The sequence below is a fragment of the Bos grunniens genome, chromosome 21 (assembly GCF_055505025.1).
Source record: "Bos grunniens cultivar Pamir isolate PY7600 chromosome 21, Bosgru_T2T1.0, whole genome shotgun sequence".
NCBI classification, from domain to species: domain Eukaryota; kingdom Metazoa; phylum Chordata; class Mammalia; order Artiodactyla; family Bovidae; genus Bos; species Bos grunniens.
The window spans coordinates 10,245,920-10,388,701 of NC_141185.1; the positions used below are offsets into that span (position 1 = coordinate 10,245,920).

The 142,782-nt window shown below is 49.7% G+C and overlaps 1 protein-coding gene and 1 long non-coding RNA gene across 12 annotated transcripts; one reads left to right on the forward strand and one right to left on the reverse strand.

Moving 5' to 3' along the window:
* Positions 1–5,739: 5,739 nt before the first annotated feature.
* Positions 5,740–11,750, reverse strand: LOC147349053 (uncharacterized). Of its 3 annotated transcripts, XR_015149440.1 has the most exons (3): positions 11,474–11,750; positions 10,817–10,989; positions 5,740–8,282 (listed from the first exon to the last, which is right to left on the reverse strand). It is a non-coding gene; the product is annotated as an uncharacterized LOC147349053 (long non-coding RNA). The 3 variants fall into 3 exon arrangements; XR_015149439.1 differs by lacking the exon at positions 5,740–8,282 and having other exon boundaries at positions 9,768–10,989; positions 11,498–11,750; XR_015149438.1 differs by lacking the exon at positions 5,740–8,282 and having other exon boundaries at positions 9,768–10,989.
* SYNE3 (spectrin repeat containing nuclear envelope family member 3) lies at positions 11,059–120,066 on the forward strand. 9 transcript variants are annotated; one of them, XM_086363074.1, is made up of 18 exons: positions 11,059–11,160; positions 59,048–59,205; positions 64,778–64,950; positions 66,219–66,528; positions 74,902–75,063; positions 77,253–77,600; positions 80,424–80,560; positions 83,866–84,040; positions 88,979–89,161; positions 90,277–90,420; positions 91,276–91,410; positions 93,547–93,708; positions 93,865–94,037; positions 94,473–94,605; positions 96,744–96,905; positions 101,408–101,557; positions 103,332–103,370; positions 117,355–120,066. In XM_086363074.1, exons 2-18 carry the CDS (start codon positions 59,062–59,064, stop codon positions 117,553–117,555), a joined length of 2,931 nt encoding a protein of 976 aa, XP_086219200.1. In that variant the 5' UTR covers positions 11,059–11,160; positions 59,048–59,061; the 3' UTR covers positions 117,556–120,066. The 9 variants fall into 9 exon arrangements, with proteins under 9 accessions (XP_086219200.1, XP_086219202.1, XP_086219195.1 ...); XM_086363069.1 differs by lacking the exon at positions 11,059–11,160 and adding an exon at positions 11,229–11,929; XM_086363075.1 differs by lacking the exon at positions 11,059–11,160 and adding an exon at positions 50,802–51,115.
* The last annotated feature ends 22,716 nt before the right edge of the window (positions 120,067–142,782 follow it).

Here is a 142,782-nt window from a genome sequence, read left to right on the forward strand (position 1 = left end):
ACCAGACCACCTGTTCTGCCTCCTGAGAAATCTGTATGCAGGTCAGGAAGCAACAGTTAGAACTGGACATGGAACAACAGACTGGTTCCAAATAGGAAAAGGAGTATGTCAAGGCTGTATATTGTCACCCTGTTTATTTAACATATGCAGAGTACATCATGAGAAATGCTGGACTGGAAGAAACACAAGCTGGAATCAAGATTGCCGGGAGAAATATCAATCACCTCAGATATGCAGATGACACCACCCTTATGGCAGAAAGTGAAGAGGAACTAAATAGTCTCTTGATGAAAGTGAAAGTGGAGAGTGAAAAAGTTGGCTTAGAGCTCAACATTCAGAAAACGAAGATCATGGCATCCGGTCCCATCACTTCATGGGAAATAGATGGGGAAACAGTGGAAACAGTGTCAGACTTTATTTTTCTGGGCTCCAAAATCACTACAGATGGTGACTGCAGCCATGAAATTAAAAGACGCTTTCTCCTTGGAAGGAAAGTTACGACCAACCTAGATAGCATATTCAAAAGCAGAGACATTACTTTGCCAACAAGGTTTCGTCTAGTAAAGGCTATGGTTTTTCCTGTGGTCATGTATGGATGCGAGAGTTGGACTGTGAAGAAGGCTGAGTGCCGAAGAATTGATGCTTTTGAACTGTGGTGTTGGAGAAGACTCTTGAGAGGCCCTTGGACTGCAAGGAGAGCCAACCAGTCCATTCTGAAGGAGATCAGCCCTGGGATTTCTTTGGAAGGAATGACGCTAAAGCTGAAACTCCAGTACTTTGGCCACCTCATGCGAAGAGTTGACTCATTGGAAAAGACTCTGATGCTGGGAGGGATTAGGGGCAGGAGGAGAAGGGGACGACAGAGGATGAGATGGCTGGATGGCATCACTGACTCGATGGACATGAGTCTGAATGAACTCCGGGAGTTGGTGATGGACAGGGAGGCCTGGCGTGCTGCGATTCATGGGGTTGCAAAGAGTCGGACACGACTGAGCGACTGATCTGATCTGAGGAATGTTGATGAACTGAAGGTGGCCCAGACTGACCGAGGGTGACTGGTCAGGAGACCACTGGAAGATGGAGCGGTTCTTGGGCTCTGCTTGTGTGCCGTGAGTGAAGGTCACCCGTGTAAGCCACATCCCACACTTTGAAGGCTGGGTTGGTGTCCTCTGGTGACTGGCTGGATGTGGGGAGGGGGCTGGGAAGAAGAGGCGGGACTCAGGCTTACCCCCAGTTTCTACCTTAGCCCTGGAGCTCCTCCTGGCTAGGGAACAAGAGGAACACAGGAAGGATTGGAGGAGTGAGGCACAAATTACTTGCAGACATTCTGAGTCTGAGGAGTCTGAGGGGCATCTATCTAAGTCATTAGGTTATATCTGAAATATCGGGGGAAATTACTCAGATGATTGCCCCGGAAGGTCTGGATCTGATAATCAAAGAGATTTGGGGACTTCCCTGGTGGTCCAGTGGCTACCAGACTCCGCGCTCCCGATGCAGGGGGTCCAGGTTCGATCCCTGGGGACCTAGATCTTACACGCTGCAGCTGAGAGTTCACACCCTGCAACTAAGAAGTCTTGCATGCCACAACAAAGATCAGGATCCTGAGTGCTGCAACCAGGACTCAGTGCAGCCAAAGTAAGATATTACAAAGAGAAAGATTTGGGCAGAGAGAGCAAGAGAAAGGGGAAAACCAGCGATGCAAGCTGGGAGATGTATGCTGTTAGGGAAGGATAGGCCTGAAGACTAGAAAAGAGGCCAGAGGTGAAACAAGCTTCCTTCCAGGAGAGAGGCCCCATCAGGGCGGTCAGAGCGACAAGAGAGGCCAGGTAAGAACCTAGTGTCCCCTGGGTTTGGCAATGGAGGTAAGTGTGACTGTGGGCTGAGCCATGGGGGCGCAGGGGGGCGGTGGGTGTGTTCCCCGACCTTGGGCAGCTCCCCAACCTCTGAGTCTCTGGAACACGAAGGAACCAAGCCAGGGAATTTCTAGAGTCTTCTGGCTGCTATTTGTGTCTGTGCACCTATGTGTCAGGCTGTCTTAGAGTCTGTAAACTGAGCAGACAGGGTCTCGGCCTTTGCCCAGATTCACCAGTGACACAAATATTTCAGCTTGGATGATGAAACAGCCTTGATTGCTGAAGCCGGTGAACTAATGCCACTGGCGCTGCACCAGCAGGACCTGTAAATACCCAAGGACACAGGGTGTGTGCGCTGCTCTCTCTCCTGCCCATTTACAGGGGCTGCTTCTGTCCCCCGAGTCCGGCTTTTGTAGAGCCAGGAGGTGCGCTTGGTGCCCCTTGCCGTTTTTCTCTGCAGACCATCTCGACAGCAGTAAAAAAATTGAGTATTAAAGCTCTTTTAAGATCATAGGCCAGGTGCTGGGCCTCATGCAGAGCAAGGACTTGAGGTGGTTGGTTTGAAAAGTGTTCGTTCAGCATGTGTCTGGGGCCAGTTCACAGCAGGATTCTAACATTTGATGGAAAGAGGCTTCTGCGGTGAAATGACCTTCACGGCTGGGAAAACATCAAGAGTTGTCATCAAGAGCAACAGGTTTCTTACAGGCATGTGGACCTGTTTGACCCAAGCCTCTGTCAGTCCAGGAGAGGGGCCAGCTGTGCCCCAGATGTGGGCTTCCCCCAGTAGAGCCCAGCCCGCTTGCATGGTGCTGATGGGGGAGGGGCACAAATGCCTGGCTGCTCTGAGTCAGGTGCAGGCCCCCGCCGCCCCTGCCCCCGCCACCCCTGCTTCCTGGGCATGCTGCCCATTACACTGCACCTCTAATATTATCACATGTTCAGGACAGCCAAGCCTGCCCAATGCAAGGAGGGGACACTGCAGCAGAATTCAAAACCCTGTCTCCAGGGAGCAAAAACAAGAAAAGTTCTCTCTTCCTCCTTAGTGGAGATTCCTCCTTACCCACAGCTTCTTCCTGAGTCGGTCTCAGTCGTGAACTCTGATTGGCAAGGCTAGTCATGGGAGGATTCCATTTCCCATGACAGCACACACTTGCACAGAACCTCAAGTTCTTAACACATTCCCATGGCCCTTATTCTCTGCAATCCTGAGGACAGCTCCTACGGGGAAGTAGGGACACAAAGCGGCCCCATTTTCTAGATGTGGAGACAGGGGAGGGGAGATGGCCCACCCTGGACCAGCCAGCCAGGGGATGCTGAGCCCCAGAGGTACCATGTCAGATTTCCTTCCGTGAGCTTGCCCCTCTGCCATGCCTGCCCCCTCCCCACCCCTCTCCTTCTCCCTCCCTCTCCTGACCACCCCTGGGTTGGCAGCACTGACATTCTCAAGGTTGCATTTAGGTTTCAAAACAAAACTGAACAAAGAAACCAGGTTCCTAGTGCCGTGCTGCCATTGTTCAGGCCAAAACAGTGAAGCTGGAAGGCTGAGCAGCAGTCAAGTCTGTTTACGAAGCGTAATCACACATCCCACCTGTTCAGCAACCAAGGAAATTGCTGAGCGTGGCTGCGACTTCCCTGGTACAGAGCGGTTCGGAGAACACAAAACCACAGTCATTATCAGAAATGATCTCAGCCAGCCCTGCGAGTTTCCCGGTACATACGAAGCTGCAGCTCTGATGTTTTTCTCACTGCAGCTAAGCAGTGTGACTGGAGGGTTCGGCCCTGCTGTTTGCACACGCTGATACACACACACACACACACACACACACACACAGCAGACCTCCAGGCTGGTTCTCTCCCTCTTGTAGCGTGTACACTGTGCACAGGCTTTCTCTTCTGTTACTGAGGCTGGTGCTATTCTTTACAAAGTAATTTCTCATCAATAACGTGGACCCATAAGGAACTCATCACATTAATGGAGCCAGAGCTGTAACATTTGGGGTTCAGTGTGGCTCTGTGTAAAAATATAACCTAAGAAACAGATTGGAATTCAATCATGACCAGAAAATGGCCCTCCACTATTGCTACCAGGCAGAGAGTAGGGGCAGTTATCCATAACAGTCGTGAGCTGAACCGTAAGAGTGGTTATTCGTAACAGTACCTGGGTTGTAGCTCAGGGCAGCCTCATGATAGATGTGTTCCCTCGTTTGTAAAATTAGATAATAATAGCTACAGACTGGTTCCGAACAGGAAAAGGAGTACGTCAAGGCTGTATATTGTCACCCTGCTTATTTAACTTATATGCAGAGTACATCATGAGAAACACTGGGCTGGAAGAAGCACAAGCTGGAATCAAGATTGCCGGGAGAAATATCAATAACCTCAGATATGCAGATGACACCACTCTTATGGCAGAAAGTGAAGAAGAACTAAAGAGTCTCTTGATGAAAGTGAAAGAGGAGAGTGAAAAAGTTGGCTTAGAGCTCAACATTCAGGAAACTAAGATCATGGCATCTGGTCCCATCACTTCATGGTAAATAGATGGGGAAACAGTGGAAACAGTATCAGACTTTATTTTTCAGGGCTCCAAAATCACTGCAGATGGTGATTGCAGCCATGAAATTAAAAGACGCTTACTCCTTGGAAGGAAAGTTATGACCAACCTAGATAGCATATTCAAAAGCAGAGACATTACTTTGCCAACAAAGGTCCGTCTAGTCAAGGCTATGGTTTTTCCTGTGGTCATGTATGGATATGAGAGTTGGACTGTGAAGAAAACTGAATGCCAAAGAATTGATGCTTTTGAACTGTGGTGTTGGAGAAGACTCTTGAGAGTCCCTTGGACTGCAAGGAGATCCAACCAGTCCATCCTAAAGGAGATCAGTCCTGGGTGTTCTTTGGAAGGACTGATGCTAAAGCTGAAACTCCAATACTTTGGCCACCTCATGCGAAGAGTTGACTCATTGGAAAAGACCCTGATGCTGGGAGGGATTGGGGGCAGGAGGAGAAGGGGACGACAGAGGATGAGATGTCTGGATGGCATCACCGACTAGATGGACATGAGTTTAAGTGAACTCCAGGAGTTGGTGATGGACAGGGAGGCCTGGCGTGCTGCAACACGACTGAGCGACTGAACTGACTGACTGATCTTAGTGAAGTGAAGTCGCTCAGTCGTGTCCGACTCTTTGCAACCCCATGGACTGTAGCCCACCAGGCTCCTCTGTCCATGGGATTTTCCAGGCAAGAGTGCTGGAATGGATTGGCATTTCCTTCTCCAGGGGATCTTCCCAACCCAGGAATTGAACCCGGGTCTCCTGCATTGCAGGCAGACGCTTTACCATCTGAGCCACCAGGGAATCCCTGACTGACCTTGATGAGGACTAAATGAGTTAATATAGGTATAAAGGTTTAGGACAGTGCTTGGCACGTAGTAATCCCTTAATACTAAATATTGTTACTGTTCTCCATCATTCAAGATGTAACTCACATCTCACCTTATCCACAACGCCTGGGGCCCAAACACGCGACCTTCACTCTTCTCTCCTGTTTCTGGATTCTTGTAAGAGTCGACTCTGAATCCTGCCATCAAGCATCTGATCATGTGCAGTGCTGTCTTGTTATTTCAATGTTACTTCAGTGTTTCAGTTTTACTGTTGCTTCCACAATAGGTTGCAAATTCCTAATGTTAGGAACCATGTAGTTTGCTTTTGTTGAATTTCTGCAACTCACAGCCTGGTCCTGGGCAATTACTAGACACTTCAACGTCTTTGGAGTGTGTTCATCTCTATAAATAAATGGGACAAAAATTGGTGGTGTGGTATTGTGTACAGGTACCATACCGGTTAAAACTTAAAAGTGTGAAGACTTACATTGACACAAAAAGCTGTACTAAATGTTCATATCTGCTTTATTCAAAATAGCCCCAAACTAGCTGGTAGGCTGCAGTCCATGGGGTCGCTAAGAGTTGGACACGACTGAGCGACTTCACTTTCACTTTTCACTTTCATGCATTGGAGAAGGAAACGGCAACCCACTCCAGTGTTCTTGCCTGGAGAATCCCAGGGATGGGGGAACCTGGTGGGCTGCCGTCTCTGGGGTTGCACAGAGTCGGACACAACTGAAGCGACTTAGCAGCAGCAGCAGCAGAGGCCACCTTGATGTCCTTCAACAGGTAAATGGTTAGATGAGCTATGGTCCATTTATACTATGGAAAAAGACTCAGCAATAAAGATATGTGGATTCTTAATACAGCAACAACCTGGATGAATCACCAGTGAATTATGCTGAGTGAAAATAGCCAGTTCCCAAAGATTACAGACTTTATGATTCCATTTGCATAACATCCTTGAAGTGGCAGAACTATAGAAATGAGAACAGGTTAGTGGTTGCCAGGGGTGAAGGAGGGGATGAGGGCAGGAGGCAGGAGCAGCAGGAAAGATCCTTGTGGTCATGGAGATGCTCTGCATCTTGATGTCAGTGTCAATATCCTAGTTGTGATATTGTATTAGCTACTTTCGCAAGATGTTGCCATTGCAGAAAACTCGGTAAAAGGTGCGGAGGACTTTCTCTGTATAATCTGTTACAATTGCATAATCCACAATTACCTCATGTAATTGTAAAAAAAAATAATAATAAAACCACTTAAGGTGTTCCTTAAGCAAAAAGCAGAGAGAGTAGATTGGCTTGCCCACTGATGAGAGAAATATGGCTGGGCTCTTTCAGAAGGATTTTATTTTGTTAAGAATAAAGTTTGTCCATTTTACCTTAACATGTTTATTTCTGTAATTACTTATGCTTTAGTGTAAGATAATAGTAGTCTTTAATAGCCATGCTAAATGGTATTATTATCCAGTACAATCAAGATGCATATTACTTGGGGACTTCCCTGGTGGTCCAGTGGTTGAGAATCCACTTTGCACTACAGGGGATGTGGGTTTGACTCCTGGTTGGGAAGCTAAGATCCCATATGCTGGGGAGCAGCTAAGTCCACACGCTGCAGCTGCCGAGCCCCAAGCTCCAGAGTCCGCTTGTCACAACTCGAGAATCTGTGTGCCGCAACCAAAGAGCCCTCATGCTGCCACTAAGACCCAACACAGCCAAATAAATAAATCAGTTAAATTTGGAGAAAAAAAAAAAGATTCACATCATTTTTTAAATTGAGAGGAGTAACTTAGAGATGATCTTTTCCAGTTCTCCCATTTCACAGAGTCAGAGACTCAGAAATGACCCATAGCCCAAAGTTACACAGCTACTGAACAGCATTTACAAGGGCTGGAACCCAGTCATCCCAGAATCCAGTCCTTGCTTCCAATACACGTTGTATTTTACTTTTATAAAAGCACCACAATTCGTGCATCTGGAAAAAGAGTCTGAATTACTTTGGTTCCCGAACTTAGTTATGGGGTGGCACAGCTGCCAGTGGGGAAGGCAGACTACTGGGAGAGATGAACAAACCGGGCTGGTGGGTCCGCTCACCCTACCAGCACACAGTAGGACTGGAGGGGAAAAGACAGACGAACACTCGGAGGAGTGGCAAAGGAGGAAACAAAGAAAGAAGCAGCTGCCAGCAGAGCCAGGGTGAGAACCAGCTTTCCACGCCCAGATGGGCACAGCTCTGATGAGGCATCCCAGAAATGGCTACCCCAGTGCAAGCTTTCCATCTATGCTTAGCCGGCAGCACTAATGTGAGTCCTCACTAAGGGGGAGGGGATGGAAAGGGATGGATCCCCCCAACCTAGAGATGAGACAAAGTGAAAGTGAAAGATGAAAGGAGCTCAGTTGTGTCGACTCTTTGAGACCCCATGGCCTATACAGTCCACGGAATTCTCCAGGCCAAAGGGAACATAAATCTCCAGAACATCAGTTACCACGCTTGGGACTGTATAGGTAGGGTCCGTCCTTCCTGTCCTCTTGCCTCAGTTTACCCACTCGCACACAAGGGTTTGGATTCGCCAGAAGACTCATTCCAGCTTTTGTTGTACTCTTTCTGTAGAGATTGACCACACAAACAACTAAGAATCACACGAAATAAGACTTGTACAGGATCGCTGTCGGAGTTAGTGAGCTGAGACAAATTTGAAACAAACCAGAATAACTTCTCCAGGCTTTTGAAATTGGCCCCTGCTTCTGGGTGTGCGGTGGTGGAGACGCTAACCACAGGGAAGAGACACGGCGGAAGAACAGTCAATATTTCACTCCTTGGGAGACCTTTTGAATGTGGCATAAATAACCCCCGCCACCAAATGAGTCAGAATTTCCAAAAGGCATCATTTTAGGGCCTCCATGTGGTTCCCTCTCTGAACTTCTGAAAGGCAGGCCCAGGGTGGGGCTTCCTGTACTCAACTCCAGAGACGGCACAGGGGCTCTCCCGTCGTCTTTGCCAGAATTTTCTTTCCAGATAAGCTTCACTCTTTTCTGTAGCAGTGGGTAATGCTGAAAAGACAAACGAGTTGAAGTTTTTATAGCCTTCCTACTTGCAAAACCCCCGTTCTCCTACATTGCTTACTCAACTTTTTCCTCTTCCATATGCACTGTTTGGAGTGGCCTAAGTGCCAGAGAATGAACAAGGAGGGTCCCATTTTTATGTCAGGCTTAAAGAAAGCAACAGGAGACTATCCTGAAAAGCACTAAGCCCCGTAAAGCTAAAGCTAATAATAATAATAAAACTAGTAATATCTGCATGGTATTTTGCAGTTTATAAAATATTTTAATCTCGTATGTTCTTGCCTATGAAATATTATTGCTATCCCCATTTAACAGATGGGACAAGAAGGTCCTACAAGGTTACTTGCTAAGGTTCCCTCAGTCAAGCAGCAGAACTAGGCCTGGGATTTGGGTCTCTCAGCTTTGGCTGGTGCTCTGTAGTGAGAGGGACAGCCTGTCTCTATACCACACTACCCTGTTCAGGCGACAGCCCCTTGGACACAGAATCCCTGCCCTGTGACCTCCTTCCGGGTGACTCATCCTTCTCCATGTTCCTGTGGACTAACATGTCGTAGTGCTCAGGAAATGTCTGATGAAAGGCTGAATAGGGAATCCCCTGGCAGGCCAGTGGTGAAGGTTCTGCACTTCCACTGCTGAGGGCCCAGGTTCAATCTCTTTCAGGAACTAAGATCTCACAAGCCATGTGGCTCAGAATACAAGCAAAAAAAAAGACTGAATAGCTGTCTACCACGAACCATCCTGAGCCTATGGCCCCCAGAACAGTTCACGTGAGCTGGGTGCTCACAATACCAGGCACAAAACCATTCAAGAGAGCTTGCTATTATTAGACCCATTTAACAGAAAAGGAAACCAGTGTTGAGTAATGAGCTGAAAGTTGCAAACTTGGGCAGTTTGGTACCAGAGCCTGAGCTTTTGGCTCCCCAGTGCAACAAACCCTCTCAGCCTCAACCTTTCAGGAGCGTTGTCAGAGCTGTCTTCATCCTCCTGGTGCAAATCACCTGACCTCTTTCCATCAGAGAACTCATTAAACTTTCCGTAACTTACCGAAAGGATCCTGGCAGAGATTTAACGAGGGGATACATGTGGAAGCACTGGGAAAGCAAAGCACATTATCCAGATGCCCAGGATTGTAATAATTGTTGAACGCCGTCTGTACCTTCAGCTAGACTGCTGTAACCCCAAAGCCTGTGGTAGCACCCCACAGGAGTCAGAGTGATAATAGGAAACACAATTGGACATCTAGAACAATCAAAGGGCAAGGATGAAAGAGGCCCTTTGTGTGTATCTCCTCTGACCCTGTGAATAATTACAACTTAGTAAATGGGTTCTGAGTAGGAGGTGTGGCTGACACTCAGGCATTTAACTCAAGCTAGTTAACCCAGCCTTAACTCTTGAGCTTTGGCACTTGGAAAACAATTTGCCTTGCCCTCCATTTGGAAAATACACACACACACACACACACACACAAACTGGTCTTGCTTTACAATTTAATCTTAGGACACTGATTTCTACACTGATTTATTCAACAAACATTGATAGAGAGCCTACCAGCCTCACTAAGGAACCAAAAGAGGAACCACCCTCTGGGAAGCCTTAGATTTGGGACAGTTACTGTCACTTCATGGTAAATAGATGGGGAAACAATGGAAGCAATGACAGACTTTATTTTCTTGGCCTCCAAAATCACTGCAGATGGTGACTGCAGCCATGAAATTAAAAGATGCTTACTCCTTGGAAGAAAAGCTATGACCAACCTAGACAGCATATTAAAAATTAGAGACATTACTTTGACTACAAAGGTCCGTATAAAGGTCCGTCTAGTCAAAGCTATAGTTTTCCCAGTAGTCATGTGCAGATGTGAGAGCTGGACAATAAAAAAGGCTGAGCGCCAAAGAACTGATGCCTTTGAACTGTGGTGCTGGAGAAGACTCTTGAGAGCTCCTTGGACAGCAAGGAGATCCAACCAGTCAATCCTAAAGAAAGAGTGAGTGAAGTCGCTCAGTTGTATCCGACTCTTTGCGACCCTGTGGACTGTAGCCTGCCAGGCTCCTCCGTCCATGGGATTTTCCAAGCAAGAGTACTGGGGTGGGTTGCCATTTCCTTCTCCAGGGGATCTTCCAGACCCAGGGCTCGAACCTGGGTCTCCAACATTGCAGGCAGACTCTGAGCCACCAGGGAAGCCCTAATCCTAAAGGAAATCAATGCTGAATATTCATTGGAAGGACTGATGCTGAAGCTGAAGCTCTAATACTGTCGCCATCTGATTCAAAGAGCTGACTCATTGGAAAAGACCTTGATGCTGGGAAACATTGAAGGTGGGAGGAGAAGGGGACGAGAGAGGATGAGATGGTTGGATGGCATCACCAACTCAGTGGACATGAGTTTGAGCAAGCTCCCAGAGATAGCGAAGGACAGGGAAGCCTGGCCTGCTGCAGTCCATGGGGCCTCAAAGAGTAGGAGACGACTGAGGGACTGAACAACAACCATCTAACTCTTCATCTGCAGAATGGGCGCGGCCACACCTTAATTTTGAAGACTGGAGTCCACGTGGTACAAGGGTTCTGCAAGTTGTAAACTTCGTGTGAGTTGCTTTCATCCCCATTCAAAGGAAACGGAACCCCTCGTGCAAACTTCTAATTACTACTCTGACAAAGATCAGCGCTGGCGGGGCGGACGGTCCAAAGGCCTGCAAGTGCTGGGAGCACAAAGGCAAAGGCAGATAAGATTTAGAGGCTAAAGAGTTGGGAGTCCCTGGATCTGGGATTCGCAGAAGCGTCGGAGGAAGTGTCCGCTGGGGGCGGGGCGCACGGGGAGACCGAGGAGAGGCACATTCGTGGACCTGGGGTCTGTGGGAGGTCGATCACAGGTGGGATTCACATTCCTGGTAACTCAGCCCCCATCGCCTCCCCTCGGTATCCTGGGGTCCTCCTACCCGAGCCTGGGACGCGAACATCCCTGGCTTGGAGGCTCCGGGGACGGTGGAGTGGGAGGGGCCGGATGGGGCGCCCCCACCGTCAGGCTGGCTGATAGGTGTCACTTCCTCCTTGGATTTCGCGCCTCCGGGAGGGGGTGTCCCAGCCTTTGCCCCCACCTAGGCTCAGAGAGGACAAAACCCACCAGGCTCCCAACCCCCTCCCTAAGGCTAGGCGCACAGAGGAATTCGGCAGATCGAACTTTACCCCCGGGGAGAGGCAGCTCCGCACCGTCTCTAAGGATGAGACCCAGGCGGAGGCAGGAGGGTGGCTGGGACTCAGGGCGGCTCCCGAGCCGGAGAGGGCAGCCCTGGGCGCGTGACCAGGGGTGAGAGTGGGGAGTCCCCATGACAGCGCTCTCTTCCCTCCTGCCCCCGGGGAAGGGGGTCTGCGAAGCCTCCCGCCGAGCTGAGGCCGGGCCCCGGGGCCCTCCGCCGAGCGCGCGGATCGCCGCACTCTTCTTTCTCGCCCGCCCTGCCGCCTCAGCTGGGCCCTGGGGGCGGCTCGCGTGGCGGGTCCGGAGGGGACTGGGCGGGGCGGGGGCGAGTGCCCGGGCCCCGCCCCGGCCCCGCCCCGCTCCGGAGCCGCCCGGGACGCAGGGAGGAGGAGGGTGGCTCGGCCCGGACTGCCCGCGGCGCCGCGCTCCTGCAAGCTCCCATCCGGGTAAGTGGCGCGGGGCCGGGGGACCAGAACAGAGACCGGAGGGTCGGATCCTCAACACCCACCCCGGCCCAGCCCTGGCGCCCCCCTCCCCCCACCAACCCCACGCCAGGAATCGTGATCGCCTTAAGTCAAGGGGACCTGGAGAGGCGCGCCGGGGCGCGGGGGCGGGGGCCCTGGTGTGACAGCTGCGGGCGGGCGCGTATTTTTAGTTTAAACCCAACCGTTTCCTGCCGCCTGCGAAATCCCCGAACGTTTTCGCTCCCCGACCCTCCCCAAAGAAGCAGCCCGTAAGCCCCGGGCAGCACGTCCCCGCAGGGTCGGGCGCCGCCTCCAGTCTTCACTCTGCCTCCGCTTGGGGCAAGCGGATCTGTCACTGCGCCGCGTGTCCCCGACCCGGGCGGTGAACGCCGGCAGGAATACCCGCTCTCGGCCACCGCGAGCTCGCTCCGTAGTGCCTGCCTGAGATATCCCCGCACCCTCGGTGGGAAGGGGAAGTCGCACTCGCAGGCAAGACCGGTTTCATTCAGAATCTCCCGGGGCTGTGCAGCCTTGGGCAAGCTTCTCCGCCTCTCTGAGCCTCATCCCAGTATCTCTAAAGGCGGGGAGAGTGAGACCAGAAATCTCCTGTAGGGCCTGAAGGAGCCCCAGATGGTTGCCGATTCCTCTTAAGAATCTTCAGATTCCGAACAGCGGACCTGGTGGATATGGCCCTTTGGCCAACCCACTGGTAATGAGTGCCCCGCACAGCCCACTGCCCTCCGCTCCAAAATTCTAAGGCGGGCATTACAACTCCGGTGGAGTGATCATGAATATCATTGTTTTACCACTTTGGCCCTGAAGCGCTGGCCCACTGCCCTGGGACCCTCTCCCAGGTTCCTCCTGGCACTAGTGATGGGCTTTTTACAGCCAAGGGCTGCCAGCTGGGGAGCCTGACATGCCCACAGGGGCATGCCACATTTCTTGGAATGAGGAAAAGAGGAGACAGTGGGAAAAGTGACTGTCCTCCTAGAAAAGGAGCATGTCACAAAATCGCTGCTTTTATGAGCCTGACGGCACAGCCTCCTTCAAACCTTAAGAGGAGAGGAAACGGGTCCAGAGAGAGCCAGTGATTTGCCCAGAGCCACACAGTCAAGAACAGAACTTAACTCTGCAAGGGTCCAGCTTCACCTCCTGCACAACTGGGGGGCAGCCAATGGCGCGATCAGTGATCAGGAGCTGGGAGGCAGAGCAGGGAGGTGCGCCGTGCAAACAGGCGGTTTTGCTCTGTTTCCTGGAACTGTGCCCCACGCGGGTCTCTCTGACACGTGTAGCTCTGTGCATTCCTCAGGCAGGACTGTGCTCAGGCAGACGGCCACAGCTGTGCCAAGCCCGCTGGCCCCCGGGCATCGTTTGCAGCCAGAGAGGCCCCTTGGAGGGCAGCTGGAGCGGGTGTGGGCCAGGAAGGCTTATTTCTGGAACTCATTCCTCTCTTGCTAGGGGTCCTGAGGAGAGGCCCTGAGGATTCGCTGGTGGCTCAGAGGGGGAGTGGCGAGAATCTGGGCTCAGGTTTCTGCCTGGGGGTACAGGCTGGCCTCTAGCCCCTGCAGGCACCCTTCAGGGGAAGTTTGAGTTCCTTCCGTCTCCATGGGAACAAACCTCTAGCCTGGGTGCTTTGCATGTTCTGCCACAGCTGGGGACCTGTCCTTGTCTAGGTGGCCTCCGGATACAGAAACGGGGGCGGGGGCTTTTGGGGGATCATGGCTTGGCTGCGGGGTGACCTCCATTCTGGGGAGGCCAGAGCGGGCAGGCCCAGCGTCACCTCCAAAGCGGCTTGGAGCCCCTGGGAGCCCCGCGGGCAGAGGGGCCTCCCGTGTGGCTCAGATGTTAGAAATGAGGGTGGATGTGTCAGACTGGCTGGCCCAGCCCTGTGTTAACCTTTCCCCAGCTGTGTGACCGTGGAAACGTCACTTCACCTTTCAGAGCTTCAGTTTTCTTTGTTGAGAGGTGGGATGACCATAGCACCTGCTGAGAGAATTAAACGGGACTCGCCTTCAGGAGCGTTGTGTGGGGTGTCAGACTCAGCCCCTGGGAGCAGGTGTCACAGTTCGGGGTGACAGCGGGGGTCTGGTTGGGACACCTGAGCGTCCTCCCCTCCTCAGTTCTGCCCTCTTCCCCTTTGCCTTGATGTCCCCATGTCTGTCAAATGGCGGGTGGCCTTGGATCACCTCCCTCTGAGCTCTTCCAGTCATGAAAGCTGGTCCTTGACCCGGGCGGAGAGATTAGAGAGGGGCCAGCCAGGCACTCCAGGGGACTCCCGGCTCAGGAAGCATTTCCCGTCTCTCATCTCCTAGGATTCTGACTGCAGGCCAGGCTGCCACTCCTGTACTACATCCCAGGCACAGATGAGGGGAGAGACTCCTCCAAGGCCAGGAGTGGTAGGGTCAAGATTTGAACTCAGGGTAGCCTCTTTTCTTTTTCTTTCTTTTTTTAATTGAAGTGTACCTGGTTTACAATGTTGTGTTAATTTCTGCTGCACAGCAAAGTGATTCAGTTATGCATATATATTCTTTTCCATTATGGTTTATCATGAAAGTGAAGTGGAAATGTTAGTTGCTCAATCGTGTCCAACTCTGCTCCAGAGACTTCCACTCCATCCCTTCCCAGGCCCCTCCCTTTGGCCACCACAAGTCTTAAACCCAGGGCTTGATGCTCTTCACTCCAACCACACCGCCTGTCTCAGGACAATCTTATATGTTAATTATCGGGAGAACAGTATTGATGAGGCAGGATCCAGTTGCCATTAAGACTTTGGCATTTGCTGAAAGAAGTGGATTCCAAACCTTTTTTTTTTTCCCCCCTATAACATCTAACAGTAGCCCAGCTGGATCACTGACAGAAGAACCTGGGGGAGCCACTGGAAGTTAGGGAAGTCTGTAGCCACCCTCCCCACCTCTGCCCATCCCCCAAGGAATCTTTGCTTCAGGACTTCGGGATGAATTCCCTTGCAAAGAGCAGCTAGGAAGTACATGGGGGACAGTCCTGGCAGTGGAAGCCTTGGTTTTGTCATCTCTACAACAGAGTTAAGAGGTCCCAACACCTCCCTGTGGGATTGCTGGGAGGGTGAGTGAGACATTTGGGGACAGCGCTCAGCAGAATGCCCAGGATGGTGGGAACACGCCAGAAAGAGGCATTATCCTGGTTTTTATTAATGCTGATCCTCCTAATGTCATTGTAACAATGTAGTGTGGCCTGCATCTCTCGCTTGGATTTCTGGGCTGCAGATTTGGCAAAGGCAATCCTGCTGCTAAGTCGCTTCAGTCGTGTCCGACTCTGTGCGACCCCATAGATGGCAGCCCACCAGGCTTCCCCGTCCCTGGGATTCTCCAGGCAAGAACACTGGAGTGGGTTGCCATTTCCTTCTCCAATGCATGAAAGTGAAAAGTGAAAGTGATGTCGCTCAGTTGTGTCTGACTCCTAGCGACCCCATGGACTGCAGCCTACCAGGCTCCTCCGTCCATGGGATTTTCCAGGCAAGAGTACTGGAGTGGGGTGCCATTGCCTTCTCCAGGAAGGGAATCCTAGCATCCCCAAAATACTTTGAAAGACTTAGGGGAAAGGCAGAGAGCCGCTTAGGAAATTAGGAAGGTCAAAACACAAGCACCCTAACATGAGTTGTTTAGTGATATATATACATGAGATGTGAAATGATGGTAAAGAATCAAGAAAGTGATAACCTTGAATAAAAGTCAAGTATCATCTTGGGTTGGGGGAGAGGAGATTGGGACTGAGAGGGTCATGGTGGAAGGGGGTGGTTACTAGGGAATTGACTTTGTAATTGCTTAGGAGGTATATTTCATGCACACCTCTCTATGGAGATAGTGTTTCACAGATTTAAGCAGGTTAAAAAAAAAAGGCAAGGGAATGATAACGCAAACAATCTTTGGTAGGAGGAGAGGGTACAGGATCAGTCGGCTCCCTTCTCAGTGGGATTCCCTGTTTCTGTGGGCTTGTGGGCCTTTTTAAAAAATATTTTTGGGGCTTCCCTGGAGGTCCAGTAGTTAAGGCTCCTCGCTTCCACTGCAGGGGGTATGGGTTTGATCCCTGGTTAGGGACAAAGATCCTGCATGCTGTGTAGCCATAAATAAACTTTTTAAAATTTATGCTTCATCACTTACAAAATAAGAAAAACATTATATACGTATACAATGTGTATAATATACATACATTATATACATGTACAATGTGTACTATATATATTTATATATACACAATGTGTACAATATACATGTATCTAATATACATTATATACATATACAAGGGATTCTCTGGTTGCTCAGCTGGTAAAGAATCTGCCTGCAATGCAGGAGACCTCAGTTCGATCCCTGGGTTGGGAAGATCTCCTGGAGAAGGGAATGGCTATCCACTCCAGTATTCTGGCCTGGAGAATTCCATGGACTGTATTGTCAATGGGGTTGCAAAGAGTCGGACATGACTGAGCAACTTTCACTTTCATATATCAAATCATACATACAAATAAAATTAGAAGATAATATGGAGCATTTTCACAAAGCTATCTTAGAAAATCACTCTTCCCAGATTCAAATGTTATTCTGGCTGGATTTAAAAAAAAAAAAAATAAAACCGACACAAATCCTGTTGTATAGCAGACACATGATTTCTCATTGAGGAGCAGTAACCTCCCTCTTCTGAAGCCATAACAAGAAAGTGACCTTAATGCTCTACATCTCAGATGATCAACAGGAATGTTTACAGCCCTGGCCTCACGAATTGTGCTTCTGAGTCAGAAAATTCTGACTCGTTTAGCCTGGCGGAACCTTAGGTGCTGTGGACCCATCTGCTGGTCTCACGGCCGAGGGAATGCGAGGCACATAGTTAGAGAAGACAGTTTGCTGCCACACCCGTGTGACTCTTATGAGGACACCACCCACCACACCTGTGCCGCTACGGCAAGGGCCACTGCCTCCTCCAGGCAGGGAAACCAGGAGGTTAATATAATATAACCAGGAGGTTATATCTGAGGTTAAATTGATGTGATCATTTTAATTTTAAAAAGTCGGAAGAGAGCTACAACATGCGATGACCACAGCACTTCCAGGGCTTAGGTGGACAGGAGCATCATCAAAGGAAATTTGCAAGCAGTACCTTTCCTCCTAGAAGCCCTCTTAGGGCTCCCCTTACTCCTCCTGTTCTTCGCAGGGCATGCTTGGTATATTTGTAAGTTACCAAAGCAATTTAGTGCCATGGATGTGGTGATTCCCATTTTTCAGATGGGGACATGTTCAGAGATGCTAACTGTCTTGCCTCAGATCACATAGCAGATGTGTGATGGGGCAGGAGTTTCACTCCAAGGGAGAACGAATGTGACTACCAGGAGACTTTTTAAAAATGTGCTGTGTATGAGCACGCCTTTCACTCCTCAGAAGCCAGAAGCCCCATGGCCCAGCCTTGTGGACCCAGATCCAGGGAGGCTCTGAATGCTGAAGGCGCTAACCAGCAGGCTCCCTGCTTTTCAGCCAGACTTGCTCTCTTTGTAACAGGGTGTGCTGAGAATGGGGGAAACCATCCCATCTTGGGACCTAGTGATTCCTGGCCACCTTCTCTCTGCCCAATTCAAAGATGTTCTTCTGTGTGCAGAGGTGTCTGTCCTGACCAACGGGACTCAAAGGGTAGGTGTCTCAGAACTGAAGCTTTAGGGGTTGGCTTTCCCTGGAGGGAGCCCTTGTGCCTGGACACATATGTTCACCTGGGCAGCGGGGACCTGGGGCCAGATCCCAGCACTGCTCTGTGTCCTGGGTCAGCCGGAGCTGGCCCGTGGGGCTGGTGATACCTCCCTGGAGGGCAGGGCTTTTGTGAGGACCTGATGAAAGAACTTGACACAAGGAAGGTAGCCCAGAGACTAGGAAACAAACCTTTACTGCACAGGCCTGGAGAGCTTGTGTGTGCAATGTTCAAGAAATATTTAGTAGCAACAGCTGCACTGGAGAATAAAAAAATGCCAGAACCAGCCGGAACCTGAGAGAAAATCTTATAGGAGCCCATCGTTTTACCTTTGGGGAAACTGAGTTGCCACTGCGTCTCCAGAAATGACTGGCCCAAGTGTCTTACACGCCTCAGGGCCCATCTGGGACCTGAGACGGTGTCTTCTGGCCCCTGGACCCATACCCTTTCCCCTACAACCAACCACCTTCCCTAAAAGTCTGCTTGGTGTAACACAGTTTAGGATGGTTGCACGGTGAAGATGGGGAGGCTGATCTTCTGGGTGGGTGGGGGTGGGTAGCGGGGCCCTGCCTCTGGTTGAACTTTTAAGTCAGGAGTTTAATGTGAGACCTGAAAAGGTCTGCGCGCCTCCCTAGTGACATTTGCTGAAATAATGCAACAGGACTGACTCACTGTGGGGGGCTGGGGGGGGGCCTCTTTCCTTGTTATTACAAAGAGCTGGCCTGTCTGTGATGATGCGAAGAGCATGCCATTCACAGACCCACTTGACCTTCACCTGGGCCAGTCTCTGTTTCCTGCTCTTTAACTTTTAAAATGGGAGGTTGGAGTTAGAAGATCTCTAGGATGCCTTGACCCTGGAGTGGGAAGTGGCAACCCACTCCAGTATTCTTGCCTGGAAAGTCCCATGGACAGAGAAGCCTGGCGGCCTGCAGTCTGGGGTCACAAAGAGTCATACACGACTGAGCAAGGTGTCTTGAAGTTTGGATATTTCCTCTCATTCAGGAGCCACAGCCTCGAAGTAGGTGTTTGGGGACCTTCAGCCTGGCGGCTACAATCTGCCCCCTTTCTCCCACCAGGAGAGGCCAGGTCACTTAATCAGGTGATTCCCTGCTTATCTGCTTCCGATGAGCCCCTTGACCTAAGGATTAAGTCCCAGGCCTCCAGCCTAAGGGCTGTTATTTCATGCTTTCCACCACTGGGCTACCTCCAAGTCCCAGGAGGTCCCATACCTATCCTCATCTTTCCCACCTCCAGACCTATGCTGTTACCTCTGCCCAGCTGTTACTTCCCCAGCGAACACCTGGCTAGATCTCACCTCCTCCGAAAAGCCATCCTCAACCATTCAGACAGGTTCTGTTTTCATGGTCTCATTACACTTTGCACGTGATAGATAATTTTCAGTTTTCATGTCTGATTCCCAACTAGCTTAGGACGTCCTTGAAGGCAGGGTCACAGGATTATTTGTGCACACATCCCAGCCAGAGAGAGAGAGCATATTATTATTTAATGAAAAGTCTTTACACCACAAAATAAGATCTTACAAACTTGAGGGGAGCTGATGCTCACAGCACCCCTGAATGAAGTGGGCAGGGCACATCAGAGTAATTCCCAGGACACAGAAGAGAAAGGGGGGTTCCAGAGACGTGACCTGAGGCTGGGGAGAGAAGGTGTCACCCACCAGCTCCCTTTGCGGCCCTCCTCAGGGCACCATTTCCTTGATTGTTGTTGTTCAGTCACCAAGTCATGTCCAACTCTTGGTGACCCCATGGACTGCAGCATGCCAGGCTTCCCTGCCCATCACCAACTCCCGGAATTTGCTCAAACTCATGTCCCTTGAATCAGTGATGCCATCCAACCATCTCATCCGCTTGTCGTCCCTTTCTTCTCTTCCTGCCATCTCCTTGGAGAACAGTCGACTTGCCTGGCCTCTCTGGGGACTGGCCTTGAAACTCTGGGTACATCCCTTGGCTTCTCTGGGACACACACCTGCTGTTCATTGTCTGTACTCAGCATGCCCAGCGTTGCCCACTGGATCTTCCTTCCTGCTCCTCCCTCTGCCTAAAGAGTGCCTCCCCAGACCTTTCAGGGAGGCTGCTCCTTTTTTTCACGGAAATCTCATCTGGCAGCCACACCCTCCAGGAGACTGTTCTGCCCACCCAGTAAGCCTACCCAGGTCCCAGCCCCCACACCACTCTGCCCTGTCTCCCTGTTTCTTTGTCTCTCTAGCACTTATCACTACCTGAAGTTATCTAAATTGTTTACTAAATTGTGGAGCTTGTCTTCTATCTCATCTAACTGAAAACGCCTGGAGGTGAGTTTTTTTCTGCCCTGAGAGCAGTCTGGTCATAATAGCAGCTCAACACACCTTTATGGAATGGAAGAATGAATGGATCAATGAATGAATGAAGGTCTAAGCTGATGGAGTGGACAGGGTACCCTGTAAGCTGCCTCGCCTGGTTGTCTGTCAGTTAGCATCTGGTTAGCTCTTACCCAGGGCTTGCCAGGTGGCATTAGTGGTAAAGAACCTGCCTGCCAATGCAGGAGATACAGGTTCGATTCCTGGGACAGGAAGATCTGCTGGAGAAAGGCATGGCAAGCCACTCCAGTATTCTTGCTTGGAAACTCCCATGGACAGAGGAGCACGGAGGGCTACAGTCCACAGGGTTGGAAAGAGTCAGACAGGACTGAAGTGACTCACCATGCACGCAGCCCTTCCTGGACTCTTCATTTTCTCTATTTTCTTAACAATTTTGTGACGTGTGCTCTGATAGTACCATTTACAATGAGGTTGACTCACCTGTCCTCAGCTAGCTAACAGTGGAGTTAGGAACTGAACTCAGGTTATCTGATTCCAGGGTTCAGGCATCAGCCTTCATTGGCCTTTCCAGTCTGGGAGTGTGCACTGGGCAGGACGCGGTGAGTCAGACCCAGAGCTCAGGCCTCCTTACCAGGCTTCTAGTTCTTTCTCTGCAATTCCCAAAGGCTTTCACATTGCCAGGCCATTCCTCAAAGGAAACCCAACCTGAGTGGCCAGCGTCATAAGGGTCCAGGAATGCCCCGGGTTCCCCAGAGGTGGGGCGTGCCTTGGAACACCCTGCTCTGCCCACACCCTTTTCCAGCCTGGACCCAAGAGCTGTCAAGAACTTGGTGACCACAGCCGGCGGTTGTTGTAGGTTGGACGTGAGCCAGTTTGGGGCTGCCGGGTTAAATTCCTTTCCTCAGAACCAGGCAGCCATTGAGCCTGGTTTGCGTAACTTGCCTTTTTATCTGTTGATTTCAAACTCAACTTTGCTCAGAAGTAATTTTAGGACATGGATTTTTGAAGAAGTCCATTTTGTGGTGTCTTATCTCCACTTCCTTCTGGATAAAACCACCTGAAGGCCATATCTTTCCTTGGCGACACGCCCCCTTGAGGAGGGGAGGGGAGTCCCCGGAAGTTCCTCTACTTGTCCGCTGTTGGAAGCAGCTCCTGGCTGGAGCTGACGTTGGTTAAGGAGCCATAGAAGCACATGTTTGTGGCTGAGATCTGGGCCTTTCGGCCTGGAAGCCGCTCTCCTTGGGCACCCACGTCCCTTCAATTTGCCTGAGTGAGATGAATACATCCTTGGCCTGGGCGGGAGGAGTCTGGCTGGGGAGGTACAGATTGCCCCATTCCTGGGCCACGGCTCAGAGGGCGCAAAGCTCGGGGAGCTGGGAGGGGCCCATAGTGAGCCTTTCAATTTTGTCCCTTTGGGCCTCAGTTCCCTTCTCGGTTGGGCTTCCATGGCTCAGATGGTAAAGAATCTGCCTGCCAATTCAGGAGACGTGGGTTCAATCCTTGGGTTGAAAAGATCCCCTGGAGAAGGGAATGGCTACCCACTCCAGTATTCTTGTCTGGAGAGTCCCATGGACAGAGGAGCCTGGTGGGCTACAGTCCATGGGATCGCCAAGAGTCAAGACACAACTGGGCGACTAACACTGCCTTGTCTGTAAAGTGGGGGCATGCGTGCTACACTCCTAATTGTGCTTGGTATGTGTGAGCCTGTGTCATGAGCTGCAAAGGGATCCTAAATCAATGGTTTCGCCCACAGAGCAAGGTGTCACCTGCCTTCCTATGCAATGGAGATTTCTACTTTGCCTGATTTTTCTTCTGCTCCTTGCCCTGAGGTGTGGGGCCGGCAGCCTGGAATGATGGGATGAGACAGACCTGGGCTGGGATCCTGATCCTACCACCTGCAGTGTGGTCTTGGCAAGTCACCTAAGCCCTGTGGGCCTGGCTAATTCGATGGTCCAAGGCGGCTGGTCATACCCTCCCTGCACAGCTGCTGTGAGGGCCTGACGTGGTCACAGCTGGACGAGGCATTCCCAGTGCCGCGCTGGTGTTTAGTCCCAGTCCCAGACATTTCCTTCTCCAGACTCTCTGAGCACTCCCTGTTCCTCCGAGGTGCTCCCTTGCTGGGAGGTGACTTTGGTGACAGTGTGGGTCACTTGGAAGTGAGCTCGGCACTTCCACCTGCCTTCACCCTGGCACTGGGGCTCGTTGGATCTGGCACAGCTGCTGGTGAGTCAACCCAGGCTCAGGTGTTCTTGGCCATCCGTGGGTGCGTGAGTGGCTGGAGTGGACCCAGCCGAGGCTGTCCGCTTTGGAGGACTCAGGGTATACAGGGTGCAGACCGCATTCCTCAGTCTTTCATTTTCCCTCCCAAGGTCCCAGCCATTCCTAACAGCCAATGCAATCTTGTTCTTTCATAGAATTAACTATGGGAAAAAAATGTCAATGTCACCACTCCAGTTCCATTTGTCCTACTCCCAGCCTGACCTCGGGGTCCTTCTCAATACAGCACAGGGGCTCAAACTAGGTCAGAGCTCTGAGTTTGGACGTGGGAGGCAGGGGCTACCTGTAATTGACAGGATGCCTGTGGTGGCGCAAGTTCAGAGCACAGGGGATGTAATTCCCTTTTCCATCTTCCTTTTGACTTTTTCTTTTAATCTTTCTGATTATCCGATGTTCTTATAATCACCTGGATGCCACCTTAGGCTAATGGGTGACTCTCTGGACTTGGGGTTGCTTATCTGTATTTTGTAAAAGCTTCCCATGTGGTACTGTTGCACCAGAATGGTTGGGAAGCACTGGATTTTGTACGGAGACCATCTTGGTGTGGAGCTGGTCTGGCCTGACACCTCTCTGACACTTGTCCATCTGTCTCCATGACCTGACTACCAGATAGAGTTATGTAAACAGTGTTTATATTCATTGCATTTATTCTTTTTGATGTTCTATAATGGCAATTGACTGTCACCCTGGCTTTCTATTTAAGGTAAAAATAAAAGGTCCCCTCTTGAAATAATTTTAAGTTTCAATGGGTTAAGCGTTTTACAAATGAATGAGAAAAATAATAGTTCAGGCATCCCCAGATGCGGCCCAAAGCATGGATGTGATGTGCAAATGGCCAAAATGTGTAAAAACATGGAACTAAATGACTTCCAAGGGCCCCTCAAGGCCTGACATCCTGATAGGTCCAAGGGGCGCTCATCATAGCTGCCTAAAAACATGGACAGATGACCTGGGAGTTTTCATGCTGGGGAGTTGACTGGAGGGTGACAATGCATAGCAAAAGGGTCCCACTGTCTTCCTTTACTCAGTGGCCACCCCCAGACAGTTCACCTGGTGCTCTGTTGCAATGCATGTGTCCATCACCACCTCCCTCAATCCTAGAGGAAACCTAGGGAACTCCCTGTCCAGCACTCCAAAGAAGATAGTGCTAAGTTGTGTCTGACTCTCGTGATCCCGTGAACTGTAGCCTGCCAGGCTCCTCTGTCCTTGGGATTCTCCAGGCAAGAACACTTGAGTGGGTTGCCCTTTGCTTCTCCAGGGGAGCTTCCCAACCCAGGAGTTGAGCCCAGGTCTAGCACTCACCAAGGCTGTTTTCCTGGAGCCCTTGCTACACAAACCTGGAGAGTGCAAACTTACCATGATCTTGTTGCCGAATTCATGTTCAGCTGCTCATCGATGAAGAATCCAGTACTGAGAGGCAGGTATTGTGTAAAAGGAAAGATACTTTTTAGAGGAAGCCGGCAATCCTGGGGAGAAGGTGGACTCATGTCCCAAAGAACTGACTTCCCCTAGTCAACCAGGGGCAGAAACTTCTAAAGGGGAGTTGCAGAGGTACACATGAGGTTAGGGGCTACATGCAGTACAGTAGTTAGCTCTGACAATCATCTTGAAGGTGGTCATGCGATGGTCTGATCAGCATTATCTTGACTGATTTAAGTACAGTTAATTTTCAGGTCCAGGGTCAGTTCCCCTTTTCTTTCTTCTCTCTTTCTTTCTTTCTTTTTTTTTTTTTTTGGCATGCTGCATGGCTTGTGGAAACTTAGTTCCCCAACTAGGGATGGAACCCACATCATTGGCAGTGAAAGTGTGGAGTCCTAATCACTGGACCACTAGGGAATTCCCAGTTTGTTCCCATTTTCTTGAGGTCAGTACTGGGAATTGTGGAAGATAGATCAACTTCTGTCATGGCTACAGTCTGGTCATCATGGAATTAACTTCTTCCACCTGGTGGGTGTTTCAGTATCTCAAGGCTAAAGCCTTTTAAAAAAGCTCAAAAGCTTCGGCCTCTCTGAGCCTCAGTAGTTTCATCTGTAGAGAGGCAATAGTAGTGAGAAGGACCACACTGAGGAAATAAGTGTTACAAGACTTAGCTCACTCCTGGCACAGAGAGAGCACACCCTTCAGAAAGGTTAGCCTTAGCTGTGTGCTCTCACTTCCATGGAGTTCAAGAGTACAGGTGGCCGGGGACACTTTATTCCTTTATCAGCAACCCTGCACAGTAGGTTTTATTTGGCGCTTTATGGAGGAGGAGCCCGAGGGTTAGTTACTTAGTTCATTTGTCAGCAATATCAGGTCTAGCGTGAAGAGGGGAGGAAACTGATGGGAGAACTCCTGGGCTGGCTGTGGAAACTTGGGCAGGAGGCTTAGCCCAGAGAAGTTACAGAGCTCGTCCAAGGATGTGTGCCAAAAATGAATGGTAGAGCTAGAAGATGGTGTCTTGAAAGATCTAGCTTTTTCTATGTGATGCCCTTGCAGGGGACCAGAGCAGAGAATAAATCTAGTTTCTTTAAGGTCTTATTGGAGGTGGTTAATTTAATCATCCTTTCCTTTAGAGTTGGACTCTTGTAACTTCTCCACGCTGTGCCTCAGATTCTTAGGGAGACCAGTCTCATTTGGGGGACCTCACAGCCCTCCAACAGCTTGAGGAGGCACCAGGCTGAGGGGCTCTGTGAATATCTTAGGGGGAATTTTGTTGCTCTGCATGGAGCTCTGGTTTAGAAGCCCCAGCCTGGAAACAGGCATCCGTGCAAGACTTTTTACGTTTTTCTGAGTCCCCTTGGGAGAGAGCATCTGTGGTGTGTGTCTCTGCAGAGCTAGTGGGGAAGGTTCTGGAAGGCTGGATGAAGAATGGAATCATCAGGATCTTGGGAAGTAAATACCAGAGGTGGGTTCCTGACCAGTTTTATGCCTTGGTTTTCGCTTCTGTAAAATGATGATGGAAAAGGCAACGTTAGCTGCCTGTTGCTTGAGCTTAACGTGTGCATCGGGCGCCTACCGTGGGTGTGGGTCTCTGAGCTCACAACGGAATGCTAGGGAAGAAGCCTGACCTTGGATCAGGGAGGCTTCTGGAGATAAAGTTCAGACAAGGGAAACAGTGACGGGATCCCAGAGCCTGCAGCCCCTGGGGGAGGTGGGCTGATCAGAGAAGGGAGGACACACAGGCACTGGACTCACCCATCACTGTGCCCTCTGTTCCCTCTTGGTTACCTGGAGAAAAGCTGCCCTTGACACAGGCTGCTGGAAACCCAGCCCCCACCTGTCAGTGGCTGAGAGGGGGAGGGGTGTCAGGAGTGTGGGCGGATGGGTGTTGGGAGGGGACATAAAGGTGGAAGTGTGACCAGCTGTTCCGTTTGCCCAGGACGGAGGGGTCTCCAGGGACCCAGGACTTTTAGGGGCTAAAGCCAGGGAGTTCAGGTCAGTTCAGTTCAGTCGCTCAGTCGTGTCCAACTCTTTGCGACCCCATGAATCGCAGCCTGCCAGGCCTCCCTGTCCATCACCAGCTCCCGGAGTTCACTCAGACTCACGGCCATCGAGTCAGCGATGCCATCCAGCCATCTCATCCTCTGTCATCCCCTTTTCCTCCTGCCCCCAATCCCTCCCAGCATCAGAGTCTTCTCCAATGAGTCCACTCTTTGCATGAGGTGGCCAAAGTACTGGAGTTTCAGGGAAGCCCTGGGCAAACCGGGATGGGTGGGTCCTCCTAGTTAGTCAGAGTCCTGGCATCCTGACTGCAGCTCTGGGCAGCCTGGGTCATGATGGGCAGTGAGCCCCTGTGCACAAAAGATGAAGGACTCTGCTGTCCCCAAGTCTGTGAGCACGTGAAGGCAGGAACCACCCCGTCCTCTGGTGGTCCCGGTCTATCCCCGTGCACAGAGCGGTTAGTAAATGTTGTAGGGACGAAGGACTGAGAGCTGAGGTTCTCTGCCTCCGTTTCCTCCATGCTGGGGACAAAGCACTCAGCTGCGGACTTCCCCGGTAGTCCAGTGGTTAAGAATCTGCTCGCCAAGGCAGGGACACAGGTTCAATCCTACCTGCTGCGGGATCACTAAGACTCTGGGCCATGACTACTGAGCCTGTGCTCTAGAGCCTGGGAGCCGCCACTGCTGAGCTCACGTGCCACAGCTACTGAAGCCTGCGTGCCCTAAAGCTGCAAGAGAGGCCACCACAGTGAGAAGGCCGTGCACCGCGAGAGCATAGCCCCTGCTTACCAAAGCTAGAAAAGGCCTGCTCTTAGTAACGAAGACTTAGCACCGCCAAAAAAAAAAAATATTACTCGGAAGGCAGTTCATGCTTTGCTACTTTGCACATGCTGTTCCCTGTCTTGCATGCCCTTCCCACCCTCGGCAGTCTTACCATGCTGTGTCCCCTCTGAGCAGAACCTTAACCCCCTAATTTCTCTGTTCGTGCATCTTCCCCCCCAACACGTGCTGAGCTCCCCAGGGGAAGATCCTAGTTTTGTGTTTTCTCTGCTGCACTGCTTGGCACCTGTAAAGGTTTCTTGAACAAACGAGAGGTGCTGAATACACAGAGCAGAGATTCATTCATTCGCTCACCACCTCCTTGCTGAGCGCCTGCCGCACACCAGATGCTATGCTAGACAGGGATGGGACAGTGGACACAACGATATTTTGCTCTGATGGAACTTACATACTAGAAGATTCTAGAACCATCAACCTTCAGCCAGCAAGCAATAAGTAAACAGACACCATCAGGAAGTCACCTGCTGTGAAGAAGATGCAAAGGAGAAGCGGCATCACCCAGCCCTGACCAGCTGCTGGTGGGCTGGAGGCCGCAGGTCCGTTGAGGGGAAGTGGTTCAGCCCCAGCGTGTGTGGCTTGCCTCCCGTGGACGCAGAAAGGACTCACCTTCCCCTGGGTGGTGGCAGCCCTACTATTGAGTGTGGTCAACTCAGGAGGGTGGCATTTGCCTTTCATGCAAAGCTGGTAGGCTATCAGTCCCTGCAAGAAAATCCACTAAAGGGGACTTCCTGTTGGTCCAATGGTTAAGAATCCACCTAGCAGCCCAGGGGATGTGGGTTTGATTCCTGGTCGGGGAACCAAGGTACGACTTGCTGTGGAGCAACTAAGCCCGAGAGCCACAGCTAGAGAGTCCACGCACTGCAACAAAAAAATCCCACATGATGAAACGAAGATCCTGACTGCCGCTACTAAGACCTGATGCAACCGAAGAAATAAATAAACATCAAAAAGAAAAAAAGGGAAAAAATCCACCAAAGCCAGCATTGTGCAAGAGGAAGGAAACGCAGTTTAGGCCACGTGGTGTTTTTGTGCCTGGTGGGGGGAGCCCTGTGTGTCTGCCCTGGGCCCTTGCAGTGGGAGTGCAAAGAGCCAGGCTCACATGCTGACCGCCCCTCTCCCCCGCTGGGTGGGTGACCTTGCCCTGCAGCAGGAGGAGGGCCGGGGGCTCTGCTAAGGGATTGTCAGAGAGCCCAGTTTCCTCCAGGGAGAGGGATTAAGGCCCCCGCATCAGGGGCATAAGGAGGGAGATAAGTCTGGCACTGCACACCACAGTAGGGTATAGTCTGCTGGGACTGATGGGGAGCTCAGCCACAGACACAGGCCCGTCGGGCGGGAGGAGTGGAGTCCAGAAGGGCCAAGCACCCCTTTCCCGGGAGACACCCTGCTCCAGAGCCCCCTGTGGCTTCTCCCAGGGTGCTGGTAGTTCCTGGTGCTGACGTCCAAGGGGGCACCTCTGCCTCTACAATGGACGTGGCTAACCCCCGCAGGTGACCCCCTCATGGTGCCCTCCCCCACAGAGAGGGAGGAACAAGCGAGTCCCCAAGGCTGATGCCCTTGGCTTCACAGAAACACATTGTGAACCTGGTGTCTGAAGCTCTGGCAGGAACCGGCCTGTGCTAATTATAATCTGCACAGCCTGCTAACGATTGACCTTGGACTCCAGGGAGGCGAAGCCTCCTGGAGGAATGTCTCGGGGTGCTCTGAGGCGTCCAGACGAGAGGCAGGGGTTCGTGGTGCAGAGGATGGGCTCTTCTGGACTCTTCAGCAGACACCACCTTGCAGCTCCGGCAGAAGGGAGACAGTTTTAAACTCCCGGGCTCTGCTGAAGGGCTGCTGGGGAGAATGAGGCAGCCTGATTGCCTTCTGTGTGACCTTGGGCAGGTCATGTAAGGACCTTGATTTCTGTATGTAAAGAAGACCATCATTCTTACTTAACAGGAGTTGGGAGAACTCCATGAGCTGTGTGCAAACACCTGACACAGGGATTTACACCTGGACGACGCTCAACAGTGTTAGTTCTCAGCCTGTTACCCTCTGAAAAAGTCCTGGAGGGCTTCCTGGAGGTAGTGATGTGGAGCTGATGAGTGAATGCTGGCAGGCAAAGAAGAGCACCAAGGGGAGAGGCCACATGGTGTGTACATGGGGTCGCAGAGTTGGACATGACTGAGCAACTAACACTAATTAACTATTACCAACTGCCTTCCTTAGACTGTTCTTCTCACAACTGGGGCGCTATTGACTTAAAAAAATTTTTTTTAAGTTTGTTTTTTTTTTTTTTTTGATGTGGACCATTTTTAAAGTCCCTGTTAAGTTTGTTACAACATTGCTTCTGTTTTATGTTTTGGTTTTTTGGCCACAAGGCATCTGGGATCTCAGCTCCCTGACCAGGGATTAAACCCACAGCCTCTGCCTTGAAAGGCAGTCTTAACCGCTGAACTGCCAGAGGAAGTCCTGTGGGGTATGATTTATGAAATGAAAGTGGAGTTCGAGTTGCTATGTATACTTTTGTAACCCAAACCTGAAAACCATAGGAGGGGTTTTCCTGTGGTTGGGAAGTAAAGCATACCTCGTTTCTGGGGATGATAGAGACCACGGTCAGCACAATCTGGCCTGTGTGAGTCCTGTGGATCTGAGAGGTGGTGCTTTATATGGAGGGTCTACTGTGCCCCAGGCTCAGTGCCAGGCCTTTGCATGCTTGTTGGTGCCATTGGTACCCTCACTTTACAAACAAGGAAACAGGAACAGGGAGGATAATAAACTTGCCTGGGGTCACACAGCTAGTAGAGGGAGAAGCTAGATTCAGTCCCATAGTGGCCACACTTCACAGACCACCTTTTCTGTGCAGCTTAATATGAAAGCTGGGCTTCCCCCTTTTAACTTATTTTTAAAAGTCTAATGGAACTGTGAAATCTCTTAATTTGTTGTTATTGATAGCTTGTACCCAGATTTAAAGTTTTTTAATTTTCTTAAAAATGGCTACCAGCCTTAAAGAAATTGACATGTAAAAAAATGTACCTGTGGTTCCAGTGCTCTAAGAGAACTTCTTCCTTTTTTTCCGTGTTCCTTTCAATCTTTATCTTTTCTGGACACAGTTTTTGTATAATTTGCCCAGCAAGGGTTGACAAACTGCAGCCCACTGTCCCAATGCTACATGACTTTGTCAACAAGGTTTTATTGGAACACGGCCACACTCATCATTTACATACTGTCTATGGCTGTTTTCACACTACGGCTGCAAATTTGAATAATTGTGACAGAGACCATCTGGCTTTTCAAAGCCTAAAATATTTACTATCTCACCCACTCCAGAAAAAGTTTGCAACCACTGGTCCAGGGGGCAAAGAATTTTCATTGGAGTATAGTTGATTTACAGTGTGGTGTTAGTTTCTGTTGTACAGCAAGGTGATTCGGTTATGCACGCAGATACACCTGCTCAGTTGCTAAGTCGTGTCTGACTCTTGGCGACTCCATGGACTGTCGCCCACCAGGCTCAGACTTTGTCCACGGGATTTCCTAGGCACAAATACTGGAGTGGGTTGCCATTTCTTTCTCCAATGTATATACCTATGTATATATAAATACACATATGCGTTTTCATATTCTTTGCCATTGTATCAATAGTTTATTAGAAGATACTGATTATAGTTCCCTGTGCCATACAGTAGGACCTTGTTACCTATCTGTTTTATATATAGTAGTTTGTATCTGTTAATGCCAGACTCCTAATTTATTCCTCACCCCCGTTTCCCTTTTGGTTACCGTAAGTTTGGTTTTTTTAGATCTGTGAGTCTATTTCTGTTTTGTAAGTAAGTTTGTTTGTGTTGTATTTTAGAATCCACATATAAGTGATATCACCTGGAATTTGTTGTTGTCTGCCTTAGTGTGATAACCTCTAGGTCCATCCATGTTGAGCCAACAATTATTTCATTGTTTTTTATGGCTGAGCAGTATTCCATTGCGGAGAAGGCAATGGCACCCCACTCCAGTACTCTTGCCTGGAAAATCCCTTGGACGGGGGAGCCTGGTGAGCTGCAGTCCATGGAGTCGCTAAGAGTTGGACACGACTGAGTGACTTGACTTTCACTTTTCACTTTCATGCATTGGAGAAGGAAATGATAACCCACTCCGGTGTTCTTGCCTGGAGAATCCCAGGGACGGCAGAGCCTGGGGGTCGCACAGAGTCGGACACGACTGAAGCGACTTAGCAGCAGCCGCAGTATTCCATTGTGTCTGTGGGTGTGTGTCTGTGCGTATATGTATGCTACATCTTCTTTATCCATTCACCTGCTGATGGACATCTAGATTTCTTCCATGTCTTGGTGACTGTAAATAGTTGCAGTGTGATCTTTTTTCTCTTCAGACACAGCAGTAGTATTCATATCATGTTTCTCAGTGTAAATGGCCCAGAAAATTCAACGGGATGCAGGTTACCAAATCCCCTTAACCATTTGCCTTTTGCTGGACAGTTAAATGACATCTTTTTTCCCCTCAATTTGCAGATTTGTATTTATCTAAAACACTTTAAATAATGCCTACTGCTTACCAGCACTCTTTATCAATATAGCTCAATCAGACCAATGATAAGAAGTTCATACAGTTATTACTCCCATTTCACAGATGGGAAAGTGAAGTCAGAAGACTCAAATCCACCTCATTTTTCAGCAGCAGAGTTGGGTCTGAATCTGCTCGGCCAGGTGACTCTGAGTCTATGCTCCTGGCAGCTGTCAGGAAGAGTCCTGGGAGAGGCAGGCCTTTGTGACTGTGGCTGTGTGGGGGTGGAGGGGGATGTCCAGCCCAGTGACTCACCAGGAGCGAGCCCCACCCTGCCCGGCCCGGCCCAGCCCAGCCCAGCCCAGCTGGACCACCCCACATCACTCAGATTTGCTTAGTCCCTGGCCTTATTACAGGCCAGGCAGCTACGGCCATGTGACCACAAACTTTGTTTCTTTGTGGAAAACAGCCCCCAAAAGAAGGCCAGCTGCTGACACTGAAGAAAAAAATGATGTTCAGAAAAATGCCGTTTGGGAGGGATAATACAAGAATAGATGAGGCTCTCCTTTGTGGCCAAAGGAGTACTGATCTTGCGCAAACGTTAAATCGGTGATAAATTGGGAAATGTTCTAGTTGAACTGAGAGAAACAACCAGAATGGGACATAACCGTCCAGCAAAATGGCAACGGTTAAGGAAAGTTTGTGATATCCTCCTCAGGGAATATTCTGGGTCATTTACAAGGAGAAATGTTAATGATTAACACCAGGGGCTGGGTGTAGCCCTAGTCAGGGAACTTTGGGAAGCTCATGGGACCTGTAGATCTTGCCAGGAGAACAAACATAAGCACAAAATGCTGTGTGAAATTTTAGGGGCCCACGGAGCCAACATAGCCCAACTCAGGGGTCCCACCTGTTGTTGGGGGTGCATGCTTAGTCGCTCCATTGTGTCCGACCCTTTGTGACCCCATGGACTGTAGCCTGGCAGGCTCCTCTGTCCATGGGATTTTCCCAACAAGAATTCTGGAGTGGGTTGCCGTTTCCTCCTCCAGGGGATCTTCCGGACCCAGGAATCAAACCCATGTCTCCTGCATCTCCTGCATTGCAAGTGGGGTCTTTGCCACTGAGCCACTGGGGAAACCCGGGGTTGTTGGGAGAGGCAGGTTAAAACCTCTGGTCCACAGAGACATTTTGAAAAGTAAATTTAGTGAGTGCTACTCACGGGATGTTTGGGAAGTGAGCTGGTGGATTTCAGAGGGTCGCAGGCTGAGAAATGCTGTGTTGCAGAGATTGGGGGAGAGGTGGGGACAGGAGGGAGACTTCGTGTGTTGAGAACACTCTAAACACTGTGCCCACCTTCCGGCTTGAGCTATCAGGTCACCCAAGAGTGCAGGATCTGGTTGGTTCTGTTCACTGCTCTGATTTTCAGCACCAACCACAGGATCTGGTGTAGAGCAGGTGTTGAAACCAGATTTGTCACTAAATGAATTGAGCATCTCCCGAGCTCTGGAGCAGAGAGCAGTCGGCCGGGTGTGGTTCTGGGTGAGATGAGATGGCCGCCTCCCTCTGCCTGCTCACTCGGGTCCTTTGAGGGCACAGCTTTCATCATCACCCACACATGGATGGAGCGAGAGACACAAAGTGGGATAAGCCAGAGAGAACTCGGTTTTTCTCGGCCAGTTCCTGGAAGCCCAGGCCAGGCCCCCGCAGCCTGGCTGGTGTCCCTGTCTGATCTGATTCGTTTCGAGACTACACTGAGAGGCTTGGTGTCACCAGACCCATCGAAGCCCCCGTAAGCCAGGCATAGCTCTCGGCTTGTGCTCCATCTCAGGCGTGCTCAGAGGGCCCAGCCTGGGCTCAGCGCCTTGTCTGTCTGATCCACTGGGGTTCACCCCCACCCCCTCCTCCGCACCAGTCGAGTGTGGGATGGGCCATCCTCCTCTGACTCAAAGAGGAACCCCCACTTCTTTCGCCTTCCTGACTCACTTCCTCCTTTTGCGGGTCACTTTGCAGCATGGCACAGCCACTGGGGCCCCACAGGCCTGGGCTCACTCCCGCCTCAGTAGCTGTCTGGCCTGAGCCCGAGAGTCAGCCCCTCTGAGCCTCAGTTTCCCCACCTGTGAGGTCACACGGTCGCCCCTTCCTTGGGGGTTGTTGGGTAATTGATGCATCATGTCTGCCCAGCGCCTGCCACTCAGCAGGTAGCCTTATACACGGGAACTCTGGGTGACATCTTCCCCAACACACAGGGGCTTCCTTTGTCATCCAAAGGTCAAGACTCGTGAGGACCTTGACACTCACTCAAGCGCAATCATAGGGTCACAGATGACCCGGGGTGGGGACGGCGGGGAGCAGGCGGAACACTGGTTACCCACCAAACAGCACTGGCTGTGGTGAGCGACTGGGGGCTTTGCTGGGAGGGGCCGTGGGGACCGGAGTCGGGGGCAGACGCCCTGGGGAGGGACAGCTGCCCCCCACTGCTCATCAGATGCTTGCACTTGCAGTCAGCTGCCAGCAGGAAAAGATCCTTGGACCTGAACTCTGGTTTCTTTGTCGATGAGCAGGTTTCCAATAAAAACAATGCCTGGGGGTAAACGGCACTTCCAGGGGTATTTCCCAGCAGCTGAGTGAAGGTGCCAGGTTGCTAGGAGCCTTTTCAGGGCAACACTGTGTCCAGATAATTGGTCAAAGGCTGCCCTCTGTTGCTTGTGAGTCTGTCACTGGCCAGAGCCTGCCCCTCCCTTGCTCACAGACCCTCACCAGCTCCCTAGCGCCCACTGTAAAGTTGGTGCACCCCTTTGAATCCTGAGCTGTTCAGGCTCCCCCCACCTGCCTCTCTGACACAGCGTCCTTTTTTAAACATTACGTTTGTCTTTTTTTTTTTTTTTTTTAAGGTTGGCTTTATTTATTTTAAATTTACTTCATTACTTTTGGCTGGGTTGGGTCTTCATTGCTGCATGGTCTTTTTCTAGTGGTGGCATATGGGTTTAACTGCTCCTCAGCACGTGGAATCTTCCGGGATCAGGGATCGAACCTGTGTCCCCTGCATTGGCAGGTGGATTCTTTCTTTTTTTTTTTTAATGGATTTCACCATTTTTTTAAATTTATTTTTTTTTTTGAAGGATAATTGCTTTACAGAATTTTGTTGTTTTCTGTAGCAGGCAGATTCTTAACCTCTTGCCACAAGGAAAGTCATGATTGTTTCTTTAAGAAAAGAAATCATTTTATTGATATATATTTCAAAATATACAATTTAAATGGGTACATTTGAAGTGCACAATTTGATGCCTCTTAGTATATTCATGGGAGAAGGCAATGGCACCCCATTCCAGTACTCTTGCCTGGAAAATCCCGTGGATGGAGGAGCCTGGTAGGCTGCAGTTCATGGGGTCGCTAGGAGTCAGACACGACTGAAGCGACTTAGCAGCAGTAGTATATTCACAGATCTGTACAAACATCACCACAATCATCTTTAGAATATTTTTACTACCTCCCCCCAAAAACCTACACAATGCCCAGTTTGCCCATCCTCCACACGCCCAACTCCAGCCCTAGGCTGGACTCATTTTCTTTCTGTCTCTACAGATCTGCCCGTTCTACACATTTCACATAAGTGAAAGTATACGATATGTGGTCCTTTGTGATGGCTTCTTTGATTTAGCCTCATATTTTCAAGGTTCCTGTACGCTGTAGCCCCACCACTACACTACTCCTTTTTTATCGATGAGTAATATTCCTTCATATGAATATAACACATTTATCCATTTGTAAGTTGATGGACTTATGAGATGTTTCTACTTTTTTGGTTCTGATGAACATTTGTGTACAAGTCTTTGGGGTCATATATTTTCATTTCTCGGGAGTGTGCCTAGGAGAGGAATTGCTGGGTCACGTGCTAACCCTATGTTTAACCATCTGAGGAGCTACCAGACTGTTTTCCAGAGTGGCTATACTTTTTATATTCTCACCAGCAGTTGTGTTCCACTTTCAGCATCTTCACCGATACTTCGTTATTGTCTGTCTTTTTGATTATAGCTATTGTTACCGGAGAATATAGCTATTGTTACCAGAGTGAATGGTATTTCCTTTTGGTTTGAACTTGCATTTCTCTGGTGGCTAATGATATTGAGCATCTTTTGACGTGCTTATTGACTATCCGTATGTACTTCTTCTTTGAAGAAATGTCTATTCAGATTTTTTGCATATTTGATAATTGGGTTTTTGTCTTTCTAGCCTATGATTTGCAAAAATTCCGTGGGTTGTCGTTTCACTTTCTGGATGGTGTCCTTTGAAACACAAAAGTTTTTAACTTTGATAAAGTCCAGGTTGTCTATTTCTTTGCTTTTGTTATTCGTACTTTTGCTGTCACTTCTATGAAATCATTTGCCTAATCCAAGGTCATGAACATTAACGCCTATGTTTCCTTCTGTGAGTTTTATAGCTGGGGCTGTTACAATGTGGCCTTTGATCTATTTTGAGTTAATTTTTGTATATAGTGTGAGGTAGTGACCCAGGTTGGAGAAGGCAATGGCACCCCACTGCAGTACTCTTGCCTGGAAAATCCCATGGATGGAGGAGCCTGGTGGGCTGCAGTCCATGGGGTCGCTAAGAGTTGGACATGACTGAGCGACTTCACTTTCACTTTTCACTTTCATGCATTGGAGAAGGAAATGGCAACCCACTCCAGTGTTCTTGCCTGGAGAATCCCAGGGACCGGGGAGCCTGGTGGGCTGCCGTCTATGGGGTCGCACAGAGTCGGACACAACTGAAGCGACTTAGAAGCAGCAGCAGCAGTGACCCAGGTTCATTCTTTTGCATGTGGCTATCCATTTGTCCCAGCACCATTCATTAAAAAGACTCTTCTTTCCCCACTGAATTGTCTAGGTACACTTGTTGAAAATGAATTGTCTGTAAATATGAGAGCTGATTGTTTCTTATCTGTGGGTTATTTTGAAGAAATATAATGTTTTCCTTCAGAGACCCGGGATGTTTTTATACCAAGATGCATCTTGGCCATAACTCTGCCACTGAGCTACAGCAAGATCTTGGGTGGGTCTCTGTCCTTCTCTAAGCCTCAGTCTCCCCATCTGTAAAATGGCACAGCTAGATAAGAGGATTCCCAAGAAGTGGCCCAGTTATTACATGATGAAATGCAGTGAGGTTTCCACCGTACTTTTCATTGGCTCCTGGAGGTGTCTATCGCTAGGCCTCTTGGGACAGTTTCAGGAACTCCCTATCCTGGTCTGACCTCATGGGAGCCAACCTTGCTTTTTCAAGAAAGTTAGTGTAAGGCTCACTGAGTAAGCATCATTGTTATCCTTCTGCCTGCTGTCTGTGCTCCAGCCCTGGGTACACAGAGCAGGTGGGACACGGCCTCCGCCCTTGAGAGCAGCAGTCTAATGGAAAGACAAACATCAACAACAGTCGTGGAGGCGAGCTGGGCATGCTGGTTGGCTGCAGGTGCAAGGAGGGGCAGGGGCGGATGGTGAAACTTGGTTTAGCAGATTGGGCCACAGGCCTGGGCCAGATGTGAACGCTGGTGGTGCTCTAGGCAGTATCTGGGAACAGTAGGGTAAACTGTATAGTGTATGTCACAGCCCTTTCATCCATCCAGCAGCAGCTGTTTCTTACCATCATCTAATGAGTCCTAAGGCCCTGACCAGGTGACCGCTGACCACTTGTCTCCAGGCAAGGCACTGTGGTTAAAGGGAAGGCTCTGGGCGGGGATGAGTAGACTGGGAGTTTGGGATGAACATGTATACGCTGCTTTTTTTAAAACAAAACAAAACAAAACAAAACAGAAAACCAACAAGGGCCTACTGTTTAGCACAGAGAACTCTGCTCAATATTCTCTAATAATCTAACTGGGAACAGAGTTTGAAAAAGAATAGATACATGTATGTGTATAACTGAATCACTTTGCTGTATGCCTGAAACTAACACAACATTGTTAATCAACTATATTCCAATATAAAACAAAAACTTTTTTAAGAAAGATGGTGCGGGGAGGCTCCAAGCTGCTCAAGTTTCAATCCCGCTCTGGATGCTTTGGGGAAAGCATTTAACATCTCTGTGCTTGCAGGAGAATTCTTTACTGAGTCACAAGGGAAGCCCAAGAATACTGGAGTGGGTAGCCTATCCCTTCTCTAGAGCATCTTCCTGACCCAGGAATCGAACTGGGGTCTCCTGCTTTGCGGGCGGATTCTTTCCCAACTGAGCTATCAGGGAAGCCCTTATCTACAATCAGTTCAGTTCAGTCACTCAGTCGTGTCCGACTCTTAGCGACCCCATGGACTGCAGCACGCCAGGCTTCCCTGTCCATTACCAACTCCCGGAGCTTACTCAAACTCATGCCCATCAAGTCGGTGATGCCATCCCACGATCTTATTCTCTGTTTTCGCCTTCTTCTCCTGCCTTCAATCTTTCTCAGCATCAGGGTCTTTCCCAATGAGTCAGTTCTTCACATCAGGTGGCCAAAGTACTGAAGTTTTCAAAGTATTGGAGCTTATCTACACTATGGGGCCTGTAATAGTACCTTCCTGGTAGGCTATTTCTTTCTAAAACATTACATATTTTAGAACATGGCCTGGCACAAAGAGGTGGCTCTTATTAAGGTCTCTGGTTATTACAGGTTGGAACTGTAGCTTGGAGCTTGGAACAGTGTAGCTTTGACTCCGGTATGCTAGGTCCACTTCATAGTATAGCCCCTGGTTATTATGCGGTGTAACATGGTAACTTGGTACAATTAGCCTGCAGGTTGCCTGAGGGTCATTATTATAGTTCTGTGCATTTGAATACAGCAGGGCTTCTTGGCAGCATATATTTCTCCTTCCTAACTGCTTTTCTGTTAAAAAGAAAAAAAAGTCTGGAGATGAATTGGATGTGTTCAAAACAACTTTTCAGTTTCAAGCTCCCACATCTCTGATGGCATGCAAGTGAGTTCTTGCTCTTGCTTGACCAATAGGAAGGCTGGAGTTTGGGAGCTGGTGGGTGGTGGAGCCTGCACTGGACCCAGGGCGCCCTAATCCCATCCTGGGGCCCGCTCTGTCCCCAGCCGTGGCTTGAAGGAAGGCTCTGATGGGGGTTAGCAGTCTGTGCTGATGTCCACCCTCCCCCCATCCCTGCCTTTCTCCAGTCTCCCTGAACCTGAAGCATGTGTGTATCAAGAACCAAATAAGGCTAGAGAGATGCTCCTTCTGGCTCCATGCTTCTTCTTTCTAATAAAAAAGAACAGAACTAGCAATTATCAATTTCCTACTAACAGCCAAAGGTGGTAAATATTAGTCTTGATATTTTCCAGATTTAAGTATCTGCTCATGTATACTTGTGAGCACTGACTGTGTGTGAGTGTCCATCTCAAGTACCCTGATCAAGACAACAGTGATCAAGATGATCAGAGGCCAGGCCCAGACACAGTTCACATTCAAATGAGAACAGCTGCCTGAGCATTCCATGGAAGTTGTTGATTTCCATCCCTGATGCTAAGAGTCCCCATGGCAGCCGGAGACCTCATTGCAGCTGCATGAGTTGTTGAGTAGACACCCAGGTTCCTTTCGAACCAGGGACACACAGAAGCATGGAATTAGGGGCCCATGGAAGCACTTTTGGGATGCTCTGAGAGCTGCATGCACACGTGAAGGACTGTTTGTTTATCTGTTTTTCCACACTCCTGGCTGTTGGTTTAGGAGTAAGCTGGCAGCGCCCTTGAAATTGGAGCAGGTTCTTGTTGGCTAGTGTCTCCCCATCACTCAGCTCCTTACTTCTTCAGCCTCCATCCAGCAGGCCCAGTGCTGGGCACACCAGTAGTCTTAAAGGAGGAGGTGCCTGGGAAGTGCTGAGCGCAGTCTGGAGCTTAGGAAGTTGTCCTGAAGCAGGAGTCCTCAACCCCTAGGCCATGGACCCGTACTGCTCCATGGCCTGTTAGGAACCGGCAGCACAGCAGGAAGTGAGTGGCAGATGGGCTGGCAAGCTTCACCTCTGTTTAAGGTCGCTCACCAATCACTCTCAGTACCGTCTGAGCTCCAACTCCTGTCAGATCAGAGGCGTTAGGTTCTCACAGGAGCTCAAACCCTACCGTGAACTGTGAGTGCAAGGAATCTAGGTGGAGAGCTCTTTGTAAGAATTATCCCCAAACCACCCCCGACTCAGGCCCGTGGAAAAACTCTCTTCCACGAGACTGATTTCTGGCACTAAAAAGGTTGGGAACCACTGTCCTAAAGAACAAACACAAAGGCAATCATATGGTTCACCGTTTGGGACTGCAATTTAAAACCACAATGAGATATCATCACGGCTGGTTTAAAAGGGCTAAGATGAAAAAGACTGACCATCGAGGGCTCTGTGGGAATGAGAACTCTCACACACTGCTGGTGGGAGTGAAGAGTGGTGTGGCCGCTTTGGCAGATAGTGTGACAGTTCCTTAAAAACGTACACACATACCTGCCATCAGACCCAGTCACTCCACTCCTAGGTATTTTTGCAACAGAAATGAAAGGGTATGTCTATACACATGTGTTCAGAGCAGCTTTATTTGCAAGAACAAAAACAGTCGATCAGCGAGTCTCTGCATGCTATGGAATAGAACTGAGCAATGGAAAGGAATGGACATTGAAAGGAGGCAACAGCATGGATGAATCTCAAAGTAAGTGTGCTGAGTTGAGGAAGCCAGACCCACACCCCCTGCCCCCCTCACTACATATATATATATATATATATATATATATAATTTCATTTATGTAAAAATCTCCAGACAATGCAAGCTAACATCTAGTGACAGGAAGCACATCAGTGGTTGACTGGAGCAAGGTGTGGGCAGGAGGGAGGGGTGATTAAATGGGGTCAGGGAATTTTTGTGCTGCTGGCTGTTTGTTATCTTTGATTGGGGTGGTGGTTTTAAAGGTATATATGTTAAAACTAAAAGGTATATATGTTAAAAAAGTTGGCTTAAAACTGAACATTCAAAAAACTAAGATCATGGTATCTGGTCTCATCACTTCATGGCAAATAGGTGGGGAAACAATGGAAGCAGTGACAGACTTTATTTTCTTGAGCTCCAAAGTCCCTGAAGATGGTGCCTGCAGCCATGAAATTAAAAGATGCTTGCTCCTTGGAAGAAAAGCTATGACCTACCTAGACAGCATATTAAAAAGCAGAGACATTACTTTGCCGACAAAGGTCCATTTAGTCAAAGCTATGGTTTTTCCAGTAGTCATGTATGGATGTGAGAGCTGGACCATAAAGAAAGCTGAGCACTGAAGAATTGATGCTTTTGAACTGTAGTGTTGGAGAAGACTCTTGAGAGTCCCTTGGACTGCAAGGAGATCAAATCAGTCCATCCTAAAGGAAATCAGTCCTGAATATTCATTGGAAGGACTGATGTTGAAGCTGAAACACCAATGCTTTGGCTACCTGATGCAAAGAACTGACTCATTTGAAAAGACCCTAATGCTGGGAAAGATTGAAGGCAGGAGGAGAAGGGGACAACAGAGAATGAGATGGTTGGATTCTCAGCGACTGAACTGATGTTGAAACTATCAAATTGTACAGTTGAAATGTGTTTGTTGTTGTTGTTGAGTTGCTCAGCTATGTCTAACTCTTTGCAACCCCGTGGATTGCAGCACCCCAGGCTTCCCCGTCCATCACCATCTCCTGGAGCTTGCTCAAACTCATGTCATCCAAACTCATCGGTGATGCCATCCAATCATCTCATTCTCTGTTGTCCCCTTCTCCTCCTGCCTTCAGTCTCTCCCAGCATAAGGGTCTTTTCTAAGAGATAAGTTTCTTGTTCATCAGTTTTACTCCCAATTATTTTTAAACTGTTAAAAATAAAAGCCACCCATCTGCAATCAATCAGTAGGATGAATCCAACCCTGCCCTCCTTCAGAGAACTTGTTTGTGCCAATAGTTATGAACAGAAAGGGCTTCCCTGGTGGCTCAGGTGGTAAAGAGTCTTCCAGTAATGAAGGAGACCCAGGTTCAATCCCTGGGTCAGGAAGATCCCCTGAAGAAGGGAATGGCAACCCACTTAAGTATTCTTGCCTGGAGAATCCCACGGACAGAGGAGCCTAGCAGGCTACGGTTCATTGAGTCCCAAAGAGTTGGACATGACTGAGTGACTAACACTTTCACTTTATGAACAGTAAAGCATGAACAGTGAGGTCAAACTTCTGGGTCCAGTCCTGGATCCATGGCTTGCCTCCCTAAACCCCAGTTTTCTCACTGTAAAATGGAACTGATCATATTAGCTACCTCCTGGGGTTATTGGGAGGGGAGCATGGGAGGATTTAGAGTGTTTAGTAAACAGGTTGTAATTGACAACATGCATAGGGTCCCATGGGGACCCAGTGGAAGGGGGAGGGAGCTGTTACTTTGCAGGGGAAGGAGGCTGGAAAGGTTTCTCCGTTTTACTTGTTATGAACTGAATCTTGAAAGAATAGTCATCTAGAAGGAGGTTTGTGTTGGGGAAGGGGAGGCTCACCAGGCAGAACTAAGCTGGGGAGGCATCACAAAGACTCGAAACTTCTAGAAGCTTCAGTAGTTGTGCTGCAGATGGAGCTTAGAGACCAGGAGCATCCTGATGAGTTAGGGCTGTAATTTAGGTGGGAGCCTCATCCCTGAGGGTCCCCGAGGAGGGCTGGCTTCATCCTCCAGGGCAGGGCTTCTCAGACTGGGATATGAAGAAGTTTTCTCCAGAGACTAAGAGTTCTCTGAGAAATTTTGAATTTTTTATGTAATAAAAGACAAAAATTAAAAGTCCTATTTTCATGCAATGCTTTTGAATTGAGAGACATTTTCACCTAGTAGAAAGTACTCATTTCTGAAGACGGTCTTGATAAGGGTGATTCTGAAAGTATATTATTGTGCGGCCATAAAGGCAATGGCAACCCACTCCAGTACTCTTGCCTGGAAAATCCCATGGATGGAGGAGCCTGGTGGGCTGCAGTCCATGGGGTCGCTAGGAGTCAGACACGACTGAGCGACTTCCCTTTCACTTTTCCTGCATTGGAGAAGGCAATGGCAACCCACTCCAGTGTTCTTGCCTGGAGAATCCCAGGGACGGGGGAGGCTGGTGGGCTGCCGTCTCTGGGGTCACACAGAGTCAGACATGACTGAAGCGACTTAGCAGCAGCAATTTTCCTTTAAAATTTTTTTTCACAACTATATATTTTTTAATTGAAGTATAATTGATTTACAATGTTGCATTAGCTTGTGCTATACCGCAAAACGATTCAGTTATATCAGTTCAGTAACTCAGTTGTGACCAACTCTTCGCCACCCCATGGACTGCAACATGCCAGGCTTCCCTGTCCATCACCAACTCCCAAAGTTTGCTCAAACTCATGTTCATCAAGTCAGTGATGCCAACCAACCATCTCATCCTCTGTTGTCCCCTTCTCCTCCTGCCCTCAATCTTTCCCAGCATCAGGGTCTTTTCCAATGAGTCAGTTCTTCACATCAGGTGGCCAGAGTATTAGAGCCTCAGCTTCAGCATCAGTCCTTCCAATGAATATTCAGGACAGATTTCCTTTAGGATGGACTGGTTTAATCTCCTTTCAGTCCAAAGGACTCTCAGGAGTCTTCTCCAACACCACAGTTCAAAAGCATCAATTCTTCGGTGCTCAGCTTTCCTTATAGTCCAACTCTCACATCCATACATGACCACTGGAAAAACCATAGCCTTGACTAGACAGACCTTTGTTGACAAAGTAATATCTCTGCTTTTTAACATGCTGTCTAGGTTGGTCATAACTTTCCTTCCAAGGAGTAAGCGTCTTTTAATTTCATGGCTGCAATCACCATCTACAGTGATTTTGGAGCCCAGAAAAATAAAGTCAGCCACTGTGCCCATTGTTTCCCCATCTATTTGCCATGAAGTGATGGGACTGGATGCCATGATCTTAGTTTTCTGAATATTGAGCTTTAAGCCAACTTCTTCACTCTCCTCTTTCACTTTCATCAAGAAGCTCTTTAGTTCTTCACTTTCTGCCATAAGGGTTAGGGTTTCGGTTATATACATTTTTAATATTCTTTTTCATTATGGTTTATCTCAGGATGTAGAATCTAGTTTCCTTTGCTACACAGTAAGGCCTTGTTGTTTATCCGTTCTCCATATAATAGTTTGCATCTGCTAACTCCAAACTGCCTCCCCAACCCCACGCTCTTCCTTGGCAACTGTAAGTCTGTGTCTGTGAGTCTGTTTTGTTTTGTAGATGGGTGCATTTGTGTCGTTTTTTAGATTCCACATGTAACAGATAACATATGATATTTGTTTTTCTCTGACTTACTTCACTTAGTATGATCATCTCTAGGTCCATGTTGCTGCAAATGGCATTATTTCATTCTCTTTTATGACTGAGTAATAAACTAACACCCCAAAAAGATGTCCTTTTCATTATAGGGGACTGGAATGCAAAAGTAGGAAGTCAAGAAACACCTGGAGTAACAGGCAAATTTGGCCTTGGAATACGGAATGAAGCAGGGCAAAGACTAATAGAGTTTTGCCAAGAAAATGCACTGGTCATAACAAACACCCTCTTCCAACAACACAAGAGAAGACTCTATACATGGACATCACCAGATGGTCAACATCGAAATCAGATTGATTATATTCTTTGCACCCAAAGATGGAGAAGCTCTATACAGTCAGCAAAAACAAGACCAGGAGCTGACTGTGGCTCAGACCATGAACTCCTTATTGCCAAATTCAGACTTAAATTGAAGAAAGTAGGGAAAACCACTAGACCATTCAGGTATGACCTAAATCAAATCCCTTATGATTATACAGTGGAAGTGAGAAATAGATTTAAGGGCCTAGATCTGATAGAGTGCCTGATGAGCTATGGAATAAGGTTCGTGACATTGTACAGGAGACAGGGATCAAGACCATCCCCATGGAAAAGAAATGCAAAAAAGCAAAATGGCTGTCTGAGGAGGCCTTACAAATAGCTGTGAAAAGAAGAGAAGCGAAAAGCAAAGGAGAAAAGGAAAGATATAAACATCTGAATGCACAGTTCCAAAGAATAGCAAGAAGAGATAAGAAAGCCTTCTTCAGCGATCAGTGCAAAGAAATAGAAGAAAACAACAGAATGGAAAAGACTAGGGATCTCTTCAAGAAAATCAGAGATACCAAAGAATATTTCATGCAAAGATGAGCTCGATAAAGGACAGAAATGGTATGGACCTAACAGAAGCAGAAGATATCAAGAAGAGATAGCAAGAATACACAGAAGAACTGTATAAAAAAGATCTTCATGACCCAGATAATCACGATGGTGTGATCACTGACCTAGAGCCAGACATCCTGGAATGTGAAGTCAAGTGGGCCTTAGAAAGCATCACTACGAACAAAGCTAGTGGCGGTGATGGAATTCCAGTTGAGCTATTCCAAATCCTGAAAGATGATGCTGTGAAAGTGCTACACTCAATATGCCAGCAAATTTGGAAAACTCAGCAGTGGCCACAGGACTGGAAAAGGTCAGTTTTCATTCCAATCCCAAAGAAAGGCAATGCCAAAGAATGCTCAAACTACCACACATTCGCACTCATCTCACACGCTAGTAAAGTAATGCTCAAAATTCTCCAAGCCAGGCTTCAGCAATATGTGAACCGTGAACTTCCTGATGTTCAAGCTGGTTTTAGAAAAGGCAGAGGAACCAGAGATCAAATTGCCCACATCCGCTGGATCATGGAAAAAGCAAGAGAGTTCCAGAAAAACATCTATTTCTGCTTTATTGACTATGCCAAAGCCTTTGACTGTGTGGATCACAATAAACTGTGTGGATCACAATAAACTGTGGAAAATTCTGAAAGAGATGGGAATACCAGACCACCTGATCTGCCTCTTGAGAAATCTGTATGCAGGTCAGGAAGCAACAGTTAGAACTGGACATGGAACAGACTGGACACGGACAGACTGGTTCCAAGTAGGAAAAGGAGTACGTCAAGGCTGTATATTGTCACCCTGTTTATTTAACTTCTATGCAGAGTACATCATGAGAAACCCTGGACTGGAAGAAACACAAGCTGGAATCAAGATTGCCAGGAGAAATATCAATAACCTCAGATATGCAGATGACACCACCCTTATGGCAGAAAGTGAAGAGGAACTAAATAGTCTCTTGATGAAAGTGAAAGTGGAGAGTGAAAAAGTTGGCTTAAAGCTCAACATTCAGAAAACGAAGATCATGGCAACTGGTCCCACCACTTCATGGGAAATAGATGGGGAAACCGTGGAAATAGCGTCAGACTTTATTTTTCTGGGCTCCAAAATCACTGCAGATGGTGACTGCAGCCATGAAATTAAAAGACGCTTACTCCTTGGAAGGAAAGTTATGACCAACCTAGACAGCATGTTAAAAAGCAGAAACATTACTTTGCCAACAAAGGTCCGTCTAGTCAAGGCTATGGTTTTTCCTGTGGTCATGTATGGATGTGAGAGTTGGACTGTGAAGAAGGCTGAGTGCTGAAGAATTGATGCTTTTGAACTGTGGTGTTGGAGAAGACTCTTGAGAGTCCCTTAGACCGCAAGGAGATCCAACCAGTCCATTCTGAAGGAGATCAGCCCTGGGATTTCTTTGGAAGGAATGATGCTAAAGCTGAAAGTCCAGTACTTTGGCCACCTCATACAAAGAGTTGACTCATTGGAAAAGACTCTGATGCTGGGAGGGATTGGGGGCAAGAGGAGAAGGGGACGACAGAGGATGAGATGGCTGGATGGCATCACTGACTCGATGGACGTGAGTCTGAGTGATCTCCGGGTGTTGGTGATGGACAGGGAGGCCTGGCGTGCTGCGATTCATGGGGTTGCAAAGAGTCGGACACGACTGAGCGACTGATCTGATCTGATCTGAATATCCTATGGCATATGTAGATTTAGATAAAATATATATACACCACATCTTCTCTATCCACATCCATTTATCTGTCACAGGACATTTAGGTCTGTTGATGTGTTATTCAGGTTTGAGGGCCACAGGAAGTGTGTGTGGTCATTGTGGTTGAACCCGCTCCCTTGGGCTGCTTAGAAAGATAGGGCAAGTCTGGGGGGTTCAGGGGTGACTGTTGGAATCGCCCCTCCTGGGGGAAGGTTCCTACCTGAGGAGAAGGTCTGAGGCGCTGGGGGCTTGGCATGGGCTCTCGATTCCCAGGGCCAATAAGAGAGAGGCCTGGTGGTGGTGGCCGGGTGGGGGTGGGGGTCTTAAGCATCTGTCACTGCCATGCTGTCACGGAGAACACTGCCCTGGGCCAGTGGGGAAGGAGGGAGAGGGGAGGCGCAGGGACAAGGGGTCAACATCGCATCCTGGAAGCTCTCCACCCGCTTGGCCAGGTGTTCTCCAGGCAGGGGGCCTTGGAGGCTGGGGCAGTACCTGGGATGCGCCTTGCCACGGGCCAGATGGAGCTCTTTCTCTAGGCCCTTGGAGAGTTCATCTACAGGGTACTCGGGAGTGCAGCTGGCGTTTTCACTGCCAAGGTCTGGGGTTGGGCCACGACCCACAGTGTGGCCAAAACTGACTCACCAGAACTGAAAAACCAAACTGACCCAAAGCTCCTGTTTCCAAATCAGAGTCCGAATGGGCAGCGTTGATTGGCCTGCCCATCCTCATGCCTGCCCTCTGCGACACTCAGCGTCCTTGCCAGGCCCAGACTAAGTCCCCTGATGCCCTGCCCACCCCCGCTCTGTGACCCGCAGCTGATGGCCAGTCCCTGCCTCCCCGTCCTCTGGTTGCCCTTCCACGCAGCCCCCAGCAGGTAGGATGCTCTCCTGGATCGCCGCAGGGAGCCCTCCGGTTCGCACCCTCTGATTGGCTGCCTTCCCGGCAGCTTGAGCCAATCACACCTGGCCTGAGGATCCGAAGCTCCACCCCTCGGAGACGCTGGTTTGCCCAGGGACGCTTTTCCTCTTTGGGCAGTCCAGCCTTCTGTCCCTCCTTCTCTCATGCTTGCCCTGCGCATTCTCTTCCCTCCCAGAGGTTCATATTTGACCATGCGTTGCCAGGTCAGCAGGCCAGCATTTCTTGCGTAGAAATCCTAGGTCCTCCACACTGTGCCTTTTGATGGAGTGCTTGGGTTTTGTTAATTTCAGTGATTGGAAATACTGTTTTATAGTCAGCTGCCTGGGAAAGGAGGTGGGCCAGAGAACAGTGGTACCAAACACCATTTATCAGTCATGACAGAGCACTTGTCTTGAAAGCAGTCCCTTTGTGGGAACTCTTGGCCTGTCCCCTTTGCGGCTAGAATTGTAAAGTGGACCCCACAACCCTATTCCTAAATGACGTTTCTTGTATTAACATTTACAAAGCCCTGGACGAGGATGGGCTGTGGAACCCTGCAGTCTGTGTGGCTTTGATCCATCCAGTCCCCAGTCTCCCCAAGCCGGTGGTTACCTCTGATGGGATAAAGCCCAGCAATTGTTCCCAACTCTAGCTTCAGCTACCTTGGAGGCTGGTTGTAAGTTTCAATAAGATGATGTGAGAATTCCTGGTCCAGTGACCCATTAAGATGTTGTGGAGAGTTCTGGCCCCTGATATTCATTTATTTATGGCTGCACTGGGTCTTTGTTGCTGCATGGGCTTTTCTCTAGTTGTGGCATGTGGACTTCTTATTGTGGTGGCTCCTCTTATTTTAGGGCATGGGCTCTAGGTGCACAGGTTCGGTAGGTGTGGTTCACGGGCTTAGTTGCCCTCAGGCATGTGGAATCTTCCCCTACCAGGGATTGAACCCATGACCCCTGCATTGGCAGGCAGATTCCTAACCATTGGGCCACCAGGAAAGTCCCTCCAGCCCCTGCTTTTTACACACTCGCTCTCAGAATCATCTTCCATGAATGCCAGGTGAGAGAGAAGGGCCGAGGACCACCCTGGTGCTCTGAACGATGCTCTGAGCCCTGGCCTCTCTGCAACGTTGTCTGACAATAAGTAAACAAAAAAGAGGTCCCGGAATCCACTCGGAAGAGGCTAGGGGATTAAAACCAGCTGTCCGCTTGCTTCCTGAAATTCCATCTGCAAATGTGAGAGCAGTGGGAGCAAGTAGGGTGGAAACTGTGTGGCAGGGCAGGAGTGAGTCACGGGAAAGGCGAGCGTGTCACAGGAAAGGGAGTGAGCCCCATGCCAGGGCTCTGGGTCAGTCTGTGGTGGGGCCCCTGGCCAGGTTGGCGGAGGAGGCACACCGGGCTCTAACTGCTTCTAGGTCCTGCCGTGGGAGCTGGGGTTTAACTCAGGTCTGGATCCTGAAGCTTCTGTATTCTAGAGCTGAATGCCAGGGGACAGCTGGATTGGCAGAGGGCCAGAGTGACAGGGCATTACAGGACTGGGGCTGCCCGGCAGTTCAGGCCTCAGTCTGTAATCTCCAGGTCTAGATTCTTAAGCTGAGAGGCCCAGATTTCCACACTGCAGTCTCCTTCCTGGAGCTCAGATGCTCGTAGAAGATGACCTCAGAGGTTCTGGGGGGTACAGGCAGGGGCATGGAAGCTAGATGGCACCATGGTGTTTAAGAACATAGGCTCTGGACTCAGCCATTCTGGGTTCCAGTCCTGCCCTCAATATTTAACACCCATCTGGCTTTGGGCATTGTTCTTAGTATCACTGATCCTCAGACTAAGATGGTAAAGAATCTGCCTGCAATGCAGGTGACCCGGGTTTGATCCCTGGGTTGGTGAAGGAAGTGGCAACCCACTCCAGTATTCTTACCTGGAAAATATTAATACCATGGACAGAGGAGCCTCGTGGGCTACAGTCCATGAGGTCACAAAGAATCAGCCACGACTGAGCAAGTAACAATTTCCTTATAAAGTTGGGCTAAGTGTCTCACTGGTCTTTGTAGGATAAATGAATGAATAACTGTCAGGCCTTTATCATAGACCCAGGCACGTACAGAATGCAAGACACATGTGGGCTGTTACAATTATTGTTAATCTAGGATCCACCACTTTCTGGCAGGCTATTTGCTTTACTGAGTCTCAGTTTCCAGCTTTATAAAATGGTACTAATAATGTCAGCTAAATAATAGTCAACCGGTAGTTCACTCTGGGAACCGGACTTTGCCCCTGTCTTCGCTAGGAGGGGTCTGGTGTCATGCTCTAGGAGCATTCACTATGGGGATTTGGCTAGGTCTTAGGCAGGATTCTTAGAGCGTCTGGATCACTGAATGGCACGCGAGTTCCCTTTTGTCTCCTGGTGACTTCTCAGCTCCTTTACCTGCATGTTGTCAGGTCCCTCTGGTTTGCAGCTGGACTCAGAATGGATTCACCTTTCCCAGTTGGACCCTGCTCAATCAGAGTCACCATCCTTCCCGGGACAGTTCTGCCAGCTGCCCTGACATGCAGTGGAGTTGGACTTGGTTTTAGAAGCAGGGTGGTTTAGTGAGATGAGATGAGCAGGGGCTTTAGAATCCAACAGAACAAGGTTCAAAGCTCAGTGCTGCCCCGATGGGCTGTGCCCTGGACTGGTCACTCCAGCCTCAGTGTTCTTATCTAGGGTTGTGCCCATTGAGTGCCTGGTCCTGAGGAGGTGCCCGACAACTATCCCCAGATCCTAAGAGAAAGGTGCTGTGGATGGGGGAGGCAGGGAAGGAGCTCTCCCCAGTGTTCAGTCGCTAAGTCGTGTCCTACTCTTTGTGACCCCCCTGGACTGCAGCACGCCAGGATTGTTTGTCCTTCACTGTCTCCAGAGTCTGCTCAAAGTCATGTCCATTGAGTTGGTGATGCCATCCAACCGTCTCATCCTCTGTCGTCCCCTTCGCTTGCCTTCAATCTTTCCCAGCATCAGGGTCTTTTGCAATGAGTCGACTCTTTGCATCAGGTGGCCAGAGTATTGGAGTTTCAGCTTTAGCATCAGTCCTTCCAATGAATATTCAGTATTGATTTCCTTTAGGATGGACTGGTTTGATCTCCTTGCTGTCAAGCGACTCTCAAGTCTTCTCCAGCACCACGGTTCGAAAGCATCAACTCTTTATGCTCAGTCTTCTTTATGGTCCAGCTCTCATATCTGTACATGACTACTGGAAAAACCACAGCTTTGACTATATAGCTCTTCTCTCAGTCCCAGAGGAGGCCCTGCTGCTCAACCTCTGCTGCCTCCTGCATGACCTATGACTTGTAGACAAATGCTTAGCACGACGTAGGCCTTTCATCATTACAGAAATGGCAGCACCCTTCTCTTCGCAGGTTGGCTTTTTCATTTTCAAGTCCGCATCACGTTTTCCAGCACCCTCTACCCGCCACACACTTCTTTAGCATTTCTGCCTCCTCATTCAGCCCGAGCCTTTCCTGAGACTCTAACTAAGCTCTCCCCTTTGACATGATGGCCCAGGTCTGGAGCTCAGATTCTGATATTGTCTTGGCCTCCTTTGAAGGACAGCCTTACAGTCCATTCCTGGGAGAGCTGTGTCCTTTGCCACACGTGGGGGTCTTGTCCACCTCCTGTGGGTGCACTGATCTCCTAGGCTGGTGCCTTTGACCCGGGATCCATCTAGGCACATGCCCTGCCTTGAGTCTGCTCCTCTGCTCCATCGTCTGCCCCGCCCTGCCTTGTCTGTCATCAAGGAAGAAAGATCATTTCTCTTCCGGCTGCTGTTTGTGATAACCAAACGGGATGCTGAAAACCAAGGCTGCTTCCTTTCCAAGCGTCTCCTCTGGCAGACCAGCGCCAGTCTGAACCAGAAGGGGCCTGCATCCTGTCTCTTGTTGCTCGGGGACAGCCCAGAGGCACACCCGGAGCCCTACTGCCTTGCTGCCTGCAGCCACACCCCAGGGCTGGACTGTGGCCCAAGAAGGGGCCGCATGGAAATGGAAACAGCTTTTTAAAGAATGCCTAGTACATTTTTTTTTTTTTTTTGGCAAAATGTTTGAAAAATGCATAGTTCCTTTTTTTTTTTTAATCCTGTGTCCACTCAACCAATCCAAGAAGGACAAAGTCACGGGAGGTGAGAACTCTCCCTTTGCTCCCAGAGGCCTTCCCGCGTCATCCTCAGCCTCCTGCGGCTGCTTGACTCAGCACCTTGACTCTGCCTGACCCCATCGCCCCCGCCTGAGAGTGCCTCCACTGACCCCATCAGCAAGGGCTTCCATTCTGCACCTACCCTGGCCAAGGTGACTCACCTGAACCTCAGAATCAGTCTCTTCACCCCCGCCTGGTATGTGTTGGCTCCCGATCGCCCCCGGGGGCCAGCCTGGATGTGGCTCTGAGCTGGCTCTTGCCCCCCACCCCTCCTCCTCCCCCTGATCCTCATGCTCCAGCCTCCCCATCCCACAGTGTGTCCAGAGTCTTCCCAGTATCCCAGACTGCAGTGCCTCCCACTCAGCCTGCACTCCCCTCCTCTCAAAGCTCACTGTGGTCCCCTCACTGGACACAGAACCCTCTGGGCTAGAGCACCACCTGGTTCATCCAAATCCTCGGGACCCAGCAGCTGTAGAGATGCACAGACGCATTCATCTATGCCCACTCACCTGCATCCTACCCTACACCCAGCCATGGGATGGTGTGAGAGCCACTGTCTGGATGCAGCTTCCTAAGGAAGGAACGCCCTCCACCTGACTCAGAGGAGTTGGGGGTTAAAAAGAACTGCTTCCAAGGATGGAGTGTGTTCCAGGGTGGGAGGTTTTTTCATTCATCAGATCTAGGTTTTGTTCCCATGCTATGGTCTGAATATTTATGTCCCTCCCAACACCTCACCAGAGAAGGCAATGGCACCCCACTCCAGTACTCTTGCCTGGAAAATCCCATGGACAGAGGAGCCTGGTAGGCTGCAGTCCATGGGGTCACTAGGAGTCAGACACGACTGAGCAACTTCCCTTTCACTTTTCACTTTCATGCATTGGAGAAGGAAATGGCAACCCACTCCAGTGTTCTTGCCTGGAGAATCCCAGGGACGGGGGAGCCTGGTGGGCTGCCGTCTCTGGGGTCGCACAGAGTCGGACATGACTGAAGTGACTTAGCAGTAGCAACCCTTCGCTGGAATCCTTACCTTCAATGTGATGGTGTTAGGAGTTAGGGCATCTGGAAGATAATTAGAACATGAGGGTGGAGGTCTCATGGATGGGATTAGTGCCCTTTTAAAGAGTCCCCACAGTGCTCCTTGACCTTCCTCCACGTGAAGATACGATAAGTCTTCGACCAGAAAGAGGACCCCCCCGACCAAGCTGGAGCCCTGATCTCTGGCTTCTAGCCTCCAGAACTGTGAAACGTACATTTCTGCTGTTTATAAGCCACCCAGTCTGTGATATTTTATTATAGCAGCCCAAACAGACTCAGACACACCATTTCCGAGTGAGGAGGGGAGAACTCAGAGAAGTTAAGTGACTGGCCAGAGGTCACACAGCTCCAGAAGAGTGGGGCCAAGACCACCAGGACCAGTGATAGGTCCTTCTGGCCTCAAACGTCTGTCCACTTCCAGGACACGTGCCTGTGGGTGGCTTAACCAGCTAACTGTGCCTGCTGGCCTCTGTGGCTCCTGCAGCTGCTGGTTGTAGCCTTGGAGCATCTAAGACTGTGGTTGGCAAACTAGCCCATGGGCCATATTTGGCTGATGGTCTGTTTTGGTGTGGTGAACGTGAAATGGGCTTCTTCTTCTTTTTTTTTTTTTTTGCTGTGCTGGGTCTTCACTGAGGCATGTGGGCTTCAGTAGTTGCAGTATGTGGGCTTTGTTGCCCCACAGTGTGTGGGATCTTAGTTCCCTGACCAGGGATCGAACCCACATCCCCTGCATTGGAAGGTGGATTCTTAACCGCTGGACCACCAGGGAAATCCCAAGAGTCTTACATTTTTTGCTGCTGCTAAGTCACTTCAGTCGTGTCCGACTCTGTGCGACCCCATAGACGGCAGCCTACCAGGCTTCCCCATTCCTGGGATTCTCCAGGCAAGAACACTGGAGTGGGTTGCCATTTCCTTCTCCAGTGCATGGAAGTGAAAAGTGAAAGTGAAGTCGCTCAGTCGTGTCCGACTTTTAGCGACCCCATGGACTGCAGCCCACCAGGCTCCTCCATCCATGGGATTTTCCAGGCAAGAGTACTGGAGTGGGGTGCCATTGCCTTCTCCGTTACATTTTTTAGGGGCTGTAAAATCAAAGAAGAATATGTAGCAGAGACTGTATGTGGCCTGCAGAGTCTAAAGATATTTACTACCTGATCCTTTACGAAAGAACCCCACCCCCTATATAAAAGGTGGACATGCGTGGGTGCTAAGTCGCTTCCAGGCTTCTCTGTCTATGGAATTCTCTAGGCAAGAATACTGGAGTGGGTTGCCATGTCTTTCTCCAGGGCATTTTCCTGACCCAGGGACCGAACCCATGTCTCCTGCATTACAGACAGATTCTTTACTGTTGAACCACCAGGGAAGCCCAATATAAAAGGTCCGTAGGACCATCTCCCAGAGAAGGCAACGGCACCCCACTCCAGTACTCTTGGCTGGCAAATTCCATGGACGGAGGAGCCTGGTAGGCTGCAGTCCATGGGGTCGCTAGGAGTTGGACATGACTGAGCGACTTCACTTTCACTTTTTACTTTCATGCATTGGAGAAGGACATGGCAACTCACTCCAGTGTTCTTGCCTGGAGAATCCCAGGGATGGGGGACCCTGGTGGGCTGCCGTCTCTGGGGTCGCACAGAGTCGGACACGACTGAAACGACTTAGCAGCAGCAGCAGCAGCAGCAGCAGGACCATCTCCTTCAGAGCTTACATGTAGCCCTGGGAGTTTAAGGCAGGCATTGCAGTTTATCTTGGCTTGCCTTAGAGGGGCCAAATGCTGGAAGGGGTGCTGGCTGAGGAGGGGCTCTTTGGTTGGAGAGGGGAGCCAGAGCCCAGAGCAGGCTGACAGTCTGAGGGTGGAAGCTGGTCCCTAGACCCAGCTCAGAGCTGGACTTGGCATGGCTCATGGAGACCTTAGTAATATGGACCCTTCCAACCCACAACCTCAGAGACCCTTTGTTCAGTACTCAGGTGTGCAGATGGGGACACTGAGGCCCAGAGTCAGACGTACGTGCTCAGGGTCAGTGTGCAGATTCCAAGCCCAGGGCTGTCTCCTACCTTCCCCGCCGCGTTTTGGAAGCCTTCTCGTCCTGCGCAGCCCAGGTCTATAGGCCATTTCCTTGGCTTCTTTGCTCCTTCAGTCAACATTAGTGAAGGGCTGGTAACTGGGTTCACTAGCACTGGGGTGCAGAAGTGGAGAGGCGGCAAGAGGGGAGGCGGCCTGCCCAGAAAGTGTAGCTGGTGACCACAGATGCTCTGGGGCCCCGCGACGGAAGGCAAGGCTCTGGGGAGGGGCCTGCTTCTAGCAGAGGGAGCAGAGGACAGTCTTGGTCTTGGCTGTGTCAGAGAGGAGTGAAGAACCGCAAGTTTGCCCTGGGGTTGCTGTGAGGCGATACAGTAGGAAGCAAGGCTGGAAATGGGATCAGGCTCAGGGCTTGGGGGTCGGTTGGAAGACCACGCCTCACTGTATCTCGTAAACAGGGCACGGGTCAGCTGACGTGGTGTTTCGGGAAGCCCCCTCTGGTTCCCACTAGGAGGGGTGGGGGCTGGGCAGAACCTTATTGGAGTCCATTGAGGTCACAGAGGGAAGTCCATGACCTTCCTGGTGAGGGAGGTCTTCTTGGTCCATGAACCAATTGTGAGTGGGTTTTTCTGGAGCTGCACATTTACTTTTCAAGTTTAAAATTTTATTTTTAATTTACTTAAAAAAAAATAATTTCGGGGCTTCCCTGGTGTTCCAGTGGCTAAGACTCCACGCTCCCAAAGCAGGGGGCCAGGTGTGTTCCCTGGTCAGGGAACTATATCCCACATGCCGCAACTAAGACCTGGCAGAGCCAAATAAATAATTAATAAAAAAATAATAATTTGAATTAATTAAGTATTTTTGGCCACTCTGGGTCTTCGTTGCTTTGCTTGGGCTTTCTCTAGTTGCTCCGAGAGGGGCTACTCTTCGTTGTGATTCGAGGGCTTCTCGTGGCGGTGGGTTCCCTTGTTGCAGCTCGCGGGCTCTAGGCACATGGGTTTCAGTAGCTGTGGTTCACAGGCTTAGATGCTCCGAGGCATGTGGAATCTAACCAGACCAGGGTTTGAACTCGTGTCCCCTGCATTGACAGTCAGATTCTTAGCCACTGTGCCACCAGGGAAGTCCAGTCTTAAACTTTTAAATTTCCGTAAGGAAATAGGCTGTCCTTCCTGTCAGCCGTGAGAAGGCTTGCAGCAGAATTCTTACCCAAGTCCATGGACTGATGGAAGGCAACAGATTGAATTACTGCTGACCTCTGACTGAGGCAGTTTCTTCAGTTGCACAGGAGGCCAAGCCAAAACCAAGCCCACTCTGCTAATAGCCTGGCTGTACTTTGTCACATATATTTTTATGTTGCATTGCGATCATTGTAGATATGTCGAAATGTAGTTTATGCCCATCACTATTTCAAAAGCCTGGTAGTTATTAGGCCCATTGTTATTAGATCTTGTGATTTAGTGTGTTGATAAGATTGTGTGTGTGTGATGAATTTGATTTTTAGTATTTTTTTTATTTTTAGTATTTTATAATAATTATTTTTTCTTTGTGAATTGTTTATTTATTGAATTTCTTTATTATTTTGGCTGCACTACTCAGCTTGAGGGATCTTAGTTCCCCAACCAGGGATTGAACCCAGGCCCTCAACAGTGAAAGCGTGAAGTCCTAACCACTGGACTGCCAGGAAATTCCTGCTTTTTAGTATTTTGTTGACTACATTTTAATATGATTGGTTTCCTTGTAATTCTAGCTTTTAGTCTCAGCATTTAAAGCCTTCATTATGAGAAGGGGTGCACAGTAACAGTCCATCCCTCTCGCCTCAAATCCTCAACCTGGCTGCAGCCCTTACACATGTTCAAATGTAACTTTTCTTCTGGAAACTTCCTGGGGCAGGGATGGTGCCCACTTATTTGCTCCCTAGATTGTAGCATCAAGCCTAGCTAGGGGCCTGTGCTTAATTCCTGTGTGTTTCATTGACCTGGAATGAAGTGGTTTGGCAGAACCGGCCAACAGACCCTGGTCTCTTGAGCTCTGCCTGCAGCTTCACCAAGCTTACCATTAGTGATCCCCCATCCGAGGTTAGAAGCCCGCCTCTGAGACTGGTTCGTGGGTCTGGGGCCCCTCTGCTCCCTGCCCGACCCTGCTGGACCCCTAGTGTATTATGCGACGTGTTTCCAGGTCTCCAAACCACCACGCCTCCCAGGCCCCAGGCATTTCCAACTGGAAGAAGCAGTCTCCAAAACCACAGTGCCCTGTGGTGCTTAGAGCTTCCCTGTGCCTTGTCATTCGAAACTCTGGGAGCTTGCTTCTGCTCCTCCCATTCATCGCTTTGTAAACACATAAAAGCTGAGCTTTTGGAAGCCAGTCAAGTCACACATCAGACAAGAGATTAAAGCCACAATGAACCAATTTAAACGCCTGCACATTCTAATGTGCTTTTCAAAGGAAGCTTTCAGAGGCAGGGGTTGGCTGCAGGGAACGTATTAAGTTGTTAGAAAAACATCAAAACAGCTCTGAAGGAGAAACAACAGGTTGGGAGACTGAGCTCTGGGAGCCCAGGTCCCAGAGGGAAGCCCACCCTGGGCCCCCCACTGCGTCCCCTTGTCCAGCGTGCATCTTGCCGTCTGATGGCAGAGCTCCCAGTGCAGGGCCGGGGTGGGGCAGGATGCCCAGATTCCCAGTTAACCCCTGTTGAACAACCAACTGATGATTGAGAAACAACAAACAATTCAGCCAATGTTAAGGAATTTCTTTTCTTTTTTTTTCATTTTAATGATTGCCCTTTCTGGAAAATTCACAAAGTGCCTGAGAAGAAAAATAAGGAAACAGAAAAGCTTCCAACTGTGATTCCATCAACCAGACAATGGTCCTTAACCACATGGCCTCCACGGACAGCATGCCGGGAGCAAAGAGGCCTGAGGTCACGTGGGATGTGGCTTCTGCCACTTGCCCACACCCCTCTCTCCAGTTCATCACGTGGACATTGTTTTTTGTCTGTTTGAGCTGCATTGTGAGGCTGTGGGTATCTTAGTTCCCTGACCAGTGATCAATCCCGTGCCCCCTGCGGTGGAAGCGTGGTGTCCTAACCACTGGACCACCAGGGAATGGGCTTTGTAATGATGAGACTTAACCAGCCTTTTCTAGGCATAATCTTTTGTGGTTTTGGTCTTTTTGTTTGTTGTTATTTTTTACTTTTTTAGCCACGCCGTGCAGCATGTGGGATTTTAGTTCTGAAACCAGGGATCAAACCCACGCTCCCTGGAATGGAAGCAAGGCCCACCAGGGAAGTCCCTTTGTTTTTATTAGCTGTAGACCCAGGGCTCAGTCGTGCCTGACTCTTTGCAATGGACTATAGCCCGACAGGCACCTCTGTCCATGGGACAACCCGGGCGAGGATACTGGAGTGGGTTGCCATTTCCTCCTCCAGGGGATCTTCCTGACCCAGGGATTGAACCCACATCTCCTGTGTCTCCTGCATTGGGAGGCGTTTCTTACCACTAGTGCCACCTGGGAAGCCCTTTGAGCCAGGGTTGCTAAAGATAAATTTTGTTGCATTTTTTTTATATTATCATTAGAGCCTAAGCACTCTCCATCACAAATTCATTTCAAGCTTACTTTTTGTTGGCTGCATAATATTCTGAAGTACAAGTATGTGATACTTCCCTTAATTATTCCTGTTGCTGGGCATCTGGGTTGTTCCTAGTTTTGTCTGGCCATTTTAACAAATACTGTGGTTGGTGTGGGGTGCATGACAGTTTATGCCAAGGCAGGGCTGTTTCAACATTGATGGAGGCTTTACTCTGTGCAAGGCATTGTGGGAGAGTGGAGGATAAGCTAGACACAATCCTTTCACATAAGATGCAGATATAAATAACTAATCTGAAGTGGGTTATAGTTGCCATAAGCAAACAACTAGAACTGAAACACAGAAGAGTTTTTCCTGGGCTTAATGGGATTTTAAGAAAATTACAGGAGAAAAATCTGAAACTTTGTATCCACAGCTAGAAGGTAAGAGAGGAGGGGGCAGGATGGCAAAGGGATTGGTTTAGCCAGGAAGACCTCTGCCCGGGGGGCGGGTGTCCCCGAAGGCAATGGGTCTCAGCTCAAAGGCAAAGTCAGTGGGTTGTCAGTGGCTGCCAGGTATAGGTTGTGTATGCTGTTTTGTGCTCAGTCAACTGAGCCTGAGTCGTGCCTGACTCTTTGTGACCCCATGGACTGTAGCCTGCCAGGCTCCTCTGTCCATGGGATTTTCCAGGGAAACATACTGGAGTGGGTTGCCGTGCCCTCCTCCAGGGGATCTTCCCGACCCAGCGATTGAACCTTCATCTCCTGAGTCTCCTGCATTGGCAGGCAGATTCTTTATCACTGCGCCCCCTGGGGAAACCCCAGGTGGTTATGTAGGTCAGTGAAAGTGCTTAGCCAGTATCTGCCTGGGACCCAGGTTGGTGAAGCAGTAGAAGTAACAAGACACCAGGCTCGCAGGGGGTCCCCGGCCTGAGATGCTCATTCCAGCTGAGGTTTAGGGGCTGGCGACAGCCTGGCCGATGCCAAAAAATTGTGTTTTTTTTTTTAGTTTGAGGGTTTTGATCCATTCCAATCAAGATTCAGTATCTGTCACAGACATCTCAGCCTGTGCATGTTTTAGGACCGGCTTTTGAAAGGGTTTCAAACCAAAGAGAAGAGAGTGGCTCCTGAGTCCCACAGTAGCATCAGAGGGGCGCAGGGAAGCTAGGACAGAGTCTTTGCCAACCCAACACACTGGGCCTGCTCTCCCTGCCCAGGCCCTCCCGAGAGGCCAGACCTGTTTTTCCTTCTCGGATCATTTCGTGTCCTGTGGCTCTTTGACAAACACAATTGCCTCTGGCTGTGTCACCAGTGTCAAGCATCAGAGCATCAGGAAGGGGTTGGGGGTTGGGGGTCTGGGCCCACCCCCAGGGTCAGCCTCCCTTATCCTTGCCCACTACCCATCAGCCAGCCGGGGCCCCTCCACAGCACCCCCTTCCCCCCTGCCTCCCTGTTCCCCCCACCCCGCCCCCAAGCACTCTCACCTGTCTGTCTGATCTCACGGGGTCCTGTCTTTAGCCCCCGCAGGTGCCATGACTCAGCAGCCCCAGGAGGGCTTTGACAGGAGCGTGGAGGATGCCCGCCGGTGGATGAGGGCTGTGCAGGAGCGGCTGCAGATCAATGACAACACCCAGGGGCCCCGCACGGCGCTGGAGGCCAGGCTGCGGGAGACCGAGGTATGCGGAGGCTGTGGCCTCGATAACCCTGCGGCCTTGGCCTTGTCCCTCCGTCTCAGGCCTCAGGTTACCCACTGGTCTGAGAAGTGGACAGACCAGTGTTTCTCAAACTCTGCTGTCTTGGAGTCTCTGAGGTTTAAGTGCAGGTTCTCAGCCACGAGGTGGACGTGACATTTCTGACACGCTCCTGCCGCGGGTCCTAGGATCGCGCTTTCATTGTAAGGCTCCAGAGGCCACTCTCTGGCTTGCCCGTCCTGCCAGGAGGCCCCATGCAGCCAGGTGGTCTCTGCCCCTAGCTGGCCCCAGCCCTGCTTCCCACCCCGTCTTTGCTTCCCTCTGCCTGAGGTCCCTGCCTTGGCTCTTCTCGGGCTGGAGTCCGGCTCTACCCACCACCTGGCACAAGGCAGAGATTGGGAAGGCCAGGGTTGAAGGGAGGGGGCAAGCCTGGTGGGGAGAGGAGTTGGCAGCCAAAGTCCCTTCCCTTGTCAGTCTCAGCCTTTGTCATCATTATCACATCATTATCACCGATTATCGTTTATCAATGGGTGCCTCTGCCAGGTCAGTGGGAGAAGGGCGGTGACGTTCATTCAGCTGCTATTAAGTGCTCGAGCCTGTGATGTCAGCTTTCACCTTTTGCTTCCCAGAAGCCCCGAGATTGTGATGTAGTGTCCCCACTTTTCAATAATGAAATGGATCCCTAGACACAGCGATGGGCCAGAATGAAAGGAATTGCTCTTGTCAGGGCTTGAACCCAGGGCTGAGTTCAGAGCATCACTGGCCATCTCCATGTAGGAGCCTGGACCAGTGGAAGGGATGCAGCACACGCTATGCTTGGGTTTATGGCCTCACAGGGACAGGTATACATGTAGTCTAGCAGCCACACAAGTATGGAAGAGGTACGTCCCTAACACGGGTTCATGATACTATTCTCCTCCTCTGCAACCTTCCGTGGCTCCCCATTGCCCACCAGAGAAAAGCCAGCTCCACCTGACATCAAAGGTCCTCCACCATCTATCTACACGACCCTATTCTTTAGCCTCGGCTTCCCCTGCCAGCCCACCTCCCAGGCACCCATCCTCTCCTGTTGGCAGGAAGCCTAGATTCCCTGCCACCAAGCCTTGGTGCGTGCTGTCGCCTCTGCTTGGAATCCCTTCGTTTGGGTCTGAGTGTGCAATGTGAAGTGAAACGCCTGCCACCTTGCCCACGAGTCTCTTCTGACCCTCTCCCCCAGCCCCAGTCCCAGCTCCTGATGCTCCCTGTCTGTGAACAGCCCTGCACGGCACTTGCTGTCTTAGCACGCTATCCCTTTGCACCTTGCATGGTTTGGGGGCAGCTCATCACCCCGTGGTGGTGGGTCAGGCTTAGTTAGGTGAAGGCAAAGGTGATCCTTACGGAAGGGCTGTTGGCAAGGGTAAGTGAACGAGCCCCGGAAGCCTCAGGAGCACTTCCATCGAGTGAAACCCTGAGCATTGGACCAGGAGCCTAGGTGGAGGGAGTCGCATCCTGGGCACCCCACCCTGTGCTCTCCCACGGGGCTCAGACCCCCTCGGTGACAGTGCTGCCTCCTCATGAAGGCTTCTTGGATTGCCCACACCCCTCCTTGGAGCTCCACTTTTGTGGTCTTTTATGGCTCTTTTATAGTCGTCTGTGCTCTTGTCTACAGACCCCACCACAGCCCGCAAGCACTGGGTCATGTTTGTTTTCATCCTGGATTCTAGAACCCATCACAGTGCTCAGTATAGTACCCATCCTAGTACTCGGCATAGAACTTAGCATAGTACCCACCATAGTACTCAGCACAGTACTCAGGAGAGTGCCCATCATAGTACTCAGCATAGCACAGTACTCAACATTAGTACTCAGGGGAATGCCCGTCTGGCCTTGACTGCATAGAGGGAAAGCCCTCACTACATCCCCCCAGCTTTCCTGACCTGCTTCTCCTCTCACTGAGCTTTTTCCTCCACCCAGCCCCACCTAACTGTTGCCCTCACCTGGCTCCTTTGAATCAGAATTGCATTGCGGCTGCAGTTCTGTGATGCCATCCCAGCTGGCTCGAGTCTCTTGGCAAGCTCTCCTGGACTTCGTCCTTGCTGGGGACAGGCTGTGGAAGAACCGCACACCAGCCAAAGAGCAGAATCACTGGGCAACGAAGGAAGTGGAATCTGCTTCTCAAAAGCTGTTTCAGCTCAGCCCCAGCCTCTGGTCCCCAGGCCCGCAGCAGACCTGCCTCTGGCTGATATTCTGGTTTGGGGCCAGAGGTTTCTGCATCAGGCCAGGTGGGGCTTGTGAGCTGCCAGCCTTTGTGACCAGCTCCACTCTCTTTGGCAGGAGGCAACAGGCAAACCCCCCTGCAAAGGGCAGTGAATCTTGAGGTCTCCCACGTCTGCCTGGTCCAGCCTGTACCTCCCTGGCCAGAAATCGGAGGGCAAAGGTCCAGAGGCCTGGGGCAGTTCACATGCTCAGGACACTGGACATTGGGGGAGGGGCCCTTGACCTCACGGGGCCTTTCGAGGCTTGGCTGGTTCCTTCTGGTGTGGCAGAGATTGAACTTCGCTTCTTCCCCAGCTGCTCGCTCTCTTCATTCACAGAGCTGGGTTCCGACTGAGCTTAAATTGGGCAGCAGCTGTAGAGGGGGCCTCATGAAGTGCTGCAGAGAATGGTTCTCTGCAGAGAAGTGTCTGCGGGTTCCCAGCACCCCTGCTGGTAAAACTGGAATCACTATGGTGCCCATCTTGCCAGCTTGGGAGTGGATGTCCGGTCTCCACAGCTCTGGGTGTCAGAAACGTCAGATTCTTTTTTTTTTTTTCTAATTTATTTTTGGCTGTGCTGGGCCTTCATTGCTGCACATGGTCTTTCTCTAGATGCGGTGAGCACTTCACTGCGGTCCTTGGTCTTCTCACTGTGTGCGGGTCTAGAGTGTGCAGGACTCGGTAGTTGCGGCCCATGGGCTCAGTTGCCCCCCAGCACAGAAAAATCAGATTCTTAATTATTATTATTATTTCTAATCAAAATAGGTCTCCCTGGTTGACAAGATATTCATCCTCCGCCACCCTGTGGGAGCCCTGCTCCCGAGTGGTGTGGAATGTTCTGGGCAGGGGTTGGGTGATGATCTTACTTAGTCCAGAACATTCCATGGTGGCCCTGGAGCCACCAGTCACTATGGTGTCTCTGTCTTCCCCTTTGCTGTTCGCTGCTGAGCGGGACTTGGGGGTCCCTGTTGGGTGTTTGCTGCCCCCATTACCTTCTGGACCTGCAAATCCTGCTGCTCCGCCCGGCTCCTAAACCCCAAACATAAGCTCTTTCCTTCTCTTGAGGAATCTCCCCGTTCTTCGCCCTGCAGATCCCAACCCCACCTCACTCAGAGCACACAGACACAGCCCTTGGAAGGAGCTTGCTTAATCTCACTCTTTGCTAATACCTGTAGGCGGGGAAGCCCTCTGTACTCTAATGATTGTTATCATCATCATCATTAACCATTCTCATGTGAAAGTCGCTCAGTCATGTCCGACTCTTGGCAACCCCATGGACTATACAGTCCATGGAATTCTCTAGGCCAGAATACTGGAGTGGGTAGCCTTTCCCTTCTCCAGAAAATCTTCCCAACCTGGGGATCGAACCGGGGTCTCCTGCATCGCAGGTGGACTCATTACCAACTGAGTTTATCAGGGAAGTCTCATATGAAGTAACAAAAAGGATTGGGATCATTGCCCATTTGCACATGGTGGAGGAGGGTCTGCATAATTCAGTTCAGTCACTCAGTCGTGTCTGACTCCTTGTGATCCCGTGGACTGCAGTACGCCAGGCTTCCCTGTCCTCCACCATCTCCTGAAGCTTGATCAAACACATGTCCATCGAGTCGGTGATGCCATCCAAACATCTCATCCTCTGTGGTCTCCTTCTCCTCCCATCTTCAATCTTTCCGAGCATCAGGCTCTTTTCTAATGAGTCGGATCTTCGCATCAGGTGGCCAAAGGACTGGAGCTTCAGCTTCAGCATCAGTCCTTCCAGTGAACACTCAGGGTTGATTTCCTTTAGGATTGATTGGTTTGATCTCTTTGCTGTCCAAGGGACTCTCAAGAGTCTTCTCATAATTGCTCAACGGTTCATAAAGTATACTCACATATCAATGATCTAATTAACAGTGTTTTTAAAAAGTAATTTTATAACCCTATGAAGTGGACAAAGCAGGGTGTTGTTATCACCATCTCAGAGTGATTGAGTGACCTGCCTGGGGCCTCACGGCTATCAGTGGGGCAGCATGGCACAGGGCAGGAGGCCCTCCCCAACCCCACCCACAGGGAGGGCTCAGATGGGCCAGCCCACTGGGACATCAGTCTGAGAAATCCGATTGCCAGCCTCAGAGAGACAGGCTGGGGAATAGCTGGAGCTTTAGGCAAAGGCTGTGCTGTCAGTAAATACAATCAAAAGGCAGGTAAAAGGTAGTAATAACAGTGAACAGCTGGGGAGTGATGGAGTATCCAGTGAGGGCCAGGCCATGTACTAATGGCTCTCCTATCACACAGGTTACCATAACCTTGGGTAGCGTAACCATTGTCTCCCCCCATTTCACAGCCCTGGAGAATTTACGTACCAAAGGTCACACAGGTAGCCGTAGAATTGGAGTCCAGTTGTATTTTGACTACAGAGGCCAGGCTTTATTTGCCAAAGAGCTGGAATAATAACAGAGTAATGACAGTAGCTGATGCTGATCAGAGTTGTACTATTTGCTAGATGTTGTGTGTCAGCCTTAGTCCTCTAAAAAAGCCAAGGCCAAGATGACATTAAATGTACAAGAAGTTTAAGAGGGAATCATCTGTGAGAGAAAATGAGGCAGGAACCTGGGAGGCTGGGAGGGACCAGGTCAGTCCAGTGCAGGTCTGACCCCGAGTCCAGGCAGACAGGAGCTTCTTAGGCTGCCCTGCGAGTCTAAGGGAGTTTGGTAAGGCCATGGGGCATCCTGAACCCATCCGAGGAGCCCAGGGTCCCCTAGGGACAGGCCTGCCGTCACGTTCCTGTTTGTGGTCACTGGTGGCAGCAGCTGAGGGATTGAGGCCTTGGTGCCAGCTCTAAAGTCAGAGATAATTCTAGAGTCTCAACAGGGGGCCCTGGCCAAGCCTGCTCTGGGCAGTAGACCTGAGAGGCAGATTCTCACGGCCCCGCATCCTGGGACATGCACTTTGGGTGCATTTTCTCAGTGAAGTCTGAAAAAAAAAATTCTGAGAGCTGAGTACGACTATACTCCCACTTTACAGACAAGAAAACCAAGTTCAGGGAGACAGTGACACTTGTCTGGATTTACACAGCTGAAAATAGTCCAGCCTTGGAAGGAAAAGAACTCCTATCATCGGACAGCTCTGGCCGGTTCTGTGCTAATTAATCTCCATCACAGCTCGCTCTCACCCCAGACCCCTCAGCAAGCTGCCCAAGGTCACAGGAGAAGGGGCAGGGGCTGTGATTCGAACCCCAGCTCCTTTGGTCTCCATGTCCTGCCTCTTTCTGCATCATGCCACCATCTTCCCAAGGCTCTGGCTGTTGTCGTGTTGTCTAACTACTGGCTTCGTGTCCACAACAGAAAATATGCCAGCTGGAGCCAGAGGGCCGTGTGAAGGTGGATGTGGTGCTGCAGGCAGCCGAAGCCCTTTTGGCATGCTGCCACGAGGACCAGAAGACCGAGATCCTGGCTCGGCTGAGAGACATCAAGGCCCAGTGGGAGGAGACGGTCACCCACATGGTCCACTGTCACAGGTAGGGCGGCCGGGGACCCTGCCAGGCCTTCATCTGCAGGCCTGCTGCCGGCCTGCCATGCCCACCCCTGTGCTGGCCTGGGGCTCCCTGCCCGAGCGACAGCTCTCAGGTCCAGGGATGGATGGGAACAGGATGCTCTCTTGGGATGTCAGCCAGCCTGCCTGCCTCTTTCTAATTATAATCGAGCTTAATGATAATAATAGACAGTGGGAGCCCATCGTGTTTTGCCCACAATGAGTTCTTAGGAGCCTTGCCTTGTGTGCACCCTCCAGCAGAAGGGGCCGAATGGCCCTGGGGGGAAGAAGCCCTGTTGCCTTGTTAGCACTTTAGTCCAGATTTTCTCTTTGTACCAGGCAGCCTGGTGGGGGTGGGCTCTGACCTGAGGTTGCTTTTTGCTCTGCTGGTTACTTGCTGTGTGGCTTCGGGAAAGCTCCTTGACCTCTCTGAGCCTCATGCGTCTCATCTGGACAATGGATATCATTAAGTGTTTCTTAAAGAAAGTTATTAGGAGGATGGCGGGAGATACAAATGTCAAGAGCCAGGCGCAGCCCTCGGCATACAGGAGGTCTTTGATGGGCAGAAGCTACCAGCATCCTCTCCATCTTAATAAAATCAGAACGAGTGGACTGGCAGGACTTCCGTGCTTTCTGCTTTTCAAGCTCTTTCACTGGAATTCCAAAGTGGCGCGATGTTGGCTGCACCAACAGCCCATCTCCATGTTACAGATGGGAAACTGAGGCGGGTGCAGAGGCCGGGTGAGGCAGAGTTCGTGACGTGCCTGGGAGCCACACACAGGCCCCCAGCCCTCTGTCACTGAGCAGTGATGAGCCCACAGATTCTATTTCCTCTGCAAATGATGATATACACACACTCCCCATGGCAGCCTTCTTGGGACAGCTAGTGGGCACCCATGTAGTAGGAGACGGGGTGGCTATGTGCGGAGTCCAAACACCAGAGAGAGTGACTGGAGGACACTGCATCACTAATGGGAGTTTCGGGCTCGGATTTGGGGTTCTGGTGGCCAAGGGCATCAGCAGGCTGGGGGTTCTCAGAACAGGTCTGGAATCTGAGCTACGCCAGTGGTCAGCCCCATGGGGCTTGCTTCCCAGACAGGAGGGTCTTGTCTAGTAGATCTAGGGTGAGGCCTGAGAGGGTGTTCTTGTGCCCCCCACCCACAACCCTCCTGTACTGGGGAGGGGGCAGTGGTACGGACTCCCGCCCTGAGCCAGGTGGGGGATGCTCACGGCGCCCGTGGCTTCCGCCCGCAGCCGGATCGAGTGGGTGTGGCTGCACTGGAGCGAGTACCTGCTGGCCCGGGATGAGTTCTACCGCTGGTTCCAGAAGATGACGGTGGCGCTCGCGCCCCCCGTGGAGCTGCAGTCCAGCCTGAAGGAGAAGCAGTGGCAGCTGAGCCACGCCCAGGTGCTGCTGCGCAACGCGGACCACCAGGCGGTGCTCCTGGACCGGCTGCTGGAGGAGGCGGCCTCCCTGTTCAACAGGATCGGGGACCCCAGCGTGGACGAAGATGCCCAGCAGCGGATGAAGGCTGAGTATGACGCCGTGAAGGCCAAAGCCCAGGTGGGTGAGAGTGATGGGCTGTCTTCACCCATCCATCCGTTTATCCCATCTACCCATCCAGCCACTCATTTGCTCTCTAAACGTCTATCCTTCCACCTGTCCGCCATCTACTATCAACCCACCACCTCCCATCCATCCATCTCCCTACCCTCTTATCCATGTTTATCCACTCACCACCTATCTCCCCACTAAACTCCCAAAGCTCCCATTCACTGTCTACCCACTCACCACTGCATCCGCTTACCTACCCAACCTTCCATCTACCCACCCTCTTTTTCACCCATCAGTTTACAAACTCGTCCATCTACCTCCCCACTGACCTAACCAGATCTCCTATTCCTCTATACAGCCACTTAATCACTCAGCCACTGGTCTGTTCATTCACCTGCTCATCAACCCACCCTTGTGCTCTCCACGCACTCATGTACGCATCCATTTCTCCACCACCCACTGTCCGCCCTTCACCCACGTACCTGCTGTCTGCTTGTCACCTGTCTCTTCACCCCCATCAACCTTCCCCCTACCCATCCACCCAGCCCTCCACCATCCATCCGCCCACTGCCACATTATCTACCATCCAGATGGCCAGTGTTGCTCATGCTTAATACACATGTGGGTACTTAGTATGTGGGTGTTGACTGACTGATGGACGGTGAGCTTCACTTCCGCCTGACTCTCCTCTCCTCTTCCTCCCTCTCTCCTCTTTTCTTTAGTCCTTCTTCTTTGCTCTCTTTCTCTTCCCACAATCCCTCTGTTCACTCTTTGTCCCTATCTCTCATCTCATGCTTTTTTTAAAAAAATTAATTTATTCATTTTAATTGGAGGCTAATTACTTTACAATATTGTAGTGGTTTTTGCCATACATTGAGATGAATCAGCCATCGGTGTACATGTGTCCCCCATTTGGAACCCCCCACCCACCTCCCTCCCCATCGCATCCCTCAGGGTTGTCCCAGAGCACCGGCTTTAAGTGCCCTGTTTCATGCATCGAACTTGGACTGGTCTTACCTCATTCTTGCCTTGGTTTAAACCGTCCATTGAGTTATTATGTTCAATTTTGTTTCAAGAAATTCTGTTTGGTTTTGTATTATGTCTGTTCTTTGTTCCATTGTCCCTTTTCCTTTAAACTTTGCACTCTACTCAGATAAGGATCAGAGAAGGCAATGGCACCCCACTCCAGTACTCTTGCCTGGAAAATCCCATGGACAGAGGAGCCTGGTAGGCTGCAGTCCATGGGATGGCTAGAGTCGGACATGACTGAGCGACTTCACTTTCACTTTTCACTTTCATGCATTGGAGAAGGAAATGGCAACCCACTCCAGTGTTCTTGCCTGGAGAATCCCAGGGACAGAGGAGCCTAGTGGGCTGCCGTCTCTGGGGTCGCACAGAGTCGGACACAACTGAAGCGACTTAGCAGCAGCAGCAGCAGCAGCAGCAGATAAGGATGCTATCTGTAGGCATTCTAAGCATGCATATTTTACAGTCATCAGGCTGCTCAGGTAGCTGAAGTTCAAGCCCGATGCTTCTGTCTGTCTGTTCTCCTAACATGGTGGATTGTTTCTGTGGGGGCTTCGTAATTCTGAGCCCTGAGCTCATCCTATTTGAACCCTATCTGCAGAACCCCGTGGCTGGGCCTGGCACTCAGAGAACTTGTGTTTGTTCCAGCCAGGGTGCTGTGGGAACTTACCTTTAGGATTTCTGTTTTCATGTCACTAAATTGTCTTGGGGGTCCCTAAATCAAGTGGGTTCTCTGCACTTGAAGCCCCAGCCAAAATGGTGCAGAGGCTCCTGGCTGCATACTCTGAAAGGTGAATGTTTCTTCCTTTGCTTTCTTAGACAGAGCCCAGGCCGAAAGACATGTGCTTCTTTCCTGGATTGTCCTGGTGGGAAGGTTTTTTCTCTAGTCACCCTTTGACAGAGGGGGAGCTTCTGAGGGTTCTGCCTTTGGGCAGTGGTCTCCACCCTCCGGGACCCAGAGTCTTACCTCTTCCCGCAACCTGAGCAACCAAGGAGATGTCAAGCACACTTGTGAGTTTAGTAACCTGTTTTCTGGAGCACCTTTCCATCTGGTCCACGGGAAATCACTTACCTTGGCAGGTGGGGTGTGTGTGTGTGTGTGGTTCTGCATTTAAAACACGCCTGCTACATTTTATCCAGCATTTCTGGCTGTGGTAGAAGGGTATTCAGGCTTCTAGTCTCCCGTGTTGCTGGAGCTGGAAGTCTCCTGGGTCCTTCGAGTTATGGGAGATGGTTCTATAATAAGCCCAGATCTGGGAATCTGCGAGCAGGAATAGGATGCTAGCCTCTGAATGCTTGGGGAGGGACCTGGGTTCCAGGCAGGCTCTGCTGCTTCCCAGCTGTGTGGCCCCAGGGCCGCTCACCCTGAATGAGGGTGCATCTGAGCTCTTTGAAGACTGGAGAACATTTTCCCAGCATAAAGGATGACATCTGCTCTCAGTAGCTATGATAAAAAAATAGCCACAACAATGATGTCTGCCACACAGCAGGTGCTGGGAGCCATTCACTCAATGAATGAGAACCCTGCCCCTGCAGCTTGGAGGCTTGGAGGACAGGCAGGTGGGTGGAGCTTGTCTCTAGGAAATGTTACCAGTTGGCCCCCCCTCACCGCATCCAAGTGCCTAGAGCCAGCTTAACAGCAATCCTCTCTCCAGGTCTGCCCTGCAGGCCCAGGCAAGGAAGATGCCTGCGCATGGCCTCCTTGCTGTGACTTTACAGGAAACAGGTTCTTGTGTCAATCAACAGAGAGCTACTCATGCAGGAAGCGGAAAGTGGCTTTGTGTGTGTGTGTGTGCGTGTGTGTGTACACGTGTGTGTGGAAGGGACATACTTGGGGCACCCATGAGCACCAATTCTGAAAAATGATCACCTCAGAGGTTCTCATCGTCCCTCCAGGGGACTCTCCCTCCATCGGATACCCCCCCCCCAAAAAAAAAATCAAAGAAAGCACAGCTCTTATTGGCGATCGCTTCCTTTTCTAAGTCCCTTTGTGTCTTTGACCTCACTTGCTAAGATCATGGCATCTGATCCCATCACTTCATGGGAAATAGATGGGGAAACAGTGGAAACAGTGTTAGACTTTATTTTTTGGGGCTCCAAAATCACTGCAGATGGTGATTGCAGCCATGAAATTAAAAGACGCTTACTCCTTGGAAGGAAAGTTATGACCAACCTAGATAGCATAGTGAAAAGCAGAGATATTACTTTGCCACCAAAAGTCCATCTAGTCAAGGCTATGGTTTTTCCAGTGGTCATGTATGGATGTGAGAGTTAGACTGTGAAGAAGGCTGAGCGCTGGAGAATTGATGCTTTTGAACTGTGGTGTTGGAAAAGATTCTTGAGAGTCCCTTGGACTGCAAGGAGATCCAACCAGTCCATTCTGAAGGAGATCAGCCCTGGGATTTCTTTGGAAGGAATGATGCTAAAGCTGAAACTCTAGTACTTTGGCCACCTCATACAAAGAGTTGGCTCATTGGAAAAGACTCTGATGCTGGGAGGGATTGGGAGCAGGAGGAGAAGGGGACGACAGAGGATGAGATGGCTGGATGGCATCGCTGACTCAATGGACGTGAATCTGAGTGAACTCTGGGAGTTGGTGATGGACAGGGAGGCCTGGCGTGCTGCGATTCATGGGGTCGCCAAGAGTCGGACACGACTGAGCAACTGAACTGAACTGACTGATCCTCTCTGTCTTCTTATGTAGTAAATAGGGAAGGTATGTGTGACTGGGACCCCTTTTTCTAACTTAAAAAATAATCCACAGATAAACAGCAAGATCCTACTGTATAACGCAGGGAACTATATTCAATATCCTGTGATAAACCATAATGGAAAAGATCATGAAAGCGAATGTATATATCTGTATAACTGAATCACTTTGCTGTGGAGCAGAAATGAACACAAAGTTGTAAATCAACTATAATAAAAAAAAATTTTTTTTTAATAATTTAAGGGTGGGATACCACTGGCCCTTAGAAAGAACTAGAAGTCCTGGCGACTTCCTACATGGGCTCCTCCTTTGGTGGAACCCCAGGTCCTGGATGAGCCGCTGCACCTGTGCCCATCAGAGGAGAGTGGAGGGGAGCAGCTGGAACTCTTGTGGGTCAGGCTCAGAAAGTGGAAGCAGTGGTACACAGGAGGTTTTGAGTTCCTGGATGAGGGAGCAGGTTTTTTCCCCAAGGGTTTTCCCAAGGCAGAGCCCAGCTGGGAGCCTCCTGGGCTAGGAGTGTGGGGGCTCTGCCTTGTAAGGATGGGGTTGGGGTGGCGTAGGGGGAGCTGCCGCCTTGGCTGAAGCCCTTGGAGTTGCCAGATGAACTGATGAATTCTGACCTTAATGTGGAAACTGGGGGGTGGGAGGGGGTGTTGCAGGATGATTGGACCCCATGAAAGAAAGCAGTTTGGTTTGGACTTTGGGGCTGTTGGCTGAAGCTCACAGATGCTTGATTTTCTCTTTCTGGATGTCAGAAGTTTGGGAGCTCTGTTGTAACTCATGGAAGCCCAGGTAGCTCTTGGAAGGGGGCTGGGATGAGGGTGGCAAATGTGGAGCTGTTTCCTGTCTGTCCCAGAGCAGGCTGCAGAAGGTTGAAAGGTGCTGGGTGGGGAGGGGCCAGGGCCGGCCCCTGCAGAGCCTCTGAGGTTATATTCAAGCTGTCGTGTGAATGTGCACTTTGCTGGAGAGAACAACCATAGTATCCACTGGATTCTAGATGGCGCCGTGACCTTCAGAAGACAGAAGCTACAGAGAGGGGCAAACTTTTGCAACACCCTTACAAGGTTCCTCATTAGTAAAATAGGGAGTAGCCTTCCCACATCCCCTGACATCAGCCTCCCAGGCATACCCCATACCGGGCCTTCAGACAAAAGGAGAACACTCTGGCTCCATCCTATGCAGGGTGGGGGACGTTGCATGCCCAGTAGCCCTGAGGTTCTTGGTGACCCGGATGCCTCCTAGTCACCTGCTCTCTGCACATTTGATGAAGGCCTCACCTTATGTTAAAGGCAGATGAGAAAGCCACCCTGAGGAGGCAACTGAAATCCTCCTACCCCAGTGACGAGAGCCGTGCAGGGATCCCTAGAGGTCCAGGCCTATTCTCAGGGTGGGCAGGGTCCCTGGGATAGTGTCTTAGCCTGCTTGGGCCAGACAGAAAAGAACAGCATAGACAGAGCAGCTTTAAAGGCAGGAATCTCTTTCTCACGGTTCTGGAGCCTGGGAGGCTGAAACTCAAGGTGTCAGCAGATTCGGTTCCCACTGAGGAGTCTCTTCTTGACTTGCGGACATCTGCCTTCTCGCCGTGTCCTCACACAGTGGAGAGGGAGGTGTCTGCAAGCCCTCTGATATCTGTTCTTATAGAGGCACTAATCCCATGGCGAGGACCCCACCCTCATGACTTCCTCTGATCCCGATTACTTCCCAAAGGCCCTACCTCCAGATATCATCACTTGGAGGGTTAGGGCTTCAACAGGTGAATTTGGGAAAGCTGCATCTCAGTCCATCGGAAATACCGTATGTATTACTTTTATTTATTTATTTACTTCTGGCCGCCCTGGGTCTTCATTGCTGCTCATGGGCTTTCTCTAGGTGTGTGGGCTTCTCCCGTTGCCAAGCATGGGCTCTAGGGCACACAGGCTTCAGTAGTCGTGGCACATGGGCTTAGTTGCCCCACTGCATTTCTGGAATCTTCCCAGACCAGTGATCAAACCCGTGTCCCCTGCATTGGCAGACAGATCCTTAACCACTGGACCACCAGGGAAGTCCTATTAACATCTCAGCTTTCACCAAGCAGTTCTTTCCATCATTTCTTCTGCTAGTTAACAGGCCATTATCTTTGCCTCTAAAAATCCAGTTTTGACTTCTGATATGTTCATTAGCAAGGCCTCTGGTGTTGGTAGGGACAGGACCACAGAAGCATGGTAGGGGCCACTCTGGACTGGGGCCTTTGAGACCACCCTGTGGCATGGGGTGGATTCTTGACCAAGACAAAGGGCTGAGCCCGGGGATGAGCAATGGCACGGTCAGCCGAAAGCAACTGAAAGTCAGGAACGGACAGAGCAGGCTGGTTGCCAGGAGGCGGGGCCTTCTTGTTTACTTTGCCAGTGGTTTTCAATCCAGTGATTCTGTTTTCAGAGGGCCAGGCAAATAGTAGCATCCGCCTCCTCCCTGCCTCCCGGGGCAGGGGCCCTGTTTGGCATCTCGGCCAGGAATCAGGGCCCTTCCTGCAGCTCTTTGCAGAGGCATGATTCCACGCTGCCCTTGTTAATTGGTTGGGTTTTGACATTCCTGACGACTCTGCCCACACAGATGGGTTAATTGTTGGGTCTAATGAGAGGAGGTGGAGTGCTCTCTCATTTGTCAGGCACATTCCTCCGACGTGGCCCGCCGGGCCGCGGCTGAATTGTGTTCTGTGATCTTGTTCTGCCTGGCATGGAACGCGGCTGGATGCCTGCCCTACTCGGCCGCGTTCCTCTCTGAGCGCCTGCTCACCATCACAGAGGCTTTTGTTTACTCTGGATTTCCCCGAGCGCCAGCACCTCGTCCTTCACACACGCAAAGCCACCAGCCGGCACTTTTCTTGGACAGTTGGCTTCAGTACAACATTTATCACCGTCAGCGTCAACCAGGGGCCCAGCCTTTATTCTCTGCTTAGTATTCTTGACCCACCTTGTTTTATAAATGAATCTTCCCGTGGAGGGAGGAAGCTGGGAAGGATGCTGGTGGATGCAAATAACCCCGGGAGGAGGAGCCAGCGAGGGAGACCTGAAAGAGCCAGTCACTGTGCCTTGGTCCACTTTCGGAATTCGAGCAGCCCCACGTTTCCCATCCACCAAGCGCTAATGTTGAAGTTCTGAGCCTTACTCCCATAAGAGAATTTTCAGCTCTTTACTGAAAGACTTGATCTTGTACCTTGATTTCCCCATCCCTGAAATGGGGAGATTATTTCTCACTTGCTATGGTAGTTGCAAAGGTTTAAATGGGCCTTCCCAGGTGGTGCTAGTGGTAAGGAACTCGCCTACCAACACAGGAGATGCAAGATGGGTTCCATCCCTGAGTCAGGAAGATCCCCTGGAGTAGGAATTGGCTACCCACTCCAACATTCTTGCCTGGAAAAATTCCATGGGCAGAGGAGCCTGATGGGCTACAGTCCATGGGGCTGCAAAGAATCATGTATGACTGAGCATACACACAGCCATGCTTAAATAGCTAGAGATTATCTTAATAAAACATATTTTTAAAAATGGTTTAAATGAATCAGTATTTCTAGATTTGGTGAGGAGCTTCTCCACGGGAGGTGAAGGCACATACAGATAGCCAGGGAGGTTATTCAAATCCACGTGTCTATCTACCCTTCCCAGTTGAGAATTGTTGACTTAGCATCGTAGAAGGTCAGGACCTTCCTGAACTTGGCCTGGCCCCATGGCTGAGAGCTGAGGTCAGCAAACTATGGCACGTGGGCTCAAGCCAGCCTAATGCCTGATATTTTTATGATCTGTGAACCAAAAAGAGTTTTTATAAAGTAAAACAGAATATTTCATAAATTGTGAAAATGGTAGAAAGTTCAAACTTTAGTGTTCACGATTCATTTGACTGGAATACAACCCTCTTTGTGGACTTGCCTGTGGTTTCTCGTGTCTTACAAAGTAACTAGCACATAAATGGTTGAGAAGTTGCAACAGAAATCATGTGGCAGGCAAACCCCGGGGTATCTACCATCTCCCAGAGAGAAAGAGTCTGCCACCGTCTGGGCCTGTGCAGTGATTTTGGAGTCTGAAGCTTGCAGTAGTGATCATGTACACAGAGGTCTTAGGGCAGCGCCGGTGCCTTGGGAAGTGCTCGGGTGGTAGTGATATGTAGTTGTTGCTGTTCAGTTGCTCAGTCGTGTCCGACTCTGTGACTCATGGACTGTAGCCCGCCAGGCTTCCCTGTCCTTCACTGTCTCCCAGAATTTGCTCAGATTCATGTCCCTTGTGTCGGTGATGCCATCCAACCATCTCATCTTCTGTCACCCCCCTTCTCCTCTTGCTCTCAATCATTCCTAGCATCAGGGGCTTTGCATGTAGTTGTTGCCACGGCTGCATTCCGAGGACGTGGCAGGGAAAAGACCCAGCTGTGTGGTTGACAGACCCAGCGTTGACATGCTGTGGTCTGCAAAGCCAAGAGTGTCTTGGCTGTTAGCTAATAAGGCAGAGAAGAGTGTCTGGGATCTTTGTGTCCAGTGAAGGGGTTGAGGGTCGGTTGCATCACATGCTCCCTACACACACACACACACACACACACACACACACACACAGAGTCAGGCCTGGGAGGCCAAGGACAGCCTGGGCTGGGGACCCTCGTGACCCTCTTCTCCCCTCCCACAGGACAGAGTGGACTTTCTGGAGCAGGTGACCCGTGAGCATGAGTGTTTCCAGGCAAGCGTGGACGAGTTCCAGTTGTGGCTGAAGGCGGTGGTGGAGCGGGTGGATGGCTGCATGGGGCGGAAGTGCCGGCTGAGCACCCAGGACCGTCTCTTGGCGCTGCAGGTAACCCCGCGCGAGTCTCTGCTGGAGGAGGGAGGGATGCTCAGGGCTGGTGGGTCTCTGTTAGGGTTTATTTACTAGGATGGGGCCGGGAGGGAGGGGAGCCCAGGAGATACAACCATCCCCACATACAGGCCCGGAATGAGGATAAGCATGGGATCTGGTATAGAATGTGTCTGGGGCTTCAGCTACTTTATGGAAATCTCTGAGCCAGCAGGACGTTTAGACACCAAGACCGCGACAGCATGGTCTCACATGGGGACATCTGGCCATGGAGATGTCTTTGGCTGTCACAGCTGGGGGCAGGAGTGCCCCTGGCATCTGGTGGATGGAGGCCAGAGATGTTGCTAAACACCCTACAATGCACCGGACAGCCCCCGGCAGCAAAGCGTTATCTGACCTCACATGTCAGTATGTGAGCATAAGAAACCCTGGCGTAGGCATGGAAATTGCAGTGGGGAGAAGCTGCGTCCACTCTGGCCTCCCTGACTTCCATGACCTCAAATGTGCTCTGACGCCCACTGTAAAGTGAGTGGGGAGATTCTCTTCTATAATGCCAGGACCACTTTATAAATTTTGCCACAGTTCTACAGCATCTGTACCCTTTATTTGGTTTTCTCCAGGCAAGAATACTGGAGTGGGTTGCCATTTCCTACTTCAGGGGATCTTCCCAACCTAGTCATCAAACCCACGTCTCACATGTCTCCTGCAATGGCAGGCAGGTTCTTTACCACTCTGCCACCCGGGAAGCACATACAAAGGCGTATTTGTCAGTAAAAAGGCGTATTTGTCAGTAAAAAGGAATAAAGTGCTGTTATACAGGCCAACATAGAAGAATCTAAAAACATTATACTGAGTGAAAGAAGCCAGTTTCAAAAATTAACTTACTCTATGATTTCAAATAGATGAAGTTCTAGAATCTTCTGGCATGTTAGACGTGCTCTGTATTTTGATAACAATGTGAACTTCAAGGGCATGTGTATTTCTCAAAACTCTTTGAACAGTAACACTCAGGAGCTGCATAGATTTCCTCAGCTTACAGCGTGGCTGTGTTTGAACGAGCCCATCATTAGTTGAAAATATTGTAAGCTGAAAATGCATTTAGTATACCTTGCCTACGAAGCACCATAGCTTAGCCCAGTCTACCTTAAGTGTGCTTAGAACATTGCCATTCACCCAAAACCTTCTAACATGAAGCCTGTTTTATGATCGTGTTGAATATCTCAAGTAATTTATTGAATGCTATAGTGAAAGTGAAAAAGATTGGTTTACACTCATTGCCACTGCCCAGCATCATGAAAGAGCATCATGCTACTTATCACTAGTGTGGGAAAGGATCAAAATTCAAAGTGAGATTTCTGCTGAATGCATATTACTCTCATGCCATCGTAAAGTCAAAAAATCGTTAAGTCGAACCATTTTAACTCAGAGACTGCCTGTATTTTACTCCATGTAAATTACACTTCAATAAAAGGTGAAAAAAAGATTTTGAAGGTATTTTCAAGTAAACCAGACTTAAAAGTGTTTATTTAGGAAGTTTTATGAAAGTGTTTATATTTTTAAAGTTAAAAGTTGATGAACATTTATTTTGAATGAGAGGTTATATCATTGTTATGAATGAAATACCAGTTCTCACTCATAATTAGTAGATAACTATACAAATATATGTAATGACGCCAGATGGGGTCGTTAGGTTCTATTTAGGTCTGTACTTTTGCCAGCTGAAGGCTCCAAGCCTGAGGCTGCCTCTGTCTTTGTTAAAAATGAAGATTAGGGACTTCACAGCAGGTCCGTTGGTTAAAGATTCCACACTCCCAATGCAGGAGGCATGGGTTCCATCCCTGTTCAGTGAACGAAGATCCTGCATCCTGCATGGTGCAGTCAAAAATTAATACGTAAAAATTTAAAATAAAATAGAAAGGAAGATTAACAAATGTCAGAGAGTGTTGAAAACAGAGAAGTACCCAACAGAGACTTTCCCTTTGACTTAATCAAATAGCTTGTAAATGACATGGGAAGGGAATTACATCCTTCATGTTATAAAGGCAGGCAGTCCACCCCTTGGAAAGGTGCCCAGGCCCCAGCCCAGCAGTAGGAATTAGCACTTGGCATGATGTTCCCAGGGGCTTGGGAAATGCGGCAAATGTTTCCTTTTCCTCTCATGTTTTTTCCCCATCCTCTCCCCGCTTTAGGGCATTGCCAATGATTTTCCTAAGGGTGAGGAGTCCCTGAAGAGGCTGGAGGAGCAGGCCATGGGGGTCACCCAGAACACCTCTCCTCTGGGTGCAGAGAAGATCACCAGAGACCTGGAGGAGATGCGGGACGTCCTGGAGAAGCTGCGTGGGCTCTGGGAGGAGGAGCAGGGAAGGTTGCGGGACCTGGTCAAGTCCAAGGGAGCCTGTGAGCAGCAGAGGGGGCAGCTGGAGGCCGAGCTGACAGAGTTCAGGAAGGACCTTCAGAGGCTGGCGGAGGAGGGCCTGGGGACCACGGCCAAGGCCGCGACCGAGGATGAGCTGGTGGCCCGCTGGAGACTCTACTCGGTAAGCAGAGTTTGGCGACGCCACGGGGCGAGCCAGGTGCTGTGTGTGCCTCAAGGCATCCCCACTTGGAGCTCCTCCATGTAGTGGAAAGATCATGCTACATCTCAAGCACACTTGCTGTGGTTTTCTTGATTTTGGATCATCTAAGTTCCGAGTATAGTAGGCAAGTTGAGTGCTTGTACCCATTTTCCAGATGAGGAAACTGAGACCTAGAGATATTTTTTTTTCCCTCTCAACACCCCCAAGATGACATAGTAAATTGGTGGGTAAATAAGAGGTGTATTGACTCCAAGTTTGCCATTTCCATCCCTAATAGTGGGATATGGGGGGGACACTTTCTGAGCACAGAGCAGGGACTGTGACATCAAGGGAAGGCTCTCAGTGTAGGGAAGATGAGGTGCGGACACAGCAGGATTTCTGAAGAGGCCGAGCAGACGATGCCTGTCCTGGGGAGGGTGGAGTGGGTTCCAACCCAAACACGGCATCCAATCAGAGCACCCTCCCCCTGTGCACACCCACCCTCGTGCACACTCGTGAGAGGTTTGGCTTGAGGACAGAAATTTTTCAAGTAAGGATTGCCACCACTCCTTTCTTTCCTTATTACATCAGCAGGCTAGCTCGTCAGTTCCGTTAGGAGAAATACCTAAAAGAAAAGCCCTCGGGCCTTACCTCCACTCCACACTGTTCTGTTTTTTTCTCTCCCTTCTAATGTTGCTCATGCGCAGAAATATTTGTGTGTAGATAGAAACAAGGTACACACACACACCGTAGCGCCAGTCAGCCTTGCAGGAGACCAGATTCACCTCCAGGGTCAACTTGGTGCCATGGTGGGAATTGCATCCTCTGTGGGATTGTCCTCCTTGGCACAGGGCAGGGGTGGTGTGGTGCAGTGGTGAAGGGCGAGGACTTGTGGATCAGACTGCCTGGGTTCAAATCTCAGCTCCTCTCCTTGCCAAGGCTCTGACTTTGGGAAAATTGCTTTAATCTCAGTTAAACGTGACGTGGAGGTGATGATAATAGGACCTGCCTCCCACATTCCTCATGAATGCGTGAAGACAAAAAGTGCTCAGAACAGCAGAGAATCAGCACTCAGGGAGTGTATGGCTTTTACTAGGAGCTCTAGGTGAGGGACAAGGTCAAAGGGTGCAAACTCGGCAGGTTGGGGGGAGAGTAAGTTCTGGAGAGCCTCAGCAACACTCCCCTGTCCTGACAGTCACCAGCCTATGAAAGTCGCTCATTCATGTCTGACTGTGACCTCATGGACTATAGCCTGCCAGGCTCCTCTGTCCATGGAATTCTCCAGGCCAGAATATTGGAGTGGGTAGCTGTTCCCTTCTCCAAAGGATCTTCCCAACCCAGGGATCGAACCCAGGTCTCCCACATTGCAGGTGGATTCTTTACCAGCTGAACCACCAGGGGAGATCTGTGCCCAGCTACGATTCAGGAGGCCTTTCCCAAAGCAGGAGGCTGAACACATTCCCACAGGCGTTGTCTGTCCCTCCCGATTCAGGTGTCAGTTATGACCAAGATATGACTAACTGGAAATCAGTGAAAGAGAATTTCAGGACTTAGTAGAGGACTTTTCTACTTAAGCAGCGCTTATGTTGTAAGAAGCACTCCTGCTCTGTACTCAGCGCCCGACAAATGGTGTGGCTCCCTGTTACCATGGCAGCCGGGAAGTGGGTTCTCAGGCCAGCCGGTGTCCTGCCCATTCGCTTTCCACTTCCCCACCCTGCCTCCTGCTGAGTGTGGACCCTGCAAGAGTCAAGGTCAAGGTGGAACTCATCACTTCCTGGGACAGCAGGAAAAGGCAGCATCTAAATGTGATCAGGGCTTCCCGGGCAGCGCTAAGTGGTAAAGAACCTGTCTGCCAGTGCTGGAGAGACATAGAGATTTGGGTTCAATCCCTGGGTCAGGAAGATCCCCTGAAGGAGAAAATGACAACCACTCCAGTATTCTTGCCTGGAGAATCTCACGGACAGGGGAGCCTGGCGGGCTGCAGTCTATAGGGTCGCAAAGAGTTGTACATGACTGAAGCAGCTTAGCCTCCTGCATGCACTCAAACGGTTGAGGGGCATGGTTCGGGGTTGCCGGGTGGAAATATCCTGTTGACTTGCTGACAACAGTAACTGCATCCGCAAATCACCGTTTATTTTTTTTTAATTATTTGTAGTTGTGGCAGGCAGGATCTTGAGTCTTCATTGCAGCATGCAGAACCTTTTTCTATCTTAATTTCAGCATATGGGATCTAGCTCCCTGACCAGGATTGAACCCACGCCCCCCTGCTTTGGGAGCGTGGAATCTTAGCTACTGGACCGCCAGGGAAGTCCCACAAAGCATCTTTAGATCATTGTCTCCCTCAGTGCAGGTGGGAAGTGTCGGGGGGGCAGCTCCGACAGGTCCACCGTTTCCCAGCTCTGCAACTGTGAGAAAACTCTTAGCCAGAGTTTCCTTGCGTATAAAGTGGAGACACAGAGGACTACCCTCCAGGATCACGGCAAGACTTGAGTGAAGGGGACTCCAGGGCACTGAGCACATTGTCCCGGCTCCCTAGGTGTTAGTTATCTGTGTGATTTGGTGCCAGTCCATGGCCACGTGATGAGGTAGGTGATGAGAAAGAGAAAAACCAGCTCATCAGAAGTCAGCGTTATTTGGGGGTCACAGAGTGGGAACAGAGGGCGCAGGGGCTGAGCTCTCGGGGCCCCCGTCACTGCCCTGGACGACCGTGTTCCCCCAGGCTGGCCCACCCCCACGGCCCACGTTCAGCCCCCTGCTGTCTCAGAACCTCACCCCCCCGCCCCTCCGTGTCGTCTGTTGCTGCAGGCAACCCGGGAGGCACTGGCCACGGAGGAGCCGCGGGTAGACCGGCTGCAGGCCCAGCTGAAGGAGCTCATCGTCTCCCTCCAGGACCCGAAGCCACTCTCGGACAGCGTGGTCGCTGCCGTCCAGGAGTACCAGAGGTACCGGGCGGGCCGAGGGCGGGCCTGGACCCCACGCTCAGGGGCCTCTGCCCATCTGGCACCAGCTGCAGCGGACTTGTGCCCTCTCGCTACCTGATAACCAATAATTCTTGCTCCTCTCAATGACTGGCTGTTATAGGGTCTCCCTGAGCTCAGGCACTAACCCCTTTCCGTAATATTTTGCATTCTGCTTCCAGAAAGAGACCTGAACTTCGCTTTTTCCTGTGCTAAGTGGCCTTTTCACTCATTTCCATTCAGTCTCCTTATGCAACTTTGCACCAGAGACGGGTCTCCTATGTAATGGTCCAAGGGGAGGGCGTTCCTCTAGGCCAGCATCATGCCGCCACCTGCTGGCGGTACTGATGGAAGCACCTGGGCCTGACTTCAGGCCAGTTTCTACCTCCCGTCAGCCCATGGGCTTGGGCACAGTCGGGGATCAAGGCTCTTAGCTCAGCAAAGACCAGCAGATCACATATCCACCCTGTGTGGAACTGGGCACAGTGTAAATTTGGAATCAGTGCCTGTTTTTTACTATGTGAGGCTCAGAGGGGTTTGGAACACAGCCCAACGGTTCCCATCTCTGTTGCTGTTGTTTTAGTCACTCAGTTGTGTCCGATTCTTTGTGACCTCATGGACTATAGCCCGCCAGGCTCCTCTGTCCATGGGATTTCTCAGATAGGAATACTGAGGTAGGTTGCCACTTCCTTCTGCAGGGGATCATCCCCCACCCAGGGATCAAACTCGCATCTCCTGTGTTGGCAGGTGAGGTTTTTTGTGTTTTTTTTTTTTTTTTTTACCACTGAGCCCCCTGGAAAGCACCCCCATCTCTGTAGCATCTCTCATTCCCTTGTCTGATACAGGAGGTTCCTCGAGAAGGAACTCAGGGAGCTCCCCCCTTGCTGGGTGTCTCTCACCCTACAGTGTTAACAGGCCACCCTTCTATACATCCAGAGCTGGGACCTGGTTCCCCCCAGGGTGCTAGTGGGTAGTGGGACAGGGTGGCTGAGGTCTCCTTTGCTGCTCTTGCTGAGGTGGCAGGTGCTGGTTATCTATGACTGGGTGCTAGATATTCTATATATACCTATGGATATACATAATATATATATACCTATGGATACACATAATATACATATACCCATGGATATACATAATATACATATACCCATGGATATACATAATATACATATACCCATGGATATACATAATATACATATACCCATGGATATACATAATATACATATACATATGGATATACATAATATACATATACCCATGGATATACATAATATACATATACATATGGATATACATAATATACATATACCCATGGATATACATAATATACATATACCCATGGATATACATAATATACATATACATATGGATATACATAATATACCTATACATATGGAAATACATAATATACATATACATATGGATATACATAATATACATATACCCATGGATATACATAATATACATATACCCATGGATATACATAATATACATATACCCATGGATATACATAATATACATATACCCATGGATATACATAATATACATATACATATGGAAATACATAATATACATATACATATGGAAATACATAATATACCTATACATATGGATATACATAATATACCTATACATATGGAAATACATAATATACCTATACATATGGAAATACATAATATACCTATACATATGGAAATACATAATATACCTATACATATGGAAATACATAATATACCTATACATATGGATATACATAATATACATATACCCATGGATATACATAATATACATATACCCATGGATATACATAATATACATATACATATGGAAATACATAATATACATATACATATGGAAATACATAATATACATATACATATGGATATACATAATATACATATACCCATGGATATACATAATATACATATACCCATGGATATACATAATATACATATACATATGGATATACATAATATACATATACATATGGATATACATAATATACATATACCCATGGATATACATAATATACATATACCCATGGATATACATAATATACATATACCCATGGATATACATAATATACATATACATATGGAAATACATAATATACATATACATATGGATATACATAATATACATATACATATGGATATACATAATATACATATACCCATGGATATACATAATATACATATACCCATGGATATACATAATATACATATACCCATGGATATACATAATATACATATACCCATGGATATACATAATATACATATACATATGGATATACATAATATACATATACATATGGATATACATAATATACATATACATATGGAAATACATAATATATATATACATATGGATATACATATGGGCTTTCCAGGTGGTGCTAGTGGGAAAGAATCCACCTGCAATGCAGGAGATACAGGTTCGATCCCTGGGTCAGAAAGATCCCCTGGAGGAGGGTTCCGCAACCCACTTCAGTTTTCTTGCCTGGAGACTCCATGGATAGAAGAGCCTGGCGCAGTACAGTCCATAGGGTTGCAAAGAGTCAGACACGACTGAGCGGCTTAGCAAGGCATGGCACGTGTAGTTGGTTTATAGTATTTTGTTAGTTTCAGGTGTACAGCAGAGTGATTCAGTTATACATATATATCTATTCTTTTTCAGATTCTTTTCGTCGTAGACTATTATAAGTTATTGAATATAGTTCCCTGTGCTACACCATGGGCATTATATTTGAAAAATTATCTGTAGGAATTATTTGGGCCTAGTGTTCCCTTTTGCTTTTCACTTTCATGCATTGGAGAAGGAAATGGCAACCCACTCCAGTGTTCTTGCCTGGAGAGTCCCAGGGACGGAGGAGCCTGGTGGGCTGCCGTCTATGGGGTCACACAGAGTCGGACACGACTGAAGCAACTTAGCAGCAGCAGCAGCAGCAGTGTAATGGCATCTTACTCAAGAAGGGATTTTGTTTGCTTTTGTGAGTTGTTGGGGGCAGGCAGTCTGAGTCTGAGGTCTCCACAATTCCTCTTCGAGGCTTGTTTCTTTCCCTAGTCTGGAAGCTGGGCTGCATGTCTGTTGGAGGACTGGCTTACCTCCAAAGCACTTGTATCCGGAAAGCCTAGGCCTCAGGGTCCCCTCGACACCATGGCAGCCTATGGAATAGGGAAGAGCCTGCCCTGGGAGCAGCACACTTGAGGTGCTCTGGGAGTCTGGGGGGAGCTCTGGCCCCTGGACTGACTCACTCTTCTCTCTTGGTGCCCCTTCTCCTGTGCTCACAGAATGAAGGCCAAGAGCAGCAGGCTGCGCAACGCCGCGGCCACGGAGCTGTGGCAGCGTTTCCAGCGGCACCCCCAGGACCTGCAGCTGTGGAGGGAGCTGGCCCAGAGACTCCTGGATGTCACCGCCAGCCTGCCAGACCCGCCCTCCATCCACACCTTCCTGCCGCAGATCGAGGTAAGCCTGGTTCTGTCGGGAGGGATGGTGGGTGCCCCTGGGGGAGACCACCAGCCAAATGTGGCGTTTCAGCCATCCCCGCAGGGAAAGAAATATCTCTCGGTCCTCCGGGTATCTGGGTGGAGCTCACTGTAGCAGTCTGGCAAGTCCCAAGTTCACACTTGTAATTATCAGGGACAAAAGTCACCCTCAATTCTTAGAGAAAAGGCAAAGCCTGGTGCCTGGTGTGGCCTCAGGACTCTGCCCACGCCAGTTCTCTTCCCGACCCTGCTGCAGACAGTCCTCTGCTGGAAGTCTGAGGATGTCAGGCCGTTATCTTTACTGTGTACCCACTGGGATGCATGTGACAAGGGGCAGAAAACCTGACTTTCTGGTGGTTCCAGAGCTGGCTTGATAGCTCAATGGTATGTTCCAGAACCCATTTCCAGCTCTAAACTGCATCTGCCTTCATGGTCCTGGGGTGGCTGCCAGCACTGCCTGTGTGCATCCTCACGGGTGTATTGGGCTCATGATATATGGCTGTATGTCCTCGTATTTTCAGTTGACACATCTGAGCTTTTTCTCAGCATCCTGTAAAATGGTTCAATAGCATGGCTCAATAAATCACTTTAAATGGATGCAGAATATTCCATTTGGGGGCATGCCCTTTTATTTATTTTTTAAAGTAGCCACAATTCGATTGTTGAGGTTGTTTGCAATTTTCACTGTCATAATGAATGTACATTGAATATGTATGTACACTGATTTTTATTTCCATTGCTACCATTCTCCTCATTTTACTGATGAGGGATCTGGGCCAAGGAGAAGTGAGAGAGTGTGTTCAAGGTCTGGCTGCTCAAGAGAAGCAGAGCTGGGGCCAGAATGGTGGGTTATAGACTCTTGGCTAACATTCTCAGCCCTGTTTTCACTTTGGGTTCTGGAAACAGCTTTGCGAAACAAGCAGAACGATTCTTATCATTTGACTGTTGAGGAGCCACTTGCTTGAGGTTAACACAGCCGTTAAGTGACAGGGCTGGCTTTGACCCAGGCCTGTCTAACTTTCCCTGCTGTGTCAGGATATTGCCTCCTGTGCTTCCAACCAGGGCAGAAAGCAAACTGGGACCTTCTTGAGGCAGGAGAGAGGTCCTGTCGTTCTAGAGTGGGACCCAGGACTCCAGGGCAGGACTTTCACTGAGCAGTGGGTTGGAACACGTGGGGCCAGGACTTTGACTTACTCACCTTTGGAGTCTGTTTGCTGGTTGGGAGTGTGTCTTGCGGAGAAGGCAATGGCACCCCACTCCAGTACTCTTGCCTGGAAAATCTCATGGATGGAGGAGCCTGGTGGGCTGCAGTCCATGGGGTCTCGAAGAGTCAGACACAACCGAGCGACTTCCCTTTCACTTTTCACTTTCATGCATTGGAGAAGGAAATGGCAACCCACTCCAGTGTTCTTGCCTGGAGAATCCCAGGGATGGAGGAGCCTGGTGGGCTGCCGTCTCTGGGGTCGCACAGAGTCGGACACGACTGAAGCGACTTAGCAGCAGCAGCAGTGTGTCTTGCATCACGCCCACTGGCCTGCCTGGGCAGAAAGGATTTCACAGGTCAGGGCTCGAGCTGCCAGCCCTCTCTTTTTTGGCCACACCATGCAGCATGTGGGATCCTAGTTCCCCAGCCAGGAATTGAACCCATACCCCTGGCACTGGGAGTGCAGAGTCTCAACCACTGGACTGCTGGGGAAGTCCCACCCCTCTCTTTTCTCAACTCAGCTTCTGCATCTAGCCTCAGAGCGGCTTGTGGATTGAAAGTGAAAGTGTTAATTGCTCCATTGTGTCTGACTCTTTGTGACCCCATGGATTGCAGTCCTCCCAGCTCCTCTGTCCATGAAATTCTCCAGGCAAGAGTACTGGAGTGGGTAGTCATTCCCTTCTCTAGGGGATCTTCCTGATTCAGGGATGGAACCCAGGTCTCCTGCCTTGCAGGCATATTCTTTTCTGTCTGAGCCACCAGGGAAGCCCTGTGGATAAGCAAACCTCCAGCCAAAACCTGGGCGTGGCTGGTGTGTTAGTTCTCTAGGGCTGCTGTAACAAAGCACCAAAAAGTGGTGCTTTTATAAAAAAAAGAAAACAACAGAACTTCATTCTCTTAAAGTTCTGAAAGCTGGAAGTCCAAAGTTGACGCATCAAGAGGATCTTGCTGTCTCCAGTGGTTCTAGGGGAAACTCCTCCCTTGCCTCTTCTAACTTCTGATGTTCCCTGCCAGTTGCTGACATTCATTGCCTTGTAGGTCCACCACTCTGATCTCCGCCTGTCATCATGTGACTATCCTCCCCCTAAATATCTCCACCACCTCTTTCCTCTGTGCATGCATCTGGGTCTGAGTCTTCCCTTTCTGTAAGGGCACCAATCAATGACCTCATTTTAACTTGACTGCCTCTGTAAAGCCCCTCTCTCCAAAGGAGGTTGCATTCTAAGGTAGTGGAGTTGAGACTTGACCATATCTTTTTTTTCCCCACCATTTCTCTTTTGAAGGTCACAATTCAACCCAGAACAGCTGGTTAAATAATAATGGTTGAGAAGATCTATCTTTTCTTGTGAGTTCAGTGAGGGTCCTGCACTGTGTTAAGTGCTTTTTAGGCATTTAAGCCTCATGACAGCCCCACGAGCTGGGATGTGCCTATTGGTCATTTACCGATGAGGAAACTGAGGCTTGGAATTACCCAGGTTCTCCCAGTCAGTGATGGTGGTGGTGGTTTAGTCACTAAGTCGTGTCTGACTCTTGGGATCCCAGGGACTGTAGCCCTCCAGGCTTCTCTGTCCATGGGATTTCCTAGGCCAGAATACTGGAGTGGGTGGCCAAGTCAGTGTGCCATCCGAACTCATGATTGCAACTCCCCAGCCTGAATTCTTCACCCTTGTGATATTGTGTCTGAGTCTGGCAAAAAGGGAATGAAGGCGGCCCCTTATCTCAAGAGGCTTGGCCTCTGTGTGGCTGACCGCAAGCTATACACGTCATCAGCAGGTCACCTACCTGGGCTGCAGCCTTACTTTTTTCCTCTCCCAGCCCCATGATCAGCTCATCGTCTCTGTAACATCATCAGATATCAAGTGGAAGGACTCTGGCCAGCTGAAGACAAAACCCCTGGCCTCCAGGCTCCTGAGCCCTCGCTGAGAGAAGCAAGACATGTTTACCCCCAAGAGCTGGTTGATCAACAGGACCCTGAAGTCGGGCAAAGGGCTTTGGGGCAGGAAGAGTGAGTGTCAGGCGGGAATGTGACCAGGGCAGGCTTCCTGGAGGAGGTGGGGCCTGGGCTGTGCAGAGTTCAGGCTGTCTGCATGGGAGCTGGCTGCCCGTTACACGAGGCTGCGGAGTTCCCTGTTGGTCCTCTCTCTGCCCCGTGAGCTCCTGCACATCACGACCCCACTGAGATGCCACCTCCTCTGGAAGGCCTTCCTGAATTCCCTCTGATCATGCTCCCCTAGGCCCTTTGCTTGTTGTTCAGTTGCTAAATTGTGTCTGACTCTTTGCAACCCCATGGACTACAGCACTCCAGGCTTCCCTGTCCTTCACTATCTCCCGGAGTTTGCTCAAACTTATGTCTATTGTCTCAGCGATGCCATCTAACCATCTCATCCTCTGTCACTCTCTTCTCCTCCTGCCTTCAATCTTTCTCAGCATCAGGGTCTTTTCCGATGAGTCAGCTCCACATCAGGTGGCTAAAGTATTGGAGCTTCAACTTCAGCGTCAGTTCTTCCAATGAATAATCAGGGTTGATTTCCTTTAGGACTGACTGGTTTGATCTCCTTTCTGTCTGAGGGACTCTCAAGAGTCTTCTCTAACACCACAATTTGACAGCAGTTCTTTGGCACTCAGCCTTCTTTATGGTCCAGCTCTCACATCCATACATGACTCCTGGAAAAACCATAGCTTTGACTAGATGGACTTCTGTCGGCAAGGTGATGTCTCTGCTTTTTAATATGCTGTCCGGGTTTGTAATAGCTTTTCTTCCAAGGAGCAAATGTCTTTTAAGTTCATGGTTGCAGTCACCATCCACAGTGATTTTGGAGCCCAAGAGAAAATCTATCACTGCTTCCACTTTTTCCCCTTCTATTTGCCATGAAGTGATGGGGCCGGATGCCATTTTAGTTTTTGGAACATTGAGTTTTAAGTCAGTGTTTTCACTCTCATCAAGGAGCGCTTCAGTTTGTCCTCACTTTCTGCCATTAGAACGGTATCATCTGCATATCTGAGGTGGTTGACATTTCTCCTGGAAATCTTGATTCCAGCTTGTGATCCATCTAGCCCAGGATTTCACATGGTGTACTCTGCATATAAGTTAAATAAACAGGGTGACAATCTAAAGCTTTGACATACTCCTTTCCCAGTTTTGAACCAGTCGTTTTTTCCATGTAAAGTTCTGACTGTTGCTTCTTGACCCACATTCAGGTTTCTCAGGAGACAGGTGAGGTGGTCTGGTATTCAAAATGTCCCACACGCCAACTTGGGGATGGCCCTCTGTTGTCGGTGATGGAGAATCATTGAGTAGAGGATCAGACTGGTTCAGTTTGGGTTTGGCTGCAGGGTGCAGAGTCGATCTGGGGGGCACCTGGGAGGCAGCAGATGGTCAGGAGCTGCAGGGGTCCAAGTGAGCAAGGCTGAGAGTGCACCACGGTCAGTGGCAGCCAATGGAGAGGAGACAGATTTCTGACACTCACAGGAGGCAGTCTTCTTGCTCGGGATTTGGTAACAAGATGGATGTAGGGGGGTGAGAAGGGACTCAGACTGACCCTGACATTCAGGGCCTCCCACCACCTTCCCGCCTGCCTGTTTCTCCTTGCATTCACCGCTCCCTCGGCCACCAGCACAGAGGCCCAGCCTCCCAGGCAGGTGCAGCCCGACTAGGTGAGTTCCTGCCCCAGCTTCATCCAGCTCTCCCCTTCATGGAAGCCTTGTCTCCCCCAGGCGGCCTTGACGGAGAGCTCCCGCTTGAAGGAGCAGCTGACGATGCTGCAGCTGAAGAAAGACCTGCTGGGCAGCATCTTCGGCCAGGAGAGAGCCACAGCCCTGCTGGAGGAGGTGGCGACTTCTGTGAGGGACAGAGACTTGCTGCACAACCGCCTTCTGCAGAGGAAGAGCAAACTGCAGGTGAGTCCCATCTTGGCCCTCCGCTCAGCCCTCCTGCAGGCACAGCCCTGTATCCTGACCCCAGCCCTGCCACTCACCACCGAGTGGCCCTGGGCATATCCTTTGTTCCATACAACCTCAGAGCCCTCATCTATATCATCTGGGTAGGATTAGGGTGGGATCCTTCTCATTTGTCTGCCTCCTGCCTCTGCCCCAAAATCCCATTCTATACTCATCAAATCAAATTGTCTTCTGCAGAGAGCTGGGGGGCAGTTAGATGGGAAGATGCAGAGAAAAACACTTGTAAACTTTAAAGCAGCAGAGAGCTGGAAGCTATTTTTGTTGTTATTGTTGTTAAGTTGCTCAGTTGTGTCTGACTCTTGCAACCCCATGGACTGCAGCACACCAGGCTTCCCTGTCCTTCACCAACACCTGGAGCTTGCTCAAACTGATGTCCATTGAGTCAGTGGTGCCATCCCATCATCTCATCCTCTGTTTCCTGCCCTCAATCTTTCCCAGCATCAGGGTCTTTTCCAGTGAGTCGGCTCTTTGCATCAGGTGGCCAAAGTATCGGACAGTTTCTCCTTTTAGGTAACAATTATTTGCTAAGCATCTGAGAATGATGATAGTGACAAAGCGATATCTCTAGGACACTGACCAGAGGCCAGGCACCTGCAAAAAGCCCCACACCCATGGTCTGACTTATTCAACGGAGCAGACATTTAGCATACATTTTAGGGTCTGCAAGGCCTGTGATCTCTGTTGCAGCTTCTGAACTCTGCTGGTGTAGCAAGAAATCAACTGTAAATGAATGGACATGATTGCATGTCAATACAACCTTATTTACCAGCACTGGCCTCTGGTGGGACTTGGGGTATGTGATAGGAGATGCAGTTTGCCAGCACCTATTCTAGAAGCAGAACAATTGTTAGGTGATTACACAACGATCCTCATAGAGGGGCATCAGATCCCCTCAAGGACTCCAGGAAGGCTTCCTGGAAGGGGTGGTTCCTGAATGAGTAGGAGCCGGACAGGAGAAGACTGGAGAAAAAGCAGCCCGTCTGTGAGTGTCAGGCTGTGCCACAGGGAGACCGAGGGGAAGGCTGAGCTGTATGCTGCCTCTTGTGTCTCCGTAGAGTTTACTTGCTCAGCACAAAGATTTTGGGGCGACTTTCGAGCCTTTGCAGAAAAAGCTCTCAGACCTCCAAATCCGGGTCCAAGCCGAGAATGGGCTTCGGCGGGACCTTCCTGAGAAACAGGCCCAGTTTCTGAGGTTGCAGGTAAGAGTCCGGCCCGAGTTACCTCCACTCAGATGTTCAGCTGTGCCGGAGCAGCCCCCTTGCAGTCATAGTGGCCAGCCAAGCGGCAGTCAGCCCAAGCCAGAGACTGTCATCCCCCTCTGGCCCCTGAGATCTGACCTTTCATCTCAGCTGAGTTTCTGCTGGTATGCCTGATGGTTCCTGGCCTGCCTCCAAGTGACTGATACTTGAGCCCAACAAAATGAGAAGTTTTTTGCTTACTCTGTGGTCCTAAAGTCTAACATGAATATTTGCTTCTAAAGTTGCTTTGCTAACTGTTCCTAATGAGGCCAGAGGCCTTCAGTTAAATAAGTGATTTGAGGATTAAGAATAAATATTTTAAAACACAGGGACTGTAGGTAGGCTGATCATGAATCATTGTTGGCTGGGTGAAGAGCTGGCTGGTTTTTAAAATGCACGTGAAACAACAGTTATCTTTTTAAAACCCAGGCGCAGCTCTTACAAAACTGGGAGTGTTCTTTGGAAGGTATTAAAAAGGATGCATTTGGGGGCTTTAAAACTAAAGCTAAGATGCGATTCTCCGTAAGAAGAGATGGTCGTCAAGTAGGAGTCCAGACATCAGTGTTCCCCAGCGGTGCCTTCTGGTCTTTAGCAGTTTATTTTCATGGTGTCGCAGAATATTTTCATCTCATTTTTAAAATTCTCACCAGTCCTAAGAGTGGGCCCATCAGACAGCCGTACCGTGTGGCCGATGGAGTTGGGGAGTCCTAGCATCCCTGAACTCTCCCAGTCTTTTGCATTCAGGGTCCCCACCCTGATCAGCGTCCACGAGAAGAAGGAGAAAGGATGCTCCACTCATTCCTTCCTGTACTGCAGGGGCTGCAGGAGGAGGGGATGGACCTGGGGTCTCAGGTGGAGGCCATGAGGCCCCTCTTCCAGGGGAACCCTAACCACCAGCACAAAATGGACCAGCTTTCCGCTGCCCACCAGGCCCTGCAGAGGTCTCTGGAGGTAAGGGGCCAGCAGAGGGTCTGTGTTAACAGAGGCCAGGTCCCTGGAATCTGTCCGCCCCTCCTAAGGACTTTCTCCTTCTTTTCTTCCGTCGTTCCTTCCAACCCTTTTTTTTCTTCCTCCCTTCCTTTTGTCCCTTCCTCATTCGTTCATGATTGAGCGCCTCCTGTATGCCAGGCAGGATGCTGGGTCCTGAGGATGGAGGAGCAGGACAGCAGGACAGCGAGCCCCCCGCCTTCCTGGGGTTTAAGTGCCGGTGGGTAGATGCACAACGAGTCAGCAACAAGTTAAACATACGATTCCACATGTCAAACATACGCATCCACAAATGAAACATACAATTCCGCACATGCCAGGAGACCAGAGCACGGAGCAGGCGGCACCCACGCAGGAGCCGCCGTCGTATTTGCTGCGTTCATCATGCCAGGTTGCAAGTTGGGTCCGGGTGGCCGTGAGCTCTGTCTGCGGCGCCCTCTGGTGGCCACCCGGATCCTTCTTGTGTCTGTGTTGGACTGATGTCCCTTTAACGGTGGGACCCCAAGGTGGTGTGGGGAGTGAGATGGCTCCTTCAAAACTGTCCTGAGCACAAGCTGAAATGTCTGTCCCAGCCCTACCCTGACAACACTGATTCAAGTGAAGTCCTGGGTCTGCATTTGTAACAAGAGCTCCAGGTGTGCAAAGCCAGCTCTCAGGCATCCACAGCTCAGGAAGGTGTTTAGTTTAAGGCAGGATTTCTCACCCTTCCGGACCCTGTGTGTCCTATTTTAATAACAAGTATTTCTGGCATCGTCTTTTCAATCTTGAAATTCATAGATAGTACAAGTTACCCACATGATTTACAAATTTAATATAATGCTTTTTCTATCATCAAAAAGAGAAATAAAAGCAAATTATAAGAAAATAATATCTTAATGCTGCTGCTGCTGCTAAGTCTCTTCAGTCTTGTCTGACTCTGTGCGACCCCATAGACGGCAGCCTATCAGGCTCCCCCGTCCCTGTGATTCTCCAGGCAAGAACACTGGAGTGGGTTGCCATGTCCTTCTCCAATGCATGAAAGTGAAGAGTGAAAGTGAAGTCGATCAGTCGTGTCTGACTCTTAGCGACCCCATGGACTGCAGCCTACCAGGCTCCTCCGTCCATGGGGTTTTCCAGGCAAGAGTACTGGAATGGGGTGCCATTGCCTTCTCCGTAATATCTTAATAATAACCTATAATGGAAAAAGACTCTGAAAAAGTAAATGTATATATACAGACATCTGTATAGATGTATACATATTTATATTGATAGAAATTTAACAAAATCACATTGCTGTACACCTGAAACATTGTAAATCAATTATTGTTGTTGTTCAGCCGCTCAGTTACTCAGTTGTAGTCAACTCTTTGCGACCCCATGGACTGCAGCATGCGGGCTACCCTATCCTCCACTATCTCCTGGAGTTTGCTCAAACTCATGTCTATTAAGTCAGTGATGCCATCCAACCATCTCATCCTCTGTTGCCTCCTTCTCCTCCTGCCCTCAATCTTTCCCAGCATCAGGGTCTTTTCCAACGAGTCAGCTCTTCACATCAGGTGGCCAAAGTACTGGAGCTTCAGCTTCGGCATCAGTCCTCCCAGTGAATAGTCAGGGTTGATTTCCTATTCAACTATATGAAAAAATAAAATAATGCTTTTCAATAAAGTAAGTGCTTCTAGATGGCCAAAGACACAGGCGGCGACCAGAATACACCCGCTCTCTTCAGCCGCAAAGTGCCGTTCGCGCTTGTTGTGCCACATGCAGGGGTGAAGTGGTTGTGCTGCACAGATGCCTGTGTTTGGCTTTAGTAGGCACCGATTGATGGTCTTCCCAAGTGGTTGTACCAGTTTACACCCCACACTGGTGGTGGATGAGAGCACCCATCGCCCACACCCTCACCCAGACTTGATACTTCCCATGAAAGCAGAACAGGTTTAGAGGCACTTTAAAACAGACTTGGTCTTTCTGGGGTCAATTTCTTGCACTGTGCAGAAAACATCAACCTCTCGTGGGTGGGGAGCCCTGGAAACCATCTCACCCTGGGGTTCTGGCAGGGCTGAGGGTCCTGCAGGGTGGGGTAGCTGCGGGTTTCAGCCGGGTTTCCCCGGGGCTGTTCCACAGGACCTCCTAGAAGGACGCCAGCAGAGCCTGCGGGAACACTGCACCTTCAACCACGAGCTGCTGAAGCTGCGGCAGTGGATCTCTGTGATCACACAGAAGCTGGAGGCTCATCGTGGGGACACGGGCCCATGGGACGCCCAGTCTCGGGAGGCTGAGGTTGAGGTAAGATGAATCTCCCGACAGAGGTGCTTATTCTCTCCCCTGCATCCCAAAGGCAGGGTTCGGGGACAGAGGGTGGTGAACGGTACTCTTATACCAGGGAGCAGACACCACTCCAGGACTTAACTCTGTGTGTGTGTGTGTGTGTGTCTCCTTTAGAGACTGCTGGCTGAATTCCCGGAGAAGGAAGCCCAGCTGCTTGAGATGGAAGCGCTTGGCCGGCTGGTGATGGAGGCGTCTTCTCTGGAGGGAGCTGCTCTGGTCCAGGGGGAGCTGGAGGAGCTGACCGAGTCATGGAGGGCCTTGAGGCAGCTGGAGGAGAGCCTGCTGAGGTGAGAGGGCCTCCTGGGTTGGAGCCTGGTCTCGGAAAACCCTCCTTCCCAGTAGGGAGAGCTCAGCCGTGTTCCTAGAACAGATGGCTGGGGTTCTGCTGTGTGCCAGGCGTGGTGCCAGGCACCTCCGGGCATCCACAGGCAATTCTAAGTAGAGGCAGTAAGAGCAGGGAAGCGTCCCAGCTTAGCCTCCAGCCCCTGCTGGCTGTGGCCCCACCTGCATCGATAGATATATGCCCCTTGATGACAGTTACATGAGTCTTGAGCAGGGAACTGGAAATGCAGGTGCCCTGGAGAGCTTCTGACCAACCTGAAGGACAGGCATGGGCTTGTTAGGACCAGAAGTCACCTCCCTCCCCAGTTCTGTTACTTCTCCTGTGATCTGGGAAGTCCCTATTTTGTCACCACGTTGACTGGGCGGATTTGACTTCTCAGCCTCATCAGAAACCGGCAGCTGCAGAGGATGACAGAAGTGGATTCAGGGAAGAAAATGATTTTCACCAACAACATCCCAAAGACTGGTTTTCTCATCCTCCCCACGGATCTTACTTCCCGGCATCGCCGTCAGGTAAGTCCATCTCATGGGCTTCTGAGGAGGGCCCAGATCCGAGTCAGTTGATGGTGGGAAGGTGTCATCAGCAAAGCCCCCTCCCCATCTGGGGCCACATGCTCAGCTCAGGACTGGGCCCTGTCCTGTCTTGGGTGAGTCTGCCCAGTGGTGACACAAGAGTGCCCTGTGCCACTGGGCAGAGGGACTCTGGGACCCCAGACCCAGTGTCTGCACTGAGGAAGGTCCTGGGCATCTCCAGGGCAGGCAGGCCCTCACCCTCAAAAAATCCGACTGCTTCCCTTGCAGGGAAGAGAGTGTCAGAGTGTGAAGCTTCCTAGCAGCACTAGACTGCAAACTAAAAGTACTCAAGATAGGTGTTTTTGGTGCCCTGATGGCTCAGATGGTAAACAATCTGCCTGCACTGCAGAAGACCCGAGTTTGATCCCTAGGTTGGAAAGACTCCCTAGAGAAGGGAATGGTAACCCACTCTAATATTCTTGCCTGGAGAATCCCATGGACTAGAGGAGCCTGGCGGGCTCCAGTCTGTGGGGTCGCAAAGAATTGGACACGACTGAACGACTAACACACAACACACACAAACTACATTTTGTAAAAAGAACGAACCTCACTATATCATATCATCCATTCCTCTCCTTGACAGGCTTTAAAAAACAGAACCACAGTGAGAAGAAATTCATCCCTTGTTCTGCAAAGACAGTACACTAATTCATTCATTCTTCCCTTCCTTCTTGCATTTCCCCATCCAGAAAGCTCTTACTGAGTCTTTCTGTGTTCTGAGAACTGTGTTTGGAGCTGGGACACAGCTGTAAATAAAACAGAGATACATTCAACCCTCAGAGAACGTAGCATCCAGCACAGAGCTTTTCAGATTGTCATGTGCATCCAGATCGTACCAAAATGCAGATTCTGATTCAGTAGGTCTGGACTGGGACTCCTCACCCTGCATTTCTACAAGCTTCCAGGAGATGCTAAGCCTGCTAGGCTTTGGAGCACATTTTGAGAAGCAGGGAAGCAGGAACCGCAAAGCAATAGAATAAGGGTTTACAGAACACGTGGTTCATGGAGGCAGAAGACCCAGGGGCCACAGCAGCCTGCTGCAGAGTGAAGGACTTGGGGTAGCGAAGCCCTCCCCAGAGAGATGGAAATGAGATGTCCAGGGCCCCTCACAGCTGAGTGGGAGTCAAGGAGAGGCAGAACGGAGTGTGTTCCATGCAGACGAGACTGTGCACGCAGGGACCCGAGGGAGATGGCACTAGCGCCGGGTGCTGGATGTCTGTGGGCCCTGGCTCAGACGATGGGGCAGGCCTCATGAGCCGCAGAGCCAGGCAGGGCCAGAATTGAGGCTCTCCGGCCGCATTGAGTATGAGAAGCCACTCAGCTGTGTAAGTGATGCTGTGACTGAGAGGACTTGTGTTTTATTTATTTATTATTTTTACTTTTGTTTTCTAATTGTCGTCTTCACTGGGTCTTTGTTGCAGTGCATGGGCTCTTCATTGCCATGCACGGGCTTTCTCTAGTTGTGGCAAGCAGGGGCAACTCTTCGCTGCAGGGCACGGGTTTCACACTGAGGCAGCTTCTCTTGTTGCAGAGCACAGGCTCCAGGGCATGCGGGCTTCAGTGGTTGTAGCATGTGGGTTCAGTAGTTGTAGCTTGCAGGCTCTAGAGCAGAGGCTCTAGTAGGTGTGGTTCATGACTTAGTTGCCCTGCGGCGTATGTGATCTGAGTTCCCAGACTAGCGATCGAACCTGGATCCCCTGAATTGACAGGTGGATTCTTAACCACTGGACCGCCAGGGAAGTCCCTGGACTTGCATCTTAGACAGATCACTCTGGCCACCTAACTTGAAGAGGGACAAAAGTGGCAGAAGGTGATCACATTGTAGACATCCTGATAAGGGGTGATGCTGGAAGCCTTCAGGAGACCAAAGAGGTGGCAATGAGGAATGTTCTTGGTCCCTAATCATGTCTACATTGAGTAGAGATGCTTTCCTCATCCCCTCGCCCCCCAGGTGCCTCTTATCTCCCTTTGGGCATCCTCATCCCCCACCCTCTGCTTGGATGGAATTCCCAGGACACATGGCCAGTGGGCTGCTTTCAGAAACTCTGATGCTTTGACCATGCTGTGCCTTCCTGCAGGCTGGTCTGCTCCAGGGGCAAGGAGGCAGCCATGAGGATTATTCCCAGTCCCTGAGGAACTTTGTGGACTGGTTGCAGGAGGAAAATTCCAAGCTGGTTAGGATCATTGCCATGAAAACTGCCACCGCCGAGGACTTGAGGACCAGAACAACAAAGCTACAGGTTTGTGCCCAAGGAACAGCCCATTTTTTCAGAGGATTTGCCCCCCAAAGATGTGTTCGCTGCCAGAGAGTTCTCACCAAAAAAAAAAAAAAAAAAGAGCTCACACTTAGCTTATGAGCTGTTATGGCTTATGTATAAATAATATATATTTTTAAAGATTATTTATTTACAGCTGTGCGTGGGCCTTCTCCATCTGCAGCGAGTGAGGGCTGCTCTCCAGTTGCTGTGCCCAGGCTTCTCATTGTGGTGGTCTCTCTTGTGGAGCGGGGGCTCTAGGTATGTGGGCTTCAGTGGTTGCAGCACTCAAGCTCAGTTGTTGTGGCTCACGGGCTTAGTTGCTCCGCACCATGTGGAATCTTCCCAGACCAGGGATCGAACCTGTGTCCCCTGCATTGGCAGGTGGTTTCTTATCTACTGTACCACGAGGGAAGTCGTAAATAATAGTTTAAAAATGTTTTTGCTTCCAGTATTATGGGAAAACCATCCATCCATTCATTCAAGCCTCCTGCTGTATTGCCCAACTTGGAAAATATCACCACTAATCACGACTCTTCTAATCAGTTCACTCTTGCTATGTAACAAGCCATTCCAACAGTTTGTAGCTTAAAAGAACAGCTGTTTGTTTAACTCACGATTCTGAAGATTGGCAGTTTACTCTGAGGTCCGCTGGGCAATGCTTCTGATCTTGGCTGGGCTCCCTGATTTATAGACCAGCAGGGTGGCTATACTACTGGAGGTTGGTGGGCTATTCTAGATGAGCGTGGGATGGACCACACATCTCTTATCCTCCTATGGGATAGCCTGGACTTCCCAGAGCAGGGGCAGGTCTGAGAGAGCGAGTGGGAACATGCAGGCCTTTTCAGGCCAAGGCTAGGAACTGGCACATCACTTCTCCTGCATTCTGTTGGACAAAGAAAGTCACAATGCCAGCTCAGATTCAGGGAGAGAGAAAACAGATTTCACTTCTTGATGGGAAGACCATATTGCAAGACCATATTGCAAAGGGCATGGATATGGCAAGGGGGTAGAAAGACAGTCCTTCTACCACAAATCTCTCTCCTCCACTCCCACGTCGAATTAGTCACCAAGTCCTTCTTGATTCCACCTCTTGGGTTCGTTGTTTCTGTTTCCCCTCACTACCACTGTCTTCATCTAGACGTTTATCATTTTTTATCTTGACCTTGACAGTAGCCTCCAAGCTGGCCTCCCTCATTCTTTTTGGGTTCCCATCTCAGTAATGACTCATTCTGTAGCCAGAGTGACCCTTCAGAATCCTAAAGATGACCTTGTCCCAGTAATGAAAACTTTTTAGGATAGAGTTCAACTTCCCAAGTTTATCATCCACAGCCTTTATCAATCAGACCCCAATCTACCTCTCTTTTTCCTAATTTTTTCTGAAATTTACCTTAATACCTTAGAGTTTGGTTTTATTTTTATTTTTCTTGCTTGAGATTCATCTGGATTCTTGAATCTGTGGCCTGGGATCTTTCTGGAAAATTCTGCAACATTATCTCTCAAAATATGGCCTCTGCCTTTTCCCCTATTTCCTCACCTTCTGAGATGCCTTTTAAACATATGCGCTTTCTTCTCACTAAGTGTTTCACTGTGTCTTGTGTACTTTTTCATCCTTTTGCTTTTTTATATTACTTTCTGAATACTTTTTTCTAACTCATCTTCCACTTGACTAATCCTCTCTTTAGCTGTATCTCATTTGCTATTTCACATGTTTATTAAGTTCTTAGCTTTTAATATTTCATTTATTATTCCTAGAAATTCTCCTTGGTGCTTTTTAAAATCTGCTTTGCCACTTTTCACAGCTTTTGGGGCCTTGCTGAAAATTTTCAGTTTGTCTTTTAATTCTTTCAACACAGTAAACAAAGTTGGTTTAGCGAGTGTGTCTAATAATTTCGGTATCTCAAGTCAAGACTGTTTCTGTTGTGTATTGTCTCTGCCTCTTCCTCATTAATTCATTAATTTTATTTGCATTTGGCTGCACTGGGACTTTGTTGCTGTGCCTGGGCTCTCTCTAGTTACGGTGAGTAGAGGCTGCTCTTAGCTGTGGGGTGAGGGCTCCTCACTGAGGTGGCTTCTCTTGTTGCAGAACAAGGCTCTAAGCACATGGGCCTCAGAAGGTGTAGCAGGTGGGTTCAGTAGGTGAATCACATGGGCCCTAGAGCTCGGGCTCAGTAGCTGTGCCATACGGGCTTAGCTGGTCCAGGGCATGTGGGACCTTCCTGGACCAGGGATAGAACCTACTTCCCCCGCATTGTCAGGCACATTCTTAACCACTGGACCTCCAGGGAAGTCCCAGTTTCCGCCTCTTCTCGGAGTCTTATATCTGTGTGTGACTGCTTCGATTGTGTGCTGGATATTGTGTTTGACAAATAGGTGCGAGAATAATTTGAGATTAAGAATAATCTTTCCTTCAAAGAGGATTTTGTTTGCAATAGCCAGGCCAGTGGGGGCTTTTATCAATCTAGAACCACTGAATCCAATTTCAAAACTTGAAGCTCTCTGGACTCCTGAGATGACTTGGCACTGGCCTGCAAATCCAAATAAGGTGTGGGTTTACTTCCTATTCACCTTTAGGGGCTTCTGCTAAAGGCAGCAGTTTTTCAGAGTCTCCACTTCTGTAGGGCGCAGACTTTGACTTCTGTCTCCTGAATCCTGCAAGGCTGCCAGAAGCATAGATCTGTTTCACAACTGTTTTTTCCAGATTAACAAATATCCTAAGTGCAAGAGGAGGTCTGAGCACTGGGCTTACTTCTCTGCATCTTAACCTTTCGCATGTCTTGCCTCACTCTTTTTGTTGTTGTTGTTAACTCTTTGATGCCTTCAGTTCAATTCAGTTCAGTCAGTCGCTCAGTCGTGTCTGACTCTTTGTGACCCATGGACTGCTGCATGCCAGGCCTCCCTGTCCACTGATGCCTTAAGAATGTTTTTAACGTTTTGTCCTCAGTGGGAGCTTTGGTCCCAGCTACCTAGCTCTTCCTGTCTACCTCCTACCTCATATTCAGCCACTCCCCTCATCCCCTGCCACCACCACCCAGCCCCAGGCGTATCAGAGATGACTTGCAGTTCCCCGGGTTACGCTTCTTTGTTCTTGTAGAGTCCCCACTCTTGAGGGCTCTGAGAAGCTAAGCTGTGTGCCTGTATCATGCAGCTGGTGGGATGGGACAGATACTGGATGCCAAGCCAGAATTTAAACTCAGGCTTTTGAACTTAGAACCCAGGTCGTATCCTCACATGGCACTCCCTCCCAGGAGTCCTGAGGATAAAAGATGCCATCCGGTGGGGGGGGACACAGTACTGTATTCTGATAGAAAAATCTGCCCTGTCCCAACCTCACTCTGCCAGGATTAAAAATGCCAATAGAAAGACATATTCAACAATGGTAGCTTTTTATAAAAAACAAACAAACCAATTTTAATTTTATATTGGGGTTTAGCTGATTAACAATGTTGTGATAGTTTAAGGTAAACAGGAAGAGACTCAGCCATACATACACACGTATCCATTCTCCCTGAAACTCCCCTCCCATCCAGGCGGCCACATAACACTGAGCAGAGTTCCATGTGCTGTACAGGAGGTCCTTGTGGATTATCCATTTTAAATATAGCAGCGCGTGTATGTCCATCCCAAATTCCCGAATTATCCCTTCCCCTTATCCTTCCCCCTAGCAACAAGTTTGTTCTTCAAGTCTGTGAGTCTCTCTCTGTTTTGTAAGTTCTTTTGACTCATTTCTTTTTTTAGATTCCACACATAAGGGAAGTCATATGGTATTTCTCCTTCTCTGTCTGACTGACTTCGCTCAGTATGTCAATCTCTATGTCCATGTTGCTACAAATGACATTATTTCGTAATTTGTAATGACTGAGTCATATTACATTGTATGTATGTACCACATCTTCTCTATCCATTCCTCTGTCGATGAACAATGGTAGCTTTTATAATGATGATAACTCTTATGTCAAGCCCTCTGGAGAACTTGGTTCTAGAATGCCAGAGGGCTTCCCTGGTGGCTCAGTGGATAAAGAATCTGCCTGCAATGCAGAAGATCTGGGTTTGATTCCTGGGTTGGGAAGATCCCCTGGAGAAGGGAACAGCTACCCACTTCAGTATTCTGGCCTGGAGAATTCCATGGACAGAGCAGCCCGGCGGGCTACAGTCCATGGAGTCACAGAGTCGGAAGTGACATGAGCGACTTTCACTTTCCCTAGTCATACATAGTGTAAATCTATGTCATATTTATAATAGAATGCCAGAGCTAGAAGTGACCATGGAGGTCAGCACGGCAGCTCCTCTTTCAGGCAGAAGTCCATTCTGCAACACTGAATGCAATTCCTGGCCTTGGCTTCCATTTATTTGCACAATGAGATTCTCTCTTTATGTGTTCTGTTGGCTGCCCCTGCAAATGGAACTTGATTGGCTCCTCCTTACCAACGAGATGGGGCCTCCTCAGCCATTTGGAAGGTGCACGTGACCCTGTCTTTTCCCTCTAGGAACTGGAGGCTCGAATACCAGAAGGTCAGCATCTCTTCGAAAACCTCCTTCGTCTCAGGCCAGCCAGCGAGTCCTCGGACGAGCTAGAGGATCTACGCTACCGATGGATGCTGTACAAGTCCAAGCTCAAGGACTCCAGCCACCTGCTGGTAGGTGCTAAGGCTGCACAGGTCCGAGGCCCTGGGGAGACATAGCTCAATCTGCATTCACTCCACCCCATACCTCGACAGACCGGACCGAGGGGGTCACTCAGGGAGAGGCGATGGAGACTCGTGGGTCCTAGGCGCTTGACATGCAATTTGTCATTTGGCCATTCTGCCACCCAGTGAGGCTGAGTTCCAAGAACGACAGCTTTGCTCTACCAGCCTGAAACCTCTGTGTACATCATCCCAGTTCAGTGCTCACAGCAGCCGTCCACCAGACTGATTGCATCTCCAATTGCCAGAAGGGGGATGAGGCTATGAGGAGTTAAAAACTCACCCGAGTTCACCCGGATAGCCAGGGACAGAGCCAGCATCAAACACACCTTGATGGAGGCATCACACAGGGAACACTGGAGTGGGGGCCAGGACCCCTGGGATCTAGGCTGCCTCCTCCACTGACCTGCTTGTGACATTGAGGAAGCACCTCCCCCTGGGGGACCCCGTGCATGCTGTCGCTTCACTCGTGTCTGACTCTTTGCAACCCCGTGGACTGTAGCCTGCTAGGCTCCTCTGTCCATGGGATTCTCCAGGCAAGGATACTGGAGTGGGTTGCCATGCCCATCTCCCCACGTCTCTTATGTCTCCTGCATTGGCAGGTGGGTTCTTTACCACTTAGTGCCACCTGGGAAGCCCCCTAGGGGCCCACCATCTCACACAAAACAATAACAGCTAGACTAGTAGTAGCCTTTATTAAATGTTATATCCTCATTCAGTTCAGTTCATTTCAGTTCAGTTCAGTCGCTCAGTTGTGTCCAACTCTTTGTGACCCCATGAGTCCCAGCACGCCAGGCCTCCTTGTCCATCACCAACTCCTGGAGTTCACTCAAACTCATGTGCATCGAGTCGGTGATGCCATCCAGCCATCTCATCCTCTGTCGTCCCCTTCTCCTCCTGCCCCCAATCCCTCCCAGCATCAGAGTCTTTTCCAATGAGCCAACTCTTTGTATGAGGTGGCCAAAGTACTAGAGTTTCAGCTTTAGCGTCATTCCTTCCAAAGAAATCCCAGGGCTGATCTTCTTCAGAATGGACTGGTTGGATCTCCTTGCAGTCCAAGGGACTCTCAAGAGTCTTCTCCAACACCATACTTCAAAAGCATCAATTCTTCGGCGCTCAGCCTTCTTCACAGTCCAATTCTCACATCCATACATGACCACAGGAAAAACCATAGCCTTGACTAGACGGACCTTTGTTGGCAAAGTAATGTCTCTGCTTTTGAATATGCTATCTATATTCCATTAGGAATATATCTATATCCTCATTACAGCCCTATAAAGGAGGTACTGTTATTATCCCCTGAGAACTGATAGGGAAACTGAGGCATGGAGGTTAGTCCAAGGAAAGGGTGGTTGGGATGGCCACTGAGGGCCCTTTAAGCCCGCCGACCCCAGACTCCAAGCTTTGGGGCTCCAGCTCTGCCGGCCCTGAAAGCAGCCGCGTCAGCCACTAGGTGTCAGCCCAGCCCCAGCCAGGTCCGTGCGCCCATGGCCTTGGCCCAGGCCTTCCCAGACAGGATCCCACCTGGGCCCCAAGTGCGTTAAAAAGCTCATTAAATTGAATCACCTGCTGGTTCAGCCTGTCCAGATGACCAGAAGTTTTAAAGAAACATTCCCCTGACAAAATGAATATTCCATTACAGGCTCTGCTGGGATTTAAGTTTCACTCACTTAACTTCTTTTTTTTTTTTCCTTTCCCCTTTTCCTCTCCTTCCCTAAAATAACAGACGCAGAGTCCTCTAGGGGAGCCGACTGGATTCCGAAAGGTACGGTGTCTGCCGTCTGCTCCACACGGGTAGAGGGCAGGGCATCTGGAGGGTTGGTGGGCCTGGGATGCTGGGGCAGGACCCCTGGGCCTTCTGGAAGGTTCCATGAGAAATGCTCCTGGAGATTCGGTTCTGGGCTGCCCTATGGTGGTCCCGGGGGGTCTTTGTTCTGCAGGACGCACAGTGTGTACTCAGCTGAGACAGGACGCGGGGGTGTGAGCAAGGACACGGTTAGTGATTATGCTGTGACAACAGGCGTAAATCGGGCCGGCCCACGGAGACCTGGGCCACTCCAGGGCATTGGACCTCGCGGCCGCCTGAGTAGTGGACGCGCATCTGGGGTCCATGGGGACTGAAAGAGGAAGGGGGCTGTGCTAGTCATGTTTGACCAGCCAGCCTCTGAGAAGTGCTCAGAGCCTCTCCCTGGGGGCTTGCTGGCCAGAGCCATGGCAGTAAGAGCTGTACTTACAGAAATAATGAGGAATAATGATTGTTACTATAAATGCTACGTGTTGACCATCCACTCTGTGCCAGGAACTGTGCCAGATCGTGCCTAGGGCGTTTCACATCACCGTCCCCCAGACATCCAATAGGCATCATTACCACCACCCTAGGCATGAATGAAGCAAGGAATGGCAAGACTGCAGTGATGTGTTCGCTGGAGGCACACGGCTCCTGAGTGGTCTCTGCCTCAGACTCTAAGCCCACTCTTGCCCTTCCACACGGTGCCTTGGAGAAGGCATCCCTGGGCCTGGCGGCTCTCCCCACTTGTGGAAAGGTCCAGTGTACATCGGCGTCCCTGGCACCACCTTTTCTGAGAGCAGGCTTGCTTTGAAGGAGTTCCGGTTTGAGATTGTATTTGAGAGCTTTCGGACGCACTGGGTCTTGGTTGCTGTGTGTGGGCTTTCTCTAGTTGCAGCAGGCGGGGGCTGCTTTCGAGTGGCGGTGTGTGGGCTTCTCATTGCAGTGGCGTCTCTTGTTCCGGATGGACTCTAGGTGCCTGGGCTTCAGGAGTCACAGCGCGTAGGCTCCGTAGTTGGGGTGCGTGGGCTTAGTTGCTCTGCAGCACGTGGGATCTTCCCGGACGAGGAATGGAACCCATGTCCCCTGCGTTGGCACCGATTCTTATCCCCTGGACTACCAGGGAAGCCCTCTAAGAGCGAGCTTGTTGTCCTGCCGAGCACTGGCTCATGATGACATAAGCCTCCGGCGTGCTCTGCTCCCGAGAGCCCCGGGGCCTCGAGATCTCTAGGGCCATCGAGTCTGTGTTCCCAGGGGCTCTGCCCACCCAGACGTCTTGGTCTCCAGCTGGTGTTCATGTCTCCATCTGCAGTATCGTGTGTGTCCCCAGGACTGGACGGGGCAGTCACCAGACCAACGCTGTGCTCTGGGCCTGGCGTCCCCCAGTTTTGTGGCCTTGGGCAAGTTGCTTTGACTCTGGGGACTTTCTTTCCCTATCTGTAAAATGGAACTGTCAACGCTGACTTTATTGACTTCATGAATGAATTTTGAAGATCATGTGAACTGTTGTTCTTTCTTGAGAGGAGAGCCTGAAGCCCCAGTTTCCCCTAGAAGAACACAGGGCTTCTCATGAAGTAGGGGAGTGCATCAGGAAGACTGGGTCTCCACACAGCCCAGCCTGTGACTCCTGGTGGCACCTGAGGGCCCAGGGCCAGATGCCAGGCTGCCTCCAGCTCCTGCCCTTTAGGTCCCACTCTGGTTGGGAGCCCCCGTCTAAGTAGCTCCCAGGCCAGAGTTCAGGGGGAGTTGTTTCTGGGTCCCCTGGTGTTTCTGAGTGGGGGCTTGCTTGGCTGGCTGACACCAGTCCTCCAGGGCAGGCTCCTGTCCCTGGCAGCCTGTCACCAGGTTCATATGGAGTGTTCACAGCTCTGTGTTCATTGGCTGTCTCCTCGGTCACTGACTCACTTCACAGATGTTTGCTGAGCTCTGACTTTGTACCAAGCACTGATGCAAGTACCTGGGGTAGATTACCAGAGAAAGGCCTGCCAGGGTAGGCTGTGCATGCCAGCGGGATGGGCGGGGTGGAGAGGGGAATGGGAGAAGGGCTCTCCCCACAGCTGGTGTTGCCCAGCACAATAGCACGTTTCTGGCCAGGGAATGTCCGAGTACAGCAGTGGCTTGTGGTCTTTACAGCTACAGGTGTGTTTGTTTTTTTTTTTCAAATAATTTTATTTATTTATTTTTGGCTGTGCTAGGTCTTCATTACTGTGCAGACTACTCTCTGGTTGCTGTGTGCAGGCTTCTCATCGCAGGGGCTTTTCTTGTTGCAAAGTACAGACTCTAGGGCACACAGGCTTCAGTAGTTGTGGCTCGTGGGCTCTAGAGCACAGGCTCAGTAGTGGTGGTGCCTGGGCTTAGTTGCCCAGCGGCACGTGGGATCTTCCCCAATCAGGAATCGAACCTGTGTATCCTGCACTGGCAGGCGGGTTCTTTTATCCCTGGACCACCAGGGAAGCCGCAGATGCAGGGTTGATCTTATCTATCGTCAGGAAGCAACAGTTAGAACTGGACATGGAACAACAGATTGGTTCCAAATAGGAAAAGGAGTTCGTCAAGGCTGTATATTGTCACCCTGCTTATTTAACTTATATGCAGAGTACATCATGAGAAATGCTGGGCTGGAAGAAACACAAGCTGGAATCAAGATTGCCGGGAGAAATATCAATAACCTCAGATATGCAGATGACACCACCCTTATGGCAGAAAGTGAAGAGGAACTCAAAAGCCTCTTGATGAAAGTGAAAGAGGAGAGTGAAAAAGTTGGCTTAAAGCTCAACATTCAGAAAACGAAGATCATGGCATCCGGTCCCACCACTTCATGGGAAATAGATGGGGAAACAGTGGAAACAGTGTCAGACTTTATTTTTCTGGGCTCCAAAATCACTACAAATGGTGACTGCAGCCATGAAATTAAAAGACGCTTACTCCTTGGAAGGGAAGTTATGACCAACCTAGATTGCATATTCAAAAGCAGAGACATTACTTTGCCAACAAAGGTTTGTCTAGTCAAGGCTATGATTTTTCCTGTGGTCATGTATGGGTGTGAGAGTTGGACTGTGAAGAAGGCTGAGCGCCGAAGAATTGATGCTTTTGAACTGTGGTGTTGGAGAAGACTCTTGAGAGTCCCTTGGATTGCAAGGAGAGCCAACCAGTCCATTCTGAAGGAGATCAGCCCTGGGATTTCTTTGGAAGGAATGACGCTAAAGCTGAAAGTCCAGTACTTTGGCCACCTCATGCGAAGAGTTGACTCATTGGAAAAAACTCTGATGCTGGGAGGGATTGGGGGCAGGAGGAGAAGGGGACAACAGAGGATGAGATGGCTGGATGGCATCACTGACTCAATGGACGTGAGTCTGAGTGAAATCCAGGAGTTAGTGATGGACAGGGAGGCCTGGCATGCTGCGATTCATGGGGTCGCAAAGAGTCGGACACGACTGAGCGACTGATCTGATCTGATCTGATAGCTGGCAGATGTTGGACTCCATTTTGTGGGATATGCAAAGCAGGCAGGCTCTAAATGGCCCCCAAATGTGCTTATTTGGCTACATTTAAAATCAAACGGATGTGTGAAAGTTTTGAGTTTGGTGCTGGCTGGCTTTTGAGCTCTTGGGTCTCAGCTCCCTGTGAAGAAGCAAGCAACCCCAGAGGCCAATATTCAGAGGCCATCTGGGGCCCCTTTATATCACAGCTTGTTTAAGCACAGATTTCTGGGTTCCACCCCCAGAGTTTCTGATGCATCAGGTCTGGGGTGCCCCGAGGATCTGCGTTTCCAGCAAGGTCCCAGGTGATGCTGCTGCTGCCCCTGCAGGGGCCAGACTTGGAGAACCGTTGCTTTATGTTCTCGATTTGCATCCGGGATCCACCATTAGTGTGTGTTCCCCTTCGCAAGGCTCTTAACCATGGTCTTCCAATGAATGAAATGCGGGTCCTCAGAACTAAGTTCTTATAAACCAGAAGTTTCTGAATTGCTTCGTACATGAGGACCTGGATGCTAGCAGACAATGTTCTGCTTCTCTTTCAGACGGAAGACGGCTAATGCCCCTTCTGGGAGTGGAGATAGATGGGGGTGGGGGTGGAATCCTCCCCTTGGTGCGGTTCTCACGTTGTTTGCTGGGTGGGGTGTGCATACGCGTGTGTGAGGGTATGCACACATGTGCAGGTGTGCACAGATGCACGCAGGTCTGACAGGTAGAAACTAGACACTGTCTTCTGGTCTTGTAATCTTGCCAACTTAAAAACATTTCATATATTATTTTTAGTCCAAAGGGAAGGGGGAAAAAAAAACCTGCTCCAAAGCTAATTATTTATGAGCCGTCGGCCCTCCACACTTTTTTTTTCTCTCCACACCCCAAGCCACTGAAAGCTCCAGCTACGTCAGTGGCTTCAGCCTGCTTGTTTATATAAACAGAATAATTAAGATTTATTAAACTTGCAGCTGCCTACGCACTTGCCAGCTTCGTGCCACCGGATATGTCTGCCTGCAGCTTTCAGACACATGAAAGGTCAATTGCTTTTTGAGTTGTGACTGGGCTGTGAGTCAACTGAATTCCTGCCTTGGTGCAGGGGAGCGGTCCTACCTGAGGGAGCCTTCGAGTTGAGGAGCGGATGCGCCAGTGTTTGCGTTTACCGGGGTGAACTAAGCAGGCCCATGTGCAGGCGTGGAGGGCAGATGCCACTAAGCATGCCGTTCTGTGGACTCTGGGAGGTGGGTCCAGATGGGAGAGACCGGACAGCGACATTTTCTCCACTTGCCCGTATTTCACAGATTTTAAGACTCATGGTTTTCCCACGTTTTCACATCTTTGGAGTTGCCACTGTTAGTCGCTCAGTCGTGTCCGAGTCTTTGTGACCCCGTGGACTGTAGCCCGCCAGGCTCCTCTGTCCATGGCATTCTCCAGGCAAGAGTACTGGAGTGGGTCAAGGGACCTTCCTGACCTAGGGATTGAACTGGGTCTTCCGCATTGCAAGTGGGTTCTTTTCCATCTGAGCCACCAGGGAAGCCTTTCCTATTATGGTCCAGTAAGGACTGGAATTTGCCTTCCTCTGCCACCCAGAACACTCTCCACCTAAGCTTTCTTTAAATTAAAATCTCTGCGTGAGGGTTGGATTTTGGAGGTTTTTTTTGGCTGTGCCGTGCAGCACGTGGAATCTCAGTTCCCCAACCAGAGATGGCACCCCCGCCCCCTGCAACGGCAGCGGGGCGTCTTAACCACTGGACCACCAGGGACGTCCCACGGGCTGTGTTTTGTTTTGTTTTCCTTTGGACCACACCGACTGTGCCGACGACCCAGCTCTGGGAGCTCCGGCCTCCGGTTCAAGTTCTCAGGGCAGAGTTTTGTTTCTCGCCCTCTCCGGGTGCCAGGATAAGACCTAGGATTTCCTTGTTTCCTGTTTCAGTGTGGGGGAGATTAGCCCTCGGTTTCCCTGGCCCTGAAGGTGCAACCCTGCGGTGCCCCCGCCTTGTGTGGGGTCTCCAATCAGATGCTCCATCTTCACCGGTGGGTTTTTTCTTTCTTGCTTCTGCTGCTGCTGCTAAGTCGCTTCAGTTGTGTCCGACTCTGTGTGACCCCATAGCCGGCAGCCCACCAGGCTGCCCCATCCCTGGGATTCTCCACTTAGTGGTATATAAAATAATAGTGCTCCTCACAATGAGCCCGGTAGAGCAGATGGAATATTGTAATACCGAATCCAGGAAAGCAACCACTAGGGTTTTTCCATGTTAGGCAATAACTTTCTCTCACAATAGCTACAGTATTGTTGTTTTTTAAAAAATATATTTATTTATGCTGGAGAAGACTCTTGAGAGCCCTTGGACAGCAAGGAGATCAAACCAGTCAATCCTAAAGGAAGTCAACCCTGAATATTCGTTGGGAGGACTGATGCTGAAGCTGAAGCTCCAATACTTTGGCCACCTCATGCGAAGAGCTGACTCATTAGAAAAGACCCTGATGCTGGGAAAGATGGAAGGTGGGCTGGAGGAGAAGGGGATGACAGAGCATGAGATGGTTGGATGGCATCACCGACTCAATGGATACGAGTTTGGGCAAACTCTGGGAGATAGTGAAGGACAGGGAAGCCTGGTGTGCTGCAGTCCCTGGGGTCACAAAGAGTCGGACACAACACAGTGACTGAACAACAACAATTTGTTTACGTCTTTGTTGGGTGTCAGTTGCAGTGCACAGGCTTCCCTCTAGTTGAGGTGCTCAAGCTCAGTAGTTGGGGTGCACAGGCTTAGTGGTTGCCCCCTGGCATGTGGGATCTTAGTTTCCTGACCAGGGATTGAACCCAAATCCCCTGCACTGGAAGGTGGATTCTTAACCACTGGACCACCAGGGAAGTCCCTGTTATGATGTTTTAAAAATCATCATTATTGGGACTTCCCTTGAGGTCCAGTGGCTAAGACTCTGCACTCCCAGTGCAGAGGTTTGGTCCCTGGTCAGGGAACTAGGTTCCCCATGGTGCAGCTAAGATCTGGTGCAGCCAAATAAATTAAAAAATTAAAGAAAAAATCATCATTATTAACTGGAGTTCCTAGTTGACATTAGGGTGCACTGTTTGGGTTGTGTATCCTATGGGTTTTGACAAGTGCGTAGTGACATTGCAGACGAGTGTCACCGCCTTAGGCTTCTCCCCAGAATTTCCTCTTTACGCCTCTGCCCTTCCCCAGAGCCCCTAGCAACCACTGACCTTGTTACTTCTTTCATTCAGCAATATGCACTTGAGTTTCCTCCGTGTCTTTTTGCGGCTAATAGTTCCTTTCCTTTTTCCACTGAATAACATCCCTCTGTGGGGATGTACCATTCAGTCTTTCACAGCCCTTTCCCCTGAGTCCAGGATCCGGTCTGAGATCACACATTACATTCAGTCATCGCACTTCTTTAGTTTCCTCTCCCGAGACCAGTCCTCGGTTTTCCTTGACCTTGACCTTCTCGAGTACAGGCCAGATATTTTATAGAATGTCCCTCAGGTTTGGGGTTTCTGGGGTGTTTCCTTGTTGTGAATTTCTGGAAAGAGTGTTGTAGAAGCGATGCTGTGTTCTTAGTGTATCTTATTGGGAGAGTGCGATTTCGATACACCCACCTCAGGACTGCAGATGCTGACTTGGATCACGTGACTAAGGTGGTAGCTGCAGGGATTTCTCACCATTTCTTTTGTAATTAAAGAGTCCTAACTGCTCCGCGACCCTGGAAATACAACACCTCTTTCTCACACGGTCGCGTTCTCCAGCTTCCCCGGGCCTCTTTCCCTCCCATGACTCACTCCCTGACGGTTCCTTCCTGCCAGCTCTGGTCCCCGACTCTAGGCCTCTCACACTCTCTGATCCATTTCTTGTCCAGGTCCCTCCTTCCAGCTTCAGTCCCAAGGCCCAAACCCGAAGGGCATCAACTTGAGAGACTGCTCAGACTCAGCGTGTCTGAAGCTGACCTCACTGTGTTCCCTGCGTCCAGACAAACCCCGGTCTCCATATAAGCAAAGCATCCTGACCACACAGTCTTCCAAGCTGGATGCCTCTGGATCACCCTGGACTGTCACTGACCTTAGTTCTGTCCTAGACGCAGAAGAGCCTGGATGTGCATGGATGTCAGATGAGGAAAGATGAGGGAAGGAAAAGCAGGGAAGGGAGCCTTGTGTCCATATATCTCCTGCTGAATGGGGCTCCATTTTCACTTGAGTAATGACAAGAGCACCCCTCGCTCCAATTGTTTCACCCAGAGGTTCTTCTCATCGATTAACCAAACTGCCCCAAAAGGCCAGCTCAGATGGCCTCACTGCCATCTGGTCAAAAACCAAGCCATGCGTGCAAACTCAGTTGCTTTGTCATGTCCGACCCTTTGCAACCCCATAGATTATAGCCTGCCAAGCTTCTTTGTCGATGTCCATGGGATTTTCCTAGGTAGGAATACTAGAGTGGGTTGCTGTTTCCACCTCCAGGGGATCGTACTGACCCACCCAAATCTTCTGCATCTCCTGCACTGGCAGGCAGATTCTATGTCACTGTACTTTCTGGGCCTCCCCAAAACCAAGCCAGGGGGCTGGAATAACACAGTTCTGTGGCCTGACCATCACATGCAGAGCTGCCCCGGGGAGGATACAATATTAACTCAGCCCCACCCAGCCACTACCATTCTGTCCCTGGGTGGGAGCTCTCTGCAGCCTCTGAGCACTCCTGGGAAGTGAGTTTGGGCTCTAACTCAGTGCTTTGGCACTGAGAACGTAGTGAAGAAGATATTCAAAGTGTGTAGGTGGAGCCCAGCCTGGGATCTGTGATGCCCTCAGACTCCCTGGAGCATCAGGGAGATGCCCTTTCTGGGTTCTAGAGGAAACCCAGGGAGGCGAAGCCAGCCAGTTTGAGGCTCTGCATCAGTGAGAGGGACCTTGAGGGACTGAGCTCATCGCTAAGTGAGAGTTAGTGATGGCCACTGGTGGGGCCCATCTTGAATTGCCAGAGAAAAGCTGACCCCTGCCCATCACCTTGAGCCCTTGGCACTGGTCTGGAGGCATCTTTGAGCTGGAGAATGAGGCCCAATCAGCTCCCGGAAAAGACCCTGAAAGCCCAAGTGGTGATGCCACGTGACTTTCACACTCAGGGCCCCAGGTCAGGGTGAAACCAGCTTCAGCGGAGGCCCAGGGGGCCTTTGGTCATTGTTGCTGCTGTTTGAAGAGTTCATTCATTCGTGCATTTCTGTCTTTGCTGGATCTGCATTGCTTTGCGTGGGTTTTCTCTAGTTGCGGCAGGCGGGGGCTACTGTTCGTTGTGGTGCACGGCCTTCTCACTGCAGGGGCTTCTCTTGTGGAGCACAGGCTCTAGAGTGCGGGCTCAGTGGTCGTGGGGCACGGGGTTAGCTACCCCACAGCACGTTGGATCTTCCTGGATCAGGGATCAAACCTGTGTTCCCTGCATTGGCAGGTAGGCGCCTAACCACTGGGCCACCAGGGAAGTCCTTGCTGCTGTTTCTTATGAGAAGTGCCATGTAGGGTGGGAGAAGGAGCCACGCTGACGATTTGAGCCTGTCCCTGTGACCTTGGGCTGCTTATTTCCCGTGGACTCAGTTTCTTCCTCTGAGAAATGGGCACAGGTACCTCCAGAGCTGGGCAGCAGCTCAGGAAACCCGCGAGCGTGGAGGTGAGCTGAATGTGGGGCTGGAGCACGCGTGGTGTTGTTCATTAACGTGTGGAGTCCAAATGTTCTGGGGAGCCATCGGCATGGTGTGGACAGTTCACAGACAGGTCAGTGAGTGTGTGCCTGGTCACATCATGGCACTAAGGGAGGAGCAGACAGTCAGACGCCCAGGAAGGGAAAGAGCCTTTTATTTCATTAACTGAGCAGATGTTTACTGAACATTACTGCAGATACAGCAATGAATCAAACTAGTGTAGACCCTGCCTCCAAGGATTGAAGGGGAACACAGACTTTGAAATCAGTAACCCAAAGGAAAGGTGTTGATCCATGAGAATATGTAAAGGGGCTTTTTTTGGTTTAGAGGCAGGGAAGTTCCCTCTGAGGAAGTGACTCACAAATTGAGATTAGAATAAACAGTAGGAGTGAACTAGATGCATTGGAGAAAGAAAGGAAATGGGTCTTCCAGCGGAAAGTATAAGCTTTGCAAAGGCCCTTTGGTCAAAGAATGTGAGGGCCTTTAAGGGACCAAGAAGGGTATTTAGGGAGAGCAGTGTTTTTCTCTCTGATGGGGCCGAGGATCTGGTCCTTGGAACCTGGGTGCAGGGGAAGCTTAGGGGGCTTGTAGAAGCCACCCGTCTTCCCTGGGGCCCATCACTTGGAGGAGGAAAGGAATGAGTGTTTGCCGAGCACCAGCTATGCATGTGAGTGTAGCCTCTGCTGCCTCATTTATCCTTGTGATTCTGGTAGGCAGGTGTCAGGCTCCCTTTGCCTCAGTAGAAGAAGGCTCTGAGGCTCAGAGAGGCTGAGTGACTTGTCCTAGGTCACACAGCTAGGAAGTGACAGGGCCAGGGTTAGAACCCAGGACTCCAAATCATTTCTTTCCCCCACATCCTTTTTCTTCAATGGCAGAAGATTCAATCACCCTTACTGTGATAAATTCTTCCTGCCAGGATTCCTCAAAACTCTAGAGCCCCAGGTTCATGGGAGATATTGAAGGACTCAAGCATTTAATCACCCTCTGTAATATGACCTGTTCCCTCCCCACCACCACATGCTGTCGACCCTCTACCTACTTCCACACCCTAAGCGGTGGGGAACGTCCTGAGGAAGCCCCTTCTCTCTTAGTTTTGTTGTGGTTCAGCTGCTCAGTCGTGTCCATCTCTTTGTGACCCCCTGGATTACAGCATGCCAGGCTTCCCTGTCCTTCACCATCTCCTAGAATTTGCTCAAACTCACATCCATTGAATCAGTGATGTCATCCAACCATCTCATGCTCTGTCTTCAATCTTTTTCCTCCCGCTTTCAATCTTTCCCAGCACCAGGGTCTTTTCCAATGAGTTGGCTCGTTGCATCAGGCGGCCAAAGTATTGGAGCTTCAGCATCAGTCTTTCCAGTGAATATTCAGGGTTGATTTCCTTTATTTACTTTTGGCTGCATCGGGTCTTAGGTGCAGCCTGCAGGATCCTTTGTTGGCGCACGTGGGCTTCTCTTTAGTTGTGGCACGTGGGCTCCAGAGCACGTGGGCTCAGTTGTTGTAGCACATGGGTTTGGTTGTGTGTGAAATCCTAGTTTCCTGACCAGCGACTGAGCCACATCCTGCTGCATTAGAAGGTAGAGTCTAACCACTGGACCTCCAGGGAAGTTTCGCCCCCTTGTCTCTGTGGATGGTTGTAACTGCACAGAATACACGTAGTACTTTCTATGGGGAAACTCAGGCACAGAGAAGCTCCCAGATCTGCAAAGAGCTGAGACTGTCAATTTCTTTGTTGGCTTCTTAGACAGTAGTTCATGCCTATTTATGTGTGTGTCTGTGTGTGTGCATTCACATATGTATTTTCTAAGTATGTGACAATAGTATTAAAATGTGTCTTCTCTTTTAAAGGGGATTTTAGAATCCAGGTCCCTTAAAGTGAAGATGTGAAATCTAAGTGAATAGACACATGACAGGCAGCAGGAGTCGTTGAAAAAGACCACTCTTTGTCAACACTTATAAATGCAAGAGAACTTTGGACCTTCAAAGACATTTGCCCCAGAGGATTGTGGCCAAGGCACAGCTCCTCACTTACATAAGCAAGGTAGTAGCTCTGAGAATGGAGAAGCAAACAGAAACAGGACCCTTAGACACAGATCTTCACTGACTGCTAAGTCACTTCAGTCGTCTCTGACTCTTTGTGACCCCGTGGACTGTAGCCCGCCAGGCTCCTCTGTCCATGGGATTCTCCAGGCAAGAATACTGGATTGGGTTGCCATTTCTTTCTCCAGGGGATCTTCCCGACCCAGGATTGAACCCATGTCTCTTACATCTCCTGCATTGGCAGGCGGGTTCTTTACCACTAGTGCCATCTGGGAAGTCCACCTCCACTGGGGAGACCATTAATTACAGGTTTTCAATTGTAGTGTGAACCTAGGTTAGGGTGTACCTATGTCTCACCCTCTTTCGCTCTCTTGGGTGGGTCAGAGATTTGGAGTCGGGCAAAGTCAGCATGAAATGTCAGCAGTCAAGTTAGAGCACTCATAGACTGAGGCATCAGTAGGTGAGCCCCTTAGTGGGGGTCAAGAGCACTTGGCAGCCAGGTCTGACCCTGCCTGGAAGCTATGGGAAAGTCTGTCTCTTCTGTGGACATCATTCAGCTATTTAAATGACTTAAATGGCACCCCACTCCAGTACTCTTGCCTGGAAAATCCCATGGATGGAGGAGCCTGGTAGGCTGCAGTCCATGGGGTTTCGAAGAGTCGGACACGACTGAGCGACTTCACTTTCACTTTTCACCTTCCTGCATTGGAGAAGGAAATGGCAACCACTCCAGTGTTCTTGCCTGGAGAATCCCAGGGACGGGGGAGCCTGGTGGCTGCCGTCTATGGGGTCACACAGAGTCAGACACGACTGAAGTGACTTAGCAGCAGCAATACACACACACATACACACACACTCCTGAAGTCACTGCTGAGATAAACCCAGCCAGGACTGCTTCTCCGTTGTGTGGGTTATAGGAAGTCTGTTTTTTACAAAATCAGTGCCTGGGATCTTTGGTGAGTGAGAACACTCGAAGCTGGAGGCATAGGGTCAAGTGTGATTAACCTGGAGGAGATAGCTGGGACAGGAGAGTGGGTGAGATCATTCAGGCATGAGGGAGAGAAACAGAAGTGCTCAGGTCAGACCATCCCAGGAACACCTGCGTGTTTCCTGTTACCACCATGCCCACCACCACCACCATCACTGCCGTCATCCTCACCAGTATCCCCATCACTATCATCAGCACCCTTCTCATCAGCATCATCACCATCACCGATATCAACACACGTACCATCAGCACCCTCACCGTCACTGTCGTCACCATCATCATCCTCCTCCTCGTGACCATCATCGGTACCATCATCATCATCACTTGACTTGGTACCCTGGAAAATGACTCTTTGGTTCCTCACGGAGCTAGTAGATATATTCTATAATAATAGTACTAGCCATAACAGCATATATACTTTTTAATTGCTGTATAATTATACTTTGCATCCTCGCCAAAACCTGGAAAATAGAGGTAGGTGTTTGATCCCCATTTTGCAGAGAAGGAAGCTGAGGCTCAGAGAAGTTACTGACTTGCCCAAAGGCACATAGCTATTGTGGGACAGTGTGCACTGGAGCCTAGATGGCCAAGTTCCTGAGAGCTGGGCCTCTGCCCTGTACCATGCTGTCCCTTGACGGTGGGGCCTCCACTTTATTGAGTGGACAGCTGTTGGCCCTGCATGCCCATGAAGCTGCAACTCAGCCAGTCCCTTGAGAACTTGGGAAATATTCTTTGGCTGCTTTCACGGATGTTGCCACAAAGAAGCTCATTAGGTATTTGGACATGTCAGGGTGTTGATGATGAAGATGGTGATGAGGAGCAAGGAGAGGGAGGAAAAGAAGAAGGAAGAGGGAGAGGAAGAGAAGATGAAGAAAGTGATGATGGAGAACACAGTGATGGGTGGCAGCGACGGTGCTGGTGGTGGTCATGGTGATGATGGTGATCATCATGGTGATTATGGTGGGGATGGTGGTGACTGTGACCTAGATAGTGGCAATAATTTTTGTGTTTTTTTATTGCTATTTTTTCGAACTTTTGTGTTAAGAGCTGACTTTTCCCCCCTTGAATGTGTCTTGTGTAACAGATGAGGGGACAGCCTCCTTTCACCAGCAACCCGTTTTTCCTGGGAACAGGGGGGCTCTGCATTGGGGCACATGGTGAGCCCAGAGGGGCACTGGCTATCCGAGGCCAACTGGGGCCCTGCAGGGCTGCTGTATGGTCTTGCCTGGGAGGGATTCTGACACAGAGGTCTTTAGTCATAACCCTGCAGATGGTAGCTTCACCCCACTGGCCAAACACATACACCAAAGATGGTGACGATAGTAATGATGCATAATAATCACGGCAGCAGCTTTGAGTCCCTACTATGTGCCAGGCTCGGCTTCATTGAATCCTCACTACAACTCTGTCAGGTAGGTACCATTATTCCTCCTATTTATAGAGGAGAAATCTGAAGTTTAGTGAGGTTGAATGACCTTCTTTAGATTCACACCCAGGATTCTTATAAACCAGGCAAAGATTAATGTGACAACGGACAAAGCCTGTAACTGTTTTATCCTGTTCCTCTCTTGCCTTGAGTGGTTTGAGAAAACTGGAGATCTTTGTTTCTGGGAGAACGGACATTAGCCCCACTTCACAGATGGGAAAACTGAGGCCGGGTGCAGCTGGAGAGTCAGCCCGGAGCCAGTGTGGCTCCTCATGTCGCCCGGGGGCCCTCCCCGCCCCTCGCCTCCCGTGCGGAGCCCCGAGCCCGCTCACGTCTTCCGCTCTGATTTTGCAGGCCACGCGCTGGCGAGGACTCAGCTCGCTCTGCCGGAAGGTATGCTGCGTGGCGCTCCCCCTGCAGCTGCTGCTGCTGCTCTTCCTGCTGCTGCTCTTCCTGCTCCCGGTCGGGGAAGAGAACCGCAGCTGCTTCCTGGCCAACAACTTCGCCCGCTCCCTCACGCTCATGCTCCGCTACGACGGGCCCCCACCCACCTAGCCCCCTTCCCCCCACCGGGGGCATTCGGGGGATGCTCTTCTCCAAACTTCCAGCTGCCCCAGCCTGGGGGACCTGGAAACAGAGGCAGGCCAGAGCCCTCTGGGCTGCATCCATGTAAATACTATATCGATGTTCTCAGAACAAAATTACCTTTTTATACAGTGTTGTCTCACTCTATTTATACTAAATGTGTACTGCGTGTGACTGAGGGGATAATGCATAGCCATTTCTTTTATATGCTCTGTATGTAAATGCTCAGTATGTATCATTTCACATATGCCCTCTATTTGTCATTGGGAAAATTCCCAACAGTGTTTTTGTCCCATGGGATCTTGTAGCATTTTGGCCTTGGTCTGCAGTCAGCCCTGGAAAGCAGGGACAAGAACGTGTCGCTTGTATGGCCATCTCCTATCCAGAAACCAAGCCCAACATCCAGATGTTCGTGAAGAGGACTCTGAGCCGTCGACACGGAAGAATGGCGTTGGCCCTCGCTCAGAGCCCACTGACTCTTGGTCTAGGTACAGTCAGGACAGCCGTGCTCCTCTAGGCTTCAGAGTGACTGCAGACTAGACGCTGTGGGTGAGAAGCAGAGAAAGGGCTGATTCGGGGCTGGCCCAGGAGCAGCAGTGAAACATGGCAAGTGAGAGTGAAATTAATGGAGGAAAGAAGAACTCCAAGGAGCACGCCCGGAACTAAGCAAAGCACAGCAGAAGGGGGACCTCGGGGAGCCTGAATAGCCCAGACCAGTGAGAAAGGTCCGTGGTCTGAGTCTTCAGGGAACGGTTAGGTCATGCTGCCCATGTTCTCTGCTCTGCTTGGGAATAAAATGAAGGAGAAGGAGCTTATTGTCAAGATTCCCACGTGGAAGGATAAGTACAATGTCTGTAGCACCCAAGTGTCTGACAGTGCCGGAAAGATGTGTTACCTCCATCGCGCCGAGGCTGAGTTTTTCATCATCTGCGGCTCCGGCTGAAGGGACAGAGGGAAGCATCTGACCCACCAGGGACCAGAGATCGGGGGTCCAAGACAGAGAGGAGGGGTCATCCGCAGAGCTCAGCCAGTCTGGAGGGCTCTCTCCTCCTTCCAGAAGGGACTTTGGAGAGAGCTGGGTCCTCTGGGCCATGAATGTCCCACACAGGTGCCCACAAGGGACCCAGGGTCCAGATGCCCCAAACCAAGCCCTCTCTGCAAGCGCTTGGCAGTCGGGCCCATGAGCCACCTGGGCCTTGAGGCTGGAAATATTGCATTGGCCAAAAAGTTCATTTGGGTTGTCTGTAACATCTTATGGAAAAACCAAACGAACTTTTGGGTCAACCCAATACATCCCTTCCTCCCCAGGGAGTTCTGGAATGGTTCCTGTGTTTCATCACTGGATCCTATTTTCCCCAAATCAACACTAAAGTTTCCTTTTTAAAAAATGCTTAGTGACCATTCTTTACCGATTGATTTTGTCTGTTCGGCTATGCATAGGAGACCAAGAGGGGATTCTTCAGGCCTTTGAAACCAGTGTCACAGACGCAGAAAGGCCTTTAAACAGAGGGGAAGCTGAAGACTCCGGAGGGTCCAGGCCCCCAGCACTGTGCCCCCCTCCCCCACACTGCCCTCTGAGCCTCACAGAACTGGGAAGAGCTGGACACTCACAGGGCAGGAAAGCAGGGTCGCAGAGAGGAGACCTCCAGGCTGATGTATAAAGTGAGCTTTCCTCCAGATATTCAGAGACCAAGCCACAAGGCCATTCTCCATGGGTGGCGGCTTTCCTGGAAAATCTGGGGCTGCGTGAACCAAGACCTCCGGCCCAGGCGACTGAGCCCAAATCCTGACTGGGTTGACTGTGGCGGGGCCTTTGAACATCTCCATGCAGGCGGAGACCCAGAGAGGGGAAGTAACTTACCCAGAGCCACACAGCGGCGGCGGCTAAGGCCAGAGCGGATCCTGGTCACTGTTGCCTCTGGGTGGTACCCGGCTCACTGTCGTGCCCCACCAAATCTGTAACTTCAAACAGGCTTGAGTGACATGAATTCAGTTGGGTCACGTGTCCTACGTATCAGGGAGGGAGAATCTGTAATGTGTGGGCTGGTGGGAGGAAATGAACATATATTTTTTAAACTTTGATACCATAGAGCTTGTTTGCATAACTTTTTTTTTACAAAAAAAGGAGAATTGATATTTTCATTACTTTCATATAAAGACAGTTGTGATATGACATAACCATTGTGTACTGGTGCTTCTCAAGTGTTATCTCTTTTGTTTAAAAGTAGGTGCAGATAATTATGAATTTTATGATGTTCTAGCTTCCTGAGGACCAACCTCAAAGAGCTTTCACGTGCCTTTTGAGAAGGTGTCACGGTGGGACCTTCATGCATGTATTTTTGTCTGTCCCCTGGAGGATGAGAGGTGGTAAGACGTGTCAAGTTCACTGCCCAGTCCAGTGGTGTGTGTCTGTGTGTTGTGTGTGTGTGCACATGTGCAATGTGTGTGAGAGACAGATACAGGGAGAGAGGAAGGGAGAAAGAGAGAAAGAGGGAGAGAGAGAGAGAGAGACAAAATGATGGAGAGAGAGAGGGGGGGGAGAGAGAGACGAGGAAGATGAAGAAGAAGTGGGGGAGGGAAGGGGAGGGGAAGGAAGACAGAAACACAGGGGAGCCTGATCAAAGCTGCCGCTGCCCTCCTGAGCTGTCTCTCGATCACCTGATGCCGGGCTCCCTGCCCCAGGTTGGCCTTATCTGGGCGGTGCGGGTGGGGCGGGGAGGGGTCCCTGCCTGCTCTGTGAATCCGTGGCTTCCTTTAAGGGTCTGTTATCTGTGTGTCCCACTGGGGCAGCACAGTGATCTCCAGCAAGCCTCTCACATCCCTGGCCCAGTCAGGACTGCGCCCTAATTTCTTCTCTCGTGGGAACTCAGCTACCAGGGTTGGGGCTCCGCCTGTTCCTCTCACTCCAATAGGATTGTCACCTGTCTGGGTCAGCAACAGAGGAGAGGGCATGTGGCTGTGAGCGATGGGTGCAGGTTCAGCATGAAACACATGGGCATCTGCCCCCATGACTGCATCCACGGCAGACATCAATAATCGACCAGCAAGCCCTTCCCCTCCCCAAGGACCTCAGAGGTCTTCACAGTCCTTCTCAAAACCAGTCCAGGCAGCTGCTGCCAATCACTCACATTTGTCATGTGAGAAAAACCCGTTTGACATCCTTGTACCCAATCCTAGTGCCCTCAGAAAACTCTCAATTCTGGCCTCCTTTTTAATTTTAAAATTAGGGTGTCCCCAGTCACTTCCCTTTCGTCCAGCCCCTAGGGGAGACAAACTAACCCCAGAAAGCAGGTGATGGGCTGAATTATCACACAGGACTTTTCAGAAAAGCAGATAGAGTAGGGAATGCTAGATTGCCAGTGTTGGTATAGACTGTCTTGGTCCAACTTTTTGCCCATTTTACAGATGAGAAAACTGAGGTCCTGACAGCTCCTCCTCACCCAGTGAATTCAGAGAATTCGTTCAAGAGGTGAGGATAGATCTCTGCACCCACTGAGTGACAGAGTGACCCTGCTCAGTGCTGAGCAAGGTGGAGCTGGAGCTCTGGTGTTAAGAGATTGTGACCTTTGGTAAGTCACCTGCCATGTCCCAGTAGCCCCTGGTAAAAGGGGAAATTAACCCCGGAACATCCCATCCCTATTTGCAACGTTGGATATTCTGGGAAGATGATGGTGGGCTTCTGTCTTGAGGCAGAATCTCTAGAGTCAGCCATAAACGTCAGAACCTCTTCTACCAACTTGCACTTAAATCAGGGGATATTGCTCATCCCTCATCGTGAGAAGTCAAGAGGTGGGCAGCTGTTGGTATCATTTCCTCAGTTCAGAGATGTCAGAAACAAGGTTTCTGAGGCTCTCTTTTATTTCCCTTATGATTACCTCATGGCCCAATATGCTTGCTCTACCTCCAGATTTTTCATCTGGATTCCAATTGGAAGAAGGAGAATGAGCTGGCTAGAAAATTTTCAGGAGCTTTCCCAGAAGCCCCATCCAGACACTACTGTTACATCTCATAGGTCAGAACCATGTGACATGGTTCCTTGACATTTGCAAGGAGTCTGGAAATACATCCCCCCAACAAAACGGGCAGCTCTTAGCAAGAAGGAGGGGTTGAGTGGATTGGGGTATCACTTAGGTGTCTCTGCCTAGTCATCTTGACCCTCTGTGTCTTGGTTTCACACTCTCAGCAGAACTCAGGGGCATTCATCACTGAGGGGTGAGAATGACCTTACCAACACTGCCCCCCACCTGCCTCCCCAGGTGATGGGGGTCCCTGAGTCCTTCGAGTCCCTCCCCCTTTGGAAGGCATCATAGCTTTTCCCTCTGTACTCAGGACACTTCTAGACCCACTTTCTTGCAAATAAATCAAGTGCCCTTCTTGACCAGAGTGTGTGCAAAGGCAGTCCCCTACCCCCCACCCCATCCTGTCTGTGTAGACCCAGGGATAAGCTTTTTAACACTTTTGTGTTTGAATTCAGCCCAGGAAATTTATAGTTCCTTCAATTTCTTCTGGAACATGAGTTACTCCTGGGGACACATCCTGAAAAGAGAAGCTTTCTGAGCTTTTCCAGGCTTCCCCCCGCCCATTTTCCAGCTAAGCCCCCAAAAGAGAACTTGGGAGGACACACAGCCCAGGTGGCTCCCCGCATCCGCCTGATGGAGCCCACGGCACCTCCAGCAGAGGGGCAGATTCAAAAGACTTAGACCATCACTTCTTAGTTTCAATTATAAGAGAAAGGCCTCCTGTTTGTCAAAGTGAGAAAAAGTGGAAATCATTTTTTTTAAGAAGTTAAAAAGACAAAAGCTCACCATCTAAAAACAGATCAGGCAGAGCACCCAGAGCCTTTGAGAATAGTCAGCCTATTCAGCATCCTTCAGTGCCTGCCTTTTGGTTGTCATGGTAACGGGACAGCTGCTTACAGGTTGGTACCCAAGCACCTTGTCCAGACGGGGGCCAGGAATCCTACAGAGGGACCTCAGTTTTCCCAAAAGGCCCCAGGCTTCCTTTCAGGAAAGTTTACTTCTGAGCTCGGCAACCAGAGCTCAGGGAGGCAGCCCTTCTTCCTGTTCTGATGGAAATGAGAGGGAAGAAACAAACAGGGCCTGCAAGCGGACCCTGACTTCTTCCAAAAGCCCATGGCATGAAGTCCTAGTCTTGTTTTTAGGTGATGAAACCAGAGGACAGAGAGGGTTAGCAGTCTCCCTAAAAGCAACCAGCTAGTGGGCAAGTGGTCGAGCTGGGACTTGCACCATGGATGATGGGCTCCAGGCATCTCCTCTTCAGCCTCAACTGCTTTTCTTTCCTTGGCAGGCCTGGGTTGCTGCTGCTTTGGTAGCTGGTTAGCTAGTTGAAGGGCTTCCCAAATGGCTCAGCGGTAATGAATCCCTCTGCCAATGCAGGAGATGCAGGTTCAATCCCTGGGTTGCGAAGCTCCCCTGAGAAGACAGTGGCGACCCACTCCAGTATTCTTGCCTGGGAATTCCCATGGATGGAAGAGCCTGGTGGGCTACAGTCCATGGGGTCGCAAAGAGTTGGACACGACTGAGCGCATGTTCACAGCGGCTAGTTGAGGGTAATGTCCCAGAGCAGGACTTCTTTCCGATGCCCAGTCCCCCAGGGAGCTGGCAACACCAGGGTGATGTGCTGGGAGACGGAGGCAGGGTGCTTCCCTCCCCTGCAAAAATAGAAACAGACCGCCTCTGCAGGGCAGCTGGAGGGCAGGGTCGGCTTTGGGCTGTCACTGCCTGTAGGCCTGTTCTGATTCCTTCTACTGGAGGGAAGAAAGAGGCGTTTTCTCTGCAGAAACAGTGGCCTTGCATGTTCTAGAAGTTTCATGGGTGAGGAAGAAATGGACAGAGAAGTTTTGTGTGAACGTGGTGTGTGTGTGTACACGTGTGTGTGGGAGGCGGGAATGGGTGTGTTCTACACACTCCTCTCCACCCAGAAGCACAGAGGCGCAGTCCCTGTTTCCTGCCCTGAGCTTGTGGACGACAGATCCATCAGCCCATGGTCTCTGGGACCCTCAGGGTGACCACGCTGGACCCAGGATGTGTCCCCTGATTCCAGCATTTTATGCCTCTTGAGGGGAGCCACCGGCTGGTCTCCACACAAGGGGAGGGCAGCTGACCCCCGAGGTCTCTGCCTTCTGAAAAGCTCCCTAAGGCTGGTTTGGAAACATGCCTTCGCTTTTTACTGGGCTGGCACGCAACCTGCTCAGAGAGGAAGACTCCATTCACAGGGTCCTAGTTTGCCCATTTCTATCTTACTCTGTCTGTTAGAAACCCGTGATGTTCAAAGAGGCTAAAAAAAACAACAGGAGATCATCATCGAACAGCTCGAGAATGCTGGCTTCTGTCCATTTTTCTGCTCTCAGCCACTATTTCTTAAAACATTTATGATCTCAATGTATGTGGTTGAGGAATGACTAGCTCTGTGTTCACTTTTCAATTATGTTTGATTTTGTAGGGCTCCTCTGAGGAAGGATCAGCTTTGATTCTTTTCATTTGCTTATGTATATTCATTCCATGTTTTCTTCCAGGAAAGGTTTAAGGCAAGATTTGAGTGTATACATGGTTAACATGGTCATTGTAGGGCTAGAAATAACCTCTTTTTTGAGCATACAATCTATTTTTAACCAATCAATGGACTGGCTAATTAAAAAAAAAAAAAATGTATCCGGGATCCAAAGGAAGAAAGGAAGAAACCAGTGGCTGATCGTGGAATATGTTGAGCACCTAAGATGACGGAAGCAGGAAAAATGGCAAGTTTTTAGTACGAGTTTTGGAGGTATCACTATCCCCCACCCGCCCATTTCAAGTCCAGAAGACCAACCCTCTCATCCCAAAACACACGAGCTTGATAGATTTGTTAGTTTCTCTTGTCCCCCTCTCCCAAGTCAGGGCTCAGGAACCAGAGGGTCCCACACCTCCCCAGAACTCCACGTGGAGGCATCGCCACCTTCCTGCAGTCTGTCTACCATCAGTCAAATCCACAGAGGCAAAAATCAGCCCATCCTTGCCCTTGAAACCCGGTGACACTAGCCGAGTACCGACCAGCTATTCATGTGGCTGGACTGGTCTGGTTAAGGTTGGGCGAGCCAGGTGAGGGCACAGTCCGGTGTGTGTGTGTGTGCGTGTGCGTGCGTGTGTGTGTGTGTGTGTGTGTGGATGCTGTGTCCGTGGGTTTTGTCGTCAAAAGCAAACTAATTTTTTATCATTGTTTAAAATGTCCTACTATGTAAACAGTAGGCACAGGGACCATATTCACTCCTGTCGTATTGTTTGTGCTGGTGAAACACGCATTTGTAACAAATTAAGCTTTCTGGGAAGGCAAGCAGAGCGGGGAGCCCAGGGACTGCCTTGGAACATGTGTGTCTTATCTCAGTTCATATCAAGTCCAAAAGCAGCCAAGAGCCTCCCCTGCCTTCCCTGCTGGGGACCAGGAGGGACTCCAGGGCCCTTGGAAATTCTCCTCTGTGCTCTGTTTTAAAGTCGCGTGAAGCTTCCGTCCCCTTCCTGTTGTTCAAGCTGGAAATGGCCATGTTCTCAAAGATGGCTCGACATTTTGGCTGTTGCTTTATGTTTCCTACAATGTATCTGCCTTATGTTTGGAAATAAAAATCTCTATTTTGGCCTATGAAGCGTTGTGTGGTTTGCAAGTTTCTTTTTCTGAGATTAAGGGGTGTGTCTGAAGAGGTTATAAGGAGAAAGATGCCGTGTGGCCAAGGCTGACTGAGGGATGAACCCTGATTTCTGGGCAGAACGAGGGCCCGGTTTATGCAGGGGTTGGGGTCAAGGCAATAGCATCTCTCAGTCCAGCGTGAGCATCGCATCAGCTGGGAAGCATCTTCTAAAGCTCTGCCTGCATCTCCCCAGATCTCCTGGGTCACAGGGTCAGGGATGGGGACAGTCCAAGCAAATTTTAGAAATTCCAAAATGCACGCTGACTAGAGAAATGGCCCCAAACAGATCCAGGCACAAGGAGCTAACAGAAGGTTTCTTCTAACACTGCTCCCAGCCCCTGGATCAGAGCCCCATTGTGAAGGTTTGTTTAACAAACAGTTCTTAGGCTCCGGGATCTGGTTTCCTAACCCACAGCGCATTGAATGCTGCAAGCAGAGGACACATTTTTAGAATCAGAAGAAGGGCAATCCCAAGCCCAGGTTCCAGGAAAAGTCTTAAGAAACCAGCAAGGAAACCCAGTTGATGAAGTCTCCTAATTTAGGGCCCCAGCTTGCCAAGAAAAGGGAAAGTTACGTTCAGAATCTGCTGACAAAGGCAGAGATGTTTGTACTTCAATCTAGAACACGTTCCAGGAGAAGGATTTAAAACAGAAAGGCTAGGACTTCCCTGCTGGTCCAGTGGTTAAGAATCTGCCTTCCGATGCCAAGAACACAGGTTCTGTCCCTGTGTTCCCAGGGCAACTAAGTCCACACGGTGAAGACCCAGCACAGCCGAAAAACAACAGCCCCCCGCCACTGCCACCCCGAAACCAGAAAGTCTCTGCCCCTTGCATAATTTACTCCCCACATTTTAAAAATCTGCCATTGTTTTAATAATGCGCGTAATAGTTTTTCTAATTTGTTATCTTAAGAAATCTCCCTCACCTTTTGGGAGGAGAGAGAGAAGTGATGTGTGTGTAATCCCTCATTCCTAAAGTGCTGGGAAAAGGTAGAACCAGGTTCTCGACTCTTCCTTAACCTAAGCAGCATCCAGACAGTGAATGAGAAAGCCCTGCTGCTGCTGCTGCTGAGTCGCTTCAGTCGTGTCCGACTCTGTGTGACCCCATAGACGGCAGCCCACCAGGCTTCTCCGTCCCTGGGATTCTCCAGGCAAGAACACTGGAGTGGGTTGCCATTTCCTTCTCCAATGCATGAAAGTGAAAAGTGAAAGTCCAGTCGCTCAGTCGTGTCCGACTCTTAGCGACCCCAGCCTACCAGGCTCTTCTGTCCATAGGATTTTCCAGGCAAGAGTACTGGAGTAGGGTGCCATTGCCTTCTCCGAGAAAGACCTGGAACCTTCTAATTGAAGACTGGGTTCCACAGCACATGCCCTAGGGTTCGTTGAAATCACTCTCTGAGGTTCCCCCCACACCGATCTTAACATGCTTTACTTTAAATTTATTTTCTTCTTTTTAAAAAATGTTTACTGAAATCTAGTTGCATTATAATGCTGTGTTAGTTGCAAGTGTACAGCAGTGATTCTCTCTCTATATACATATATATATTCTTTTTTAGGTTCTTTTCCATATGATAGGTTATTACAAGACCTTGAGTATAGTTCCCTGTGCTCTACATCTGAGTTTTTGACTTGGTAGAGCAGCTCTGCAGACAAAGATCAAAGAATGGAACTGTCTGTTCTGTTTGGAGGGGGTCCTTGGTGGCCACAGGTCACCCTTGTTGAATGGCGACCAGTGACAAAAGACAGGATGACTTTTCACCGTCAGACTCCGATAAGAACAGGATTTGTTTGCAACAAGGAACTTCAAACTGGAAGAAGCGAATCCACCAGGCATCTCAGGCCCCACCAGCTAAAGTCTCAGGGTAAGGCTGTGTACCTCCTTTTTCTTCTTTTGGCTGTGCCAAGTATTTGCAGCTGCACAGGCTTCTCTCTGGTTGTGGTGCACGAGCTTCTCATCGCGTGGCTTCTCTTGCCGCAGAGCCCTGGCTTCAGTAGTAGCAGCATGTGGCCTCTAGAATGCAGGCCCCATAGTTGTGGCACATGGGCTTTGTTACCCTGAGGCCTGTGGGATCTTCCTGGGCCAGGGATCAAACTCATGTCTCCTGCACTGGCAGGCAGATTCTTTACCACTGAACCACTAGGGAAGCCCCGGCCGCATACCCTTGAACAGACCCTTACAATCATGGGGCCAGAGATACGGAAGCCTCGTTCTCCTAATCTCCTAATTAGTCCTCAAAAGATAAAGCATGCCCCTTAGGTGAATATAGAATTGATCATGGTGTTCCTGATTTTAAGAAGCTTTAATTTGCATAATGGAATATTATGCCGGGCATCATATATGGTAATTAAGCATGCTATACATGTTTATTTCTACAACAGCGGCTTCCAATCTTGGGTCAGAAGTTTCAGCGTTAAAACACTGATTCGGCGGGAAAACTAGATTCAGTCTCTTTTGTTTTAATTTCACACCTTTGGGGGAATCTAACCCACTGTGAAAGTTACATTAAACACACACATGGTTTCTAAACCTTTACAGAACTCTCTCTCCTACTCCTGGCTGGGTGATTAACTCATTTTTATGACTATGCTTTTTTTTCTTTTTCCCACAACCAGGCATGCTATGGAAGTAATTATCTTACCTCTGTTTTCGTCTGTGGCTTCCAAGCCCAGCCGTGACATGTTTAATTGGAGAGATTCATCATCTTTTGTTGGAAGCCCCTTGGTGAGGACATTATTCACTGCTTGGCCTTGGTCCCTCCCATCACCGTCTCGCCAACCCTGGCTCCAACAGTTCTTGCCATGACCTTTCTCCACCCTGCTTCCCCCAATTACACACTGAGATGGGCCACTGGCTTGAAGCCTCCGTCACTGGTACGGCCATTGCCCTTCCCCGTGCATCCTAGTACCTGCTCCCGGCTCCCGCTTGGTCTTCATTTCGGCTTCTGCTGCCAATTTCTAACAGGAGGGCTCCTCTACCAATGGACATCAAGGGTAATTGTTCCAAATTGTCCTGCCGCATGGCCTCTCTCACTTGGAGGGTACATTTTCCCCATCCTTGAGCATGTGCAAATAATTGAGGCCCTTTTGCTTTGGAATAAGCTGATGAGATGACAAAAAGAAAAGTAAAAATTTAAAAAGGAAGCCAAATGGAAGGTGGTAGCCTGGATTGCATCCTGGAATAATCAGAGGATATTGGCTGAACACCTGATGAAATGCAAATGAAGTCTGTAGCCCTGTTAATAATACTGGCCAGTGTTAGTGTCTTGGTTTTGAAAAATTTCCCATGTGACATAAGACGTGAGCGTTAGATGAGATCAGGTGAAGGATATATGGGAACTTTGTGCTCTTTTTGCAACTTTTCTAAAATTATTCCAAAATAAATGTTTTTAAAATATATATTTTTATGGCCTTGGAAAAAAATTTGAGCATACTTTTTGGCCCTTAATGTGAATGCTTAAAATGGGGATGACTGTTCTCGGAGCAGGATTGGAGGCAACCTGATCTGTGTTTGGCTCTTAGCAACTGCATCACAATCTCAATTGACCTTGAGAAAGTTCTTCAATCTTCCTGAGTGATTCAAAGGGATGTGGTTGTGGGGATGAATGAGGCTATACTGAAGAGCTTGTACAGGGCTTGGCACAGAATAAACACTTAACATCGGGAGCTATTTATTCAACTCCCTTCCTAGCGGCTTCCTCAGTCATGCTAGGCAGGTTCAGAAGAAGTGTCATGTTTTAGCCATCTGAACTTGGAGTTTCTAGGATACTTAGCTTGATTCCAAAGTACTTCCCTGTAACAACTGTTAGGGGTTTGGGGTGTCCCCTGTGGGCTTGCAAGTGTCCTAGAGATACTTGTTGGGGGAGATTCTGGAATCAGGATTCAGTTGCAGACAATAGAATCCACTCTAACCAGTATGAGAAAGCATTCATTATGAGATGTTAGGCCGATGGGGCTCAAAGAGTCAGACAGGACTTGGAGATTGAACAACAACAAAATTAGGTGGTTTGCAAAATTGTTGGAAAAAATGGAAGTAGTGGGCTGTAGTCTGAGAATCCAGGAATAGTTTTGGCCCTGGGACCTCTCTGCCTCTTCCATGAGGAAGAAAGAAGTGCTGATGATGGTAAGAAGCTGCCAAACCAGGAAGCTACTGAGTGAAGTCTCATGGTCTCCATGCCATCCTCAGCGGCAAAACAGATACCCCATGTCAGGCTGTCTCCTCGGCGCTCCCCTTCCGTACTGAGAGTTGTGCAGGAGAATCTGAATGAGCAAAAACCCAGGTCACATCTAGAACCTGGCAGCAAAGGAGTCGGGAAATGTCATTTTAGCTTTCTCCTTTCTGCCTTACAGGAAGACATCCTGCAAAGGAGTCTAATGAGTGATGAAGGAGCAAAATCCATTCGGTGCCCCGCAGTCCACACCTCTGGAGACTTCATGTCTGTGCACACTCCCATTTCCATATCTAAACTTCCAAGCAGAAACCATAGCAGAAATAATAAGATCACACTCCATCTAATGCAGTTACCTCTTTATGAACAGGGGCATGCTTAGCAACATGTCACTAGTCAGCTTTTTTTTTATTTCTATGCTCTATCATTTTTCCTGTTTCATTCATAATCTTGACTTAATGTTTTGGAGGCTGAAAATTAAATTAGAAGGTTCAGTTCAGTTCAGTTGCTCAGTCGTGTCCGACTCTTTGCGACCCCATGAATCGCAGCACACCAGGCCTCCCTGTCCATCACCAACTCCTGGAGTTCACTCAGACTCACATCTATCAAGTCAGTGATGCCATCCAGCCATCTCATCCTGTCATCCCCTTCTCCTCTTGCCCCCAATCCCTCCCAGCATCAGAGTCTTTTCCAATGAGTCAACTCTTCACATGAGATGGCCAAAGTACTGGAGTTTCAGCTTTAGCATCATTCCTTCCAAAGAAATCCCAGGGCTGATCTCCTTCAGAATGGACTGGTTGGAAACCATCCCCATTCCTGCCACCATGCCCAAGTGGTTCATGAGCGGGCACTGGGGTAGCTGGAGGAGGAGGCTGCGTGATGTCCACGGGACGGACCACCTTGTCCACCCGCCTATCGGGAACCTCTTTGGCATAGACAGACTTCTGGTGAACATTCCTAGACCCCACCCACACCTTTACACTCAATATCCATTCCAAAAGGGCTACCCACACATCTCTCCCTCCCTCCTCTTTGTTATCAATCCTCAGTCTTTCAACTCTTTTCAAGCCCTTGATCATCGCTAAGTCAAGAAGGCTTCCTTGTGGGCTTCCCAGATGGTGCTAGTGGTAAAGAACTTGCCTGCCAATGCAGGAGACATACAAGACACAGGTTCGATTCCTGAATCAGGAAGATCCTCTGGAGAAGGAAATGGCAACCTACTCCAATATTCACACCTGGAGAATCTGATGGACAGTGGAGACTGGCGGGCTACAGTCTGCTGTCACAAGGAATCAAAAAGAGTTGGACTCAACTGAAATGACTCAGAACACATGCACAGACTTCCCGGGGGGTCCACTCGCTAAGATTCCTGCTCCCAAAGCAGGGGGCCTGGTTCCATCCCTGGTCAGGGCCACAACTAAAGATCCCACATGCCAGAACTAAGACAGGGCACAGCTAAATAAATGAATAAATTTAAAAAAAATTAAGGAAAGAATATTTAAGTAAAGAATACCTAAGGTCAGGTATGAATAAAATGGTGAACAAAATACTAACCTCCTGCCCCGCTGGAGCATACTTTCTAGTGCTGGCTGTTGCATTAATCCATGTAGATTTGTACTCCCAGTGACTTCACAAAAAAATTCAGCTCAAAGATGTACGTGGGAATCCTCCTCCCCCACTGTCTTTCAACATTGGCTTTCCACAGGGTTATGATCCTACAGAACAATATATTATCCAAGACCAAATCCTTTCCTCCTAAGACAATTGGTCATAGGAGCCTCCAGGTGAGGCCATGGGGGAGTGGGTTGAGGGGAAGGGGGCTGTGTAGCAGGGGAAGGTGCCCTGGGGTGTGAACCACATGTATTTGGCTCATATGGTGACCAAACAAAGCAGTGGGCAAAGACTGCAGGCCTGGGCACTCATCCGGGCACTGGCCCACGGCATGGTTGTTGCTATTCAGTCACTCGGTCACGTCTAACTCTTTTGAGACCCCTTGGACGGCAGCACGCCAGGCTTCCAGTCCTTCATTGTCTCCCGGAGTTTGCTCAAATCCATGTCCTTTGAATCAGTGATGCCATCCAATCATCTCTTTCCCTGTCACCCCCTTATCTTCCTCCCCTCAATCTTTCCCAGCATCAGGGTCTTTTCCAGTGAGTTGGCTCTTCGCATCAGGTGGTCAAAGTAATGGAGTTTCGGTTTCAGCATCAGTCCTTCCAGTGAATATTCAGGGTTGATTTCCTTTAGGATGGACTGGTTGGATCTCCTTGCAGTCCAAGGGACTCTCAAGAGTCTTCTCCAATACCACAGTTCAAAAGCATCAATTCTTTGGTGCTCAGCCTTCTTTATGGTCCAACTCTCACATCTGTATGTGACTACTGGAAAAACCATGGCTTTGACTAGATGGATCTTTGTTGGCAGAGTGGTGTCTCTGCTTTTGAATACACTGTCTAGGTTGGTCACAGTTTTCCTTCCAAGGAGCAAGCGTCTTTTAATTTTGTGATCCCATGGCACAGGGGTCAGACAAGGTGTGGTTCCCACTCATGGTGAGATGAAGTGGTGGGCTCTTGACCCTTGAGCAATGCCCTTGCTGTGGAATTTGCCTCCATCTTGTGGTCCTGGGACACAGCCCCTCCTATGACAGCGCTCTGTGATAGAGCTTCCTGTACCCGGGACCTGACGCTCCATCTCTGAAAACCAATTTGTGACTATGTTCTGCACCTTCTCACGCAACACCTACACTTGCTCTTGGTTTCCTGTTTCCATCTCTCTTCCATCAGCTCCTCTGACCCTGTTGTCTTTGCTCCGGTTTCTTTCTTATTGGCCTTGCGGCATGTGGAATTTTAGTTCCCCGACCAGGGATTGAACTTGCACCCCTTACATTGGAAACATGGAATCTTAACCATTGGATCTCCAGGGAAGTCCCCTTTGCTCCAGTTTCTGGTTCCATAAACTCAGATTTGTTTTGATGCTCATATCCTCCAAAACAGGGACTGGCCTGTGAGTCAATCTCAGTTAATGATTTAAAAATTTTTTAATAGTTATATGTTTAAATGGTTATATAAGTACCATTATATAAACATCTTCAAGTTTGCCTCTTAGCCTATCAAAGTCTAAAATATTTCCTATTTGGCCCTCTGGGGAAGCATTTGTCAACCCATGCTCATGGTATTGCTTGCACAATTTCCCACCCAGCCACTCCATGTATCTGAGCTGTTCACCATCACCACCACCCGCCTCCTGCCATACCCACAGTCCCATCCAGGTCCTTCTGTAAAACCAGTTTCCCTGGCTGGCTGGCCTTGACTCCCTTGAAGGGGATCAGGGAAAAAGCACATTGGACGGGGCGTCAGGAGAAATTGCTTCCAGCTCCCAGCAATGGCCACTAACTTGCTTTGCGACTCTTGGTTAACTCAAGTAGCTTTTCTGCTCCTCCATTCCCTCACTGTCGAGTGGGGAGTTCGGGAGTGAATTACTCTGGAGACTGCCCACAGAAGTGCTGGCCCTTTTCAAACCATCGACCACGTCCTCACAAGGAACACGTGGAGAGAACAACGCACCACGCAGGGCTGAGGAACTGCTGGATGGAGCCCACGACTCGTCCTTTACGCTGGGACCGGGGACAAGGAGCCATGGAGGCACGTGTGCACGCCCACACAGACACACATGCTACACACACATGATAGCTGCACACACTTGCACATATGCTCAACATACACCTGCAGGCAGCACACACATGTCACACACGCACCAAACACACACTTACGTGCACACATACAGACACACTCACACCACACCCAGACATCACAAACCGACACACAGACACACAGAGGCAGACACACATCACACTCAGAGGCACACCCCACACCATGGATGCACAGACCCACAGAGACACCTGTGACTTTTCATGGGTCATTAAACAGGGAGCTCCCCCCGCCCCTGCTGCTCTGGGGCATATCCCTGGGGAGCCCTCCTTGACTCCTGGCTTGATTAAGTCAGGTCTTCAAGAAACCAGAAAATTAAATTTGGGGCCATTTCTCTGTTCTGGATATTGTGCATAATTTGAGGATTACTCCGGGCAAGGAAAAGAGAATGAACTTTCTCTTTTAAAAAACTGGGCTTGAAAAGGAAAACCCTGTTGTGAGGGTTAACAAGTGTGCTGGCGGGTGAGGTCAGGAGGGGTGGGGCCAGAGAGCCATAGCTGAGCACCAACCAGATCGCCTGCTGGGGTCAGGCCAGTAATGCAGGGGCTATAAAGAAAGAAATTGCATTTAATTAAAGAAACATCTTCTTACAATCTTCGTTTTGCTGAAACGCAAGTCCAACCCAGAACAAACACCCAGAGGCCAAAACACAAATTGTGTAGTTGGGGTTGCTAGAAAACCTCCCATGAGTTACCTTTTAACACGTGTCAGAACCAGAATTCATCCAGAAGTTGGGGGAAGGGAGGGAGGGAGCCCTTCATTTGATGGGTCTTGCATACCATAGGCGGAGAAGGCAATGGCACCTCACTCCAGTACTCTTCCCTGGAAAATCCCATGGGCGGAGGAGCCTGGAAGGCCGCAGTCCATGGGGTTGCTGAGGGTCGGACACGACTGAGAGACTTGACTTTCACTTTTCACTCTCATGCATTGGAGAAGGAAATGGCAACCCACTCCAGTGTTCTTGCCTGGAGAATCCAGGGACGGGGAGCCTGGTGGGCCGCTGTCTATGGGGTCGCACAGAGTCGGACACGACTGAAGCGACTTAGCAGCAGCAGCATACCATAGACTTAAAAAGATGATAATGAAATACTCGCAGCTTGTTGGGGACTTTAACGCACATTGCTTGGTTCTTCCAATAGACGTCAAAGTTATGACTGTGTCTAACCCCCAGACCATTTACTGGGTGTAGAAGTAAGAACAAGGCCTTAAGGATAATAGAGCAGAATTGGAGAATCTTGAGCAAGATCTCTCAGCCCAGAGGTGCTTGAATGACTGCCCAAAGCACTGTGTTAAGAAAGAAGGACTCTGAGGGTGTAATTGAGCAAAGAACTCCAAGCGCTCTTGGTGTGGTCTCTCACGGTGGGGGTGAGGGGATGGGGGGTTGGGAGGTGGAGGTGTGGGGGGCCGTGGAGGGGGCACCCATTCTGCATTCTTTCCCTTAGCCTTAGTTTCTTTATCTGTAAAAGTGAAGGGCTTGCCCTCCATCTGAGCTCATAAACTCACACACCGATAGAACACAGAGAGGAAGCCCAAGTGAGAGACTAAACAAAGCATAAAAAATATCATGAAGGAAGCTTCTGGGGACCCTGCCCCGTTGTTGTCATGTGGGTACCCACGCTTTTGGTTCCTGAGTCTGACAGTTTCGAGATCATTGAAGATTTCAGATTTTAACGTAAGAAATGGGTTAAACTAGACCATTGTTTTATATTATAGTATGAGTTGATGGTCTTTGATGGCCATCAATTTCTGTAGTTTCTTTGAACTACAGAAATAAGCATTTAGTGTGGATCATCTTGTCTTGACTCTGAAATATTGCAGAGACACAGCATTGTATATCTCTCTCAGCCCTTACTTGAGTAAACACAAGTAAATACCAGGGAAGCCCCAAATACAGCTCCATAATCTTTCTAAGAATAAAGCAATTTATCCGGAGTTTGACTACTTACCCAAACTTTTGTTGTTAACCTGTTTATGGATCTTATATTTTTCAGAGTTAAGATGTATTTTTGGTATGTGGCCACTGGTAAGAAGCTTAGTCATAAAAAGTGAAAAAAAAAAATTTCAGATCTTAAAGTTTAAAAAAAAACTATTTTTAAGTGGCAATTAATTTGAATACTTAAAAAATACCTGTGCAAGTAAGTGTGTGTGTGTGTGTGTGTGTGTGTGTGTGTGTATTTTGGCCGGATATGGCCCCACGCCTTTGCTTTGCCTCCTTTGGTCTTAATGGTCCCAAAGATTCCTTTCAGCTCAAAACTTTTAAAAGTCTGTATGGGTTGCAGATCCACAGACCGCGTGCATGTGATATGTTTCTTAGTGGACCCACTGTTCTAAATCTGTCCCTCATCACCTTGGCCTGAGATCGATCTAAGCACCTACTCTGTGCCCACCACCAGGCTTTTACATATTTTATTGTACTCAAACTTCACAATGACTCTCCCGTTTTTGTGACAGAAGACACAGGCTCCAAGAGGTTACAGACTCGCCCAAGTTTGCACCGCACATAACGAAATTAAAATTTAGTCCTTGGTGATTCTTCAAGCTCTTGGCAGTTTTAGGGTGGAAATTCCCTGACATAGCACGAGCAGAAAAACACTCTCCAACACGGATAACGACACAAAGCCACTGCGGGCATGGACCCAATGTCACGTGTAGATCCACCGTGCATTTCCAGTGCTCAGAGGGTTGTAACTTGATCCTCTTCGGTGAGGACAACCCTGAAGGCATTATCAGGGCTGAGCGGGTATCAGAGGCCCCTGGGCCAGCAGTCCCTTGGCTGACTTCCAGCCCATAAATTGTCCTAAATGGCCTCCTGGTTTTGGCTGTTGGTGGAGGGTGGGAGATGGAGAGGCCCTGAGAGGCAGTATCTTTCCCATCTGTTCCACATTATGACGCTGTTAAATATTTCATGCTCTCCATTGTCCCAACAAACACAAACAGAACTAATCTCTGAGCTTAAGCTTCCTTGACTGACATTGCCGGTGATTAAACAACGTACTTATTTTCCCATAACTGGGGAGGACTGGTTCTTCAGGAGGTTTGGAAGGGAAATAGGTTCTCACCCACAAACCTGGGTGAGAATCCTCCTCATGCTGACAGGGTAGAAAAAAGTGACATCTCTAAAGATGAGGGTGGGGATGAGAGAGGCTTTGCAACTGTTTCTGCCTTGGAGATGAGACCTAGAGGAGACGAAAGGTTTTCTGGATGTCCATTTATCCATCTATCCATTTATTTATCCATCCATCCAGCCAGCCATGTATCATTTTATCCTTGTTGCTGCAAGGGAGCCACAAGCCAAGGGATGTACGTGGTCTCTAGAATCTAGAAAAGGCAAGGAATTGATTCTCCCCTAGAATCTTTCTGGAAGGAACACAGCCCTGCTGACACCTAGGTTTTAGCTCCATTTTCAGACATTTTATTAGTTTTTGTAAGATTATTAAGATAACTTTTAAGATAATTAATCCATCTTATTTTAAGCCACTAAGTATGCAGTGGGGCTTCCCTGATGGCTCAGTTGGTAAAGAATCTGCCTGCCATGTGGGAAACCTGGGTTTGATTCCTGGGTTGGGAAGATCCCATGGAGGAGGGCATGGAAGCCCACTCCAGAATTCTTGCCTGGAGAATCCCTATGGACAGAGAAGCCTGGCGGGCTACAGTCCATGGGGTCTTGAACAGTCGGACTGAGCAGCTAAGCACAGCACAAGTACGTGGTAGTTCATTACGCAGCCATAGGAAAGTAAATCACAGCCTCACAGGAGCATTAAGTGAGCTAATATATAAAAAACAGTGTTGTCACATAGCAAGTACTCATAAAATTATTTCTCTTATTTTTATTGGTACCACTCTTAGAACATGCTGTCCTCTGAGGAGCCCTCAGCCTAGTGGGAACAGGAACACGTGCCTAACTTGATAAACCCTGGATAAAGGGAAGATAAAGAGAAGCCCCAAAGGGTGAGTGCTGCTGCTGCTGCTGCTAAGTCACTTCAGTCGTGTCCGACTCTGTGCGACCCCATAGACGGCAGCTCACCAGGCTCCCCCATCCCAGGGGTTCTCTAGGCAAGAACACTGGAGTGGGTTGCCATTTCCTCCTCCAATGCGTGAAAGTGAAAAGTGAAAGTGAAGTCGCTCAGTCATGTCCGACTTGTAGCGACCCCTTGCACTGCAGCCCACCAGGCTCCTCCGTCCATGGGATTTTCCAGGCCAGAGTACTGGAGTGGGGTGCCAGGGTGAGTGAGGCTGCAGAATTGCTATCTGAGACTGCCCATGGGCACTCTGGAGCTACAGAAGGACAAGGGGGTGCCTTACCCTCTCGTCCTAATGTCATGGGTGGCGTCTGAGCGTCTTAGTCTGATCCAGAGCAGATCACAAGCCTGATGGAGAAAAGAGCTCTGTGTACTCTCCAGGGGTGGGGGCTGCTGGCTTCATTCTGAGCAAACCATCCTCCCACACTCCCTGCAGTTTCCAATCTGCTCCCTCAGGCTCTGACATATTTAAATCACCTTTAATCCTCAAAATAATCCTCTTTTGTTTCCTCAGCACCATTTTTGTTTCAAAGTGGAAATAACAGGTTTTGTGTGTTTTTTTTTTTTTTTTTTTTCTGATTTAAAAATGTGATGCATGATCATTGAAACAAATCTGGTAGACAAAGGAGGTACAATTCTGTTATTTTCTAAAATGTTATTAATACTTGCTATTGATGGGTGGAGCATCCCGAATCGTCACTCTGCCTTTGTCCCCTCCCTCTGGTGTGTCATTTATCAGGACCCTCCCACTCCCACTCTGGGTGGGTTGCTGTCCATGCCTTGGTTCTTGCCTTGCCAGGTGATGGTTTGACCACTGAGATGATAGCGGATGTGACAGAAAGCGGAAGCTTGGAAGTACTTGAACTCTTCCATGTCTGTGGGAACATGTCTAGGCTAGCTGGCTGGAGGATGGGAGTCTTGTGGCCAGGGTCCTGCATGGCTCCAGTTGCCAGTCAGCTGACACTGGACCTGTGAGTAAGCCCGGCCAGAACCAGAAGAACTGCCCAGCTGAGCCCAATCTAAGTCTCTGATCCCACATATTCACTGACTATATAAATACTTATTGTTTTGAGCAGTTGGATTTGGGGACAGTTTGCCATGTTCCATTATGGTTGTAATAGATAACTGGGACAGAATAATAGGGCTTCCTTGGTGGCTCAGTTGGTAAGTGATCCAACTGCAATGCAGGAGACCTGGGTCTGATCCCTGGGTCGGGATGATCCCCTGGAGAAGGGAATGGTTACCTGCCCGGTGTTCTCGCCTGGAGAATTCCACCGCAGAGTAGCCTAGTCCATGCGGTCACAAAGAGTCGGACATGACTGAACAACTAAAACTTTCGCTTTCACAGAATAATAATTACAACTTCCAACAACACCTACCAAGGATTTATTACATGCTGGGCTCAGTACTAAATCCTTTTTAAACATCAGTGTTTCTTACTGACACCTGGGTGAGAATCCCCTAGCAGCTTTTAGAATGTCCCAGAGTCCCAACTTAGCTGTACTTAATAAGGGGGGCGGAAATAAGCCTGAAGGGGCCTGAGAACCTGTATTTTAGCCACCTCTCCCTTGATTTCTGTGCATCCTAACCTCTAGGAACCATTAATACTAATGGTTAACATTAACACTAACATTAACATTGTCTCATTTCAGTTTCACAGACTCCCTTCATGGCAGAGATCTTCATGCCTACTTTACAGAGGGGGAAGTGAGGCTCAGAAAAATGAAATTTGCAAGTCTGAGGTGGAGCCAGAACTTGAACCCATGTGTCATGACAGTCAAAGACAGGCTTCCCATTAGGACACACCACTCTGTGGTTAAAGCCTGAATCCCACCCTCTGCCTGACATTTGGGGCCCACCTGGTGGCTCAGATGGTAAAGAAGCTGCCTGCAATGCAGGAGACCCAGGTTCGATCCCTGAGTTGGAAAGATCCCCCAGAGGAGGAAATGACAACCCACTCTAGTATTCTTGCCTGGAGAATGCCATGGAGAGGAGCCTGGCAGTCTACAGTCCATGGGGTTGCAAAGAGTCAGACACAACCTAGCAACTAACCATTTCTTTTCTGGGGACCAGGGATAACTGTTGCTCTGGGTCCCCTTGAACCTGGACCTGCTCCGGACAGAAGTGAGAAGTGTCAGGGGATTGATGAAGTCAACTTTCTTTACTGAAATGGAAGTTGTTGTTAAATAAAAGCATAAATATTTACTTACGTATCGTGACTCCTCCCTGCATAACAATTTTGGAGTCTAGATTCAGTTTGAAGCAGGCTTAACATAAACACAGCCCCTGGGTTCAGTCCGTGCTTCCCTGACTGAAGGCGGCTGTGCCCTTCCTTCAAGCCTGGCTTCCCACGTGTGCCCTGAAGAGAAGAAGCCTTTTACTGCTTCAGCCTCGGCCACGGTTCTTCTAGGTGACGAGCAGCGCCAGGCACCTGTCCGCAGCCTTCCGACACCACTAATGCATCTGATGCTAAAACTCTCACCTCTTTGCTGTGAAAGACCCTTCGAGAAAACAGCTCCCACTGTCTGAGGTGAGAGGTGCTGGGGGCATGATTTCCTCCTGCCATTGGCTGCTCCTCATGGCTCCCCAAGCAGCAAGTTTCAGGGAATACTTTGAACCGTTCTCTCATCACGTAGAGCTCTCTGCCTAGATTTTCCCCCTTCTAAGTTCAGGGCAGCCACGATACTCATCTCCGCCTGGTGTGCAGTGGGTGGGGTTGGCGCAGGGAGGGCTACCTCTGGCCGGCCCAGGATGCTTTTTCTGACCCGAGGACCCTTCTCTCTGAGGTGTTTTCTTGCCCATGAAATGGTTGTTGGTAGCAGATCAGTTCTTGGGAAAGTTCTCTAGCACTCCCTCCCTCCTTATTTCGAGGTTCCTGTCTACTTCTCCATCTAAACACTTGAAAGACAACAACAGAACCATGAAACAAATTCCATGGAAGTTTCTCCAGCTGGGTGGAACAGTGAAATGATTTAGCCTTTGAGAGGCCAGAAGCTGCCTTGGGGTGGCTGGCGTGTTGGGGGCGAGAGGGCGACGAGACGTAGAGATGGAAGGACAACGGCCAGGTCGTTAGGGAAGGCCAGGCCAGTAGGAAAGTGACAAACAGTGAAACAAATGAACAGAAAACAACGACAGTGATGGAACAGCTAATTCACTGCGCTCACCACGTCAGGCGTGTGTATTAACGCAGCTGGTCCCCAAACGCCCCTATGAAGCAGGCACTGTTACTATTCCCATTATACAGATCACAAAACTGAGCCTGTCTTGGTTCCCACCCAAGTCTAAGCTCCGTCTTCTAGCCTTTTCTTATGTTTAAGGACTGCTCCTCTACCTCTGCTCTACCTCTCCTATACGTGGCCTCTGGGGGACGTTAGCCAGAACTGACTCCCGTCTTTGCCACCAAAGGTCCTAACCAGTGTGAGGCCACCTGAGGAGCTGCCACGTGTTCCCACGGTTGGATCTGTGTTTACTCTGCAGTGTCTGGGCCTGCCTCCGCCAGATTCCACACTTGTTCAGTCTTCAGGTTAGACCAAGGACGGTACTCACCCCACCCCTATCCCCACCCTGGGAACATTCGCAATACCTGTTGGAGACGCTTTTAGTTTTCATAACTGGGGACACTGTATCATGGAGTATTATGGGCATCTAGTGTGTGTAGGTCAGGGATGCTGCCAAACACCCTTCAGTGCCCAGGATGGCATCCTATGACAAAGCCTTGAGTGTTAACAGCACCAAGGGTTAAAAGCAGGTACAAAGCAGGGTTAAAAGGGTACAAAGCAGAGGAACTCTGCTCCTGCCTGCTTTGTATCTGATCCCTAGTGTGAGGGTCTGACTTCTAAAGCCCCTCTTTCTTTTTAGATCCCTGAGAGCTCTTTCCTGCCTCCACTTGTGGCCACCTGCTCCCCATCACCCTCGCCACATGCCGTGGACCATGTGGACATCTCTCACCATCCCCAGTGGGTTCCCTCTGGGCCCACCTGCCCCCAGTTCCAAGCTTGCCACCTGGGCTTGATGGCTTCTAGGTCTTGGCCAAGACCAGCTGCACTCACCAGAATCTTTTTGTTTAGTCACTCAGTTGTGTCCAATTCTTTGAGACCCCATGAACTGCAGCACGCCAGGCTTCCCTGTCCTTCACCATTTGCCGGAGCGTGCTCAAACTCATGTCCATCGAGCCGGTGATGCCATCCAACCATCTCCATCTGCCCAGACACAGAACAGACACCCCCACCCACCCACCAGGACGGAGGTCTTCTCCCTCCAGGACACGGTGTCCAGCTCAGACGGAACACCACCCCCTGCTCCTGCTTCAGCCACCCACTTCCCAGGCATCCAGAAGCCCAGTTCCCTGGAGCTCTGGTGTGGGGGCGAACCTGGCAATAGAATGAAAAGACTTGCTGACCCATGCCTAAAAATAAAAATATTATCCAATTGCCATGTCTTACAGACCGAGCGCCTGACGCAGAAGGCAAACCCATGGCAACCAGATAAACACGCTGAAAACCTTTTGTCTTGGGTGGATTAGCATGCATCTCAGCTGGGCCTTCTGGAGCTGGAGCTGGGATGGGCGTCTCCACAGCTCTGTGGTTTCTGGGTTTGGGTGGGATTGCTGTGTGTACATGGGAAGGAGAGGGCATTGGGTCCTCTCAGCTGATCCTATTTGTTGGCGATTCCACTGCTTGGAAGTGGATTTCCATTAGAACAAGGAGGACCTGGATCACAAACATGGACACTCCATTTGCATTTCCAGTTAAAGAGACCCTCTTCCTTTTTATGGGCTTCTAAGGTGGAGCTAGTGGTAAAGAACCCGCCTGCCAATGCAGGAGATATAAAGAGAGGTGGGTTCGATCCCTGGGTCAGAAAGATCCCCTGGAGAAGGGCACGGCAACCCCTTCCTGTATTCTTGTCTGGAGAATCCCTTGGACTGAGGAGCCTGGAGGGCTACAGTCCATAGGATCACAAAGCGTCAGACACTACTGAAGTGACTTCTGTGCACATACACTTCCCTTTTATACTCGTGGGATTATCTGGGCACTGGACTAGCCAGACAGAACTCCCTCTTTGTTCCTCCAAACACTTCTCTGCCTTTAAGTCTTTCTTCTGTTCATTGCCTTGTCCAACACATTCTTCCCTGCCATCTCTACACGACTGACCCAAACTCCCCACCCAGTTACAATGTCACTTCTTCCAGGAAGGATTTCAAGATTTTTTCCCCCCGTGCCAGCTCCACCCCAAACATTTGCAGGCAGCTGATCATTTATCCTCCCAGGCTTCCCAGGGTACTTTACCAATCTTTATCCTGTGTTCCTTATCTCAGCAGGTTGGAGCCAGGCCAACCAATTCAAATCCCAACTCTGCTCCTAAGTGGTGGTGTGACCCCAAACACTGAACCTCTCCATGTCTTAGCTTTGTTCCCTGTAACATGGACCTGACCTACCTGGCAGGGCTGTTGTGATTTTAAAACAGCAAAAGGTAAGGAATCGCCTGCACACAGCAGCACCCCCAAAAACTCCAGTTGTCAGTAGCAGCACCTTCAGGCAGAAAGAGTATGTGTTCCGCAGTCAAACTTGGGTTTGGGGCTGGCTTCACTGTTCATTGGCTTTTAGGGATTAAATTGTCCACCCCCTAAAATTATGTT

What these genes read in the sequence shown, in the direction of transcription:
- SYNE3 (XM_086363069.1), top strand. Translation starts at nt 11,614, where the DNA reads ATGACAGCGCTCTCTTCCCTCCTGCCCCCGGGGAAGGGGGTCTGCGAA. An exon ending in ACCGTCTCTTGGCGCTGCAG is followed by an intron (nt 75,064 to 77,252) that starts GTAACCCCGCGC and finishes TCCCCGCTTTAG; the next exon opens with GGCATTGCCAATGATTTTCC. An exon ending in CCTTCCTGCCGCAGATCGAG is followed by an intron (nt 84,041 to 88,978) that starts GTAAGCCTGGTT and finishes TGTCTCCCCCAG; the next exon opens with GCGGCCTTGACGGAGAGCTC.